The 139,586-nt window shown below is 32.5% G+C and overlaps 5 protein-coding genes and 13 non-coding genes across 22 annotated transcripts; 15 read left to right on the forward strand and 3 right to left on the reverse strand.

The window, feature by feature from the left end:
- Positions 1-547: 547 nt before the first annotated feature.
- Positions 548-35,407, reverse strand: LOC134711058 (YLP motif-containing protein 1-like). Of its 3 annotated transcripts, none has more exons than XM_063571488.1 (21): positions 35,076-35,407; positions 33,511-33,694; positions 32,701-32,811; positions 30,450-31,848; positions 29,575-29,605; positions 27,765-28,958; positions 27,061-27,162; positions 25,841-26,028; positions 25,059-25,198; positions 24,357-24,434; positions 23,504-23,747; positions 21,568-21,724; positions 20,707-20,826; positions 19,574-19,750; positions 18,981-19,064; positions 16,925-17,008; positions 16,048-16,143; positions 10,636-10,684; positions 8,658-8,779; positions 8,028-8,200; positions 548-930 (listed from the first exon to the last, which is right to left on the reverse strand). In XM_063571488.1, exons 1-20 carry the CDS (start codon positions 35,325-35,327, stop codon positions 8,054-8,056), a joined length of 4,959 nt encoding a protein of 1,652 aa, XP_063427558.1. In that variant the 5' UTR covers positions 35,328-35,407; the 3' UTR covers positions 548-930; positions 8,028-8,053. The 3 variants fall into 3 exon arrangements, with proteins under 3 accessions (XP_063427558.1, XP_063427557.1, XP_063427556.1); XM_063571487.1 differs by having other exon boundaries at positions 21,568-21,721; positions 32,701-32,817; XM_063571486.1 differs by having other exon boundaries at positions 32,701-32,817.
- A 6,347-nt stretch (positions 35,408-41,754) lies between these two features.
- LOC134711063 (transmembrane protein 179-like) lies at positions 41,755-49,051 on the reverse strand. Its single transcript, XM_063571494.1, has 4 exons — positions 48,651-49,051; positions 46,441-46,569; positions 45,480-45,564; positions 41,755-44,719 (listed from the first exon to the last, which is right to left on the reverse strand). Exons 1-4 carry the CDS (start codon positions 48,938-48,940, stop codon positions 44,558-44,560), a joined length of 666 nt encoding a protein of 221 aa, XP_063427564.1. The 5' UTR covers positions 48,941-49,051; the 3' UTR covers positions 41,755-44,557.
- On the forward strand, positions 49,032-71,360 carry LOC134711062 (pre-mRNA-processing factor 39-like). Of its 2 annotated transcripts, XM_063571492.1 has the most exons (15): positions 49,032-49,117; positions 50,474-50,601; positions 53,959-54,084; positions 55,523-55,629; positions 56,232-56,390; positions 56,865-57,066; positions 57,767-57,877; positions 58,809-58,973; positions 59,460-59,586; positions 60,257-60,465; positions 60,981-61,040; positions 63,424-63,608; positions 64,496-64,588; positions 65,312-65,438; positions 70,796-71,360. In XM_063571492.1, exons 1-15 carry the CDS (start codon positions 49,069-49,071, stop codon positions 70,859-70,861), a joined length of 1,914 nt encoding a protein of 637 aa, XP_063427562.1. In that variant the 5' UTR covers positions 49,032-49,068; the 3' UTR covers positions 70,862-71,360. The 2 variants fall into 2 exon arrangements, with proteins under 2 accessions (XP_063427562.1, XP_063427563.1); XM_063571493.1 differs by lacking the exons at positions 49,032-49,117; positions 50,474-50,601 and adding an exon at positions 55,278-55,372.
- Positions 61,570-61,650, forward strand: LOC134712920 (small nucleolar RNA SNORD53/SNORD92). The gene has a single exon (XR_010106350.1). It is a non-coding gene; the product is annotated as a small nucleolar RNA SNORD53/SNORD92 (small nucleolar RNA).
- LOC134712924 (small nucleolar RNA SNORD53/SNORD92) lies at positions 62,068-62,148 on the forward strand. Its single transcript, XR_010106354.1, has one exon. It is a non-coding gene; the product is annotated as a small nucleolar RNA SNORD53/SNORD92 (small nucleolar RNA).
- On the forward strand, positions 62,401-62,481 carry LOC134712923 (small nucleolar RNA SNORD53/SNORD92). The gene has a single exon (XR_010106353.1). It is a non-coding gene; the product is annotated as a small nucleolar RNA SNORD53/SNORD92 (small nucleolar RNA).
- On the forward strand, positions 63,012-63,092 carry LOC134712922 (small nucleolar RNA SNORD53/SNORD92). Its single transcript, XR_010106352.1, has one exon. It is a non-coding gene; the product is annotated as a small nucleolar RNA SNORD53/SNORD92 (small nucleolar RNA).
- On the forward strand, positions 63,929-64,009 carry LOC134712921 (small nucleolar RNA SNORD53/SNORD92). Its single transcript, XR_010106351.1, has one exon. It is a non-coding gene; the product is annotated as a small nucleolar RNA SNORD53/SNORD92 (small nucleolar RNA).
- Positions 65,755-65,836, forward strand: LOC134712916 (small nucleolar RNA SNORD53/SNORD92). Its single transcript, XR_010106346.1, has one exon. It is a non-coding gene; the product is annotated as a small nucleolar RNA SNORD53/SNORD92 (small nucleolar RNA).
- LOC134712912 (small nucleolar RNA SNORD53/SNORD92) lies at positions 66,392-66,473 on the forward strand. Its single transcript, XR_010106342.1, has one exon. It is a non-coding gene; the product is annotated as a small nucleolar RNA SNORD53/SNORD92 (small nucleolar RNA).
- LOC134712913 (small nucleolar RNA SNORD53/SNORD92) lies at positions 66,992-67,073 on the forward strand. Its single transcript, XR_010106343.1, has one exon. It is a non-coding gene; the product is annotated as a small nucleolar RNA SNORD53/SNORD92 (small nucleolar RNA).
- On the forward strand, positions 67,637-67,718 carry LOC134712914 (small nucleolar RNA SNORD53/SNORD92). The gene has a single exon (XR_010106344.1). It is a non-coding gene; the product is annotated as a small nucleolar RNA SNORD53/SNORD92 (small nucleolar RNA).
- Positions 68,290-68,371, forward strand: LOC134712918 (small nucleolar RNA SNORD53/SNORD92). The gene has a single exon (XR_010106348.1). It is a non-coding gene; the product is annotated as a small nucleolar RNA SNORD53/SNORD92 (small nucleolar RNA).
- Positions 68,832-68,913, forward strand: LOC134712915 (small nucleolar RNA SNORD53/SNORD92). The gene has a single exon (XR_010106345.1). It is a non-coding gene; the product is annotated as a small nucleolar RNA SNORD53/SNORD92 (small nucleolar RNA).
- Positions 69,649-69,730, forward strand: LOC134712911 (small nucleolar RNA SNORD53/SNORD92). The gene has a single exon (XR_010106341.1). It is a non-coding gene; the product is annotated as a small nucleolar RNA SNORD53/SNORD92 (small nucleolar RNA).
- On the forward strand, positions 70,579-70,660 carry LOC134712919 (small nucleolar RNA SNORD53/SNORD92). The gene has a single exon (XR_010106349.1). It is a non-coding gene; the product is annotated as a small nucleolar RNA SNORD53/SNORD92 (small nucleolar RNA).
- A 50,042-nt stretch (positions 71,361-121,402) lies between the features above and the next one.
- On the forward strand, positions 121,403-125,210 carry LOC134711067 (uncharacterized). Its single transcript, XM_063571496.1, has 2 exons — positions 121,403-121,474; positions 123,499-125,210. Exon 2 carries the CDS (start codon positions 123,514-123,516, stop codon positions 125,140-125,142), a length of 1,629 nt encoding a protein of 542 aa, XP_063427566.1. The 5' UTR covers positions 121,403-121,474; positions 123,499-123,513; the 3' UTR covers positions 125,143-125,210.
- Positions 125,211-126,221: 1,011 nt separating this feature from the next.
- On the reverse strand, positions 126,222-137,564 carry LOC134711069 (uncharacterized). 2 transcript variants are annotated; one of them, XM_063571498.1, is made up of 7 exons: positions 137,226-137,564; positions 131,121-131,219; positions 129,672-129,830; positions 128,120-128,247; positions 127,473-127,611; positions 127,025-127,073; positions 126,222-126,423 (listed from the first exon to the last, which is right to left on the reverse strand). In XM_063571498.1, the coding sequence occupies exons 1-7, from the start codon at positions 137,523-137,525 to the stop codon at positions 126,326-126,328; spliced, it is 972 nt and encodes a 323-aa protein (XP_063427568.1). In that variant the 5' UTR covers positions 137,526-137,564; the 3' UTR covers positions 126,222-126,325. The 2 variants fall into 2 exon arrangements, with proteins under 2 accessions (XP_063427568.1, XP_063427567.1); XM_063571497.1 differs by having other exon boundaries at positions 126,944-127,073.
- Positions 137,565-139,586: the final 2,022 nt, after the last annotated feature.

Raw genomic sequence — 139,586 nt, forward strand, 5'->3', positions numbered from 1 at the left:
ATTGCTAGTGTTCATACATTTGTTACCTAAATGTAAATTTTTTGTAGCTTTGTGTCATTTGAGATTTTTTCTCAGGAAATTTTGGACTCTTATTTTAAACAGGAGCAAGGATAAATAAGCGTTTCAATCATTTGAATTTCAAAATAATGACAAACTGAATTTGTTTATATGTGATATAATACTGTTATTTGTTATGATCTGTTATGTATTGTGATATTTTATTGCTCTTAAAAGTATCAGCCTTTTCTTTTTATATACGACGTCGAAGTAACTAAGGTTGTGTAATTACTAGTAAGCAAATTCAGATGACAGATATTGACAAATATTTCCGATTCTTGAAATAATTGAAAATTAATGCACATTGCAAGAAAATAAAAAATGTAATTACCATTTTGCTTTCTGTATTAAAATCGTAAAAATTAAACAATGTTTCAAAATATTTTGGGAAAATGTATCAAAGATAAGAACAGTTGCCACGTACATATGATATGATTAAGCTTTAATTCCTTGAATGGTTGTAATGTATTAAAGGTAACAACAGATGATACACATGAATATGACATTTTATTTACTCACAATATTCAAATACATCTAAAAACCTTCATGGACTTGACTGTGTGAAGTGAGCGAGTGAAGGGATATGTTATTTTATTATCTAACATACGCATAATTCCTTACAAATTTACAACAGTGATCTGAAATATAACATTATGCATGAAGGCATTTAAAATGCAGCAATGATCAAAAGTTACAAGTAAAATCCATTAAAATCGCAATCTGTACACAATTGTAAAACACTAAAGTTGATGAAATGGCATCCTGAACAAAGAATATTTGGTAATCTTCAAAATAGTCTTTATTTCTTGTTCCTTCTTTTTCTTTCATGAAATGCCATTTTCCCATTTCATTCCATTTATACAATCAATAGCCTGAAAATTAAATAAGAGATATAAATTCATCTGTTCAATAATTTTTCATTTAAATTTTAAATAAAACAGTTACAATTGCATGTTTTTTGTTCCACCCATTTGTCTCTAAACAATTTTTGATAGGGGTTAGTTCAGTAAAGCACCGATTGTGTTTGTTAAACTGTACTCATCATACACTGACATCACATGGTCTGCTTGCGTGTAGTCCTCTTGAGAAAGTTGGGAGTTATTATCAGACCAAGCAAAATTTGGTATCAATCAAAATATAAATTGCTTGACAGATATAAAGATCAATGAAAACAAAAATTGAAACGATGTGTTGGGAAGTCGGCCAGACAATTGGCAATAGTTTTGACCAAACCAAACCTTAACTGACATATTTGGTCATGTATATCTCGAGACCCCTGCTACCTGCCATTTCAATCATTAATAAAATAAGTAACATGGACTTCTTAAACTTTTTGTACTCTAGCAACTCCTTCAAATCCATATACAGAACGCAAAGAGGCAAATGAAAATCGAATGAACAGTTATTTTATGCAGATTAAAGTACTAGATACAACGTCGTAAATTTCTATGCTCTACAACTCTAACCAATACTGACACGGTATAATTATACCGAGAGGAAGTGTGGAGAATCATTATGGTATAAACACGGAGAAATAGAAAAACAAAATTAGATAGTGTTTGGAATATCATTACAGTTAATTTGGTAATACATAATCAAAGAACTAATGATGTTTCTCCTTAACGAGGTTCCATGTCAGTTTAACATAAGCCAGACATAAACAAAATCAGCAATATTCAAAATTAGTTTGAATCTAAAAGTTCACAAAATAGGAACCAGACGATCACATGGATTATGTCAATTGATATTCAATTAAAAACGTAAGACTACAATAGAAACCAGAGGCCCTAAGGAGTATCGTCAATGATTATCATTGCACAATCCGCACTCCTGCCATTGTATTTACTTTCAATAAAAAAGAATCATACTAGCAGAGTTTTTAATTTTCTAATAAGTATTACATTGGTTTATAGAAGAAATAGTGTTTTCCAATCCATAAACTATACGACTTCAATTTGGGAACATCGAAGATCATGATAGCAATTCTTCGAAAATATATCTTGGTTCTCAGATTTAAATGTATTCGTGAACTTCTGATTCCAGATGTTTGCATGGATTTTTTTTATCAGGTATTATCATAGTGGTCGTCCATCTTCCAGAAAACAGAAACAGGAAGGACCACTGTCCATCAAAAGATAAGAAAACGGGATTCTTAAAAGTACCCTTACACTTACGAACATGTCCATTTGAATATTTGAATTTCTAAATACGATTTCTAATAAATAAATTATTTGTAAGAAAGAAATCAGCTTTACCTAAAACATGTTTTTACGGTCTTTAAATATTTTCTTTTGAGAGTGAAAATTCTGCCGAAAAAAAATCTTTTTACATTATCATTTTGGTCTTTTCAGTAGTACTGTAGTCAATTTTGGCACTACTTTTGTAAAATATTATCCATAACCTTATAATTCATGATTTTAAATTACAATTAATATATTTATTACACAATTTTGTCACATCATTTGAATACCTAATAAATTTGTGTTGGATATCCCCAAAGCAGTGAAAAAATATGTATTCTGATGAATCAAAGTATGCATGACTTTACAACAATCCAAGATAAAATCTTAAACTGAAAATATGTATTTTTTTCCAATTTACGAAACACTATTGATTTATTTGCAAAATGTGAAAAAAATGCACCAAAATTGTTTAAACGATAAATAATTGGCATTTATATATAAACTTTCACTTTTATTTCTTCTGGTTCTTTCCCTTTTCGGGTGTTGAATGATGGAAGAAATTAAACTACAGATTCAAAGGGAGTGACTGCTAGATAGAAATTAAATTCAAAATGCCAGACAATTTAAATGGGAACAGAGACTTAACAACACCTGCATTGAAGAAAGATGTATTTATAAGACTATACAGTGCTGAAGATCATTCACACTTTATCTGTTTGAAATGACAATGATATATACTATAAGTCATTTTCAGCTTTATAAACATTTAAATTTTATTATAAACACCATTTGGTTTGTATATAAATATCGTATTACTTTAATTATCTTCTTCTTTTACTATGGTATATCTATATCAACAAGCCAATTGTATCTACTTCAGAACCACTCCATTGTATCAAACGTAAAGCAAAAACGTTTGTAATTTTATAATATAAATCTTTTCTTACTGAAGTTTTCGAGAATGAAACAAAAACAACTTACTCAGAGAACTTAAATCTCCAGTTTCATGACAATGAACGCAAATATATTTAACTAACGTTTGAAACAGTTAGAACCATAAAAGGTTTTCACATAGTGAAAAGACATGCTCTAATCGAATTTCATCAAATAAAAATTGGTGTGCGTTTCCTGTTAATTATACATATAGCACCAGCCATGTTATATCAGGTTCAAGTCCTTAAACTATTGTTTTTATGATCTGACGACTTTCTCGTATTTAAGTTCTAAAACCGCTAGTACAGCTAAATCGTAAGACTAACAAAGAAACCAAATAAACAGTATGGGTCAGTATGGATAACAGGTTTTCTCCGTTACTATAATGTGTTAACTGTTTCAATTTTTGATTTTGCCATTCGTTAGGGACTTTCCGTTAAGAATTTTCCTGGAGTTCGTTTTTTTTTTTATTTAACTCTTTTTATACATTATTTGTTGAAAAATTCAAATGGAAAGCATTAGAAACTGGTGGACACCCTATAAATATTTATTTCATTGCCCATTAGGTATTTGAAAAATTAACCCTTTCAATATCATATATTTAATATTTGCTGTTATTTAACAAAATAATCCCTTGGAATTCTATATTGCAAGGATTGTATGATCCCTTTTGTCTTTCATCTATACAATTACCAAAATAATTAATCCGTTGAAAATGATATTGATAAAACTACAGAGATCAAGTTTATGTGTGGTCTCATAAACGAAATTAAATTAAAACTTTACTTAACACTCATTGAAAATTAACACTTGTAAACTGTTTTCTTTCTCCTGCAAGATATCATTCAACGATCGACGCAGTAATTTGTCGAAATGGGAGGAAACTAGCAGTAAAATCACATTGCAATCAATTAAGCCATCATCACAGTAGAAAGCATATTATAAAATGACATATATTTAGTTCTGACAAGTTAATAGTAGCAATACATCACACTCTCAATCATACCCACATCAACTTAGATTACAATAACTGATACCTCATTAGGATTTTAATTGGCAATAAAACTTCAAATCTTACTTTATCAACCTTACTAAATTAATACTATATCTACTTTATTTCTATTTTTTTATTTTGATTGTCGACATTTACTGTATTTTAAATATACATTTACACTTATGGCATAATGCACCTAGAGTAAGGCAATAACAAAAAAACCATCTTAAAGCTTTTGTTCAATTTTCAAACATTTTAAATAAGGAGAAGTAAGACAATACGATAATATTTTCGACCATTAGTCATGTTAAGACATTATTGAAGGGTAAAGAAAAGTTAAACAACGTAACAACAAGGTTCATTTTAGGCATAATCAGACCATAACAAAAAGCTACGTCTCCTCAGACGATTTTTAAAAACTTTAGGACCATGTCATTGTGTAATACATAGCACCAGTTACTATTTAAGTGACTGGACTGGTATGATCAAGAGGCAGGATAACCAATGAGTCTAGTGGTTTAAGAAACTAAAAAATATTTCAATTGCCTAACTATCATCATTTCCTCCAGATGGATTATGTTGGAGAAAACTTTAGTAAATAAATGATATCCGAACACCCACTAAGTCAAGATTCTTCTTAGAAAATGTTTTATTCTTTCTTTTACTGTATGACAACTAGCACGTATTTTAAAGTAAATATTTATTGATAAAAGTTATATTATTTATGAGAATACTTAATCTGTTATCACTATTATCATTCGAATAAATTTATTTTATTTTATTGCATAAACTGTCTTGAACATTTACGATAAAATGAAGCAGGTTTATTTCTCTAATTCCTTAATTCAAGATTAAATAGTCTTAATCTTACTCTAAAAATATAACAATTACCGTTACACTGACAACATTCCATCGTATTCATTAGTTTGATAAAGAAAATAACAAAATATTTAAATGCAAAGAGAGACAAATTGAAAAGTCTACATAACCAAAGAAACCAAAATTTCCGCAATACTACGCTCGAGTTATGTATGATTGACAATAGGGCAAATATTCACAAACGACCAAAGGATACAGATGTGTCCAATTAATATCAATATGCAATATATCGTGTGTACTTCCTTCCTATCGTTCACGTCATGGTTAAAATCTTTAAATAAAAATAGCACATTTCCGGGAATACCTCAATTAGAAACGGTCAATCCTTAATTTGTAATGTCAGGGATGCAAAATTGTTGGACACATCCAATAGGGGCTTTAAAAAAATAGCCCAATTCCAGTTTCTGAATATTTTCTTAGTTTACAAATCGGTTATTGTCTGATAATATTTGAATGCTCAATCATATTTTTTATTACAATCAATTATCTATTAATTATATATCACATTACAATGTTGGGTTCACATTTCAGATGCACCAAGTGATTCAAAAGATATGTTAAATATCAGATAAAATCTAGAGATTGGTGAAGTAACTTGGCAGAAACATTTAAGGTATCAAGATATCTTCCCAACATATCCTATGAAAATTAACCCTCCATATCCTATTGTATTCTTATTGTATATGCAAATTAAGGGTCTACTTGTACTTGTTCTTTTCTTGCTCTTTGCATGCATTCATTACAAGATGCAAATTACCCTTTACCTACCATTCTACATAATCAGTGAGAATTTTAACTATAATAATTTGAACAAATTACTTGTTTTAAAAATGTTCTTTTCAAGAACTTCTCATACCAAAGTATCCTTCAAATATATGTGATCGTTCTTTCATACATAAAAAATTTAAGAACTGATGTTTCTTTTTTTCCATTTTATTTGTATGTCAAATCTGTAAAGTAAGTTACAAAAAGCAGCATTCAATTCTTGCGCCATAACCTAAAATTGCGAGTCCAATCAAGTCCTTTGTTCCTTTTTCTGCGCATAATTTTCAACATGGTCAATGATAGCACATATCTGTGAGTGGGAAATTTGATTCGCTGTTTAGAATGCCTTAGACATCTTAGACAATCAAAATTATTGTATTGTATACAACTTCTGTCATATAATTAATATAGAATTATTCATGATTATTATATGATACATATGCGTAAACCACTTCTTTCAAAATCTTATACTTCATCAAATTAGCTTTAAAACCAGGTTTAATCAACCATTTTCTACATAAGAAAATGTCGTTATCAAGTCAGGAATATGACAGTTGTTATCCATTCGTTTGACCTTTTGATTTGGCAATAGGATTAGGGACTTTCCTTTTTGAATTTTTCTGAGATTCAGCATTTTTGTGATTTAGCTTTTATTCCAAGTAATATCAGTTCAATCTACCAGCTATTTTGAGACCAAATAAATAAGGAAATAAAAGAAATGAATGTTGTAATATCATTTTAACAAAGGGAAGAGATGTTAAAGATGTTTTTATTAAAGACTAAAGAAAGATTTGGGATAGATTGGATAACAAACTCAAGACAACATTCTTCTGAATTCTAGTCTTCTACATTTTGTATTTTTATCTTAAAATGTAACAAGTATACATAATATACGATGATGCAAGAGACAGCAAACACAGATTATAACCTTTCATCATAAAATCTGTTAGCTCATATCAAAAGAACAGAGAGTGTTCACAGCTTAAAATAACAAAATACAAAGGCCACTATCACAAAATAAACACATAGAGGCATCTTCTCTGATGCATCTTTCAGTGAGGAGAAAAAAAATATTGTTAGAATTAATTTCTTTTATTAAATTTAATCATGCTTCAGACTTAATAACCTTACCTTTAACCTTGAAGACCTGTTCACCGTGTACACAAAACTTCCACAAAAAGAAACGCAGTTTTGATGTTTGTCAGTTCTACCCAAATCACCCCTAGTTCTTGAACAGTCAATCATTGTATGGTGTAAGTATACCATAGTTACAATATTTCAATACTATGAAATCCATTATATCTTAATTTAGTTATATAAAAAATTGTTGATACTATATATCAGACAGGGCAGGACAGAAATTTTTGGACAATACTCTTATCAGGCATGGGGACAAATCAGGAGTGTTTGTACCTTGAGATTTTGTTCTGACAAGGTTAAGGGGAATACAAGCAAATCTGGGTGAAATTAGAAATATGTTTTTTTTTCACTCCAGAATACCTTTTTACAGTCAATTGAAACATTTGAATATTTCAAACAAATCAAGCCATAAAACATATACACAGCTACATATTTTGCATATGTAAAACCTGTAGAATTATTTGTAGGTAAGCTTTTTTTTTTTTTTAATCTTAAATCACAAATTGTACTGTTCATTAATATGGGTCATCATACTATGGACAGAAAGGAAATTGTGCATGGAATTGTCTCAGCAACAACTAACAAATATAAGGGTATTAAATGTGAATGTCTAGAGATACATATCTCACATAGTCAGTACTGTTAGTAATTGGCAGTACATTTTTTTATTAAATACTACAATATGATCAGGGTTGAACATAAAATGATATACAACTTCAATAAACACATTTTCAGTCTTTAAAGGCAAGAACGTGTATGTAAACACTTAACTCAGGTGTACATTTTTGTTTTGATATATCTGATGCAGTTATGATGATGATGATTCTTTTCTCAAATGAAGAATTATGAATTATGTTTTAATCTACTAGAGAGTAATGCTGTATTATTTTTTTTTAATATTTGTCACAATTCAGCACACAATTTTGTTAGAATTGGTCTTATCTTAACATGTATACATAAATCATGTTTCACATCAACTAGTATTTTGAGTAATCAAATCAGAAACATAAAATATTGACTTACCTATTGAACTGCACAACAAAAAGACTTTTAAATATATATAAAATTATGTACCTTTTTTTTATTTAATATAAAACATTAATTAAAAATATTTTGTTCTGTTGAGTTGCCTGTCAGCATAAGAATCATCTGTTATCCGTTCCCAGTCCCGCTGTGTCTGTCCCACCACAAAACCTATGTCGCGTCGTCTTGACTGAATTTTTTTCTCCTCAATGTCTGCCCATCTAACCTGTTAAAGTATAAATAACAAAAAATAAGAGTTATGAATATAACCTAAAGAGATCTGATGATTTGTCATTTTTCTAAAGCAAGATTTGAACACTTTGCAAAGACAGTAACTGATAACCCCAAAATAGTTAAGTTTTTTCCAAAACAAGTTCTGAGAATTTTTCGAAAATGTAATAGATAACCCAAAAATTCAGTAAAATGATAATCTACTTTTGAAGACTAACCCTGGAATATTTTAAATATCTAAATAATTCCGTGCCATGATATTCTACCATATTTATTGAATTATGTGCTGTCTTCAAACTTTCTAACAAATATCAAAAGCTAACTGAAGTTGTGTCATAAAAAGATATACAGCCATTCATTTTCACTTCATTCTTTGAGCCAGCTAAACATGATTTAAGTTCAATTGTCCAAATGTAGGGCTCTGAGATATACTTGTTGTTTAGAATCCTTACCCTTTTTTGTCCAGGAGCAAGAGGTCTAGTATCATAGTCATCAGGCAGCTGCAGGAAATCTTCCATACTCTGGTGAACTGGAGCTATCTTCTTATTGTGATGTATTAAACCATCAAGTTTATCTAAAAATAGGTAGTTTTTTTCTAAATCACACTTCAATTCAATGATGATATAAAGCATTGTACATTGGATAACTGGATTACACAATATAATACGTTTTTTTCAACAGCATTGTAAAATATAAGCTTTCTGTTAGACACTGACTTAAATTTCAAAAAACATAACATCTTCTCTCTGACCTACCAGATAGTTTTTGTGAAGTCTAGTGACTTAATTCTATGTTGAATAATAACTGGAATTGGTTTTTTTTATAATGAAAATGAGATATATTGAACATTTTATCATATCATGACTGGTGCGCTTCAAAAACATTTTTTGGTGTCAGTTAGTAATCATGACTATAATGTCATTAATATCATCTTTTTATGAGGGTAAATAAAGATTTATGAATTACATTTTTTCACAAGTTTAACCCTAAAAATATTACAAAAAAACTCCTCTTTTTTTTATCTAATTCCGAGATATAATATAACATCAAAATTATAAAATTAATCTGATTAGATTGAGGTAAAATAAAGAACAGATGTTTCTTCAGAAAAAAAATGAAAATGTTCAACAGGTGCAAAACTTTCGAGCAAGATTTTTTCAGAAGAAACTGTCAACGCAACACGATTTGAGATTTTTTTTTTATAAAGGAGTAGGTCCGGTAAGACCCCTTTTTGGCCCCAAAATATGGCAGTTTTACAAAATTGTTAAAATGTATACTTTTAGTTATTTATGGGACAGTAGAATGCTTCTGCTACATAAATATGGGCTGTTTTTGACAATACGATGTACATATATCGAGTACTAGCACCATTAAGTCATGCTAAATTACTATAATCTTCACAATTCTAGCATTTTGGTTAAATTTCAGACGGTTTCCGTGTAAACCGAAAGTGGCCGCATTCGTGTTCATCCAAAATATTTAAATGTAAGTTGTATTTGATGATAATACATAACATATATAAAGGTTTAGGATGAACACGGATGTGGCCACTTTCATTTTTGACAAAAACCATCTTAAAAGTGACATTTTTTAGCATATTTGGTAGATTTTTCATATTTGAGCTTGAATTGGAGCGTTTTTAATGACTAAATTAGTTCAAATCTTTCACATATTTTAATTGAATCAAATAAAATAGACATTTAAGTGCTTAAAAAGTGGTCAACATCTTTCATCAGATGAACCTGAAATTTGAGGCCAAAATCGGTCCTTACCGGACCTACTCCTTTTAGTGAAAAAAATAAAAAATTTAACAATACTCTCATTTGATAATGGTACAGACATTTACTTAAGGAATATACATGTTTCCTAAACAACCAGTGAATTAAATGCTATATTAAAAATTTGCTAGTCAATTTTTTTAATTTTCAATTTAAGAAAAAACTTTCTTAAAAATATTGAAATTATGTTTGCAAAACAGTTTTTGTCTCCACAAAGTATTTCAAAGTAGTTTCTTTTTATTTCAATAAGATTCAAATAGCATGTTGTCCTCAACAAAGTGGTCGCTGTTTCTTAATCAATACATCGAAAAGGGCTAGGGTGTTATAACCTTGATTTTGAACTTTCATTTTGTTCAATAGTTACCACTTGAAATTCTTTCTGTACTTCTGGTGACTTTGATTTCTGACCCTTTAGACTTAGTTATTATTATTTTTATTATTATTCAGCTATATTAGTGGGTGCATTACCTTGAACTTTTCTATTTGTCCTCCAAATTGACAGGTTTGATGTCAGCTAAAGGTAATTGCACCATATTTTTCAATGCAATATCTTGAGCAATAAATTAAGAAACTTTTGTCTACTGAGCTATCTCCAATGTGTCAATTGAACATTTTCACAATTGTGCTTTTTGCACTGATATAAAAAAATTACCTAGTTGTGTTCCTGAGGGTTCAACTTCCCATTTACTCTTCTTTATTTCCTATGAAGACATAAAACATCTAACAAATGTAACAATGAATTGAAATTATGACTTGGAGAGGAAATATGAAAAAGGACCCTTCTCCATTACACTAGACTGTAATAAACATGTACAGATCACTAAATATGTCATGTACCATGATGTTGCTGTTCACATGCTTATTAAGATAATACAACATTTGACATATTCACAATAACATGATAAAGTGCCTTAAGGTTTTGAGGTACAACCATTTGAAAAATTTTCTGGTAAAGATTATTCAATTTTTCATACAGGGAAAAGGGAAAAAATGTTGTTAAATGATTTCAGTCATGTGTGGTGCAGTCAAATTAGAAGGTACTGAAAGCAATTATCACAGATGGATACTGTTCCCCTCCAAACGTTAACCAACCGCAAAGTGCGTAAAAAAGGGTCCCAAAAGCACATGCTTAAGATTCTGAGAACTTTTAAAATAAGTTCAAATTTGGACCATGTGGGTGTAAAGAAAAGGTAAAAATGTCATTAATAATTTCTTATTGTAGGTAATACAATAACATATATATTTTTTTTTGGCTGGATTGGAAGAAGCCAGTTTCATTGGAGAAAACAAAGGTGATTGAAAAAGACATTACTAAGTTGTAATACTTTTGTAGTCAGCACTCCGGTGTTGACATGATTATCAATAATATGGTCATTTTATAAATTTCCTGTTTACAAAACTTTTTTGAAAAATTAAGGATTTTCTTTTCCCAGGAGTAGATTACCTTAGCTGTATTTGGCACAACTTTTTTGGAATTTGGGTCCTCAATGTTCTTCATCTTTGTACATGTTTGGCTTTTCAATTGATTTGATATGAACGTCACCGATGAGTCTTATGTAGACGAAATGCACGTCTGGCATATTAAATTGTAATCCTGGTACCTTTGATAACTATTTGTCTCATCCCTTTGTATGAGCAATAAAATTTTCTAAGATTGAGTGGGGATTACAAGAAACTCAAAGATCAAGTGGACCAAAACAATATTGCATGATGGTGGGGTTCACTTCCAGTTTATTCAAATATTCAGTTTTGAGCATTCCTGGTGAAGGTAATGTTTTCACGGAAAGTGTTGCAGACACAATAATAAGTTGTTGTTTTCATTTTTTATGAAACCTTTCTTGACCTTTAAATAACAGAAATATAATGTCAGTCAATTGTGTCCAAAAGTGTCAGAAACTTGTTTTGATCTTAGTTTCTTTGAGTCTTTATCTCTTGATTTGTGGTATTCATTTGAACAGGTTAAGAATAATAACTTAAAATATATAGACTTTGGCTGAATATAATATAAAAAAAGAAGATGTGGTATGATTGCCAATGTGAAAACTATCCACAAAAGACCAAAATGACACAAACATGTTTATAAGTTTTATTGAATGAAATTATCTTGCTCTTCTTCTTAAGGTTACAACATGATATGACTAATCAGTTACTGTGGATTCATTTATTGTCATGGGTATCAATTTTTGTGGAGAGTAAAACTTACATGCATATTTTATTATGTGGTTTTGCCAAACTCCTCATACAAAGGCTATAGAAAATTTGTTATTTCTTGGAAAATTTCAATTAGTGATTCACATGAATCTAGGAAATCCCTGAAAAATTGGTATCCATCAAATAATAATGAATCCATAGTATATAAATATATCTGCAAAAAAAAGGGGTTTCCTGAAAACAAAATTAAGATTAAAAGTGGAAGACAGCCTCCTTAGAATTCCTTAAATCTTCCAAGTGCATGCTACATACTTCCTTGTCCTAAAGACACCACAAAAGCCTACAAAACATTTCATATTACTGTTTCAGTGAAATTAAATGCAAGCTGCAGCTCAATCTAAGAGAAGAAACTTCAGTATTTAATCTAAATCAGAAACACTAAAATCAAATCATACTGGCAAATTATTCAAACGTCAAAACTGAAACGCAAAAAGGTTGCTGCATAGTGTCCCAAAGGCCCTTTTCTCTTCTCCTAATGTAAGATTTTAAAATGCTAAAAAGAAAGAAACTTGTTAAAAAACATTATATCAAGCTTTTGGTAACTTCTTCTTATCAAATAATAATTCTAAAACTTTCTGGACAGGCACGGGGTCTGCAATAAATCAATAAAGTTATCTATAAATTGTTTCCTCTACTGTAAATTCAGAAATCATTGCAAGGTTTTTATCATTGGGCAAAATGCAATTTGGTGGGTACTTGGTTACGAACTTGCATTCTGATATCTGATACATATCTGTATGCATATTTTCCACAGTAAGTTTCTTTTTTTTTTCTTTAAAGATCACACTGATAAATTCACGCAATAGTTTCTAAATTTACAGTTTTGTATTTCAGGTCACTTCATAAATTGCAACCCTAGGCTGTTCCTTAAAGAAGCTGGAGAAAGTAATACAAATGAGTAGTGAAGTGAATATTCATGCATAGTTATGACTGAAACAGAAGTTACTACAGGTATATATATAAAAAAAAAATAATACAAAAGATAAGTATAAATGTATTTGAAATTTTAATATTCAATTGCATTACAAGAACAGATCTTTTATTTTTAGGATGTCCAAAGATACAATTACACTTGACAATTTTGTTACCAACATATTTTTCTAGTTGAAAAGCATATGCTACCTCCTTCCCTTGATTTAATGGCTCCAAATGGTATGTCACAGACTTCAACTTCATCACCACCATACCATTTAAAGACTTCCTATGTGCATGCTACCATCTGTTTATGACACTAAGAATGCATGGAGATGCATCTTTCACATCCAAAAGTGGAATTTCAGCAAATGTTGGGGCATTTTCTTTATATATATGTGTTCATTGTGAAATGGTTTATAGAATTTGCTTTTACTGCAATGTGAGCAATATTATGTTTCCATAAATATGGACACAAATTTCCATGCATGCAAACTATTGACCAGATTTTTTTTTTTTTAAACTTCTTAAATCAACATGCCACTGTAACAACATCAAAACATTCATTTTTTTATGAGCCCATAGACTGTATTTCTAGCTTTATTCCACAAAGTCACTCATTTGAGAAATTAAAGGATCATGATTTTTAATTATTAAGAATATTTTTCTAATGTTTTTTTTGTTATACACTTCTTTCATAATACTACTATTGTGGAAACACAAGTCAACGGCAATAGTGTTTATCAAAAATTTTGATGTTTGAATTTCTAGTAAAAGATGTAAAAATATCTGAAGGATTTCATCCTTAATGTTTGCATAAAAGAGCTGTTTTTACAATATATTTCAACAATAAACCAATCAATTGTTGGAATTGGTTCAAGTAATATACAACAATACTAAAGATTTAACAATGGGTACCAAAGTCCATTGTCTATTTATCATCCATTGTAAATGGTGAAAGAGCATACAACATCAACTAAGGGGATTTTTATTTACGTTTAAACAAGCATGTACATGCAACAGAATACAAAAAAAAGTTTTTGAAATGAACCATCTCTCGCTTCTGTTCTCAGTATGCATTTGTTTGCTCAAGTTCTAATCTACAGTATATGCTTCTTTTCCAACAGACTTTTTATAAAAAGTAACCAAACATTACATATGTTTATTTGGAGGTGTAATAAATATGAAACTACTCTACATTGCCAGAAGGGAAAGCTTATAAAGTGATGGGAATATGTGGCTTATCAGAACGTTGCTTTCCTGTCTCTTTCTATGTACAACTAAAATCAGTTATATCAATAATTCCTTAATACTGTAAGGCTCAAAATTATTCAAAAGTATATATTTTAAGACGAAATTTGTCAATATTGGACATAACATGGATTCAAAAATTCTGCAAACCTTCATATTTCTTTTGACCATCAACAAAGTGCATATTGTAAATGTCACAAGACATGAACATTCAAGGATTTTATCAAACAAACACAGTAAATTTGAACACATAATTAACAGTAGCCATTCAAATGGAACAAGCCATTTTTCCAAAAGTTTTATAATAGGAACATTTGATAAACTAATGTAAAGGTTCTTTTTAGGTTTCCAATTTCTTAACACATGTATTGGAATTTATAAATATGTAACCATTTCATAATTTCATGGGGAGAAAACAAAGAATAAATTGTTTGCTATTTTTTTGGGGAGAGGGGGATATGTTACTCTGATCACAGTCTTTATTCTAATTTTCTAAAAATCAGTATATGGGTAATCTTTATACATGTTTGTTATAATTTTGTCTAAATGCACCATTATTCTATTTATCTGTCTTTAAAGATCATTAAAGACATTTCCATAAAACTGTTTTGTTACAAATGAAATGATTGTTATCTCAGGTCTCAAGATTAATATTCTTAACAATCAAGCTGTATAATCTGTACCTTTGTCTAATTTGGAGACTTCACTCATGAAGCATTTCAGCCATATTAATCCTAATATGCATTGTTCCAGGTGTTCTGAATGTATATTAATTCAGAAGGGGGCTCTGGACCATTACAAATGTCAGGCAATATCAATCCAAAAATAATCGGGCCTGCTATATATGTTTCAACATTCAACCATTATAAGACTATCAAATTAGACTCTGAATTTAGAGGTGAATAGTCATTGTATTATCAAAGTAATGGAGTTTCAAGTCGTTATTACTTATTCAAAGATAGAACTATAGTAAAATTAAGTAATGATCTGAGATATCTACTCTGACTCTTAACTGTTCAGAGTACCAGGGTATTTCTATAAATACTTTGGATGATTTTAGGAACTGGGAATACTTGATAACTTTATTAGTGGGGGGTTCTGTACCAATGGGTGCTTCTTTAGGTGGGAGATATGTTCTTTTACTGGACACAACTTGAATGTATTAAAAATTCTATATGTTGACACCAGCACTATGCACATTCTAGTTTCTTTCATCATTTCAAGATAGAAGGTAAGCAAGAGTCTGGTCCACATTTCACAAATGGACTAAGGAATGTTTAGGCATTTTGTTTGTCTATTTAAATAGCATATTGAATTATATATTTGTGACATAGCATGATAATTTGATAATGAGTATGATTCCATAATAAGTCAGACTATATTTGAAAAAACTATTGTTTAATCATACTTACCATTCTGCAAATCTGTCTTTTCCATGTTCTCTGAAACTCAACTTATTTTTAAAACAATCTATAATTAACAGACTGTACTTACCCCTGTTCTAAAAATAGAAACAAACTTGTTTGTCAATTAGTAATGTTGTACTTACCTGATTCCCAAACTGAAACAAGAACCAAAGTAATAAATTAATTGATACTTAATGTTTTATTTGACACTTACCCCTAGCTCTTGGTCTAAAACATGAAAAAAGATGAGTTAATTCTATATTTAGCAACATCGTATAACTTACCCCAAACTTGACATCTTCTTCTTCGTCACTCTCTACTTTCTTACGTTTGTCTGGTTTAGGTTCCGGCTTCTCATCCTCTTCTGTTTCCATTTCAACCTTAAAATAAAGTATATCAAGATATTACTTTACTGATGAGTCTTTTGTAGTCGAAATGCACATCTGGCGTATATACAAAATTTGGTCCTGGTATTTATGTGAGAATTATATTGATGAATAAGTTCCAAAGAATTTTGACAGCATTTAGTTTATGCTGGTCTTGAGCAGAAAACCAGTATCAAGATTTACTTTAAATTCAGAAATTTTTGTGATGTTTTTCTTTGCGAAAATTGTGAAGGGTCATAATTACAATAATTTAAACTTGCATTTTGATATTTTTTACATGAATTAAACAGGATTTTCCTCAATACCGTAAAAATCAAAGTCGCATTTTGGTCTAAAATGACAAAAAAGCAATAATGAATGCATGCAATAATTTCTGAATTTACAGTACCTTGTTCCTACATTTAACAATGGTTACACTTAAGCATCTACAAACATACTGAGTAATAAAAATTGAACAAAATTGAGAATGGAAATGGGGAATGTGTCAAAGCGACAACAACTCTGCCATAGAGCAGACAACAGCTGAAGGCCACTAATGGGTCTTCAATATAGGGAGAAACTCCCACACTTGGGAGGCGTCCTTCAGCTGGACAATTTTTGGCTGTTACTATCTTTTCATGAACTTTAAAATGCTAGAGTTGATTAATACTTGTTGCAGGTTCAAATGATTCTATAAAACTTGACAAAAACATTATACGAATCCATTTACAAAATCAAATTTTTCAATTAGATAAAAATATATATATTAAATATGCTTTCACTAAATAAGTTGTACCTCTTGTATTGAGACTTCTTGAAGGATTGATCTAACATCTAATCGAAGATAATGTTTTGGTGTCTCCTGCCAGCCTTTTTCAATCTGAAACAAGAACAATAGGTTTAAAGTCTTGTAAACATGCAATAAACTATTTAGGTTATATCTATATGGCCAGTTATTTGTGGAGGAAGCCAAAGTACCTAAAGAGAACCATCCACCTATGGCAGAAAAACCAAGACCCATCTTCATTTACTGTGGCATGATCAAAAGTGTAAAAACATAAAAAAAAAGAAGCAAACTATATGTCGAACAGTCCAATATATTTTATAATAAACTGTTATCACAGACATACGTTGCTCTTTTGTAATTTTGATATTGCAGAGGTTGAAATAAAAATAGCAATACTTTAAAGTTTTCAAAATATTCAAAGTCAATGAACCATGACTGAAGGTGCATGGCTAAACAATATCCATGGAAATGAGATGTGCCAATGCTAATACAACTGCATACCAAATACCATTGACTTATCTTAATTAGTTCCCTTAAAAAAACCTAAACACAAATTTAATACATGAAAACTAAGCAAAATTTCAAAGTCAATAAAACATAACTGAGGGGGTTGGGTAAAAAAATCTCCATGGTAATGAGACTTGCCAATGCTTTACAACTGCATACCAAATATCATTGACCTACCACTAGTGGTTCCTCATAAACTGACCTAATCACAAACATGAAAACTAAGCAAACGTTTCAAAGTCAATAGACCATGACTGAGGGGGCAGGGCCAAATATTTTCCATGGAAATGAGATATGCCAATGCTTATACAACTGCATACTAATTATCATTAACTTACCACTAGTGGTTCACCACAAACTGACTTAATCACAAACTAATACATGAAAACCAAGCAAAAGTTTCTAAGTCAATAGACCATAACTGAGGCCCAAATAACAAGGGCCAAATAATCTCCATGGTAATGAGATGTGCCAATACTAATACTACTGTATACCAAATATCCTTGATTTACCACTAGTGGTTCACCATAAACTAGACCTAATCACAAACTAATACATTGTTGACACTATCGCCAATGCCAGAAACAGCATACCTATGTCTCGCTTTTTGACTCCTTCAAGCAAGACAATAAATGGGGAATGTGTTTGATGATGCCCACAATTGCATATCATATAAAGTTATAAAGGGACATAACTGAAGAACAGTAAAAGTAGAGCTAGTACCTAGTACCTATTTATCAATAAAAGAAAACACAACATCGAAGATTAAAGAATTCAAAATTGCTCTTATGATACCCCTTCCTTTTTCACAAAATATAAAACTTGAAAAGAGAGTAGATCACAAATTTGATATGAACACAGGTTTGAGATGAACAGAACCACTTACATCTAGAAATTGACAATGAGGGTCGGTTGAAAACAAATCTTTACGACAAAAGAGATGATTTCAGCTTTCCAATTGTGAACTTTCCATTTCTAAGTAGCAACATTCCAGCAGCACCTGCATACAGGGTATATATCTCTCAATCGATACGATATTCCCGTGCTTGCATTTCCTATCATGATTTTCTTGATAGATGGTTGTTGCTTACAAGGAAGCTATTAAACCAAGAGTTCCAAATGGTGAAGTTGAAATCATCCCTTCGTAAATTTTACGGACGCCATCACGAGTTGGTTGACCGTTATGGAATAACCGTTTTACAAATGATATCGGATATGTTCCTTACGTCGTAACTACAATCCCCTTCCCTTTCATGAATGTGACCTACCGATTACACTATTTACCGGATTTGTAATCACATAAGCAACATGACGGGTGCCACATGTGGAGCAGGATCTGCTTACCCTTCCGGAGCACCTGAGATCACCCCTGGTTTTTGGTGGGGTTCGTGTTGTTTATTCTTTAGTTTTCTATGTTGTGTCATGTGTACTATTGATTTTCTGTTTGCCTTTTTCATTTTTAGCCATGGCGTTGCCAGTTTGTTTTAGATTTATGAGTTCGACTGTCCCTTTGGTATCTTTCGTCCCTCTTTTATAAACATGTATTGCTATATCTCACCTTTTCAATTTCACTCTGAGATCTGTTATGTGTATTTCTTTTTACACAGGTTGCAACATCAGCCTGTATTTCAGCAATGTAAACCTGTGAAATAATATCCAACTTGAGATTAATTCTAATATAACAAACCATAAAACAATTCAAATGTTATGAGTCATTCAAAACCTTTCATCATTTACAAAAATGCAAAATAAGTATTGTCAGTAATTTCATTAAAAGCTGGCAGCGGGCTAAATATCTCTCCTTTACAATACTTGTTTTCTTCTTTAGTATTAGATAAAAAAGTAAAAAAATTGTTCTAATGTCTTTAAATTTTTATAAATTAGTCTGGTAATTAATAAATTAACACTGGATCTCTATTTGTCTTCCTATTTTTAGAACTAATTTTGTAATATTCAGAAATTATTTCAAAAAGAACAACAATTGAGTTCTAAAATTAAGTGTCAGTTGGTTTGAAGTTTCATAAATTATGAATTCATTTGTTTTTGTTGAGACACAGGTTTGTCAGCTGGTTTGAGGAAAAATTGTCTTTTTAATTTGAGTTTTTGCCAAAAGTCAGCTTAACAGTTTAATATCTAACTAGTTTAGCTTACCTGAAATCCTTTAGATTTTGCGTAGCTCCAAAATTCTTCAAAATGTCTTTCTTTTTCATTCACAGCATCAACAATAATGAAGGGAAAAAATCCATCGTCAATTGTCTTTTTAAAACTTTTATACATATTTTTCCTGTATGAACTTTCTAATTCTGCCTCAAATTCATACTCTAAGACCTGTAATAAAACATGAAAAATCATCAAGTTATAGTCTTAGTTTTTTGTTCTTCAGTCTCTCTAATAGTCTGTTTGATTTATGTTATCCCTGAAATCTTCTCTTTTTATACTTAAAAGTATCTAATAAGTCTATAACTGTAAAATATCATTAAGAAATATATGGACAGCTATGATTTTTAATCGAATGTAAAGAGTTTTCACATCATAAAATGTAGGTCAAATAAACACAACTTTATTGCATTTCCTTATCTAAAGTTTACAAGGTTTTGAATAAATAACTAATAATTTCTTCACTTAAGAAGCACCCTCTGATATTCGTCAATAATCTGTATATCTCAACTTGATCTCAGAATTTAACAAGATTAAATAAAATATCATGTAAAGTCTTCCTAAAAAAACATTCATTGCCTGAGACAGTATACATTATATAAATAACACATAGCTGAGAGGGTGATAGAGCTGATTGGTACCCCGAGAAAACATTGTCAACCGCGGCGAAGCCAAGGTTGACAATGCTTTTTCGGGGGATTCCAATCTGCTCTATCACCCTCTCAGCTATGTGTTATTCAATGTATTATACTGAATGTCCTATCATTATTGGCTTTTACAGATTACTTTTCTTTTAAAGGTATTTTCTATGACGTCACATTCATAACAACGTTACGGACATTAGAAAAATACAACAAAAGTCAAGCAAGATGTTTTATTTTATTCATTTTAACAGTAGATAACAAAATCTGAGCCAAAATGTAGAACTTATGCATTGTATTTAATTCCTTGATTTAAATTCAATTCATTGTTCTTTAAATTGATGATTTCTGATTGGTCTAGACGAGAGGGTAACATTAAAAAAAAATTGTCACCCGCTCAGCCATGTAATAGAGTAAATTGACACCCTTGGCTTAGCCAATCAAAATATGGCATTTTAACGTGAAGTATAATAATATCAAACTAACCTTCTTTTTGACTTTTTTGCCTGTTTCAGGGTCTTTTTCTGTCTTTTCGACTTCTGTCATGAAATAATCATCTAAACAAAGCATTCTGGGAGCACCACCACCATGCTGAACTTCTTTATCCTAAAATAAATACAACCCATAGTAAGAATAAAACATACATAGCCATGGATAAGTATGTAATTGTTCGTCATGTGGTATAATTTAAAACAAATTGCTTCTTATCTGTTAAACTGCATGATAGCTGTTTCATTGGTGGATAAGAAATGTACTCCTGGTGAATATTTGACATGCAAAAACCTTGGGCAAAATCTTACACCACTTGTTATTTCTAGATTCACCTATAGATTTGTTGAACTGCAGTTTAACTCTGACTTAAAATTATTGTGGTTTGATCTCAGGTCTGGTCAATCAAAATGCATTAAATCTGGCATTGACTTCCTTTGTATGTGACCTTTATGAGCAAAAGCATTTTGGTAAAGTTCTACTCACTATAATTAAACATAAACAGTAAATGGTATCTTGTAAAATAAACGAAACTTCAAACTATAAAATCACATTAATATCACACAAATAGCCATTCCTGCATATTTTTGTTCCAAAAAAAAAATGCCATTCAGATGGTTTTTTTTGGTCATATTCCAGGATACTTGAGGGTCCAGTTCAGATTTTTAAACATATATGGGACTCAGGGAAGGCAACTGGGTGAGTATGGTATATAATATTGTACATACATGTCTTAAATGTATGTCTACAAAATAGTTTCTACAGGTGATTATTCTATCTTCAAAGCCTTCTCTGGATAACATCTGAATGGAGCACCCCTTCAATAGCTCTTTCTAAAATTATGTCAACTCTATTTACCTTAATTAGTTTGCCAACATATGTTTTTCCTGACCCAGGAAGTCCTCTCAACATAACCACAATCTGTGGCGGTCTGTGTTTTCTACCAGGTGGAACCAGTAAATCATCTATTTTTACTGTTTCCACTTTCGGTTCATGAACTGATTTACTAGACCTACTAAAACAAAACATGTCAATCATTCAATTGAATCATCACAATGCTGGTGAACCTAATTCACGGTCTTCATAAAGAAAGAATGAATACTGTAGAATCTTCAATTCAATGTGCAAAATATGTCATAAAATTATTGTTTTCTAATTTTGGTCTTAGTAAGATATACTCATCTCACAGTTTGTTTTTGTTTCATAGTTATCAAAAAATTTGTAAGGGTTCCGCGGAACCCAGTGTCTCGCCTACTTTTGCTGTAAAACGCAGGCGCAACAAAAATGAGGTAAAAATCAATAAAAATATTCCTCTTGATACTATCTTATGATTATAAGTAGCTTCTGTCCAAATTTGGTAAAAATCTAGGATAGTTAATGAATCTAATAAATGTTTTGCTGACTGTATGTAATGTTAACTGGGAAGAAAATCTAAGTCCATTTAAAAGTAAAATACAGAAAAAATGGAGTTATCTTTTTACAAAATTTACTTCTGGATACTATCTTATGATCAAAAATAAGCTTCTGTCCAAGTTTGGTACAAACCCAGGATAGTTTAAGAAAATTATAAAAAATTTAAAATCTTTAACCACAGAGTGAATGTAATGTTTCCCTGCAGAAAAACTAAGTCCATTTAAAAGTAAAAAACGGAAAAATGGATTTATTTTTTTACAAAATTTACTTCTGGATACTATCTTATGATCATAAAAAAGCTTCTGTCCAAGTTTGGTACAAACCCAGGATAGTTTAAGAAAGTTATTAAAATTCTAAAAACTTTAACCACAGAGTGAATGTTGTGTTTCCCTGCAGAAAAAACTAAGTCCATTTATAAGTAAAATACGGAAAAAATGGAATTTTACTTTTACAAAATTTACTTCTGGATACTATCATATGATCATAAACAAGCTTCTGTCAAAGTTTGGTAGAAATCCAGTATAGTCTAAGAAAGTTATTAAAATTTCAAAAACTTTAACCACAGAGTGAATATTTGTGGACGCCGCCGCCGACGACGGAATGTAGGATCGCTTAGTCTCGCTTTTTTGACTAAAGTCGAAGGCTCGACAAAAATGATCAACATGATGATAATTTATATCAATTAAGGAAGATAACTCTTGAAAAACAACAAAATGTTTTACAGCTTTGATATGATGCACCATCTTATTGACTTGGACTGAAAATTTCAAAAGAAGACATCTAAGTTGTGTAGCTACTGGTTATTTGTATGGAAACTAGTGACTCTTTTCAACAATTTTAATTATTTTTCTGCAAAATTTATGTAAATTATTTGAAAAGTAATAAATGGTGGTATCCTTTTAAATTAAATGTTGGGTTATCTTTATTATACTTATTTAACATAACTAATGGTGCCATATACGGATGACTAATGTCTTTACATTATCACTTATATTTTCATTAACATGTACAGATGGTTCAGTGAAGTGGGACTTACCTATTATCCCTGTCTATGTCTCTATCCCTATCCCTTATCCCTATCCCTATCCCTATCTCCCGATAGAGTGACATACCTATCGCTATCTCTATCCCTATCTCATCTCTATCTCCCGATAGAGTGACATACCCATACCTATCCCTGTCTCTATCCCTATCCCTATCTCTATCTCCCAATAGAGTGACATACCTATCCCTGTCTCTATCCCTATCCCTATCTCTATCTCCCAATAGAGTGACATACCTATCCCTGTCTCTATCCCTATCACTATCTCCCAATAGAGTGACATACCTATCCCTGTCTCTATCCCTATCCCTATTTCTATCTCCCAATAGAGTGACATACCTATCCCTGTCTCTATCCCTATCCCTATCTCTATCTCCCCTATCTCGATCTCTATTTTTGTCCCTATCCCTGTCTCTGTCCCGTGACGATGATGAAGATGAATAATCTCCATAACCATCTCTACTGCTATCTCTGTTGTTATCTCTGCCTCTACTGTCCCTTTCATAGTACTGGCTATCTCTACTGAAGTCAGATTCCCTGTCGTAGCTTGGTCGACTGTCAGGGTTGAAACCATGAGACATATCTAAGAGAAGAAAAAAACTTGGACATATAAATGAAATGAAGATATATTTCTACCATGGTATAGCCAAATATGATTGTTTTATAACATTAGGTTGAGGCTAGCGTAAGTAAGACAAAGGAACAAAAAAATAAGCTATTTTTTCATTTGTAAAGGAGCATAACTCTAGAACAGTAAAGTGAAACAACTTAAATTCAAATTTGATCTGTATTTTGTGGTAGTAAGAATTGTGTTTAAGTTTCATAACATTTGGTAATGGCAAACTTAACTAAAAGAATAGAAATGACAGATTTAACAATTTTTCCATTTATAAAGGGGCATAACTCAAAACAATAAAAGTGACATAACCCAATTTCAAATTTGATCTGTGTTTTGTGGTTATAAGCATTGTGTATAAGTTTCATAACATTTGGTTGATGCAAACTAGAAATGAATTTTTTTTAGCAATTCTTATGTGCATTAAGGACATAACTCATGAACAGCAAAAGAGATGCCACCAAATTTAAAAATCGATCTGCTTTTTGTAGTAATAAGCACTGTGTAAAACATAATATACTGCTTTCTTCCCTGTTACAGTGATATGATATATATGTACGACTAATCTAGTCTTACCTGAACTTGGTGCTGCATCGTCTGATGATTTACCATGTCCATAATCTATAACTTGTGGAGGTTTGTATTCTATTGGCTCTTTTGAAAAAGAAAAAAAAATCAATTTGCTTTCTTCATATGTTTTTTTTTATGAAAATACAGAAGCATGTCATACAAAAGTCAATTTGTTCTCTTTTTAGCTTTTTTTTCATGATAAATTAAGTTCAATCAAGATATTGGAAAAATTTAAAGGATCAGTAGCCCTATTTACAAAAAATCTTAAGTCTGCCAATTGATATTTTATCATGTGTTTTTCTATGTTGTGATGATATGCTATTTTTTCAGAAAAAGGGAGACGGTTTGGATCCACTAAAACGTTTAATCCCCCTGCAAATGTTTGCACCTGTCCTAAGTCAGTAATCTGATGTACAGTAGTTGTCGTTTGTTTATGTTATATATACGTGTAATTTAATCTTACGATAAAAATAGTTGGTTGAATTGTTAATGAATATTTTAGACTTACTATAAATTTTACACTTAAGATTTTTTGTGAAAATGGCTACAGGACACAGAAACAGGGTGTCTGACAGATCTGAAAAGTGCTCACAAGCTGCAGACTAAATATGAAATCATAATATGTTCTGTAGTGCTTCAGAAAAGTGTGACAGACATAGGTTTGACAAGTGGAATAATCTGATAAAGCAGTTAAGATAAAGTTGATACCTCTGTCTGTTGGATAATCTGCCAGTCCACTTGACTTGTGACCATGATCTATAACTTCTGGTGCTACAAACAATCTAGGCGATGGTTCCCGTGGTGGGGCTCCATATCGGTCAGGGTAATAATAGTCATGTGGTCTAGCGCTAAAAAATATAAACATTTGCACAAAATAATAAGCTTGTAAACATGGAGAAATCTTGTTTTCTGTGTTTTGTATACTTTGGACTCATCTTTCAAAGTTTTATTTTCTAATGAGGCTGTTGAAGTGAACCATTTTAATAAACAAATTATGTTGCTTACTTGTGGATTTTTTTTTCATAAGGTTGATGTCTTTTATCATTTGTAAGAACACAATGATATATAGAAGTACCTATCACCACTACTGTCCACAACAAACCAGGGGAGAAGCTTATTTAGTAGTGAGCTGACAGATCGGACAAACTTAATAAAAGCTTGCATAAACTCTTACTGAACTTATTAGCAATTTTCACATATTTTTTTTAATTTCCTATTATTGTAAACAACAACTTTTCGATTGTTTTTTTAGCGGCACTTAAGTTATTCAAAATTCTGATTTTTTTTCATTCCTTTTTCATAAAATTAAGCAAAATCATTTCTTTTTTCCATGGAATCCAGAGGCAAAAAAGTATGTGCCAATTATCTTTTAAAATAGTTTTCTAAATTCTGTTTAATAATGAATCAGAAATACTACAAAACATATCACTGATTTAAGGATTTAAAGAGTTATTTCCCTTTACACAGGTTATACTCCAGTAAGAACTAACCCGTAAGGATCATATTCATAGGGTCTTCTGTCTGGATAGTATGGATCCCTCCTGTCAAAATATGGATCCATCCTATCAAGGTAAGGATCTCTTCTATAAGGATCTTCAAATGGCGGTCGTTCATCAAATGGTGGTCTGTCAAATCTGTCTCCATGTAAAGGTGGTGTTCGCCTTTCTCCCCACTGCTCCTGTAAGTAATGTACAATAAAATTAGTTCTTCTATTGTGGCATTAAGTGCATCAGGTGTAGGTGGCCAGAATTGACTGTTTCTTTAGGTATTACATTAAGTTAAGATTTGTAAAAAGTGATCTCAGAAGAAAATCTCAGAGTATAAGTGCATGTTTTCATAAAAAATTTGAGAAAACAAGTAATGTCATATTTCAATAACCTTATTTAGAAGGCTAACTTTCACCACAGATTTAAGCTAAGTAAATTTTGAGTAACTAAAACAATATTCAAGTTTACTCTAAGGGTCTGCCAATAAGTGACCTTTTTAAAAACTTTCTAATATAGCAGATTTCATTGAGTGTGTATCCAAAGGTTATATCGTTGGTTAGCTTGCTTGTTAGCTGAACCGTGAAGTCATTGTTAGGTCAGGTAAACTACCCTCCTTTAAGAGTAGACTAGTCCTGCAGATAACCAATCTATTTGTCTGTTAGACTAGGCTACTTCGAAAGAAGAGTAGTATACCTGACCTGATAATGTCTTCACGGTTCAGCTAACAAGCAAGCTAACCAAATATACTACCTTTGGCTACCTACTCAAGTCAATCTGCTGTAAAGTAAAAAAATTATATGCTATTCATATAAATGTTTCATTTAATTTAATTTTGTATACTCTAATTATTTTCAATTAAACTGAATTCTGAATATAGACCTTACTTATAAAAGCAGTAACCAGGTGTTAGGGTGGTACCTAACACTACAGGGAGATAACTCTGTAAAATCAGCTAAACGTTTTAATTACATTGTGTTGTTAAGGGAATTTCTAAGCTTCTCAATGATCAAAATTAGTGTTTGTCAAACTGCTATATAACCAGTGTAATTTTTCTGATAAATTGGTTGGTTCAATTTTTTTGATTTTGTTATATTTTTGTCAAAGGGTCAAAGTAAATACTTTGTCAAAATTTTATGAAAATTAAACGAGCTAAATTAATCTTATTGAAAGTGTTGGGTACCACCTTAACTTATATTTCAAATTCTCTGATGAGATATAATTACCCTTCTTTTTTCAATTTCCTTAATTTCCTCTTGTTGTTGTTGGTGTGTCGCCATCCACTGTTCACCTTCTTCTTCCAATTCTCTTCTCAATCTCTCTTTTTCCTATATTTGAAAATCAAATAATAATAATTAGTTAATCATTCATTGGGAGGATTTACATTTCCAATCAGCCTTGAGAAGACAAGATTATTAGGGTTGATATACTTTCAAGGCAAGTTAAGAATGAAATATAACTGAAGTTCACAACCCTTTGCCATTTTGATAATATACAAGTTAGGTACCTTGTCTATTATTAAAGTATATACCTAGGTATTTTTTTCAAAGACAAATGCCTGTGTCCATACATTAATGAATAACAGAAATATCAAATCTACAATAAAAAGCTTCCCATTCAACTTCTGGAAATTCAGAAATTTTTGTGTGCATTTATTATTGCAATTTTTTCATTTAAGACTAAAATGTGATTTTAATTTCTGCGATATTGATAAAAATTTTGTTGAATTCATTTAAAAAATTTCAAAATGCCAGTTTAAATTATTGCAATACATTTACATGTATTGAGAAAAATCCTGATGAATTCATTAAAAAATTTCTAAATGCCAGTTTAAGTTATTGCGATTATAACTGTTGTATTTTTCAAAAAACAAAAAACGTCCCAATAATTTCTTAATTTACAGTGTTATTTTGTTAATTTCAGAACTCACCTCCTCTTCATTGTAAACTTCAGGTTCTGGTTCAGGCTGAGGAGGTTGTTGTTGGTTCATAGGTTCCTCCTGAAACTGATTATGTTGCCAACCTCTTCCTCGTCCACGACCCCTGATCAACTGACCTCTATTCATCGGACCTCTACCACGACCTCTCATTCCTCTGTCAGCCTTATTTTGATTGAATTTTCCCATGAATTCAAGTGGTTCATCTGAATGTCCAAAATTTTGTTCTCCATATTGTTCAGAATTTTCTTCTTCAAACTGACCTAACATTCGCTGATTCTGTCCCATCTGGTTTTGAACTCCAAATCCTCTTGGTCCCTGATTCTGATTAAAACCCCTAGGACCAAACTGACCTGGAACTTGTCCTCTTGCTCCTCTCTGACCTGGTGCTTGTCCTCTTGCACCTCTCTGGCCTAGTGCTTGTCCTCTAGCACCTCTCTGACCAGGAAATTGTCCTCTTGTCCCTCTTTGACCAAAGCCTCTTGCTCCAACCTGTCCCTGACCAGGCATGCCTTGCATCTGATCTATCTGTTCAGGGTCTTCATCAAATTCATTTCCCTCCTGTTGGTTTGGAGCAAACCCTCTAGGACCCTGTACTTGATTAGGAGCAAATCCTCTAGGCCCTTGACCCTGTCCTTGATTAGGAGCAAATCCTCTAGGCCCTTGACCCTGTCCTTGATTAGGAGCAAATCCTCTAGGCCCTTGACCTTGTCCTTGATTAGGAGCAAATCCTCTAGGCCCTTGACCTTGTCCTTGATTAGGAGCAAATCCTCTAGGTCCTTGACCCTGATTTGGACCAAACTGTCTTGGGCCTTGTCCTTGATTTGGACTAAATGGTCTAGGACCTTGTCCTTGATCTGGACCAAATGGTTGATTCATACCAGGCCCTTGTGGTCTAATACCTTGTCCCATCAGTGATTTTGGTCCTTGATTTTGGATGTCCAGCATCTGTTCAGAATTTTGTTTTTCTTCGTTCATGTTTTTACTTTCAGTTGATTTGTCATCAGTTGGAGATTTTTCTTTGTCTTCCTTTTTCTCTACAGTTTTTTCCACAACAAGAGCATCCTTTCCGTCACCAAGACCAGGAATTCCTTTCCCTGTTCCTAAACCAGATGTAGCATTCTTCTCAGACTGCCCAAGAGCAAACTCTTTTTGAATTGGTCCAACTGGCTCTGTGATCTCCTTTTCCTGCAATAAAAAGTTAATAGTGAACAACTCAACAGGATTCCTGCTGTCAGTGTCAGGATCATACAAAGGTCCTATTAGCCATAAATGTACAGTTGACTATTTCCTCCAAGGTTACTCTTTTTCATTTTTAGCCATAGCGTTGTCGGTTTGTTTTATATTTGCGAGTTTGACTGTCCCTTTGGTATCTTTCGTCCCTCTTTTACTCATTTTTAGATTTTGTGTTGGTGATAATTTTTAATATTTGAAGATTCTCTTGAACTGCTATGGCAAAATGGGTTTGAATCTGTCTTCAAAGTACAAGGGCAATAACTCTTATATGGAGTAAAATTGACAATTGCTTATGTTCTTCCTTTCAGACATGTGTGTGAAGTGATTTTGTGTATATCATACCATTTTTTTCTATAAAAGAATGCAGTGCCAACTTTTGTTTTCAGGACTAAATTTTTAGCGTGCCAATTAAATTACAAGTGAAATGTACCTATGATATATTTTTTTATAAAAATCTAGTCAGAATTGTACACATGAGAGGGCTTACATGACAAATCAACCAGACATCCATTATTTCTATGTCCCAACAGTGATACTCTTAAACAAATATTTTCTTAAAAAAACTCACCTTCTTGATTTGATTTGCTTTGTTTTCTTCACTGTAAGTATAAAAGAAAAACATTAATATGAATTCTGTATATTTCTTTTCATTTTACATTGCACTTCTATCTGGAGTTAAAATCAACAAAATGACATCAGTTATCCCTTTCCTCCATGATGAAGCCCTTTGACGCCACCCCCTTTACTCCATAATGACGCTTTTCCATGCCTGTGTAGTGCCTCAGTGGAAACATATTGCTTTGGAAAAAACTTTATCAGACTTACAAAAAAAATTGTATCTAATATAAAAATGATATTCATGAAAATATCTGACTGGAATTTCATTGATGAAATATTTGTTTTCACAATGCATTAATACCCTGATGTTAATTTTTTTATTGAAAAAATACTATGCAAATCAAGTACGTAAAATAAAAAAATTCATGGAGGAAAGGGTTAATGCCAGATTTCTGAAAGAAAATCATGTAGAACTTTGGAAATATAGAATATAACTATTTTATTTCAATGTCTATATACAATATAAATATAAGATGTTAATGCAAGAGATTAAAAGCTATTCAGTCTAAGTGTTTTATTTAAAGACACCCCTAAACGCTAGAAATAATCAATTGCACAGTGAAATTAGATTTTTTACTGTCCAGTGTGAGCCAAGGCCATGTGATGAAGGCTGTATTTTGACCTATTGCGACTTAGATGGAGAGTTGTCTCATTGGCACTCATACCATATCTCCATATGTATACCTCATGTCATGCATGTAAACTGCATGAAACTAAATCATATATCGTTAATGTTACTACCAGCTTTGACACTTTTCCTATTTGGTGCTATCATCTGTTATGAAGTTCTCTTAATAACTGGTATTTTGAAGAGTAAATACATACCCTTTATCTTGCTCATCGCTCTTTTGTTCATTTTCATCTATAGTCACTTTTGGTGCAGGTGGTTTATCAAACCTAATATCCATTAATGATATAGGTCCCCCTTTTAGTGGCATTCTCTGAGGAGCATTTATTGGAGCATTCATTAAAGGTTTCATCTGGTTAGGATTTGACATTGCTCCTCTTGGTCCTCCTCCTCCCATTCCTCGGGGATTCCCCCTATTTTGAAAATTTCCTCTCATCTGCATATTGTTATTCGGACTGGGTCCTCTCAACATCCTATTATTACCATTACCATTACCTCTCATATTCATATTTTGCATTCTATTAAATTGATTTGGACCCCCCATCATGTTCCCATCCATGTTTTCTTCTGGAAACTCTTCCTCATCTTCGTCGTTAGCCATCATCTGCACAATCTCCGGTCGTCTAAATGGATTGTCAACTGATCCCTGAAAAGAATTTTCAGAATCATCCTCTAAACACATGTCCTCTTCTCCGCCTTCCTCTTGAAAGTTATCCCCTTGGCCTTCCTCCTCACCGTACATATTTTGCTGTCTAAACTGATTATCAGGAGTCATTGGTCTTGGACCTCTCATCAATGGTCCTCTTGGTCCAGGCATTCTGTTCATTTGATTTTGATTCTGCATGTTGTTAAAGCCCTGACCCCCAGGAAATCTTTGCCTAGGTCCTCCAAATCCGGATTGATTCTGGTTTAATCCACCTTTTTGTTGTTCATCATTGATCATTCTAATTTGGCCTCTGGGACCAGGTCCTCCCATTCTCATCTGCTGAGAATTTTGCATTCTCATGTTATCATTTTGTGGAAACCGCATGCGCTGCCCACCAGGTCCGTCCATTCTTTGTGGATTACTTTGTCGCATTCCCATTGGTCCACCCATTCTCATCTGGCCTTTGTTTTGTGACATCATTCCTTGACCACCTATGCCTTGTTGATTTGGTGGCATACCTTGTTGATTTGGTGGCATTCCTTGCTGATTCGATGGCATTCCTGGTTGATTTGGTGGCATTCCTTGATGATTCAATCCCATTGAATTCTGTGGCATTGCTTGCTGGTTTGGCCCCATGCTGTGCTGATTTTGAGGTAATCCTGTCTGACTAGGTGGCATTCCTTGCTGATGCTGTAGCATTCCTTGTTGGTTGGGCATCGGAGGCTGTTGATTGGGAGGCATTCCTTGTTGTTGTTGTCCCATCAATGGCTGTTGCATTCCAGGTTGTACACCTGGCATTCCTGGTGGTTGAGGTTGCTGTTGTGCCATTGCCATATGACTCTGGACAACTGTTTTTCTTTGTTGAATATCTCTTTTCTTATCCTCCATTTGTTGTTCATACTGTTGCCATTGCGCTTCATACTGTTTAAATTGTTCTTTATTTGGATGATCTGGAAATACATGAAATATATATATGTTAAATATTCAGATGACAGGAACATCATGAACATGTGTTCATGAAGATTTTGTTTCAGAAATTATATTTTTTTTTATTAAAATTTAGATAGTAGTCATGGTAGTAAGGCACCTTTCTATGGAGACGCACTTGAAAGTATTTAACCATTGTAATTTAGTTTTCACAAATAATGATGTTTAAAGCTGATAGTAAGTTATACAGAAACGATTAAGACAAAAACAAATTTTCTCTTTTACAATTTTTTGGTGAAATTGATTACTGATGTGTGAATATAATGTAGAAGGTTCTTTCAGGAATAATGTATGGAAAATTGGATATCCGGGATAAATAGGTACTTGTTTTAGAAAATATTTTTCAAGTTATCAAATTTCAAGGATTGATTTATAAGCCCAAATATTCACACTAATATGCATTAATCACTTACTCACTGAAGTATTTTCAAGGTATTTTTTAAATTTGTATTAATACCAATCCAATCCCGAGTGATCAGATATCAGCTAAAATTTTAAGAAATTTAAAGATAATCAGCTGAAGCGAACTAACACATATTGCAGTGGATCTTAAAGTCATTACAGAAAGAGCAATTATCATTAAAAAAGTGTATCCCAAACTATGTCTGTCCGACAAAAATTCATTCAGACAGAAAGAAATTTGAAGATATTTTGCTTAGATATATAGAAGAAAAGTCCAAATTTGTCTTTCGGTCAGACAAAACTCTAAAACAATTTGTCACAAACTGTTAAAAAATAATAAAAAATTTGTTGATCACAAAATAATAGTTTTCATTAATCATTATATAGAAATAGTGGCGATATGAAATAAATACTTTGATTTTGATTTTTCCAGTCTTCATATTGCTGTTTCCATTGACTGTACTGTTGTTCAAACTCTGATTCTTCTTTCTGTATAGCATCAAACTGTACTTTAGCATCATCACCTGTAACTATAAAAACATTTGTATTAACCTTTTTTGACAAAGATAATAACTTTCTGAGATATGTCTTGCCAGATTATCTTCAATAGTATAACACAAATATGGGATATATGTTAATGAAACACCAACTCATTGGTCAAAATATGATGCAAGTCTATTTCAATATGTTCAAATAAATGTCAATTCTGGTAAATTTGTATTGCTTTTTTTGGTCTTTATATCTAGACATAATAGGGAGTTACATGTAAAATACATTGCCAATTTATAAGCTCTTGCTATAACTCTTTCAGTTTCATATATGCAGGTCAAAACAGAGATACTTTCAATTATTAATGTCATGTTGGTAAATTTTTTGGGAACAAGTGCTATTCAATTTTGAGAGTATAGAAATCCTGAAAAGGCCTCAGTGATGACACTTCAACAAGAAAAAATATTTTCAAATAAATTATTTGAAAATTTTAATCATTAACATTTAAAGTGTGTTTCCAAACTCAAAAATTTCTACATCTATGAATGAGTTTATTCAATTGTGGTCTGATTTTATGTTTGTAGAAATTTCAAATGCTCCTTTTTAGGCATATGACAGAAAATTTTGTCAAAATACATATTTATACATGTGATATACACAATGTATGTATAATCAAATCCTGATAATGTTTCAAAATGCCTTCATCATAATTTAAAAGAGACTGTTTTATTTACCAGGAGCAGCAATCTGTGGTTGCTGGTATTGTTGAGAATAGTCAGCCCATTGTTGCTGTGGTTGAGCTTGTTGTTGAGGCCACTGTTGTGGCCATTGCTGAGTGTGTTGCCACTGAGCAGCCTGTTGTTGTAAATCTGTTAACTTCTTCTGTTCTTCTGTTGTGACTGGTTTTAGTTCTTCTTGCTGCAAGAAAGATTTAAAAAAAGTACTATTTAGTCTTTTCCATTGAAGCAAATTATTCAAAACACAAGATGTTGAATGTAATTTCATTAAAAAAAATATTTAGACAGGTTGCAATCCCTAATAGGTTTAATAATTACAATGAATTAATTGTGGTTTTGACAAATTTTGGCACAAGGCATTCCTAATGAAAATATAGATCCACAAATGGAAAATATATCAGACATTTCTGTCAATGATCAAATAATAATGCATGATTTCTTTTATTTATTTTTGGAGTTTAATATAATTTCCATCATCACTGAACTAGTATACATTTTTGTTTAGGGGCCAGCTGAAGCATGTCTGCGACTGAAGGATTTTTTCGCTGCATTTATTAATTGATTACTGGTGTTTTAACGCCACTTTTAAACACCACATTTAGGCTTTTTCGAGGCAGCAAGTTTTTATTGGTGAAGGTAGCTGGAGTGCTCGGAGAAAACCACCAACCTTCAATAGGAAAACTGACAATCCTAGCCAATTAAGATTGGAATCAAGAACACTTAACCAAAACAAGCATGACAAGATTAAGATTTATTAAACACAAAAAAAAACATGTTGTCTCACTTTAATTTAGGACAATGACAACAAATATTCTTATAGGAATACACTTGCCAAAACTTGATTACAAAGTTATTAAACACAAAACTATAAAAATTGGGTGCAAACATGTAGGGTGCGAAAGTGAAAGGGTGCGAACATGATAGGGTGAGAACGTGAATGGGCGAAAACGGACCCGGATCCGCTACGGTCATGCTCCTGTGATTCTAAATATTATCAACCAAATTTTCTAATTCATGCTTGTTTAGGACATGTAGGATACCTGCTGAATGATGCCTACTAACATGACTAAGCAATTATAATCACAAATGTGGGATGAGTCCTCAGGCTAAATAATAAGTGTCATATAAGTGTATGTACATGTATACTAGTTCTCTTGAACTGAATTTTAATGTGCTTATTGTTATGAGTTTACTTTTCTACATTGGCCAGAGGTATAGGGGGAGGGTTGAGACCTCATAAACATGTATAACCCCACCACATTTAAGCGCCTGTCCCAAGTCAGGAACATCTGGCACTATATTTAGTCTTGTATTATTTTCAATTATAGTTTCTTGTGTATAATTTGGAGTTTAGTATGGCGTTCATTATCACTGAACTAGTATATATATTTTAAAGACACCTCCAGGTGAAGGAATTTCTTAATACATTGGAGACCTATTGGTGACCTTCTGCTGTTGTCTGTTCTATGGTCAGGTTGTTGTCTCTTTGACACATTCCCCATATCCATTCTCAATTTTAGTTTTATACTAAGATGCAAGACGTGTTTGGCCGAGATTGTTACCTTTTCTTCCTCTGCAGGTGGTTGCGGTGGTGGTTCTGGGGGCAATGGAGGCTTTTCCTCTGACGGTGGTGGTGGGGCTGCTTCTGGCAGAGGTGGCATGCTAGTGGGGACTGGTGGCTGTACGACGCCGGCTGGATTTTGTCCTGGATTTTGCTGTTGGTAGTACCACTGATACATTTGCTGTTGATATTGATTATATTGCATTTGTTGGGCTGGAGCAGCAGCTCCCATTTGTTGCCAGTTGGGATACATTTTGAGGTTTATGCTTTGTTTTAAAATCGAAACAGCGTGGAATGGCGTCGGATACACTGAAGATTATCTCCCTTGCAATATTTTTTCTTCTTTGGTGTAAATGAATACCACAAAAGATAATAAAATTAAAACAAGAAAGTAACTTTTTAAATTTTAAAATAGAGAAAAATAAATCAATGAAACGGTTAGAAAAAACTTCTTTTTAAGACAAAATGTATCCATATAAGTGAAAAGCTAATTGATAAGACCACGATATGATTGTAACAGACTGCGACACAAAACCACATTATCAGAGTAAGAAGCCACGCAAATGCTACATATACTCCAAAGCAAAATGGGAAGATCTACACAAAGACCTGACTATCCTTTCAACCAACATCATTGAAATGTATCATTCAGGTGCCACAGTACAGGAATTATGGGACAAGTTCAAGACAGACCTTTATTCTAACCTTGACAACCATATACCATCAAAACTCATCCGATCTAAAACCAGTCTACCCTGGATCAATCATAAAATCAGGAAAATGTTTAAAAAGAAAACAAGGCTATACCAACAGGCAAAGAAAACCAACAACTGTGCCAACTACAGGCACTTCCAAAAAGAATGTAAGCGGCAAATCAGGAAAGCTGAGTATAACTACATTAATACCACAATCCTAGAAGGGCTAGAAAACAACAACTCAAAACCATTTTGGAAATATGTAAAATCAAGGAAACAGGACAACATAGGAATAGCACCCCTTAAAAGCAACGGCCACCTAATCAATGACAGCAAAGGGAAAGCAGAATTACTGATCAAACAATTCAGCTCAGTATTTACAAGAAATAAAGACAAAACTCTGCCAACAACATCAAAGCACATAAAAAGCACAATACCTCCTTTATACATAAATACAGATGGAGTCGAAAAGCTGCTGAAAAAACTGAATACATCCAAGGCATCAGGACCAGACGGCATACCAAACCTTATATTGAAAGAATGCTCAAAACAACTAGCACCTGGACTTACAATGATATTCCAAAAATCCATCAACACTGGTACATTACCAAGAGACTGGCTAAATGCAAACATATCAAGTGTCTTCAAAAAGGGAGACAAACATGCACCAGAAAACTACAGACCAGTATCCTTAACATCTGTACCATGCAAGCTACTGGAACATATAATCTGTAGGCATATACTTAAACATCTAGAGAAGCACAGAGTACTTACATCACTAAACCATGGCTTCAGGTCAGGCTATTCCTGTGAAACCCAACTGCTAGTCACACTACACGACTTCATGAAAGCCTTTGACGCAGGAAAACAAATTGATGTAGCTATACTGGACTTCTCCAAAGCATTTGACACTGTGCCGCACAACAAACTACTGCACAAAATGAACGAATACGGTATAAGAGGACCACTAAACAAATGGTTGGAGATGTTCCTAACCCAAAGGAAAATGAAAGCTGTCGTAGATGGGGAGGAATCAGAAGAAGCTTCAGTTGACTCCGGTGTACCACAAGGTACAGTACTAGGACCCCTTCTCTTCCTCTGCCACATTAACGACCTTCCAGATTCAGTACAATCATCTGTCAGACTTTTCGCAGATGACTGCCTCCTGTACAGGAACATAAATAGTCAACATGACCACACACTCCTACAACGAGACCTCCAAAACCTAGAAGTATGGGCCACAAACTGGGGCATGCGCTTCAATGCAAAGAAGTGCTATATACTTAGCATTAAGAATAAAAGCCAGAAGATGTACAGCCTAGACGGACATGTACTACAACAAGTCCAACACAACCCATATCTAGGCTTACAAATATCAGAAGACCTAAAATGGACCACGCACATCTCAAATGTTGCCAAGAAAGCCAATTCGACACTCGGCTTTCTAAGAAGAAATCTACGCTTCTGCCCAAAAGATTGCAAAAAGACCGCATATATATCATTAGTACGATCAACTATGGAATATGGTGCCATAATATGGGACCCATATACACAACATGATATAAATCAATTGGAAAGAATACAACGCAGAGCAGCTAGATTCATCACAGGCGACTATAGGTCTAGAGAAGAGGGGTCGGTCACCAAAATGCTAGCCGAGTTAGAACTAGACAACCTACAAACAAGAAGAACAAGTCAACGGCTAGTATTTCTGTACAAAGTGGTTGAGGGGTTGGTCCCAGCTATTAATCCCGACGATTTTCTTGTTAAAAGTAAACCTAAGAGGAAAATCAAACCTAAAACATTTGACAATTTTGTATGTGCCAATATAGTGACAAATTCAGTGAAGAACAATTCTAAGGCACTAGATACTATTCCAAGCAACACCGATCCATATAAGAACTCTTTCTTCGTCAAGAGTGCACTACATTGGAACCAACTAGAGGATCGTATTGTATGCGCAGATACAGTTGAGAGCTTCAAGGCTGCTCTCCAACACCGCCAATAGGTGTCTCTCTCTCCCGTTGAGTAAAAGCCAGAATTGGTATCTTCAACGTATACATACAGATACAGATACAGACTTTATATAATTCCACCAATGCTTGCCAAATGGGGACCCTTTTTAAATTTTTGGAAAATAATAAGTCAAAACAAGGATTTGTAATCCTTGGTCAAAATTTAAAAAAAAATACTGTTATTGAAATGTAAACAACAACTAAGAAAAAATAAGTTTAAAACATTACAGATTATTTACTAAAATAAATTAGAACACAAACAAGTAGAAAAGTAGGGTCCTTTTCCCAATGGCATGCATTTAAAACTACAAATAAATTTTTAATTACTGCCTTGATATACAAAAGTGTTTTTAACCAATCTTTATCATAAATAATTAGAACCATTAAACATATAATAGTTAATTTACACAGAGAATAAAATGCTTCCAGAAGTGCAGAGGCTGAACCCTGAACAATTGGTACAAGTTTTGACACAATATAGAAGCTTGAAACAGTCTTAATTTGGATTCAAGGATATAATATTTGACATATTATGTATAGGTTTCTGACACAAAAGAAATATGCTCAAAGATCTTAAAAATTTGAAATGGGACATTAAATTTACCTTTATTATAAGTATGGTCTGATTTCTAAAATCTAATAGAACATGGTAAGGTTCAATGCAGCATATATGTACATACATGATATATAAATTAAAAAAAAATAAAATTTAAATTTATTTAAGTTGAAATCTTAACTCCGTTTGGTGAACCAAAGCCTGTGTGAATCATTTTGTTAGAGTCCCTGAAGTGGATACCTTGGTATGCAGGGTTGTCAAATTATGCAAATTAATGAATGCAAAATTATGAATGTGAAATCGTATAAAGTTTAATTTTGAACCCTTCAAAGATCTTCAAACCTTTATATAAACAGGTCCCAAATTAAGTATCTAAATACATAATAGGAGTCGATCAGCATATCATAGTGCTGCAATAATTCAGTTTTTGATGAAATCAAAGAAATTTAATTGTGGACCATTTGGACTTCAATCTAAAAATATCTGTTACTTACCTTCAAAAGACCACGCATGCATGGGTTATTCCAGATTGGCACGAAAAGTAACAGCACTTTCTTATTTCTTTCAAAGAAATACATGTATATCGGTGCCAAGTAGGTTGATTCCTCTTTATTTGATTTCAGGAAAAACTAAAAATATTGGACAATACAACACACTATACCTACTTCCAAATTCCAAATCCAATGAAACAATGCACAATTTTTAATTTTAGTTTCTTGTGTATAACTTGGAGTTTAGTATGACATCCATTATCACTGAACCAGTAAAGATATTTGTTTAGAGGCCAGCTGAAGGACGCCTCAGGTTGTGGGAGTTTCTCACTGCATTGAAGACCTATTGGTGACCTTCTGCTGTTGTTTGTTCTATGGTCTGGTTGTTGTCTCTTTGACACATTCCCCATTTCCATTCTCAATTTCATAATACAATCTTAAAAACACTTACAGTCTTATATTTTTGATACATGTTCAATAATGTATCAATATACTTTGACCTATAATGGTTTACTTTTAAAAATTGTGACTTTGATTGAATTCATTGGCACTCATACCACATCTTCTTATATCTATGTATATCCAATCACTTAATTATGCAAATTATACTGAGCTCTAATGAAAATTCAATATAGTAAGTCCCTGATCAAATGGTAACCAGATACTCCGCAGGTCACAGCTTTAAACGACAGCAGAGGTTGAACCCTGAACAGTTGGGGCAAGAATGGACACAATATTTAAGCTTGATACAGCTCTGAATTTGGATTGTGATTAAATAGTTGACAAAACATAGGTTTTTGACACAGAATAAATGTGGTTTAAGAACTTAAACTTAAAAACTATTTTTTTTTAAATTGGACATTTACCTATAATGGTCCAATATCCAAAATCAAAATACATGGTTAGATTCAGCATATCATAGAACCGCTAGAATTCAATTTTTAATGAAATCAAATAATGTTCAATTTTAGACCCTTAAGACCTCAATATGGACCAATTTGATAACCAGGCCCAAATATTAAAAATCTAAATACATGGTTTAGATTCAGCATATTGAAGAACCTCATATATTCAATTTTTGTTGAAACCAAACAAAGATTAATTTGGACCCCAATTTGGACCAACTTTAAAACTGGGCCCGTAATCAAAAATATAAGTACATGTTTAGATTCAGCATATCAAAGAACTCCAAGAATTCAATTTTTGTTAAAATCAAAATAAGTCTAATTTTGGACCCTTCAGACCTTAATGTAGACCAATTTGATAACAGGACCAATAATTAAGAATATCAATAATGTGGTCATTTTTATAAATTTCCTGTTTACAAAACTTTGAATTTTTTCGAAAAACTAAGGATTTTCTTGTCCCAGGCATAGATTAAATACCTTAGCCGTATTTGGCACAACTTTTTGGAATTTTGGATCCTCAATGCTCTTCAACTTTGTACTTGTTTGGCTTTATAAATATTTTGCTTTGAGTGTCACTGATAAGTCTTATGTAGACGAAACGCACGTCTGGCGTACTAAATTATAATCCTGGTACCTTTGATAACTATTTACACCACTGGGTTGATGCCACTGCTGGTGGACGTTTCGTCCCGAGGGTATCACCAGCCCAGTAGTCAACACTTCAGTGTTGACATAATTATCAATAATGTGGTCATTTTTGTAAATTTCCTGTTTACAAAACTTTGAAATTTTGGAAAAACTAAGGATTTTCTTGTCCCAGGCATAGATTACCTTAGCTGTATTTGGCACAACTTTTTGGAATTTTGGATCTTCAATGCTCTTCAACTTTGTCTTGTTTGGCTTTATAAATATTTTGATTTGAGCGTCACTGATGAGTCTTATGTAGACGAAACGCGCGTCTGGCGTACTAAATTATAATCCTGGTACCTTTGATAACTATTTACACCACTGGGTAGATGCCACTGCTGGTGGACGTTTCGTCCCCGAGGGTATCACCAGCTCAGTAGTCAACACTTCAGTGTTGACATGAATATCAATAATGTGGTCATTTTTATAAATTTCCTGTTTACAAAACTTTGAATTTTTTCGAAAAACTAAGGATTTTCTTGTCCCAGACATAGATTAATACCTTAGCCATATTTGGCACAACTTTTTGAATTTTGGATCCTCAATGCTCTTCAACTTTGTACTTGTTTGTCTTTATAAATATTTTGATTTGAGTGTCACTGATAAGTCTTATGTAGACGAAACGCACGTCTGGCGTACTAAATTATAATCCTGGAACCTTTGATAACTATTGGCCCCTAATTCCTAAACTGTTGGGACCAAAACTCCCAAAATCAATCCCAACATTCCTTTTGTGGTTAAAAACCCTTATATTAAAATAGTATAGATTTCTGTTAACTTATACTAAAGTTATTGTGCGAAAACCAAGAAAAATTTGCTTATTTGGGCCCTTTTTGGCCCCGAATTCCTAAACTGTTGGGACCAAAACTCCCCAAAACAATCCCAACTTTCCTTTTATGGTCATAAACCTTGTGTTTAAATTTCATAGATTTCAAAGTCATACCAATATACGACCAAAAAAAAAATATAGTTCCAAACATTGATTCATTGAAACCTTTTTAAATGGACTTACAATTATATGACACAATTTATTTCAAGCACTTGTCTGTAAAAACAATTTTATTTTGGGAGATTATCTTTCATTTTTAACAAGATTTGTATCACTATAGACCAGTATGATAAGTCAATTAAAACGTTTCTCAATGGAGGTGTTTCTAATTTAATTAATATTGTCTGAGTTTTTACCCTTGAACATATATATATATATCTTTCTTGACAGATCTATTAAGAAACATACAAATGGACAAAAGGACAAACTAAGGAACAAACACACAGATTAAAAAACATAATGCTGGTAGTGGGGCATTAAAAAATACACAGAAAATAGGTTATATTTATGATTTTTTTTAATAAAACCAACTTTAAATATTATAACAATCTTTTGCTATTATCAATATAAGCACATAAAACCGTAACCTGGTACATTGTTTTGTGTAATAAAGATTTTATTATAAGTGATAACAAAGTTGAACACAGTTCAGTTGAAAAAACCCATACCCTAAAAGGTATATATTTTTTATACAAAGGGAGATAATTATTATGGCCATAATATTTAGTCAGATTAAGCTGTATAAATATAAACTGTGGATAAACAGATCTTGTTTGAAGAGCACAATAGCATTAATGATAAAATCAAATTACCGGTGTAAAAAATAATTATACAATAAATATATACAAAATAATACTATAATAGAAATATATAAAATGTAAAAAAAAATCGGCAAATAAGATCTCTATAAAGCGTAGAATAATTATATTTTGATACAGAACAAGAACAAAAATGGCATAGTGAATCAAAGGATCAAATATACAAAAATAAAGCTCAATCCCAGCATTGCCCTTGCATCCTTTTTGAGGGAATTAATTTGGCCATGGGACATAATTAAGTACATTTTTATGGTAAAATTCTTGCCGTGATATACTAGAACACAACCAATATATCTAAGTATTATTCATTGCTGTTCTCCATTCTTAATAGATTAAGTTTTCAATGTCAATTGAATGATAAACTTTACAGCTCATATTTTACTGAAATATAATTATGACTTACTAATTGTTATTTTCAACTATGATATAAATTTCTTGCAATTGAGTTTCAAAATTACTCGAATAACAACATATCAATGTAAAAGCAACAAAACAAAAAAGCCATTTACAGGTCAAATTAACATCATATGTTATTTAATAAAAGTAAGAGTGCCAATGTCCCTCTTTGCAAAGATATTTATCTGTCAAAAGCTTTTTCTATAATTTGTTTATAGAATTGTAGGCTGGAAAGCACTTACAAAGCAATTTTTTATATAATTAATATTTTTCCAAGGTAGATAACTCTTTACAGGCTTTGTTTTTAAGCCATTTCCTATATAAAACATTGATATAAATTAATAAAAAAGTTTGGCAAGAATGGACATGTTATGGCACTTGCAAAGCAAATTTCCAAGTTACTGATATTTCCCAGAGTTTTAAAAATGATTGATCTGTCCTAAATTTTGAACTTGTCAGAGACATTGCTGATATAAACAAATGAAATAAAAGACTTTAATAAACTATAAACAGAATTTTCTATAAGATCAATGTGATAATGTAAACAACCAGTGGTCACTAGCATTTAAAAAATAATACAATAAATATTTATATCTTTTTAAGGACTTTTCATTAACAAAACAATATTATGGAAAGGTTTGCTATTCTTTATTGTGTAAACAAACTATGCTATGATGATGATCATGATTTGTCAGAAAAAAACGATGAAATAGGGTGAAATAAATATATTGCATTACCATTAAAGAGGGAGATAGCTTTCCTCGGAATGTGAAATTGCCTTTGTAAAGTTGGAGTATGCCTTCTTCTACTCTGGATGATTCCTTTCATAAAAGTGTGGTTTTTTATATTTGAAAACAGAGAGATTACTTTCTTCGAAGAGGGAGATTTTGCTTCAGAATATAGGAATATCAGAAGAGTAGTTTTCAGAGGTAGATTTTAATTTACTGTTCTTTAATAATGCGGCTCCCACAACACCCATGGTGATTTGACAACCATGTTTTTATGTCTGTACAGACAATATATAACCATCTTTTGTTTCTTATAACTTATCTTAAGGTAGTAATGTAGCTTTACAAATTGACTGTTAGCAATAACTATTTTGTTTTGTAATTATTATTCAAACATACATTTGAAAACTGATCCATTAAGGGAGATAACTCATGATAAATAATTCGAGTAAAGTAAATGCATGCAAAATAAATTACCTTTTATGCATAAAAAAATCTATTACATTATAAACTGTTAGAACAGTCAGTGATTATCAGACAAATTCACAAAAAGATGACCTTTAAATTTGAGATTGTCTTGGTTTCAAGTTCAAATTTAGGAATCAAGATCTATAAATAACTTGAGGACAGTCAAGACACAAAATCAAGAATAGACAGACTCTTAAAGTTCCTACGAAGGTCGTGATTGTGTGCTCCATTAGTTATTATCAAGTAAATTAAATTATCTGAATACAGATATTATCTACCTGTTTGTTCTGTTTAAATTACTACATACTACATGATGAATATTCTGTGGATTCATAATTACTCTTGGTTTACCAATTTTTTGACAGATTTTGTGGGTAAATGAAACAAATTTAAATTTTCAACAGTGTACCAATTTTTATATGCTTGTATGCTGGCAATAACATAACCACCAAATCAAATATCCACAAAAAATACAATTTTTCATCAATCCACAAAAAATTGATAAACACGAAAATAAAAGAATCTACTGTAGGCAGTTCTACTACTAGTCAAGAGCTCAACTAACAGAAGATTCAAAGAAGATTCTTACTCATGAAGAGTTTCTGTACATTTCACTGGACCACAAATATTACAGCTACTTTACATTTCACTGATGACAGTACCTTAATTAACTTTCATGCACTAAGCTTTGTTCATTTCTAGAGTATTTTCAAGTATGTTATGATATATAAAATCAGTTTGGTATGCCATATTTCATACAATTGCAAATTGTGGAAGCTATAAATATTTTTTTTATATAGTTTGACTTTATATACAACTTGATTCTTAAGCAACCTATATTGGCATTTGGGTATACCCTGTAATATTGTATATAAACACAGGCTGCAAAATCCTACATGACAACAGGTTGGCGATGTCCTGCTCTCTGCAACAGTCTCTCCCGTTCCCTGTTCATACTAATGGTGAATGACTCTTGTTGATGGTATCTGTAAACTTTGATGACAGATACAACTGATAAGACAACCCAACAAATCCAACAGATCCAGGTACAGAACTGAAACAACAAATGAAAATATTATGAGTCAATGAATGTAAGGTTAGCACATTTTTGCCCCTGTACTAAGTCAGAAGCCTCTGGCTTTTGATAGTCTTGTATGTTTTTTTCATTCTAAATCATTTTTTTTGTTTTGAAGTTTAGTATGACATCCACTTTCACTGAACTAGTAAATATTTTTAAGGGGCCAACTGACATCTGCCTCTGGGTGCAGGATTTTCTAGCTTTGGTGGCCTTTGGTTTTGTTTTTTTTACACTTTGGTCAGGTTGTTGTCTCTTTGACACATTCCCAATTTCCATTCTCTATTTCTAATTCACCAGTTTTGTTTAATTAATAATTTCATGAATTGCAGATAGATCTAAAAGTGCATGAACTTAGCAAATATTAGAACAAAATAAATGTTAACAGATAAATGTTAGGACAGTTGCAGGTATTTTTCTTACAGAAAATCACAAACAGTACTAAAAGCTGTAGCTCATCATAGACAACTGCATGAAGAAAATGGTGCACATATTTGCAAGTCCTTTGAATGTGGATATATAAACTTTAAACTGTATCCAATAAACAAATAAAACCTTCAGGGTCATAACTAAAAGACTCCTATACTTTGCACAAGTAAAGTTGACATGAATAAATTCTAATCAAAATCATCATAAATATTAATTATAATTTTTCTGTTATGTTTGAAACATTTATTGTGTTATAACATTTTAATTTCTTGAAATGGGAGATAACTCATAAATTGATATTTAAGCATACCTGAGCCATCATCATTTCCAAGAAAAAGTTAGATGTATTTATGTCTTTTTCTTCAATAAATGTCACAAAGTCTCCAATTTCACAACTGCAATGTATAAGTATAAGCTTATTATCACTAAAGATCATATTTTAACCCTAATTGATATGCAATAAAATTAATAATTAAAGTACTCAGTAACTTTTTATCAACTACAATATAATATTTCTGTTACTACTTTTATTTGGTTGAGATGCCAATTTCTGGTATACAAAAAATCAGTTAATTCTTTTATTTATTAATTCTCTATATTTTTTTTGTATGTTCTTTTTAATAAGATACAACTATAAAATCCAAACAAAATGTTATTTTCAGTTGAAAAGAAGCAACAACTAAGAAATAACTCTAAGTTTTTAAAAATCTTTACGGTAAGAATTTTGTAGGCCACATTGAGGCTTTGATTGTGAGGGGTAGGAGGGTGAGCAAATCTTATTCTGGGTGAATGAATTGAAAAGCAAAAGTGCTCGTTTCTAATTCTTTTCTGAAATAAATATTAAATGCTGCAAGAAAAGAAAAAATAAATCATGCCAGAGGTGAGATTTATTGATTGAATGATTGGTGATGAACACCACTTTCAACACTATTGTGCTATTTCCTGGTGGTGAGTTTTTATTGGTGGAGGAAGCAGGAGTGCCCAGAGAGAACCACCTGGGATAAGAGTATATTTGTTCGTCAACTCAAGATATAAAGAACAAAAGGCTACAAGGAAGCACTCACACCAGCAAAGTGGAAAGGGATTAATATAAGTCGTAATAACTTGTTTCCCAATCCACTATAAATAAATATGTTTAAACTAACTTAAGAACCAAAAAATAGGGATGTTCTTCCCTATTTGGTTTTCAACTATGTTAAGTCATTTTGCTTCTTTAATTTATACATCATTTCATTTTTGTCTATTTCATTATTATACCCTAGACGACTCACTTTATTCCTTCGTTACTTATCAAACCACACCATTCATTAAAGCCAACACTCAGTGTAAGGGATGAGCCAAACAACATCAGACAAACCAGTAGACTCACTAGAGCTGTGACAAAACAATCCAACCATGACCTGTCAAATATATTTTTTAAAGTATATCATTAAATAATCTAACCATGACCTGTAAAATCTATTTTTAAAATTATATTATAAAATAATCCAACCATGACCTGTAAAAAATATTTTTAAAATTATATTATAAAATAATCCAACCATGACCTATAAAAAATATTTTTAAAATTATATTATAAAACAGTCCAACCATGACCTGTAAAATATATTTTGTAAATCATATTATAGAATAATCTAACTGTACTGTCATCTGTAACCTTTAGCTGTTAATTTATGTGTTATTTGGTCTCTTGTGGAGAGTTGTCTCATTAGCAATTATACCTCATCTTCTTTTTTATATGTATAACCATGACCTTTTAAATATATTTGTTAAATTATAATATATTAAACAGTCCAACCATAACTTATAAAAATATTTCAATAATGATAACACAAAATGATATCTGATTATCCTGATTAATATTGCAAATACAAATATCATAATGAAATTAAAAATGTGGCACATGCTGGAATTTTAGATTCTTGGAGTAAATAATTCTCATTTAACTGCAATAGGTATCTTTTTAAAATGACTTGAAAGAATAAACAATATCTGGTATGAACAAGGAATTATTTCAATCTGGCAAAATTTTAAATACTGGAAAATTGTTAAGAATGGTATGATGAAAACTATACCAAACTACATTGGGTTAGCCATTTTACATTCACAGATGTATAATAATGATTGTCACAGTCAATGAACCAGCTAACACACAAGGCTATATAACCCTATTTTGTTATGTTAGTAATCACCAAACATTCTTAAAATTTTCCAGAATTGAAAATCATTCCAACTTGATTAAAGAAAAAAAAACAAAAAAAAACACCACCATAAAACTTAAAAGTTACACATTGATCACCTCACTCAAGAAATGACAAATCTTTTTTATCATTGATACACTTAAAATTGCCTAGGTTTTTTTTTCATTGTTGGTGATCTGGATCAACATGACAGCCATTTTTCAAGAAAACTTATTTCTAAACAATTTTATATATTTTTATATTTCAATAAACATTATGCTATTTAATTATTAAAGGAAAACCATTAATTTACAACAAGGAATATGAAACAAAAGATACAGTGAATAATATTTTTTTTTCTAGGAAAACCAGGACATATAAAATAAAAAGTTCAGTGAACAATGGTGAATAAGGAAAACCAAAAGCTTTACAACATGGAATATGAAATATAAGATATCACATGAATACAAAACTATTTTATTTAGAATGTTGAAATTATGTTTGACATGTATAAAGAATAGTATTTTCATTCTGTAGTGTAAATGCATGTTTTTGTAGGGGATATAAGTTCTGTATTTGACACTTTATTACACTGATTTTTCCCATAATTCACAATTTTCCTTAGCTAATGTGAAGCAGAAACATACTGTTTGATTCCATTGGATTCCCAAACTTTTCAAAACAATCTATTTAACAAATATTCATGAACATATAATAAGCAATTATTAATTTTGAAATGCAATTTGTTTCCCATCTCGTGATAACATTAAGTCAAAACATTATACATGTATATATGTATAAAAATACAACATCTTTGGGGAATGTTGTCAAATAAATCAATAATGATAAGCTACAGTTCCGCAGCTGCATGTAGCTACTCAGTGCTTAGTAATACAGATTGGTTAGAATTTCTTTAAGAACAACTCCCTTCCTTGTCAACTACTGTACATGTACCACAACCTTAAAGCAGACACAACATTTCACATAAGCAGATGCAGCAAATAAGATTACATGGCTATTAGTAATTAAAACAAACTATCTAGAATATTTGCAAGATAGAGGGGGGATAGGAGGAGTCCTGATCCCGAAATCCCCGACTTAAAAAAACGAAATCCTGAGGTCCCGTATTTAAACAAAGTAAACCCTGACGTCCCGAAATCCGAAAAAAAGGATTACAGGATCTCGAAAGGGTCAATCCCGAAATCCCGAGCTTAACAACACCCGATCCCAGAGTCCCGATAAAGGTCCTATCTCCCCTCAAGATACTACATGTAGCTTCAGCCAAGTTCCGCTATACATACCCATCTATGTTTTTGAAGAGATAAACTGATTCCCACACCATGTAGAACAGGGATAATAACATAACAATAACACCCATGAATATATTGAAACCACAAGCACTGTCTCTCCCCCAAGAAATGTGATTAAGTTCTTTAGTTTTGTTGTCAAACGTTCCATCAGCATAAAGTAAACAATGTCCATTGAACTCCTTTACATTTGTAGCGATTGGTATAAATATGAAGAATGACACAATAAATGAGACCAGATATGCTATCACTTGTGTTAACAGGAGTATGTTCCCAAATCCCATTTCAACAGAATAAAGTCAATGTGCAGATTCAGTATGAAAATGTCCTCTGGTAAGTTTAGTTTCAGTTTCAGTTCGTCGGGAGTTGGATGTCACATGACCCAAATACATGACTTCCGGTGTACACAACAATGTCGAGCGGTGATGCAGACTCAACAGTGAAAACAGAATCAAATCCAGGTTAATCCTTTGTAATGCTAATAATATAACGCATGCAAGTGACACTTGTACATTGTTCAATCTGAAACATAAAATTTTAAGTGCATGACAAAAATTAGAAGACGACCAGTTAACAATTAACAGGCACAACCAACCACACTTGCACATGTATGTAAATAATTAGAACAAACGATACCAGCCACATCATACTGTCTGATATTTTTTGTAGCTTAGCTTAGATCGGAATCTCACCAGCCATGCAGTCGTTCAATTTCTGACTATAGTTATATACACATGTGGCTGTTATTTGAAAACTACTGTACTGTACAAATTTATTTGGCTACAGGCATTTGTGGTGACACTGCGCACATGCACTTGTTTCTATCCATACGAAAGTCCACTATCCATATAAATAAAATGTGGCTAACGAATTTCTTTTTATGTCACGACTCAGCTTCAGACGTCTTTTCTATCCTTTAAATTTAATAATGCAAAAAATCCTTACCTTATATGGGGGTCTCATAGGGGGGTTCCGATCCTGGATCCCGCTTACGGTTTTGTCCAATTCGGTATCCTGCTAACACTATATAAGTAAACAATTCTCATTTTTTTGTCATTTTCCGGGTCCCGCAAGGCCTCATTTTCCGTTTTCATGACACAATAATACGACTTTCACGTGTCATGCTTACAAATAATCGGCAATCCTGCGTCACGCTTAGACCTCAATGAGACCCACTTATATCATAAATGAATCGATTCAGTGAATATTTTCCTTTAACTCTAAACTAATTTTATATCCCCCACAGTGTTCCTCTTCATGGTAATCTAATCATAATTCTATTTATATGGATAGTCGACCTTTCAATGGATAGAAACTGATTCCAGATCCCACTGATTGTTTAGTGAGAATCCAGTACCCCACTTCTCATTGCCACAATAGTGCATGTTATTGTCCGTGTCACGCTGGACTTCCTTTTCAGTTTTCACACTTAAGTATTCGACTTTCATGTGTGGCGCTTAAAAAATCGGCTACTCACGCTTAGACCCCAATGAGACCCACTTCAGTTGTCTGAAGAAAAAAAATCTTCGTTTCAAACTATTGTAACACTGTACTCAACATTATTTTTGGGAAAATGACAATCAGTTGCAAAGTTATGTTATATTTTAATACTTTGGTTGTCCTACAGTTCTGAAACTTCTCATAAATCAATTTTATTTAAACTAAAAATAGTGTACAATGCATCTGTGTCCTATTGACCATTTTTTATGAAAAGAGTTCCATGCTTGTTAAGGCTGTAGATTACTTACTGCAAATTAATGAAGTTCAGACTTTACTGTTTTTTAACATATAATATTTTTTTTAATATGTCTTTTCAGATGAAGATGTGAAACCAATTGAACCTGTTGAAGATAATACAACTCTAGGAAAATATTGGAAAGCTGTGAAAGAAAATGTGTCAGATTTTACAGGATGGACATATTTACTTCAATATGTTGAGCAAGAGGTTTCTAATAATTTTACTGTAACTTGACAATGTTTTGATCAACCAGATACAAATATGAAAGTTTTATTTTTATTCGGTTCACATTAAACAATACAAACATAAGATTTTAAGAGCTTTTTACCAAATATAAAATAACATCAACACAACATTAAAACACACAACAAGATATATAACAGTACAGACATATTGAAATGCATGCAAAGAGTTTTTTCTGTATATAGAGATGATTGAGTGATTTTTGTCTGCTTAATGTTAATTGGAATTTAAAACTATTAGCTGTAATTCAATAAAAACAACATTGATCATGATGAGTAATTGACGATTAAGATGATAATATTTTAGTCATACAAACACTTTCACCTAAAACAGACTAATAGATTGTACATGAAAAATTACAAAAAAGGATTTAGATAGAAAAAAGTTATTACCAATTATCAAAAATACAAGTCCCAAAAACAGACAGTTCACTAAGTAGCTTGGGAGGGCAGTCTGTGCCAAAAACTATTTGAAGAACTAGCCCTTTGGGCTAGTAAAAAAAAATAATTACTAGCCCGAATTTATATGTACTGGACCAAATAAAATCTGTGTCACCGGTTGAGGATCACGAAGTGATCCGAACCCGCTAGGGGGGTTTGGTGGCATGCCCCCCCAAGAAAATTTTGGAATATTAGATGTAAAATCCTGCATTCTGAGGTTACATTTTTGTATCTGGAAGTGTATATAACTTTTCAAAAATATAGATTTTTTCCTCCATGTAAAATAAAAAATTCTAACTACTTTCCATAAAAAAAATTCTCAAAACTGTTGACAAGAATTTAAGACATACAAGTAAAATAAATGTATACATGTAGATATAAACCCCTTGCCATCACATTTTGTTTAAATTAATTTCTCATTCAAATTTGACTTTGGAAGTTAAAGAGATCATCCTTTCTGATGCAGACCAAGAAAAGAAAAAAATCAATCAGTTAAAATTTTATTCTTCATGGTTTTTTCATATTATTTTTCAATTTGCTGAACAACTCCTGTTCAAAGACAAATTTTCCTCCTTTCCCCTGCTCCTTACAGTCATGACAGTAGCTACACAACATAACTAGATTATCGTACTGGAGCCAGGGTCAGGGAGTGAGGGACGACTGTCCGACCAATGGGTTATAAATTCTCGGACCTGTTAATCCTCCTATTTTTTTAGCCTCCGTAACTTGGTAAGGACTTGCGAGACGGCCTTTTTGATGCCTTTCATGGTCTCTGACTTTCCGACAGTGAAGCCATGTATATCAAGCGATGTTTGTGACCACAATTATGTGAACAATTCCGAAAAGAAAACAAAACTGGTTCCAATTTTTCATAAAATTAACGGTAACCAGTCACTGAAGTCGTCCCAATAACCAACCGTCTAAAACACACAAGATGTCAAGCGGGCAGTTACCAATTAAAATCTTCCGACGCAAAAATGACTTTAATGTTCAAAGATTTTATTATATTCTGTTAGTGTTGGATAATCGGCTGAAATTACCAACCGATTATCTATTACAATCGGTTGACAACCAACCGACTATCGGTTATAATCGGATCATAATACCTTACCCTTTTTTTTAAAGGAAATCATGTATTTAGTCTCATTGTACATGTCTTATGTGTACATTCAATATCATTGCAGAGTTTATATATTCATATTTGATCTTTTGTTTCCTTTTCATATTCTTGTGTACTAAATTATAATCCTGGTACCTTTGATAATTATCTATTCAGCAGTTAAAACAATGAAATGTCTTGATAAGAATCAAGATTCATATTGAACATATTTTATCTCATAATTACAACATTTATTACCAACAGTGACACTAACATTTCTAATTTCAATGGTGTAACTCACAAAACAATTTCAATAACATAGCTATATGAACATTTTAATGCTTCTAATTAGGAAAAGATATATAAAGTTTTTAATTTTTAGAAATTTAAAATTAACACAAAAAAATAAAATAATGCATTTGCATTATAAGATATACAGTATACAAAGGGTATTAAGCCATTGTCTGTTAATTCGTGAAGAACGCTTTTTTTCACTCTTGTGATCATTAATTTCTGTCAATTGTGTCATTCGTACGTCTGAACTAATAATTGTAAGAATGCGGAATTATTACATAGTTGAACCGTATCCGATTCAAGATTCTTATATTTTTATAAATGGCGGACAAATTTCGGAAAATTTACATCAATAAACGATGTTTAGCAAACAATTTGGAAAGGAATACGACGTTTTTGATGCAACACATGGATAAACATTTCTAAAAGGCAATTTGCAACACGTTCTAATGAAGCAACGAAATTATTTTGTCTAAAATCAGAATGATTTGTACCGCTCTCAAGTAACAAGTACCGGTAATGAAAGAAAGTATTTCATACAAAGTTATTAATGTTAAATAACCTTCCATCAATCTGCAAATGCTTTTGTCACGTTTATAAAGAAGGAAATTGGTTTATTCTTTAATTATTGGATGTTTGACATTGTTACTGTCATCGACTGGTTAATATTGTTCGACTGCGCATATCAAAAACCAAACCGTAAAACAGACCGGAAGTTGACAAGCTAAAGGTCCGGAAACTTAAAACGACAATTGATTGAACAAAATCCCAATCGATTATCGACATCGCAAGGCCCAACCAACTGATTTCCGACTGATTCTGATCATCGGAACAACACTATATTCTGTTATGATTATATTTTATTAAGTCCATGCAACATAAAATCAATCAATAATTACCAAAATTTGACATTTTCAAAACACGTGGTTCTGACCGTTTTCGCGCTTTTTTTTACAATTTTGAACAATTGGTTATTAGGGAGACCGTCAAAACTGGTTTACGGAATTTTTGCAAGGAAAAGAGTATCAGTTTATTAATATCGATTGCGTTGAGTGATTTCTGCGTTAACTTACGGTAACGATTAAAAGTGCACACAGATATGCACTAGACCGGTCGGACTATCGGCAGTGTACATTAACTAGCCCGAGCTTATTTAAACTAGACTCTGGCTTCGGGCTACCGCTTAACGTCGCAGACTGGGAGGGTATTGAAGTTGTTGAAATGTTAACCTGAAAAGACATAAACAAACAAACATTCTGGTATTTTGCCCTATTTCCATTCTCAAATTTTATGGTATTTTGTATAAATATAAGGAAATGTTGGGAGAAGGGACAGTTCTAGCTTCTATAAATAAGCTGAAACCGGTTTCATGGTAATTAATTTTTTTTACCCATTGACAAACAATGAAAAAAAATGATATTTTAACAAAGCATAAACCCATATGCATGAGTGAGCTTAAGCATTTTATTCAGTTTTATCTTTTCTTAGAACAAACTTGATGATGCCCGTGAAGCTTATGATGCATTTTTCCAACACTATGCATACTGTTACGGCTATTGGAAGAAACAAGCTGACATGGAAAAACGACATGGTTTTACTGATAAAGCTATAGCTGTAGGTGAATTTATCATACCTTTAGTCACATATTTTTTATTTTTTTTATGAAGATCGGTTATTTTCAAACTATCATTTTAATGGTAAAGCTATCACATACGGCCAATATGATTTCATTCATGAGAAAAATTTAGATGACACCAATGAGAAACAATTTGAAGGAATAAATTGAAAAGATCAGGATTGATAATTTTCCATATTTTAAAAGCCTTTTTCTGTAAAAAATAAGTTTTAGAATGCATTATTGTGTTTTGCTTTTAATCCTTAGACCTACATTACTGAATAGTTCAAAATTTTGTTTTTAATCTAATAGTAAGATTTACAGCTCATAAGAAGTTTATATATCATATAGTGTATCAAGATTTAATTATAATTTATTGTACATCACAAGCAAATAAAATGTAGGTAAAATATCGTACTGTAAAAACAGTTTGTTTGAGCTATTGATCAGTCTATTTTTGTGTTATCAATAATCACGCTATCCTATTGACAGCAGCAGATTGAACCTTAAAAGTTATCTTCTATTTTGTTCCTATGACCTTAATAATATATATCCTTTTTTTTTGGGACATGCAAAATGGAATTAATAGTTCATTATTTCAGAATCCAATACACTTAAGGTAATATTTCGGAAAGCGTACACACACAAATTGTGATAGGCTGTTAACCTCCTTAACAATAGCTATAATACCAGTATTTTTTACATAATTGTAATTTGGGGATCTTTGGGCTTTTTACTGCTCTTTCGTCTGGTTGTCTGTATCGTCTCTTAAACATATATCCCATTTACATTCTCAATTCCGAACAATAGAAAAAAATCTATTTTTCAGGGTTGTGAAACTGAACTAGAAAAACAATTTTTAACCTTGAAAATAAATAATATAAGTCCTTATTTAAAAACATCTAGCAATGCCTGTAATTTTAAAAGCATGAGCTCGAGTTTAGAAGAAATGAATTTATATGATGAAGACTAAACAACAGTTAATGAAAAATTGACAAAAAGGGGGATATTTACAGCACATCCTAAAACTTTGATATATTTTTTAGCACCTTTCTAGTCATGACCCCCCAACAAATTTGATTTGAATTTTATTTTGCAAAAATAAAGTTCACAATTTATTGACGAATGTTAGAAAATATTTAGACTGTCACATGACTGTTTCAGTTGATAGAAATAATTAATTTCTTCCTAGTTGTAAGCTGTGCTAGGTAGCAGACTGACCCTTGGATACTTGGAATAGAAGATGGACTGCCGACTAACACATTGGTCGAAACATCCTTATGAATGGTAATGTCGCGATCGGTCATTTCATTGTCGCATTTGAACAATATATTGAGTATGTCGATTATGTCCGTCTGCGGTTCAATTAGTGCTCTTAATCATGTCAAGCAGATAATTATTCTCCTGTCTAAACAATCCTTGTTTAATTTTTTGTAGGTGTATGAGACTGGAGTTAAAACCATTCCTGTTTGTGTAGAGTTATGGCTTCATTACATATCATTTTACATCACTTATTTTGTTGATAGCACTGAAGATATAAGGAAGTAAGTATTCATTATGGTTTACAAACAATAAATAAAAAAGGGCAAATATTTGAGAGAGAAAAATAATTATATTTCAAACAAATATCTTTATTCTGTGAAACTCTTATGTTACTATTAAAGTAATATTCTGAAGAAATTCACTAGATTTATAATGTTCCTTAAAGTTTCCAATGTGTGGAGAATTAATGGTGTTTGCTTATCATATAGGTCATCTGCAGTTATTCAGATAAAAATGTGGTCAATACTAGTTTGATAAATTATGAATTAATTCTTGAAGAAATAAACTTTCAGTCAGCTTGATTAAAAAAAACATAACAGAGCTCATTTTAAGAAGTGAAAGAGTTTTAAAAATATTTTAGTTAAATATATGGTGAAGGTCATATGCAAAACCTTTTTTTCTTAAAACTTGAAAATTTATTTAGACTTAGTACAAGATTAACCAATGGATAATGTGGATATTGATTATCCAAAGGTTTCAACAACTTAAGCTTCCCTCGAGTTAGCAAGGTTTTTGCTGTCACAATTTTTTTGTATTTTTGTATTATGGACAGTCCTGGAATACATGATTTTGACCCTAATAATAATTCACTTTTATTTTTCAGATTATATGAGAGAGCAATCAAAGCTGCTGGTACTGATTTCAGATCTGATAAACTTTGGGATTCATACATTTCTTGGGAAAAAGATCTGCCAAATGTTACATCATTGCATGACAGAGTATTAACCATTCCAACACAATTATACAGACATCATTATGATAGGTTAATATTATTATTCGTACTTAAAAAGAGTTGACAAAATTGCCACTATGCCAAAAACAATGGATTAAGTGAAAATTGTACCAAACATGCAATTTTGCTTCCTAGCAATTTTTTTTTTGTTCTGTTGATTGATTAGTGTGTAAATTTAAGTAAAAAGTAAAAAATGAATTGAATGATGGAAGTTTTTAATGACCTTGGCTGGCTATACAGCCCTCACATGGTTGGCTTTAAGTTCGGTTTGATCCAGCCATGCATTATTCCTACAACCTCCCACACTCTAAAAAGCACATAACCAAGGACCAATGAATGGAGTTTTTCCTCTTAGATTACTAGTTATATTTCTTTCTTGATGTTTCATTCCAATATGTTGTTGACATGAGCTTTGAATTATATGTGCAACATTGTTTTGAAGAAATCTTCATGAAATTCAGATATAATTTTGAAACATTTATCAGAACAATTCACTATTTTCAGTTTTAAACATCATGTTGAAACGCATCATCCTAAAGAAATCTTGTCTCTTGATGATTTTCTTAAGCTGCGGAAGGAAATTGTCAATAAAACCATCTTGACAGGAGATGATGATGAGAATGTGCTAGATGAAGGTCCCCCTGCATTTATAGGTCCTCCAGGGCTAGAAGTACCACCAGGAATGGAAGACACAGAAGGGGGAAAGGTACTTTTATACTGTGGTCTTAATTGTTTTGAATTAAAAAAAATAATGTGTGTTGATCTAAAACTTGTGAAAATATAAGAAAGAAGATATGGTATGATGCAAATGAGACAACTCGCCACAAATTGACACAGAAGTTAACCACTATAGATTATCATATGGCTGTCATCAATGAGCAAAGCCCATACTGCATAGTCAGCTATAAAAGACTTGGCATGGTAAAATTAATGGAAATCATTTATTTTGTTGATTGGATTATATTGTTTTGATTTGTCAAAGCACTCATATAGTTTAGAAATTCAATTTAATTATACCTGTTTTCTAAAACTACTTGCATATATAACCAAAATGGCAGCTTAATTAATGTTATAGATAAATCAAGGGTAAAAAGTTAAATGCAAAAAATGTGTGAAATAAACCAAAATATCCTGAATGTGGTATGATTTCCAATGCAACAATTTCCCACCAAACCCCCTACTACCAACATACTTTTAAAGGAATCTGCATAAATCAACTGGACCTACAACTGTAAAGAGAAGGTTTGAGGCACACTATTTATGAGCAGTTGTTCTTTTATAAGCATAATCTCAGAATAAGTTGGACAACATTCTATGAAATATTTGTCAGTTTTTAACAATGCAAGTTTCAATTGTATGGATTTAACTTTTTTGACTAAACAACTAATTTGATGTTCTTTTAATAGTGTGATACAGATGAAGCTATAAAATTAAAAGACAGATTAATCACTACAAGGGAAGTTATGTATAGAAAGAATGAGGAGGAAGTCAGTAAGAGATGGAATTTTGAAGAAGCAGTAAGTACCTTACACCAAAATGTATATATTTCAAGATTGCTTCTGTTGATTCAGAATTATTACTCCAAAATGTATGCAGATAACAATTGCTTGTGTTGATGTTCAGTGTGGCCACACTTGAAAATATTTTGGTTTGCCCAAACCCTACCCAAAGGTTGAGACAGTTGGTAGGTAGGTAGGCATTTTCTTTTTTTTTTCAAAAAAAGAAATTGAAGTATCAGATGACTTTTAGTCTTCATTTCTATTTGATTAAAAAAACTTCTTCAAATCACGACAATAAAAGAATTTGAGTAGGCAGCTTTATTCTGGGTGTGTAGTGTTTGGGCAAACAAGCCTATTATTTATTATGGCCTGAAGAAGCAGCATGTAATAGAATGTATACAGTTGAAAATTCCTTGCATTTAGGAAGGAAATAAGGAAAAACCATACATCAAAAATTTAAATGCAAATGAAAAATTGTAAACCAAAATGTATGCATTTAAAATTTCTCTGGGTGCAGTCTTAAGAAAAACTTGCCCTTAATGTATACCTTTAAGGATTTCTCTATTGGTCGTGAATGAAAAACTTAAAAACTTTTAGTGTTTATGGTTTATGAGTTATGATGGTGGGGGGGGGGGGGGGGGGGAAGAATATTAAAATAACCTGTATTTCTCATACATTCCTTCAATTGAACATTTTTCTTGTTGAATTTTTTAATGAAAAGCAGTAAAAGAGTTGTTAAACTTCTGTTGTTCTGATATAACTCTGTCACTTCTGAATACTTATTCATATAACAATGTCTACTTAACATTTTTATTTCTGACAGTATTTGTTAAATATGCTTAGAAAGGTTTAGTAAGGATTCCATATAGACACATTTTGATTTAAATCCTAGCAGTCTTTTTAAGTACCACTTGCACTTTTGTATTATAAAATGTATTCTTTTCTCCAGATAAAAAGACCTTATTTTCATGTCAAACCTTTAGAACGAGGTCAGCTGAAAAACTGGAGAGAATATTTAGATTGGGAAATACAGAATGGAACACATGAACGAGTTGTGGTTTTATTTGAGAGATGCATGATTGCATGTGCCTTGTATGAAGACTTTTGGATGAAGGTATGGTAAAATACTGTAGTGTGTGAATTTAAGTACAAGTGTAAAAATAAAATGTTGTTTGTTAGATTGAAAAGAATACAGATAAACAGAAGTTACATAAAGTTAGATCTATAAAGAATTAGAACACTCAAAGGAAACTTTTGGTACACATTTATCAATATTGATGAACTTTATCTAACATTTTTCTCTAGGCCTCCTGGATTCTTGTGGCCTTTTTTGGCACTAATGTGATGTTCTTAGTGCTATACTTGATCAATCAATCAAGCTTCTTCTTTTTTTTCTAAAAATGAGTTGGCATTGGTCAGGGTATTTCAATTCTTGGAGAGTGAACTGTACTATCAGAAATCTTATTTCATAGGATCTAGTAATATTTGATAGTGATGAACGGAAAAGATCAAGAAAATTTGTCACTACTTATGATTGTAGTGTATTGTTTTAATAAATGTTCACACACATGACATGCTTTAACCTTGATTTTCTTTGTAGTATGCTAAATACATGGAGGACCACAGTTTGGATGCTGTAAGAACTGTATACAGCAGAGCTTGTAAAATTCATCTACCAAAGAAACCATATATACACATGGCTTGGGCATCGTTTGAAGAAAGACAAGGTTTACTTTTCTTTATATTACCTTTAAGGTGGTACCTAACAGCTGAACTAAAATTAATTTGGCTCGTTTAATTTTCTTTAAATTTTGACAAAGTATTTAGTTTGACCCTTTGACAAAAATATAAAAATTTCAAAAACTTTGAACCAACCGTTTAATCAGAAAAATTACACTAGTTATATAGCAGTTTGACAAAAACTTATTTTGATCATTGAGAAGCTTAATATTCCCTTAACAACACAATGTCTGCTGATTTTGCAGAGTTATCTCCCTGTAGTGTTAGATACCACCTTAATATCCAATCTTGAGCAGCTTAAAAGGATAAGGTGTTTTATACCTGGGTTTGTGAATAGGTATAGGATATAACATGTGATTGCATATTGTAATAAGTAAAGCCAAGAAAAACAAAAAAAAAGATGAAGGGGAAAAAAAGGAATAACTTTCAGTTCTCTATATTCTTTTGATTAATAAAAGGATTGATACAATTTATATGTTTATGATTTAAGCATTCATATAAATCTATTCATTGTATAGGTACTGGCAAATTGATACTATAACTTTCAGATGCATTCACTAAGGCTATTAACAGACTCTGATAACTCCTCGTCTTTTCTGTAGAAATCATTTCTCTTCCATAAATTGATAATACAACAAATTTCTTGTTAACTTTTAGGAAATTATGATGGTGCTTACGATGTGCTGGCAACTCTAGAGAAAAGTGTACCTGGACTGATTATGGTTGCTATGAGAAGAATAAGTTTAGAAAGAAGACGAGGAAATTTAGCAACTGTGGAAACATTTTTCAAAGACTATATAGAAAATGCTGCATCCCCAGAGATTGCATCTTTTTATTCTATTAAATATGCACGTTTTCTTTTGAAGGTAATACAGGTTATAAGTGTCTTTTTGACAGTTTGATTGACATATTAAGGTTGGAATTGTTGGGTTTTTAGTCAAGATACAATGTATCTTAACGACGGCATTGTTGGGAGCTGTTATAAAATACTGAAAATTCGTCAATGTCAAGAGGAATTAGTGTCTTGTATTTAACTGCCAGGTTTTAGTACTAGGCAATTTTATTGTTAATCCTACGAGGACTAATCCAAGCCTTGTCCGAAAATATTGCACACATATGATAATATAATATATATATATATATATGGACACAAAAAGGCTGTATGTATCATTTTCTTACTAATTGCTGTGTATAGGAGGTTATTGGATTATAAAGAAAAAGCTTGCACACATATCAAATTAAAAAAGTATTTTAAAATGATGTATGAAGTGTTTGCAGGGAATAATCTATTTTCAACAATGTAAAATGAATATCAACTTCTTTCAATTTGAGAATTTTGAAATCTAATCAAATTGTTTATTTCTCTTTTATATATGTGTAGATAAAGGTTGACCCAGAAGCTGCCAGAGAAGTGTTTAAACAAGCTATAGAAAAAGATATGGTAAGCATATGATGGTCAGCTTTTACATTTCATCCTCAAATCAAAATCTAATTGTTAAAAATAAGGTACATTAGTTTATAATGATTTAAATCATATTAACTCTGAACAAATTTTTAAAGCTAAAAATAAAATTGATTGGGCCACACTTAAAAATATTTTGGTTTGTCCAAACCCTACCCAAAGGTTGAGACAGTGGGTAAGTAGGTAGGCATTTTCTTTTTTTTTCAAAAAGAGAAATTGAAGTATCAGATGTTAATAAGTCTTCATGTCTAACTTCTTCAAATTAGGACAATAAAAGAATTTGAGTAGGCAGCTTTTTTCTGGATAGGTAGCGTTTGGGCAAACAAACCTATTTTTTATTATGGCCTTGTCTAGAGTTTTATTCTCTGAGTTTCCATTCAAATGAGTCATATTGCAGCAACAGCAGAATTAACTTATCTTGTAACTATTAAAACACCATAGTGCTCTACAATAATTATTGATGCAGTAGTGATGAAGTTGTTTCAATAGACTATTTATTGACTTCATGCAGTAGTGATGAAGTAAAGGATATGGTTTCGCAAACTTATACTGATAATAATGATTACACCAACCTTGGCTGTCTGAACTGTTCAAATCTGTCCAAATAAATTTTAAATATCGGTAAAAAAGAATATGTTTTAATGACATTTCTAAGGTCCTTCAGATGAGAGTCTAAATTGCTCCTTTATAAGAGTATCTGTCAGTTGGACTTCCATTAGCTGTGTTTTGGTCAGCCAGCTGGATAACAACTTTTTACTGAAACCAATGATATTACTGGGACATTTTATTTCTCTTCTTCGATAGTTGAAAGAAACTTTGTATTAAACTTTTAGATAACCTATAGTTTGCTTAAATCCACATTTTTTAGGCTCTGGTGGATAGTTGTCTATTTGGCAATTATACCACATTGTACCACATCTAAATTGTATACTAGTAGCAATCTTTTTACTGTTGCAACATATATTTACATGCACTAGAAATGCTTTAATGGTGAGTTGCCTCTATGCGGTAGTGATGAAGTAAAGGATATGGTTTCGCAAACTTATACTGATAATTATGATTACACCAACCTTGGCTGTCTGAACTGAGATATAAACGTAAAATATTTCAACAGTAACTGATTTTGTTCATGACATCATGTAACAGCCTTTGAAGTTTGAGTGATAATCCCTTACCTAGAACTCTGTTAGCTTGATTTCCACTGACTTTCTGGAATTGTAATGAAATACTTTGATACGCCCTTGCTTATTTGTGTCTGATAGATAAAATATAAACCTTTTCACCAACACTCTGTTTTATATTATACAAGAAATACTTTCAATAGAGTATAGATTTGGTTCAGTAGTGATGAAGTAAAGGACATGGTTTCGCAAACTTATACTGATAATTATGATTACACCAACCTTGGCTGTCTGAACTGTTCAAATCAATTAAAAATCTAAATAGTAAGATTTTTTTTTTATTAATGTTTCATGTAAAGACCTTTAAATGTGAGGCACTATTCAAAGATATAAGTATATAAGTAGAATTGAACTGTGTAAGCTTGAATACTACACATTTTCTTGAAATGTTATGAAAGTTCCATACCTGCCAAGTTTTCAAAATGCCCATGGGGGGTTTGTGTGCAAGATACTCCTTAAAAAACTGTCAAGGGGGCCTTCAAATTCAGTGTAATGTTGTTTTTTAGCTTCTTCATACTTTTATAACCCTCAATTCATTGTAAAATTAATTGTTTTGTTAAAATTGTGGACAAAATTGCTCTTTAAAAATTTCAATTTGGGAGCCTCCATGGAGGAATACCCCCGCAAATAGTGACAGTTGGCAGGTATGAAGTTCTGTGATGTGTTTTTGTCTTGATAGTGCTTGATAGATAAACCTACTTTTTTTTTTTATAACCATTACTCAGTTTCACATTATACATGAAATTCAATAGAGGTTGTTGCCTTTATGCAGTAGTGATGAAGTAAAGGACATGGTTTCGCAAACTTATACTGATGATAATGATTACACCAACCTTGGCTGTCTGAACTGATCAAATAAATTTAAAGATCTAAATAGGGATAGATTTTGTTTAATGACATTTTAGTTAAAATTCCTTCAAATTCCAGTCTTGAATGCTGAATCCATTTCTTCATAAGGGAAACAGTCACTCGTCTGGAAATGGAACTGGAGTAGCTTTTAAAACATGTTGAAAAAAGGAACTGAACATTTTTCAGTCTCTTTTATAGAAAGACATTTACTTGCAGTTAATAAAATTTGTTGTTTGATTTACCACAGAATCTGTGAAACTTGTTATCTCGCATTCAAAATAAATGATGTGTTTAGAATTTTTTATTGTAATAATTTTGATTTGATTTTGTAGGGAAATCTCAAGTTATACATTCAAACACTGGACTTGGAATATCAATGTACTCCTGTCGATGAAGAGAAGGTCAACATACTGTTTGAAAGTTTATTGAACTGTGAAAACTTCTCATTAGAAACTAAGGCAAAAATGTCCCAAAGGAAATTGGAATTTTTAGAAGATTTTTGTACAGATATAAAAAAGTAAGTTACTATGACAAACCAGCAGGAAAAACATTTTAGTGTTTCTAAAAATTTGTAAAGTGATCTAAATTATATAAAACATCACCCAAAAATATAATTTAAAAAAGTTTTTTTGCAGTGTGATAGTTAAAGATTAGGAATTGATGAATTCATCTATGTTGTTTTCTATTCAATATAATTGTTCTGGTCTTTTTCACTCAGACACTCAAATTTAATGTATTTGCAGTACTTTTTGATTTGTGATGAAATTTTAAAAGTCGTTGGATGGCCATGAAAATACAAAGAAAAAACATTTAAATTATACAAGTGTAGGAACCTGACAGTAGTGATGAAGTAAAGGACATGGTTTCGCATATTTATACTGATAATAATGATTACACCAACCTTGGCTGTCTGAACTGATCATCATTAGATAAAAGTGTATATGTCTATAAAAGTGATTACCAAAAATTGAAGGTTGAATAATAAACACACAAGAAACAATTAACATAGGACAAAATACTTTTCATATATTTCTAATAAGAGTATGAAGCATCATCAAATTATAAATATGGAATGTTTTTACCCAAGTAAAAAAGAAACATTATAACATTTTAAATGTAAAGCATGTAATTGATTGTTGGTTGCTGTGTGAAATATTTCATGCATGTTCAAGATGATATAGCATTGAATGTAAGATTTGAATATTGATTATTGGTTGCATGACGAACAGTTGAAAATATCTTAATTATATTCTGGATGATCTATGTAAATTATAACTAGATATTCTTTGGTCTCAAGATATAGTCCGTTCAAAATAGTTCTCCTCAATTTTGTATATATGGGCAAGTATAAAGATGTTAACCAGTAATTTGACTTTCTATTTATTATGAATTTTTTGCTTACAGATTAAAAGATGCTTATGATGAACACCAGAAATTGATGAAAGATTTACACACAGAGAGAAAGAAAAGAAGTTATGATGCTGCTAATTATACACAGTTAGTATTGGATTACAAGTTGATTTGAATATTTAAAGAGTTATGGGAGGAAAAACTTAAAATCTTATACAATCATTGACAATGCAACGCAACTATGTTGTCATAACACTAGTCTTTCAGAATCGTTTTCTGTATGTGCTTTAGTTTCTCAATTTATACCTTATATCTTATCTTTTATGCCATAATCATGATTATCTTGTCTTATATAACTTTCAAAATTTAAATTATTACTCTCCTAAATTGTCTTCAAATTGTGTCTCTGTCATGACTAAAAACATATAGGAATTTTGATACATGTACAAAATGATGTAATTTCATCACATTACATGAAAAGAAATACTTAAATGGGGCATGAATATATAAATTTATGAAACATATTTAGATACATATTATATCTGTGAGCTTTTGCTCCATGTCAGAGGCCTTTCTGTGACTTTTGGGAAAAACAGAAACACTATTCAGTTTTGTGAAATGTGTGTCAAAATATTATACACCATATACCTGCTTTTTCATTGGGGCTATTTCAGGAAGACATATTGGACACCACATGATATATTTTTTCTGTGGATAATTGGACTATAAACTTTAACAATTCATATACAAATGAAAATTATCAGTGGTAGGGTATAAAAAGATTTGTCCAACCCAACCATACATTCTTCCATGAATTGCCAAAATGTGAAATGTTTGTTTGTTTCATTGTTTTGCTTATTTTTTGTACAGGAGTATGAGTGAAGAGCCACCTGAGAAAAAACAAAAAAGTGAACCTCCGACCAATGGTGCTAGTGAGTCCATGTCACAATCTGCTGGTACAGAACATGGTAGTTACCCATACTGGGGATCATATAATGTAAGTTTAACAGCTGAAACCACAAACGTGAAATTATATTTTTCTTGAAAGTGATATATTTAGATTTATAACAAGAGCTGTTGAAAACTAGGTGAAAGTTGAAACACAAATGGAGCATGCTTAACATCTCTGGTGAATTTTAAAGACGACAATATATTGTCTTTTGTTAAACCCAGTATGTTGACCTTGGGGTATTTTATATATTTTTGTTTGATGTCCAGTAGATCAATAAAACATGGTACATGATTTACAAACCAGAAATCTAGATTTAACAATATTTGTACTATATAGAGAGATAATGATGTATTATGTAAAATAGTAGTGATGAAGTAAAGGATATGGTTTCGCAACTAAACCTGAATATTTATTGATGACACTATCCTTGGCTGTCTGAACTATATTTAGAGATTTAATGTGTACCTTGAATTATTTATTAACATTCTGAGTTGAAAACTCAAGTATTAATTGGCCTTTTATAGTTTAACATGTAAGTTTGAGTTTATATTTTATGTGTTATTTTCACATCACAAGAATTGGCAGAAAAAGCTCACTTTAAATTGCATTTTTTTCTTTCTTTGTTATTTTAGAACTTTAACTATTAGATATTTGGCTAATTTTCTCAAGAGTATGCACTAACTCCAGTATTTTGAACTGATTTCCTCCTAACTTTACCGGGTGTTGATGATAGGACTCTTTCTAGAGATTTTTTGAAATTTTAGTTTTGTTATTCCAGAGTTACAGAACTATTTCATTGAAAGCAATTTTTCACAAATCACCCTCTAACTTGAGTATTTCTGTATTAATTTCCTCTAAACTATTCATTATTGTCGGAATTGAAAAAAGGAATTTTTATTTGGTATTTTTGCGTTCAGCTTCAGTTATGAAAAAACCAATTGCATACATAATTGATAGTTGAAGAAAACAGAATGATCTTGTACAATGGCCATTAAAAATAGTAGTGATGAAGTAAAGGATATGGTTTCGCAACTAAACCTGATTATTTATTGATGACACTATCCTTGGCTGTCTGAACTATTTTAGAGATTTGATGTGTACCTTGAATACTTGAAGATTGTTTGTTTTTAATAAGACCAGAGGCCTTTTATAGTTACTTGAAAGTTGAGATTTACTTTTGACATGTGTTTTTTCACAACATAAAAATTGACAGAAGAAAGCATCTTTTTATATTTTAGAACATTTACAATAATTTATAATGCAAAATGCAGTCCTAATCCACTATTCCTAACTGATTTCCTCCAAACTTTATCAGATTGTGAATGTTGATGATAGGACACTCCCTTTTGATTTTTTTGAAATTTTTCATTGGTTATTCTAGTTGCAGAACTTTTTCATTGAACCCAATTTTTGAACCAAACTTTTGAGTATTTCAGTATTGATTTCCACCAAAATTTATATTATTATACGAATTGAAAATAGAAAGTTTAGCCTGGTGTTTTTGCATTTGAATATCAGCTACAGTACTGAAATAACTATTGCATGAATAATTGATAGTTTAAGATAAATGAATAAGCTTGTACAATGGCCATTAGATATAGTAGTGATGAAGTAAAGGATATGGTTTCGCAACTAAACCTGATTATTTATTGATGACACTATCCTTGGCTGTCTGAACTATTTTAGAGATTTGATGTGTACCTAGAATAAATTATTTAGTTCTGAGTAAAATACTTGAAGATTGGTTAAAATACTTGAAGATTGTTTGTTTTCAATAAGACCAGAGGCCTTTTATAGTTACTTGAAAGTTGAGATTTACTTTTGACATGTGCTATTTTCACAACATAAAAATTGACAGAAGAAAGCATCTTTTGATTTGTTAGAACATTTACAATAATTTATAATGCAAAATGCAGTCCTAATCCCCTATGCCTAACTGATTTCCTCCAAACTTTATCAGATTGTGAATGTTGATGATAGGACACTCCCTTTTCATTTTTTTGAAATTTTTCATTGGTTATTCTAGTTGCAGAACTTTTCCATTGAACCCAATTTTTGAACCAAACTTTTGAGTATTTCAGTATTGATTTCCACCAAAATTTATATTATTATACGAATTGAAAATAGAAAGTTTAGCCTGGTGTTTTTGCATTTGAATATCAGCTACAGTACTGAAATAACTATTGCATGAATAATTGATAGTTTTAGATAAATGAATAAGCTTGTACAATGGCCATAAGATATAGTAGTGATGAAGTAAAGGATATGGTTTCGCAACTAAACCTGATTATTTATTGATGACACTATCCTTGGCTGTCTGAACTATTTTAGAGATTTGATGTGTACCTAGAATAAATTATTTAGTTCTGAGTAAAATACTTGAAGATTGGTTAAAATACTTGAAGATTGTTTGTTTTTAATAAGACCAGAGGCCTTTTATAGTTTTACTTGTAGTTGAGTTTTACTTTTGACACGTGTTATTTTCACAACATTAAAATTGACAGAAGAAAGCATCTTTTGTTATTTTAGAACATTTACACTCATATATAATGCAAAATGCAGTCCTAATCCCCTATGCCTAACTGATTTCCTCCAAACTTTATCAGATTGTGAATGTTGATGATAGGACACTCCCTTGTGATTTTTTTGAAATTTTTCATTGGTTATTCTAGTTGCAGAACTTTTTCATTACTTTTTCATTGAACCCAATTTTTGAACCAAGCTTTTGAGTATTTCAGTATTGATTTCCACCAAAATTTATATTATAATGGGAATTGAAAATAGGAAGTTTAGCCTGGTGTTTTTGCAAATGAATATCAGCTACAGTACTGAAAAAACTATTGCATGAATAACTGATAGTTTAAGATGAATGATCTTGTACAATGGCCAATAAAAATAGTAGTGATGAAGTAAAGGATATGGTTTCGCAACTAAACCTGATTATTTATTGATGACACTATCCTTGGCTGTCTGAGCTATATCAAGAGGTTTGATTCGTACTTTAAATGATTATTAAGTGGTAAGTTATTATTGTGTTATTTTCGCAACATAAGAATTGACAGAAGAAATCACCCTTTGTTATTTCAGAACTTTTACCATAAACTATATTGCAAAATGCACTCCTTATCCACTATGCCATAACTGATTTCCTCCAAACTTGACCAGGGTTGTGAATATTGCTGATAGAACACTCCCTTCCGTTATTTTGAAATTTTCCATTTGTTGTTCCAGCATTGAGGGCATTTTTTTTGCAATTCAAGCTCTTACTCAAGTATTTCAGTTTTGATTTCTTCCAAACTTTGTATTATTGTCGGAACAAAAAAAATGTTTTTCCTGGTATATTTACATTTAAATATCAGCTACAATACTGACTAAACAATAGCATACATCATTGATAGTTTAAGAAAACAGAATGATCTTGTACAATGCCATCGAAAATAGTAGTGATGAAGTAAAGGATATGGTTTCGCAACTAAACCTGATTATTTATTGATGACACTATCCTTGGCTGTCTGAACTATATTTAGAGATTTGATGTGTACCTAAAATAAATTAGAGATAATGCCAAATGCACTCCTTAACTGGTTTTCTCCAAACTTTATAACAGATTGTGAATATTGATAATTAAACTCATGATGGATACCAGGATGGAAAATTTATATTCACCTCAGACGCACATTTCGTCTATAAAAGACTCGTCAGTGACGCTCGAATTAAATAATATTAAAAAGGCCAAATAAAGTACAAAGTTGAGCATTGAGGACCAAAATTTCCTAAAAGTTTTGCAAGATACAGCTAAGGTAATTTATTCCTGAGGTAGAAAAGCCTTAGTATTTCAAAATTTCAAAGTTTTGTTTACAGTAAATTTAGAATTTTTAACATATCAATGATAACTCCAGTCAACACAAAGTGCTGACTTGGCTGGTGATACCCTCGGGAATTTAAACTCCACCAGCAGTGGCATTCACCCAGTGGTTATAGATACTCACACTCCCTTGCAGCTTTTTGAAATTTTTCTTTCAACACAGTTCCCCAGAGTTCCAGAACTAATTCAAAAAAGGCAATTTTTCACAAATCACATACTTGATTAGATCTATTTATTTCCTCCAAACTATTTATTATTGTAGGAATTGAAAAAAAGGAAGTCTTTCCTATGTACTTGCATTTGAATATCAGCTACATTACTGACTAAACAATTGCATACATAATTGATAATTTATGAAAAATGAATAAACTTGTACAATGGCCACTAAAATAGTAGTGATGAAGTAAAGGATATGGTTTCGCAACTAAACCTGATTATTAATTGATGACACTATCCTTGGCTGTCTGAACTATATCAAGAGGTTTGATGTTTACTTAGAATTTATTATTAAAAAATCTGAGTTGATAACATGAAGATTGTATGTTTTCAACTTGACCTCAGGCCTTTTATAGTTTCACATGTAAGTTTAGGTTTAAATTAAATATGTGTTTTTTTTTAACAACATAAAAATTGACGGTAGAAAACTCCCTTTTGATTTGATTTTATGTCCCACCTAAGATAGAAGGGAGGCATTATGTTTTCTGGTCTGTGTGTCCGTCTGTCCCACTTCAGGTTAAAGTTTTTTGGTTAAGGTAGATTTTGATGATGTTGAAGCCAATTCAACTTAAAACTTAGTACACATGTTGCCTATGATATGATCTTTCTAATTTTAATACCAAATTAGATTTTTTATCCAATTACACGGTCCATTGCACATGAGAAATGATAATGAGAGTATGGCATCTGTGCACTTTGGACACATTCTTGTATACTTTATTTCAGAACTTTTACCATTAGAAATGAGGCTTTTTTCACAAAATGTGCAAAAACTCCACTATGCCATAACTGATTTCCTCCAAACTTTAGCAGATTGTGACAAATAATGATAAGACATTACCTTGTGACTTTTAAAAAAAAATCTTTGTTTATTATTCCAGACTTTCAAAACTTTACCATTGAAGGCAATATTCACAAAAATCACACACTTACTTAAGTATTTCTGTATTAATTTCCTCCAAACTATTTATTATTGTGAGAATTAAAAAAAGGAAGTTGTACCTGTGTATTTGCATTTGAATATCAGCTGTAGTACTGACTAAACAATTGCATATAAAATTGATAGTTGAAGAAGGAATGATTTTGTGCAGTGGCCATTGAAAATAGTAGTGATGAAGTAAAGGATATGGTTTTGCAACTAAACCTGACTATTTATTGATGACACTATCCTTGGCTGTCTGAGCTATTTTTAGAGGCTTTATGTGTATGTGTAGAAGAATAAATTGATAATAATTTAACATGTTAGTTTAGGTATATTTTTATAAGTGTTATTTTCACTGTGTTCACATATTAATTTTAAAATTTAATTCCAATTTTTCAGAATTCAAGTTATGCTGCTGGGTATGGACAACACTGGACAACATATGGTTCTCATTATTACCCATGAAGTGATCAACTTATTTTATAAGAAACATCATTATGTTTAGAAACTTGAATGCATATGATGATGAGAAACATGACAGTTGCCATACTTAATCCTGTGGATTATTTCAACTAAAACAGTTCCATCTAGAACTAAGATCTGCTTTGACGTGAATGCCTTTGAATTTCAAAAGGAGATTTCAGCCAGTGTTCAAAGGGCACTAAAGAACAAGAATCTTCCAATTTGTAAGGGTTATGGAAGTATTAGAAAAGTATGTGTGTAACAATGTTTATGAAAACAATTCTTACCTTTGAATTGGAAATGTTAGTTTTAGAATGAAATTGATCATGTTGATATTTGATTTCTGAAATCAAATGTTCATTTTGTTTGAATGAAGAACTATGTGAGAATGATTGATAGATGTTGTGTGCGTAGTTGTAATTGTCTTTTTGTTATGATTTTGTATCATGTTACTAGTATATCAAATTGTTGATTAAAACAAATAAACACATGTCAATAAGAATCATTTTTAGAAAAGAAGAGGTGTTTGTGATATTAGAAGACAGATATGACGTTATCTCAGATTATATAAGTATTTATAAGTGAGCTTCAATCAAAGAATGGAATAATTTTAGGAGACACATGTCAATCTGAGATATATATGAATTCATGGATCATTTTTATAGGACCGCAATAATTGAAAAAAAATTTGGTTGTATATTGGTATCACGTTGTTGTCGTTGTCTGAAGACATGGGGTGTAGAAATGCTATGCCCAACTCGCCTGACTCGTACATTTGAACAACCGGACAAGTAAATGTTTTTGTCTTGGTTGCCTGTGGACAAGTAAAAAAATATGCAAGACAAAGTTCAAATCCAACAAAAACATAAAATTAATTTCAAAACGTATAAAGATGTTTAATTTATGTAAAAGAAACCAATGGTCAGCAAGTAAAAACATCAATGTTCATAACGATAGATATAACATGATACCGGAAATAGATCGATTACCCAAATTTTTAAAAAAAGTATGCAAACTTGAGTCGCCTAACATTGCATTGGCTTTGTCCATTGACCCAGGATCTTCGATTGGTTTTATCCATCATTTACCAGAAGTGTCATTTCTTTAATTTTTGTACTGAGATTAGATTGATAAATACTTAATAAAATGTGGGCAAGCAAGACAAAAAGAGTCATGAGTCGAGTAGAAAACCTTAAATGCAAATGGAGGACACAGAGTATTTAAAAAAAAAATGGAAGCGAAAATTTCAGACATCTTGGATATCAGATTGCCCCTGGCTATCTAGAAATTCAGAAAATAAATTAAGTTTTTGTCTTATTTAAAGATGAAAGGTCAACATTATTTGTGGTCAAAGTGAAAAATAGAAGGGACACTTTAATTGCCCATCAAGACAATAATAAATAATCAACTCAAGAGAAAAACAAGTGTGTCAGTTGAAAGAAACACCACAAAATCAATAGTTTAAATTATCTATAATTTAGTTTACATTTATTCAATCACTGTCCTCAAAGGAGTATGTTCGGTAAGGTCCTAAAATGGCCCCCCTTTTAAGCGGTAATTTCAAATTCTGATTTATTGACCAATATCACAATAAATTATAGCTAATTAAGTGACTAGATAGGAAATAAGACGTTTTGTTGAAAACGTTGCAGGTCTGCGTTTCATTATGACGTCACAAGTTGTACTAATATTGATTTTTAACGAAAATCTATGAAAATGAGTAAATTTCCTTAGATTATTGGACAGGAAGCATAGAGCGCATACGTCGACAACAAAGACGTTTTAAAATAATGTTTGTAGAGACATTTGACATGTCTCATTTGAATATTAAGCTTGTCAACGACTGTGCTCTATGTTTCCTGGTCCTAAATATGATTGAAATCCAGCTGATTTTGTCAAATTTCACCCAAATCCCTCATTTTGACCTTTTTGGGATGTTAAAATCAACGTGTTAGAATTAAACTTTGACAAAAACAGTTCTGTTTAACTTTTTCACGTGTCTTTAAGGCAACTTAAAACATTTATTGTCTCGTTATAATGAACTTTATAATTGGGGCCAAATATGGTCCTTACTGAACTTACTCCTTTAGTATATGTACCTACTGGCTTCAATTAGTATTCAAAAACTGTTGCAAAATTGTCTTTTACATGTCATTTCATTGGTTGGTTTGCTGTTAGGTTTTTGTCCCATTGATGCTAACCCATTTCCTACTTTCCTAATTTTTAGCTCACCTGGCCCAAAGGGCCAAGTGAGCTTTTCTCATCACTTGGCGTCCGTCGTTAGCTTTTACAAAAATCTTCTCTGAAACTACTGGGCCAAATTGAACAAAACTTGGCCACAATCATCATTGGGGTATCTAGTTTAAAAAATGTGTCCAGTTACCCGGCCAACCATCCAAGATGGCCGCTATGGCTAAAAATAGAACATAGGGGTAAAATGCAGTTTTTATACGACCGCAAATTTTGAAAAAAATTTCGTCGTATATTGCTATCACGTTGGCGGCGTCGTCGTCGTCGTCCGAATACTTTTAGTTTTCAAACTCTAACTTTAGTAAAAGTGAATATAAATCTATAAAATTTTATCACAAGGTTTATGACCACAAAAGGAAGGTTGGTATTGATTTTGGGAGTTTTGGTCCCAACATTTTAGGAATTGGGGGCCAAAAAGGGCCCAAATAAGCATTTTCTTGGTTTTCGCACTATAACTTTTGCTTAAGTTAATAGAAATCTATGAAATTTTGACACAAGGTTTATGACCACAAAAGAAAGGTTGGGATTGATTTTGGGAGTTTTGGTTTCAATAGTGTAGGAATTAGGGGCCAAAAAAGGGCCCAAATAAGCATTTTTCTTGGTTTTCGCACAATAACTTTAGTTTAAGTAAATAGAAAATAATGAAATTTAAACACAATGTTTATGACCACAAAAGGAAGGTTGGTATTGATTTTGGGAGTTTAGGTCCCAACAGTTTAGGAATTAGGGGCCAAAAAGGGACCCAAATAAGCATTTTTCTTGGTTTTCGCACCATAACTTTAGTATAAGTGAATAGAAATCTATGAAATTTAAACACAAGGTTTATGACCATAAAAGGAAGGTTGGTAATGATTTTGGGAGTTTTGGTCCCAACAGTTTAGGAATAAGGGGCCCAAAGGGTCCAAAATTAAACTTTGTTTGATTTCATCAAAATTGAATAATTGGGGTTCTTTGATATGCCGAATCTAACTGTGTATGTAGATTTTTATACGACCACAAATTTTGAAAATATTTTCGTCGTATATTGCTATCACGTTGGCGTCGTCGTCGTCGTCGTCCGAATACTTTTAGTTTTCGCACTCTAACTTTAGTAAAAGTGAATATAAATCTATAAAATTTTATCACAAGGTTTATGACCACAAAAGGAAGGTTGGTATTGATTTTGGGAGATTTGGTCCCAACATTTTAGGAATTAGGGGCCAAAAAGGGCCCAAATAAGCATTTTCTTGGTTTTCGCACTATAACTTTAGTTTAAGTTAATAGAAATCTATGAAATTTTGACACAAGGTTTATGACCACAAAAGAAAGGTTGGGATTGATTTTGGGAGTTTTGGTTTCAACAGTGTAGGAATTAGGGGCCAAAAAAGGGCCCAAATAAGCATTATTCTTGGTTTTCGCACAATAACTTTAGTTTAAGTAAATAGAAAATAATGAAATTTAAACACAATGTTTATGACCACAAAAGGAAGGTTGGTATTGATTTTGGGAGTTGAGGTCCCAACAGTTTAGGAATTAGGGGCCAAAAAGGGACCCAAATAAGCATTTTTCTTGGTTTTCGCACCATAACTTTAGTATAAGTAAATAGAAATCTATGAAATTTAAACACAAGGTTTATGACCATAAAAGGAAGGTTGGTAATGATTTTGGGAGTTTTGGTCCCAAAAAAGTTTAGGAATAAGGGGCCCAAAGGGTCCAAAATTAAACTTTGTTTGATTTCATCAAAATTGAATAATTGGCGTTCTTTGATATGCGGAATCTAACTGTGTATGTTGATTTTTAACTTTTGGTCCCGTTTTCAAATTGGTCTACATTAAGGTCCAAAGGGTCCAAAATTAAACTTCGTTTGATTTTGACAAAAAATTAATCTGTTGGGTTCTTTGATATGCTGAATCTAAAAATGTACTTAGATTCTTGATTATCGGCCCAGTTTTCAAGTTGGTCCAAATCGGGGTCCAAAATTAAACTTTGTTTGATTTCATAAAAAATTGAATAAATGGGGTTCTTTGATATGCCAAATCTAACTGTGTATGTAGATTTCTCATTTTTGGTCTTATTTTCAAATTGGTCTACATTAAAGTCCAAAGGGTCCAAAATTAAACTTAGTTTGATTTTAACAAAAATTGAAATCTTGGGGTTCTTTGATATGCTGAATCCAAACATGTACTTAGATTTTTGATTATGGGCCCAGTTTTCAAGTTGGTCCAAATCAGGATCTAAAATTATGTTAAGTTTTGTGCAATAGCAAGTCTTTTCAATTGCGCAGTAGTGTGCAATGGCAAGAAATATCTTATTGCAAAATATTGTGAAATAGCAATTTTGTTTTTAATTAGAGTTATCTTTCTTTGTCCAGAATAGTAAGCAAGATATATCTAATTGTAAGAATTTTTTTATTTGGAGTTATCTTTCTTTGTCCAGAATCAACTTAAATCTTTGTTACATATACATTCACTTTTTACTACCAACTGATAAATTAAAATAATCTTTACCATTCAGTGATAACAAGCAGTTTTTTTACATCTTAACATTTTATGATGTATTTAAATGAGTAGTAATTGTTGCAAACTCCATTAGAAATTTTAATTGAGATTAGTTTTGGAATAAGGGAAAGGGGGATGTGATTAAAAAAATTGGGTTCAATTTTCTCATTTGAAATTTCATAAATAAAAAGAAAATTTCTTCAAACAAATTTTTGAGAGGAATAATATTCAACAGCATAGTGAATTGCTCTAAGAGAAAACAAAAATTTTAATTTCATTAGAACACATTCATTCTGTGTCAGAAACCTATGCTGTGTCAACTATTTAATCACAATCCAAATTTAGAGCTGAATCCAGCTTGAATGTTGTGTCCATACTTGCCCCAACCGTTCAGGGTTCAACCTCTGCGGTCGTATAAAGCTACGCCCTGCGAAGCATCTGGTTGGTTATTATCTTGAATATTATAATAGATACAGATAAACTGTTAACAGCAATAATGTTCAGCAAAGTAAGATTTACAAATAAGTCAACATGACCAAAATGGTCAGTTGACCCCTTTAGGATTTATTGCCCTTTATAGTCAATTTTAACCATTTTTTGTAAATCTTTGTAATCTTTTACAAAAATCTTCTTCTCTGAAACTACTGGGCCAAATTTAACCAAACATGGCCACAATCATTATTGGGGTATCTAGTTTAAAAATGTGTCCGGTGACCCAGCCAACCATCCAAGATGGCCGCCATGGCTAAAAATAGAACATAGGGGTAAAATGCAGTTTTTGGCTAATAACTCAAAAACCAAAGCATTTAGAGCAAATCTGGCTTAGGGAAATTGTTTATCAGGTGAAGATCTATCTGCTCTGAAATTTCCAGATGAATCGGCCAACCCATTGTTTGGTTGCTGCCCCTAAATTGTCAATGTTAGAAAATTTTACTGTTTTTGGTTATTATCTTCAATATTATTATAGATAGCTATAAACTGTAAATAGCAAAAATGTTCAGCAAAGTAAGATTGACAAATAAGTCAACATGACTGAAATGGTCAATTGACCCCCTAAGGAGTTATTGTCCTTAATGGTCAATTTTTAACAATTTTCATAAAATTTGTAAAGGGCCAAGTTCATTTTAGATAGAGATAATTGTAAGCAACAAGACTATTCATTAAAGTAAGATGTACAAACACATCACTTATCACCAAAACACAATTTTCTCATAAATCCATCTGCTTCCTTTGTTTATAATTCACATAGACCAAGGTGAGCGACACAGGCTCTTTAGAGCCTCTAGTTTAGGTCACCTGGCCCAAAGGGCCAAGTGAGCTTTTCTCATCACTTGGCGTCCGGCGTCGTCCATCGTCGTCGTAAACTTTTTACATTTTGAACTTCTTCTAGAGAGCCACTGAATGGAATACAACCAAACATGGCATGAATGTTCCTTATGAGGTGCTGACCAAGTGTTGTTATTTTGTAGCCGATCCATCATCCAAGATGGCCACCAGCGGGGTACTTAGTTTAACATTGGACCCAATAGGAAATGCATACAAATGACTTCTTTTAGAGAACCACTGAATGGAATGAAACCAAACATGGCATGAATGTTCCTTATATGGTGCTGACCAAGTGTTGTTACTTTGTAGCCAATCCATCAACCAAGGTTGCTTCCAGCAGGGGACTTGGTTTAACATAGGACCCTATGGGAAATACATACAAATGTCTCTTTTAGAGTTCCAACGAATTGAATAAAAGCAAACATAGCATAAATGTTCCTTTCTTAATGAGGTGCTGGGCAAGTGTTCTTACTTTGTAACCAAATTTTATCTTTTTATATGATTTCAAAAACCCAGGTAGAATCAGGTGAGCGATACAGGCTCTTGAGAGCCTCTAGTTACACATATACACAAATAGATTTCATTTGTTTGTGATGCACAACAGTGTTAAGTAAGAATCATATATTAGCTAACAAGAAATACAAGGATCATCAGGGCAAGTAAAAAAATTTCCGGACAAGTAAAATTTTTGGTTTCACTTGCATGGGGACAAGTGTTCACAACAAATATTTCCACACCCCTGAAAACATTTAGTTTTCGCACTATTACTGTTAGTATAAGTTAATAGAAATCTATGAAATATAAACAGGTTTATGACCATAAAAGGAAGGATGGATTGGTTTAGGGAGTTTTTGTCCCATCAGTTTATGAATTGGGCACCAAAAAAAGGTCTTAAATAATCATTTTTCTTGGTTTTCTCACAATAATTTTAGTACAAGTAAATAGAAATCTAGGAAATTTTAACACAATTTTATGACCACAAAAGGAAGGTTGGAATTGAATTTTAGAATTATTCCAAAAAGTTTAGGAATTTGGGGCCAAAGGGTCCCAAATTAAACTTTGTTTGATATCATAAAATAAATGAACTATTGGGGTTCTTTGATATGCCAAATCTAACCATGTATTTAGATTCTTCATTTTAGGTCCTGTTTTTCAAATTGTTCTACATTAAGGTCTAAGGTCCAAAATTAAACTTCAGTTTGATTTGAGCAAAAATTGAATTCTTGGGGTTCTTTAATATGCTTAATCTAAACATTTACTTAAATTTTAGATTATGGGCCCAGTTTTCAAGTTGGTCCAAATTGTGGTCCAAAATTAAACTTTGTTTGATTTGAACAAAAAATGAATTCTTGGGGTTCTTCAATATGCTGAATCTAATGATGTATTTAGATTTTTAATGTTTGGTCCCAGTTACCAAATTGGTCCACATTGAGGTCTAAAGGGTCCTAAATTGAACATAATTTGATTTCATCAAAAATTGAATTCTTGGGATTCTATAATATGCTGAATCTAACCATGTATTTAGATTTGGATTGGACCATAATAGGTAAATACACAATTAAAAAAAAATAGGTTTAAGTTCTAAAACCATTTATTCTGTGTCAGAAATATATGTTGTGTCAACTATTTAATCACAATTCAAATTCAGAGCTGTATCAAGCATACATGTTGTGTCCATACTTGCCCCAACTGTCAGGGTTGTATAAAGCTGTGCCCTGGGGAGCATCTGGTTAAGGTTAAATTGAACTTGGGCATCGATTGTAATATTCAAAAATAATTGTAGAAGCAGGATAGACATTTCAGCCTGTCAACTCTTGTTTAGGCTCCCTTCAGTCCTACATTTTCTCAGTTGTGGAGTTAAATAGTGGCAATGAGTTTTACATTGACTCAATACCCGCCACCAATAGCGAATTCACTTGACAAAACCATCAGATATAGCAAACCAGGTTACTGACTTTACAACATGATCAATGTCAACCCCTGTATTACTAGGAAGGGTACCAACTTTTCTGCTCCAGATAAGCATTTCGACTAGACAAAATAAAATCCCCAAAAACCCGAACAATGAGAAAATTCAAAATGGAAAATCCCCAATCAAAAACTGGAACACATAAAACTAATGGATATCAATTGTCCTATTTGTGACTTGGTTCAGGCATTTCCTTTGGTAGAAAATGGTGGATTAAACCTGGTTTTATAGCCAGCAAACCTCTCACATGTATGACAGTTGCATACAATTCCCTTATATTGACGACGCTGTGTGAACAAAACAAACAGACATAATAGATAAAAATGTCAACATAGGGGTACAACAGTCAACATTGTGTTATAATTTTCATCACTAAAAATTGTTTCTGCATTTGTTTCTCGAGGCCAAACGATGTCAAAAAGTGGCAAAGTTAATAATGAACGGCTCCAACTATTCTACTTAATCTTTTTTATACGACAGCAAAAATTAAAAAAACATTTGGTCGTATATTGGTATCATGTCGTCATCGTCGTCCAAAGACAGATGGTTTCCGGATAATAACTTTAGTATGAGTGAATAGAAATCAATAAAATTTTAACACAATATTTGTAACCACAAAAGGAAAGTTGGGATTGATTTTTGAGGTTTTGGTCCTTACGGTTTAGAAATTAGGGGCCAAAACAAGTATCTATCTTGTTTCAGGACAATAAGTTTTGTATAAGTATTTCAATTGCTCCGTTATTGTACCATAATGTTGAAACCATAATGTAGAAGGTTGAGATTTATTTTAAGGGTTATGGGGCAAAAAGTCTAGGAATTGGGCGGAAAACAAGCATGTTTGTAGTTTCGGGACAATATAATGTATAACTGTATGGATCTCTCTGACATTATACCACATATAAGAAAGGGTAGGCTTTGATTAAGTTTGGGGTAAATATCCCTGAACATTTAGGAATAAGGGGCAAAAAAGAAGCATTTTTCTAGACTACTGATACTAGAAGGACTGCTTCATACCTTGATCTTTTCCTAAATATTGACGTAGATGGACGACTTCACACGAAAATCTATGATAAACGGGATGATTTCAACTTCCCAATTATCAATTTCCCATTTCTTAGCAGTAACATACCCTCTGCCCCTTCGTATGGTGTTTACATATCACAATTGATACGTTATTCACGTGCTTGTTCACACTATACGGAATTCATATACAGGAGTGTGCTCCTTACGCAGAAACTGCTCCAACAAAGTTATGAGGAAGACAGATTAAAATTGACACTTCGTAAATTTTATGGACACCATCACGAATTGGTGGATCCATATGATGTCTCTTTAACCAAACTAGCTAAGGACATTTTTACCACATGGTAGATTGTGGTTTGTCATTATGTCGTCTTATCTTTTAATTACCAAACGTGACTTATTCCCGATTGTTGGTTTGTTGCCCCGATTTTGTTTTTTGTCCATGGATTTATGAGTTTTGAACAGCGGTATACTACTGTTGCCTTTATTCAGGCATTAACTTGGGTTTAAGTTAATGGATCTCTCTGAAATTAAGCTACACGGTTTTGTACTACAAAGGAAAAGCTGGAATTGAGCTTTGGGGTCCTTGCTCTAAGGTTGGAGGGGGGTTTCAAAAAGTGAGGGGTTAAAAAAGGGGCCCAAATAAGCATTTTTGTAGTTTTCAGTCAATTACTTGTGTTTTTAAAAGTGTATAAATCTCCCTGAAATTATAACACAAGTTTCCATACTACTAAGCGATGGTTATGAGGGGCTACGGTTCAAATCAATTTAAAAAGCAGTGTATGGGAGGTAATGCAATTAAAATTTACAGAATACTGTTATATATATGTTTGGTTACTTAATTACCTCCCTTACGCGGCTTGTTTCAAAAGTTTATAGATGAAATCTTCAATTACACAGTATTGTGCAATAGATTTGTTAAATCTTTGACCACATTTTATTGTGACAAAACCTATATTATGTCAATTTTTTTATCACAATCTAAATCCAGACAGTATCAAGATTAAATATTGTGACCAAATTTACCCCCAACTGTTCAGGGTTCGACCACTGCGGTCGTATAAAGCTGCGCCCTGCGGAGCACCTGGTTGCTATTTGTGCTCTCCAATGGCTGCAATGTTTTATCCTTTTGGCTTTCTGAAATTGTGCTCTACAGAGTACCTGATAAAGGTTTCATAGAAACACACGTTAGTTTTAATAGTACAACACTTAAAAGTGTTGAGTGAGCAAGAACAAACAAAAGAAAGCGAAAATAATTTTATTAAATTTTTTTATTAATACAGGAAATTTTTGACATTTGGAAAAGAAGCTAAAAAGTCAGTCATCAATGTTTGAAGAATTTCTACCAAATCTGTTGCCTATCATATCGAAAAGTTGGCTTCATCCTGATAATAGAATAAAAAAAATTATCAATCAATCAAATTGTAAATAGAAAGTACTTATGTCAAATTAAACATATCTCATTGCATATGATACAACGATACAACTTAAAAATGAATACCGTTGATCTGGTTTAAATATCCTACATTAAAGTATATATAACTTCTTTCCGCTGTGTTTTGTACAGATCTATATTGTTAAAGAGAGATGAAATATACTACAGCAGACTGCTTCTCAGTTGAAAATGAACAAAAGAAATGGAACTCGTAATTAGAAGAGGTTAAAAAGGCCAATTTGGTATATATACATTGATGAAATCTGTTTCTGTAGGCTTTGATTGTTTAATGTGGGTGCATAATTTTGTTTGTTGACCCATATGGAATAACTATTTCACAGGTGATAATTGGTATGTTCCTAACGTCGTAACTACAATCCCCTTCCCTTTCATAAATGTTACCTTCCGAAATGGACTATTTACCGGGTTTGTAATAACATGAGTGGCGGGTGCAACATGTGGAGCAGGATTCGCTTACCCTTCCGGAGCATCACCCCAGTTTATGGCGGGGTTCGTTTTGCTTAGTCTTTAGTTTTCTATTTTGTGTCATGTGTATTATTATTTATCTGTTTGTCTTTTTTTTTAGCCATGGCATTGTCAGTTTATTTTCGATTTATTAGTTTGACTGTCCCTCTGGTATCTTTCGCCCTCTTTTATTTTATGTATTTACTTTTATCGCTATTTAACGTAATTTAACTTTGATCTTGCTGACTGATATATTATCGTCGATCATCTCATCGAGAATGATTTTCTCGCTTGAGCCGGGGCATCGAAAGTGAGAAAAGCAAGTAAGTTGAAAAGAACAATGATAATCTGTTTATTGCTATTTTACTTCTCAGTTTCTAGCGATAATTTTTCATATCACTCGACTCGGATGAGAAAGGAAATTATCAGTTCGCAAAGCATAATTTCGTTAAATAACTAGTTTAGGTGGCGTCACTTTTGCACCATTAGCCCTATATTATCAAGCGATGGAGTCTACGTCTCAAGTCATATTCCTCATTTATTTTTTTTAGTATTTTTTTGAACCTATGAAAATCCCATTTGACAACAGACCAGAAAAGAGTTATAAGTTAACTTAAGGCATAAAAACACATTAACTGACGCTTAATAGCTAGTAGATACATTTGTCTATCCTTAATCGTAATGATTCTGTGTGGCTAAATTTATCGATGCTAGAATTTATGCAAATATACAAAACTAAAATATAAAATATACCAAACGAAATAACTCAGTTGGTTCATAATTATTTTTATGAATATTATAAATGTATAAAAATGCTCAATTAGGAACAAATATATCTAAATTATGACATCACAAATGTATGCAAAAGTAAAGAACAGATTTTATCGTGTGTGTTTTTTTTAAATCATCAATGAAGATAGGATGATTTAATATTTTGAACTGAGCGTTACTGATGAGACTTATGTAGACGAAATGTGCGTTTGGCGTATTCAATTATAATCCTGGTACCTTTGATAACTATATATTAAGACTTGAATTTTACTAATTTGCAATTTCAAGTTTTGCATGAACTTTCTTTAAGTGTGATGTCGCAACTAGCAGGTATATATTTCTACAACAGCAAGTTTATTTTAGTCGAAGAATATTTGTTAGCTTGATTTTTTTCATTTTCATTCCTTTCAAATCTGTTCAAGGCTTTTTGCATGTAATATTAAAATATTGTAAATATGCTTACCTATTTACCTCCTGATTGCATGATATTTACTACCCTGGTAGAAGCTAAAATGCCAAAAAAATATGAATTATATTATTTCAAGTCGAATTTAAAAAACAAAACCGAATATGGACACTTGGTAAAATTTCCAGACATTTCAAGATGTGTTAAGTAAATGTACTAAAAAAATAGCACTTACAAACAATTAAGACCGAACTCCAAGGTTAATAAAAAGGGGAGGGGAATCTATGAAAACTTACAAACTAACTGTTAGAATACTTCGAACGACGAAAAAATTGTCATATCCATAAGCCATTGTTTTCTCAAAATAACACCACAGACATGCAAAACAATTCACTTAAATTGAAAAGAGAAAAAAAAACAGCTTGAGCAACTAACGATTTAAGTACGCCTATCAACTGATGTGGAAATTGAAATAGATAATAATTCAATAAACAGCTTACTCGAGTCATCATCTGTAGCACTGCGTGGTTTACCAGATTCGCCTCCTTTTTCTGGTTTTTCACTCTTTCCACCTTTGTCTGATGAAGAATTGCCTTTGCCATGTCCAGACATAACTGATTGATCTCTTGTGAAATTATATCTATATAATATGAAACATAATAGAATAAATAACTAAAACCATAATCGATAAACATTGTCTGTGTTGCCCCTTGAAAAGTTAAATAATATTGAAGTCTTTTTGATAATACATATAACAATTCAAGTTTAAAGCAAATATTTTTCCATATTCTGTGAAATAGCAATCTTATTTCGTGTACTAGTATTTGTTTTCTATAAATAATAACAGCATTGTTTTAATTAAGAAATGACTGTAATATTTTTTTCCATCTATATGAAGCAATAACATATAAAATTTTGTTCACACTGAATAACAAGCGTAGCATGTTATTACAACGTATGTACCACATTTTTTTTTTATATTTTTCGAATAGACAGAAAAATATATTACAGTCATTTCTTATAATTTAATTCTAAATTCAATTAATTTTAAACCGGAGTAAATCATCAAATTGTCTATGAGCGGATAAACAAAACAACATCAGTCTATCAGAAGACTCTTTACATCCAAAATTAAAGTATTTTGAAATAAATAAAAACATTCTATAAAATGCTAATATCTAATATTTTATCCAAGTACTATATTAACATTTTGGTATCTCAGAACAACACAATACTTACAATTTTATCAGGTAAAGCGCTGTATAAAGGTCTCTGTTCTTTATTAGCTTTATATAGTGAAAATGTCACAAGACACGCCCATTAAGGAAAAAAAACTACGACATTAGGGTGGTTCGATTAGTGATTTACATTTTACCTTTATTCACATTTCATGAATAGAATATTTCTAGGAAATTACATGACGAAACAATTTTTTTTTCATTTAAAATTCTTCCGAAAATCTGTCTTAATTCGTCTTGGAAAAGTTTCTATTAAGGGAACGACCATTTGACTTCAAAGGGGGGATGGTTTTTCCTAAAATGATATTCTGATTCACAATTTAAAGAAGAAGAAAAAAATTGATTAAGCAGGAGACAAAAAAATCTGAATGCATATTTTCCCCATACCTTATACAGGTTTGTATAAAAAAAAAATGATTTGATTGGCAGCGGCGTCGAAAAACTCAAATCGAAAAACTCAATAAATGTGTTCGCGTCTGACAAAAAAAAACAGATCCTCCTTTTCCTGCACTTGAATTTAAATGGTTGCTCCCTAACACTGTTGGAATGCAAAATGAATTAATCAGTTTTATACATAAGATAATTGTTTTCATGCATTTTTTTAAAATTTTATCTTAAAGGGACACTAGCGGACATTTCATAATTAAATACTGCAAATTCTCTTTGATATTCGAAATATTGTGGATTCATTTATTTTCGAAGGTACTTATTTCGTGCATGAAGTGAAAATCGCACGGTGACCCATACTTTTATTATATTTTCAAAAAAGGCACAATTAAATCTTCATTTTGGCAAAGTATAAGAAAATCTTATCGGAGTCAATGTATACATGCTATTTTGTTTAGTCTATAAAACTTGACTGCTCGTCTGCTAAATAAACTTTTATTTCAATATTGAGGAATGACATGAGGAGTTTATAACCTTTAGGAATATTTCTTCGTTTCATTTTTTTTTATATATATATTCATGTAGCAACTACGAGCAACGCAATCGAGTGTCTTATTGATTGTAAAGATGCCTTTAATTGATTTTGATTCATTATTTTAGAATTTCTCCCTTTTATTTCAATTTGAAAGTTTAAAACCCCAACATTTATGTTACGTATTTGTAAGATTTAGGTCATTTAATGTTGTGAATAGCGATATTTAGGATATAAATCTACATTTGTTTGCGGTTAGAACTAATCTGTTTTATTATTTAATTCAAAATTTTATAGAAACACAACTTCTTAAAATATTTGAAATACAGTAATGTCTTGTATTTCAGTTTAGTCGATCGATTTTTATTATTTAATTATAGATTAAGTCGGTAATACGCAAAATCTATTTTCCTAGAAATGAAACAATATGTTTGGCCTTGATAATTTTGAATTGAATAATAACTTAAATAATGTCAAATCATGCATTGTCTGTCATAAAATAGTGAACTGTTTGTACTTAAATCATTCTTTGTATATGATTTTTTTTCATAGTATGAAATTTAATTGAAAAAAATGTTAATCCAAAAAGTGGTGGAGAGTTCAATGATAACTTTTGTTATGTTCGAATTTAAGTACTGGCATCCATAGTTTTGATATTATCTTCTTAATTATATCGATTATCAAAACAATCAGGAAAATTGAACGGATACCATCGAAGGATAGTCAGTATTTATTAAGAACAGTATGCAAAAGCACATGTTTGAATGATAGTTTCTGCACAGTTTACTTGTGCACATTTGCATCAAACAAATTTTAAGACTTGACAGGCAAGATACATTACATTTGTTAAATGTATAACCAAAAACTCGTGGAGTGCTAATACTGGACGGTACTCCTTTGCTTTGAAATCGGTATGATATGTTTGTTTTTTCGATCTATTGTGATCAATTAGATCCTATGCAAACGGTGTCAACTATGAAATTAACCAACACATTCTTGGCACACTAAAGCAACAACAGATGATTCAAAGCACACCTTACAGATTCTTCATTAAGCTGAAACCGTTCAAATGACAGCAACTTCATATTAAGTCTCAAGGGCGTCTGCCAAAACACGAAACGATTTTTAAGGAATTACAGTTATTGATTATCAGAAAATTAAAGAGTTTTAAACAGTTTGATAAAGAAAAATCTTCTGCAGTGATGATGTGTCAGGATTTCAAATTTAAGAATTTAAAAAATCCCATTGGAAGCTAAATTTCGCAGTAACACAACTTCTTGGAATATATAAAATTCAGTCAGTTACGTGTATTTCTGTTGAATCGACTGTTAGTTTTTCTTCGATTACAGATTTAAATAGATATTTAGTAAATGTCTTTTGTTCATCTAAGTAAGATGATATTTGTGTCTTTAATATTACGTAACTTGGAAGGAGTCGAATAACACTATCAAATATGATGTTCGTAATACTTTTCATTCAAAAATGTACTGTCTGTTTTCTATAAGGAAAATGCGTGGCTTTTCAGATAATTTGAAATCATTTTTATCTATTTTGAAATTCAAGTTAATAATATCTTACAAGCGATACAAAAATACACTAATAAGCATTATATTTTTTCGTTTTCTTTTTGATACACTTAAGTGTTTCTGTTGTTTTTTTGGTTTTTTTTCTGTTATGTTTGATGTGTTACCTTCGGTTTTAGTTTGTAACTCGTATTTGTTTTCTTTCAATCAATTTATGACTTTTAAACAGCGGTATACTACTGTTGCCCTTATTTTATATGCTTGAATCTTAGATTTAACAATTCATATTTCAGTGTTATTTATTTAAAGATACATAAAAGGCACACTAGAAAAGTTTATTGTCCTTGATGGCAACTCTTTGGGCAAACTATTTTGGAAATCCACATCTATTTCTGTTTTTCTTGCCTTCAATTTCGATACCTTTTAATCAATTGTTCTGTTTGATTATTTTCATTTTCATTTCATTTATATAGAGAATAGTTCTTTATCTTCCTCGCATCAAGCATGACATACATTTCTCAAACACCTGTTCAGTACTGAGACTAATGAACCAGTTTGTACTGTACTTGAGAAGGCAAATATATAATATGCATACCTTTAATGTATGACATGCAATGTCATAGATGCAGTTTTTCTCTGTAAATTCAATGTTTTTAAAATGTTAAAATAATTCTCAACAATTAACGTTTTTCCTATCAATGCACAATATGAGCAAATAGATTTGACACCTAATTTTTTTTAATTTTTTTTTATTGGTCTCTAAATCTAGTGCCATTGACACATCTTATGTTATATATATACGAACCATTTATATAATAGTTCTTGAAAAACTGGTCATTATCTTGATATATGGACTGCCCCCAGGACAGTGGTTTTGACTAAGATAGTGATATAATGACTGAGCCGCAGTCAATACCACTGTCCTACGGGCAGTCCATGTACCACGATAATGACCAGTTTTTCAAGAACTATTATGTTTATTTCATTGAGAAACCATGTTTTGGAAAATTCTCATAAATTCAAAACGCCTAAAGCAAACTCGAGTAGTTATACGATTTCTATAGCAAAGAGTGAAGACCAGTCGTAGTAATACGGCCATTCATTTTAGTGCAACTTTTCAGTATATAAATTCTTAATTAAGTTCTCTTTAATTTTACCATTTACGAAAAATGTAATTAACAATTCAACAACTTAAATGTAAAATTAAAAACAGGAACATGTTTTATAAAAGGTACATCTTTCTAAACAGAGAAACCACGCCCCACCAGTCATTAACAGAGAAACCACGCCCCAACAGTCATTATCAAACGGAAACCTCACCCAACGGTCATTATCAGACGTAAACCACGCCCAACCGGTCCATATCATGTAAAAGTTCATTTACGACCGGTCTTCTGGTCCGTATTGTTCTGTTAATGACCGATGGAATTACTGAAGATTAATGAATGTCATGTGACCCCTTTTTATCCAATAAGAGAATCTTATTCTCAACCGATATGAAATAAACGAGTATAATACTCGTTTGGTTATTAACGAGCCAGACCATATGAGTATTTGGACCATTTAAGTAATTTTGTTAAATTACATTATAAAAGTTTAACAATAAAAAAACTTTATCTAAAAATTCATGATGGTTACATGAAAATGTACTATTTTATAATTCAATACCTTTTACTACATAAAAATAAATATTGATGCCATAGTTAGTTTTCATCGCGAATTACATTCTTGAATGTAGGCTTGGGATGACATTTACTTCCACACAGTATCATAGCTTTTTTTGGCATTTGCAAGTCTTGGTTGTGCACGATCCTTTTCATTTACACCGTTTGTTTGCAAGTGACAGCTAGCTTTTTGGTAGCTGTGAACATTGATATACCATAATCACATATTGTATAGCCGGAAACTTAAATAAACTATATGTTATTTTCCAGTAACTTCTTATGTAACAGTTCATAAAGAATTTTTTGGATTTTTTTTATTTAAAAGTCAACATATTCCATTCACTCGTAATAACAAATCAGTAATGACCATCGGTATAAAATGTGTTTATTATAGTTTTGACAAGTAGGTAAAATTAAATACGTGAAACTTCTAATTTTTATTTAGCTTATCTTTTTATGATAATATAATAATAAAATTACCTATTTGGTAGCGGCTTTTTAATGAATAGTTAAGTATTTTAAAAATGTAAATTGTAACAGAGTGTAAATTACCCCGACATACGCGTACGGTCGGGCCATATGAGTAAATACCCATATGGTTATGACCATACGCGTATGGTCCAAATACTCATATGGTTCGGAACAGATATACATTTTTGTACAATATTAGTGTTATATATTTAGATATATATCTGTTTTATATATGTGTAATTCAGTTTTATATGTTTTACGGAATTGTACAAGTGATGTCCGGAAACGCCTTTTTGTTTTACGCTCTCTTTGATTAAATGTCGTTGACGTAAGATGTGTTTTTGTTCATGAGCTAGTCGCAACCCCAACACTTATATAATTACGACGAGGCGATATCGTTACATGGTGGAGTGACCCTAAAAAAGAATACATAGAGACGTTTTACTGAGTTTTTAAGAAAATTTATGCAGTTTTCGACACATATTTAATTATTTTCTGAAAATGTGACGTCCGTGTATATCATACATGTAGACCCCATATACGAGGACGATACACGTGGTTTGTTCGGCAATGAGATCAGGCAAGTAAAATTGAAAGATTCCTAGCCAGCACTGAATATTATCAATGAAAATATATCTAATATTACTAATATAGCTGGTGAACAAGCCCAATCCGATATGTGGCTTCATGAAAATCAGTTTGGACCCAAGGCAAAGACTAAATTGAATTATCGACCTCCGATGCAAAGTTAGACATTGAATTTTCTTTTTTCATTGGATTTTTTTATGATTTGTCAAAATATTATCTTCATTTAATAATACTAGCATTAACGATTTACACTCGTTAGATTTATCTCATGAGTACGTGTGCCTGACAGCTGAAACGACCTGCAATTTCTTTAAAATATTTTATGGAACCTGTTCAAACGAAACTCGACGACATTAAATTGCAAGACCATATATCTATGGATGCGGATTATCCCGATAGTATGCCTGTAAAACTAACCCAAACAGCATTTATGACAATTTATTGGATGATATTTCCGTCTCCGAAAACACAAGCAACTCGGACAATATTTTATTTGTTCAAAATAACAAAGCTCTGTCTCGCCAGAAGTGCACCAAGAAATTACCGGCCAGGTCAAAATATAAAAAAAAATATTAACTTTTGTGAAGTAAAGAGAACCAAAGTAATTTGTCGACCTCCGCGACATATTTAAACATTTTCTTTTCTTTATTCAGTGGATTGTATTTATTTCAGCATCTAATCAGGAGAATATTGTAAAAACAACATAACCTTCATTTATTTGGCTTCTACGATTTTTATCAACTCGTTAGATGATCTTAGATTTATCTCATGAGTACGTGCGCATACAACTTTATCAGCTGTTAATATACATATATTGACAAGTTACTATTTGTCTGTGAGATTTATCTCATGACTATTTAATAAAGTAGCTATGTACAACCGTAACATTTCTCGAAATTTTGAACATTGACTCATAATATTAATAATTCGTCAGGATCTGTGGGATTTTATTTCATGATATTGTTAGTGCCATCTGTACAAATGTATCTTAATAATCTTCCGTAGACTTATTTGTGAGATTCATCTCATAGTAAGATTTCCGGCAAATTGCAACTTCTGCTAAAGATGAACCATAGAGGCAAAAGAAAAGACTAATATGAACATTTATTGCATGTTTCTCTATTATATTGTGTATAACTATGCATTTGTGTTTTTGATATATCATTCCGGCATCACTTACATTTGTACTACCTAAATATGATTATTGAAATATCGTATTTTGTATTGATTATTGATAACATGAATAATATTGTTTGATTGATTAACATGTTTTTGTTTTGTATTGAAGCTTTTATTAGACTTTAAGGGCAGTTAGCCTGAATTACTTTTGAAAGGCAAATTCATTGACTTTAGAACATGTAGCTAGAATATTTACTTGTTGTTTTTCACTCTCCGTTTTGAATTTAGAATTATGACTATCGTATTTGTATGTAATTTTATAAGTTCGAAAGTTGCAAGGATTAGTTAAAATCTTAATCGAATTGTCAAAACTTTATAAAGGAAACTACACTTAATTTTATGAAATGAACATTGTTTTTTCTGTAGTGCTGATTGTTAATGAAATAAGTTTATTAACCCCAAAACATGTAGTACTCCGCAATTTGTTCCAAGATGCTTATTCTACCAAGTTATCCATACCAGTTACTTGTTCGTTAAGATATATATTGAAAGATCGAGAATTTTGAATATTTTGAAAGTTAGAAAGATAGTGTTGTAATATTGATCATGTATTTTTATTTGATTGTGAATCTGAATTCCATATATGCAAAAATTCATTGGGAATTTTCTTTCTGCCGGGGGATGTTATATATTTAGATATATATCTGTTTTATATATGTGTAATTCAGTTTTATATGTTTTACGGAATTGTACAAGTGATGTCCGGAAACGCCTTTTTGTTTTACGCTCTCTTTGATTAAATGTCGTTGACGTAAGATGTGTTTTTGTTCATGAGCTAGTCGCAACCCCAACACTTATATAATTACGACGAGGCGATATCGTTACATCAGGCCAGTGAAAGAAAACTGAAAACTGTTTTGTGTAAGGTTGAGAAGCTGGGGATTTACTGAGTCATCCTAATTTGGTGCCGAATACATTGAGCTTTTTTTTACATTGACCTAACATAGTTTTTATACTACAAGCTAACTGAACGTAATATATTAATAGTTATCTAAATTGACACACTAACTTCCAACTTATTTTCATTCCTAATGAACCCCTGATTTCGGAAAAAGGGTTCCATAATGAAATTGACATTGAAAACACATGGATACGTAACTATAGTTGGAATAAAAAGCATCAAGTTGCATTTTATAAATATAGATACAACGCTGATTGTTTTATTTAAACAGGGATGATATTCATGATACTTGTCTCTTTTCTCCTCTAATTTTTATTGGACAGTTTTGTTAGTTCATTGCTATCACTGCGGGTTATCCATGCTATTGTATAATCAAAAAGAAAACAAGGTACTGTTTTTTAGTATTTATTTCTAAGAGGTGTGACTAACGACAACACAATTCGTCTAAAAACAATATATGAATATTTTTAGGGACATCAACTTTTGAATATTGGTTCACTGCTTGATATATAAAGGTAGCTTTTGTGTGAAATATATTATACAGATAAGTTATTCAAACAATTATATAGTTTGTAAAAATATAGATAGATGATAAATGTATAGATAAACTCATCATAGATACCAGGTCTAAATTTTTAATATACGCCAGACGCGCGTTTCGTCTACAATAAACGCAACAGTAGTATACCGCTGTTTAAAACTCATAAATCCATGGACAAAAAACAAAATCGGGGTAACAAACTAAAACCGAGGGAAACGCATTAAATATAAGCGGAGAACAACGACACAACACTAAAATATAACACACACAGAAACGGACCAAGCATCATACAAAATCCCACGAGAATAACAAAAAGAACAACAGAATAACAAATATAACAAAAGATTCATCAGTGACAGTGTTGCTAAATACAGCTAAGGCTATCTCTAGATATTCATAGTACAGAACTTTCTTGGTATTCCTTATTGGAATATTTTATATACACAGAAGTAGTATACCTAAAACGACAAAGTTAGTTTTCATTTACCTGTATATATTATGAGAAACCGTTTTTTTTTTTTCAAAAGTGATAATTTCCTAAGGGTTGTTAGATATTTCGCGATGGTGTCTTGTCAAGGCTTTGTTTAGACGAATATTTTATTAAATGTGTATTTGCATTCCGGTATCGCAGATCAAATTTATTCGTTCATAGTTTGTTTATTTACGTTTTTTGATTGAGTTAAGCCTTCCAATTGATATTTTACCGAGTGTTTTTCTATGTTGTGATGTTATACTATTGTTTCAGAAAAAGGAAGAAGGTTTGGTTCCATTAAAACATCTAATCCCGCTGCAAATGTTTGCACCTGTTTTAAGTCAAGAATCTGATGTACAGTAGTTGTCGTTTGTTTATGTAATTTGTACGTGTTTCTCGTTTCTCTTTTTTTATATATAGATTATACCGTTGGTTTTCCCGTTTAAATAGGTTTTACACTAGTAATTTTGGGGCCCTTTATAGCTTGTTGTTCGGTGTGAGCCAAGGCTTCATGTTGAAGGCTGTACATTGACCTAGAATGGTTTACTTTTATAAATTGTTATTTGGATAGAGAGTTTTCTCAATGGCACTCATACCACATCTACCTATATCTATAAATGATAAATTATAGATAGATATTTAAAATTATTTTTAATGGGAATTTTTTTTTTCATTTGCCTTTTCCCTTACAGATGAGACTGTAAAAATGCAAGGTCCTCTTAGTTGATTCCATGGACAACATAGGGTGATTATTAATGAAACATGTTTAAAATTGAAAAAAATATGTGTTCACCGATTTGATTAAATTCTTATATTTTATTAATACACTATATTTAATACCTAACACATTTTTGTGAGGAAGACAAATTCGGCTAGAAATAATCAAATTGACTGTTTTGTACAGAAATAGGCAGATTGGTAATATTTTGTCAACATTTAAACATAGCTAGCTTTCATTTAAATCAAATCGAATAATAAAAGCTTAACAAAACTTATAAAGCTATGTGATTTTAAGATAAACACGTTTTTTACTTTTTGTATGCCTGCGTAAAATATATTTATTAAATTTAGATAATCTTAATTTTTTAAAGAATGAAAACATTATCTGTAAAGATCTAATAAAAATTCTTTTTTCTGTATTGTAAAACTTTGCTGTATTACAAACAATTTGTAAAAAAAGTAAAAACCTGGACATGCTGAAAATCGAACATTTATACCTTTTGTTTCATTGCTAAAAATAACATGAATTCTTCAAGCTTTATTGCTCATTAAATTTTTATACACGTGTATGTAAATGAAATTGTTCTTCCTTGTGGATCTCTTTTCACTGTAATAGCAATCTTTGTACTGTCACCAAGCATGCGGGATCATCAGACACATTTTAACCAGATTCTGAAGGAAAATATCGGTTCATAATAATTTTGTGATGTACGGCGGGCTTCTGCCGAGTAGCGTCCGTGTCATTTTTGATAACTATTAACACCACTGGATCGATGCCACTACTAGTGGACGTTTCGTCCCCGAGGGTATCACCAGCCCAGTAGTCAGCACTTCGGTGTTGACATAAATATCAATTATATGGTCATTTTTATAAATTTTCTGTTTACAAAACTTTGAATTTTTCGAAAAACTAAGGATTTTCTTATCCCAGGAGTAGATTACCTTAGCCGTATTTGGCACAACTTTTTGGAATTTGGGATCCTCAATGCTCTTCAACTTTGTATTTATTTGGCGTTTTAACTATTTTGATCTGAGCGTCACTGACGAGTTTTATGTAGACGAAACGCGCGTCTGGCGTATACAATTATAATCCTGGTACTTTTGATAACTATTTACACCACTGGGTCGATGCCCGTGCTGGTATACGTTTCGTCCCCGAGGGTACCACCAGCCCAGTAGTCAGCACTTCGGTGTTGACATGAATATCAATTAAATGGTCATTTTTATAAATTTTCTGTTTACAAAACTTTGATGATTTTTCGAAAAACTAAGGATTTTCTTACCCCAGGAGTAGATTACCCTAGCCGTATTTGGCACAACTTTTTGGAATTTTGGATCCTCAATGCTCTTCAACTTTGTATTGATTTGGCGTTTTAACTATTTTGATCTGAGCGTCACTGATGAGTTTTATGTAGACGAAACGCGCGTCTGGCGTATACAATTATAATCCTGGTACTTTTGATAACTATTTACACCACTGGGTCGATGCCCGTGCTGGTGGACGTTTCGTCCCCGAGGGTATCACCAGCCCAGTAGTCAGCACTTCGGTGTTGACATGAATATCAATTAAATGGTAATTTTTATAAATTTTCTGTTTACAAAACTTTGAATTTTTCGAAAAACTAAGGATTTTCTTACCCCAGGAGTAGATTACCCTAGCCGTATTTGGCACAACTTTTTGGAATTTTGGATCCTCAATGCTCTTCAACTTTGTATTGATTTGGCGTTTTAACTATTTTGATCTGAGCGTCACTGATGAGTTTTATGTAGACGAAACGCGCGTCTGACGTATAAGATTATAATCCTGGTACTTTTGATAACTACTATCATTACTTGAAATAACATTTATAGATTTTTTGAAAATCTAGATAAAATCATCATAGATACCAGGATTAACATTTTATATTTACGCTAGACGCGTCTTTTCAAATATTCCTAAAAGTTTTGCCAAATACAACTAAGGTAATCTATTCCTGTGGTAGAAAAGCCTTAGTAATTCAAAAAATTATAATTTGATTATCAGTTAATTCATAATTAAGAACATATCAATGATAACTCAAGTCAACCCAGAAGTGCTGACTACTGGGCTGGTGATACCATTGAGGAAATATATATATTTTGTTTCCAGTGACTAAATAGGGGTCAAGTTCGATTTTCACGATTTACACTTTTATAGTGGTTCAGTTGTAGACCATTACTTAAGTAGCTGAAAGTTATTTTTATAATATTGTTCGTTCAGAGGCAGGTAAATCAAAATATGTCACTTAATCATACCGAATTCCTTTAATGACAAAACAATCAAGTAAAGAATACAAGGTTCCTGAATTTGGAACAGGTTCAATGTCGACTTATGTTATGACAAGAGTGGTACCATTATATCTGCCCTAGATGCACATTTCGACAATAAATAATAACTGTCTAGTAATGCTCGAGTCAAAACTATGTTGAGCCAAGAGGCAAAGTTGATTTTTAATGGTTTCAGATGTTCTATTTTAAGCCTTTTGTTATGTATGATCTTCAATGTTTTATATTATGGGCTTACTGAACTTATGTTTTCCAGCGTATGTGGTAAAGGTTTCATAGAAACACATGTTAGTTTTAGAAATTCAACACTTGAAGTATTCAGTGAGCAAGAACAAACATAAAACAGTGATAATAATTTTATTGAATTTTAATATCAATACTTTTTAACATTTTAAAAAGAAGCGATAAAATAAGTCACTAATGTTTGATGAATTTCTACCAAATATGATGTATATCTAAGGTGGCTTCATCCTGTTAATAGAGAAAAAAAACCATATCAATAAGTCATAATGCAAATAGAAAAGTACTTATCCTATAGGTTTTTGATACTATGTCAAATTAAACGTATCTCGTTGCATATTATACATCTAAAACAAATGCTTATTTGTTATGTTTAATAAATCTTCTGTCCGCTATTTTTTTAATTGTAAAGGAGAGGAGAAAGGTTCTTAATTGAAATTAACAACTAGAAATGGGACTGTTTATTGGAGAACCAAAAAAAAGGCGAAATTGATACCTTTGAATTATAGGCTTTCTAAAATTTAATGTAGGATCATAATTTATAATTTTATGCCTCTTATTTACGTATGTCTACTTATTTTATCGTGTAAGCATGAGGGATATATCTTAACTTTAAATTTATATTAAAGCCAATTTTTCAAGTAAAATATCTTTTTGATAAGTCATTATAACATTATTTTTTTTTGCATAACTTCAAATAAAATACATAGAGTTAATTTTTTTCAACCTCTGAAATCTTTTAAACATCCCTTTTTCGAAATTTTTAATTAGAGTTTTTATTTACACCTTCTTCGTCTAAATACGTTTCCAACTTCAGTGTGTCCCATCCGGATTTTAAAAAATCTTTGCACAATGCTTTTTACCACAAAACACAGATCAAGTTTGTATATGAGTTAAAAAAAACTTTTACCGTTCCCGAGTTATGTCCGTTTTGAAAATATTACTAAATTTGACGTTTTCCGAAACCAAAAGCCGTAAAATTTATGGTTCTTACCACCAAACACAGGTCAAGTTCGAATTTTATTAGCGTGAATTTCATATTTCTAAATTAATGTTCCTTTGCAAGTTAAGAATTGTACAATTTGCAGTATACTGTCGAGCGGTGGCATCTCTGTCCCATGGATTCATCCTTCACTCATTTCAAATATTTTCGATAAAAAAACCACCTTGAAACTTGATCAATAGATCAATAGTTTTAAGTTGACTAAAGTCTTAAAAGTACATAAACTAGTGCTGATTAACTAGTAGAAGCATTTGTCTTCTAGAATACAATTATTATATATGGATCCTAATGATACTATGTGAAGAAATTTATAGATTTTGAAAAGCTACATTTGTTGTACGTCAGCTCTACATTATATTTCATTTCTTAGATTTAAAATAATATAGTTTGCGTAATTGCGATAAATCTCAGTTTTGCAAACAGTTAAATAATAATATTAATGATAATTTATGTGAACACAGAAGGGCTGAGTATTGGTATTGCTGCTACCCCCGTTGAGGTAACCTTCACCAGACACACAAAAAAATCGGTTATCTGGGATCAGAGAATTTTAAAGGTGAGGTGAAATTTTGTGATAAAAAAAGATTTTTTATACATTTTCTGTATTTAAAGCAAATGTGTATGCAAATAAAAAAGAAATATCAAATACTTTATATTGCATAGGTTTTAGTTTTCTACCACTGTGTCAGGTTAGGGTGAAGGTTGGCACCTGTTGAAACGTTTAAACCCGCTGCGTTTGTTGGCACAAATCGTTTGTCAGAAACCTACTGTTCGGTTGTTGTCGTTTATTGATGTTCATAAATGTTCTCGTTACTCGTTATTTATACAAATTAGACTGTTGGTTTTTCCTATTTGAAAATTTACAGTTGTCATGTTATAACGAATCTGCCCTTTCAGTTTTATAACGCAAATAGCACGAATAGTTCTAAATGGTAATTTTGTATAAACTGATGGGTTATTTGGAAATACGCAATAATTTGAAAGGCTCGAATTATTTTGGATATTTGTCCACATCGATTTAGCTGTTATCTTTAAAAGAATATGATGCCATAAGATGTGTAGCAATCATAATTCGAGGTAATTCGTTTTGTAGCATTCTTACTTTTCCACCTCTTTAAAATGTTTTCGATGCATTTTGCATATCATCTTAAAATATTACAAAAATGCTTACCTATTTACCTACTGATTGAAAGATATTGGTTACCTTGGTTTTCGGAAAACCTGAAATATAAGAAACATATAGTATTGAAATTAGAATTTAGAAAAAAATATAGACGAGGGAAATGTGCAGGGTATAATTGCCAATGAGACAATAAAAAACGGGAGAAAGATAGAATCAAACGATAGACTATCAAAATATTGATCCAAAATCCTAAAACTTGGCAAACGTTCACAATAAACAAAACAGACAATTGTCAAAATGAATTAAAACAAAACAATCTTCAAATAAATTTAAAGTAATTTAAGTTCACAGAACGCCTTTCAGCAATGAGCACTACCCATACCGTATAGTAAGCAGCGAAAAGACCTGACTTTACAAAACAACGTGATACGAATTTAAAAGATAAACTGATGGTATGATTGAATATTTCTTAATTCATGCATGCATAACAAATTAAATATTTGTTGTTATTACATGTAGAACAATTTGTATCTTGAATAAGAGAAAAAAATGTTGAAATTGAAATAGATAATAGTTCAATAAACAGCTTACCGGAGTTATCATCATCTGCAGCACTGCCTGGTTTACCAGATTCGCCTCCTTTTTCTGTTTTTTCACTCTTTCCACCATTGTCTGATGATGAATTGCCTTTTCCATGTCCAGACATAACTGATTGATCTCTGGTGAAATTATATCTAAATGATATGAAACATTATGGAATAAATAACTTAAGCCATAATTGTTAAATATTGTCTGTGTTATTTATTGAAAAATAAGATATGATTGAGTTAGAAGCTTTGAAGGCTTTGTGTAAATACATATAGCTGTTCAAATTTAAAGCACAAAAATGTTTCTATTCTGTGAAATAAAGATCTAATTGCTTGTGTTTGTTTTCTATAAGTTATAACCGCATTGTTCTAAATTTGAAATAAATAAACACATTCTATAAAATTCCTCATAATTCATTTAAATAAAGTTTCAAATGAAAACCTTCGTCTTTCGGTAAAAACAATACTTACAGGCTTAATAAGGAAGAGGCTGTATTAAAGACTTTGTTCCCTGTTAGCTTTATATAGTGAAAATGATATCAGACACGCCCATCAGGGAAATAAAAATACGACAAGAGGTTCATACCTGTAGAGATTGGCATTTTATTATTATTCACATGAAATAATGTCTTCTAGGAAAATACATGACGAGCTACATTTTCGTTCATTTGAACTTCTTCTTGGAATCTATGTCTAAATGCGTGTTGTAAATTTAAGTTTCTATTCAAACTATGGGAACAACGACTGCATTAAAATCAAATTACTTTATTTCAGTTCATAGTTTACATACAGCTATCCAATTTAAAGATACATGGTAAATATGTTTGGAGAGCAAAAAAGACGAAACGCGCGTCTGGCGTACTAGATTATAATCTTTGTACCTTTGATAACTATTTATACGGTGGACGTTTCGTCCCCGAGGGTATCACCAGCCCAGTAGCCAGCACTTCGGTGTTGACATGAATATCAATTATATGGTCTTTTTTATAAATTTTCTGTTTACAACACTTTGAATTTTTCGAAAAACTAAGGATTTTCTTACCCCAGGAGTAGATTACCTTAGCCGTATTTGGCACAACATTTTGGAATTTTGGATCCTCAATGCTCTTCAACTTTGTATTTATTTCATTTGTTCAACTATTTTGATCTGAGCGTCACTGATGAGTCTTATGTAGACGAAACGCGCGTCTGGCGTATAAAATTATAATCCTGGTACTTTTGATAACTTTTTATACCACTTGGTCGATACCACTGCTGGTGGACGTTTTGTCCCCAAAGGTATCACAAGCCCAGTAGTCGGCACTTCTGTGTTGACATGAATATCAATTTTATAGTCATTTTTATATAGTTCCTGTTACAGAACTTTGAATTCTTCATAAAAAAAAAGCTACGGATTTTCTTATCTCAGGAGAAGATTAACTTAGCCATATTTGTCACAACTTTTTTGGAATTTTTGGTCCTCAATGCTCTTCAACGTTGTACTTATTTGGCTTTATAACTATTTTGATCTGAGCGTCACTGGTGAGTCTTATGTAGACGAAACGCGAGACTACCAATATAAAAGAGGCGAAATTTACCAAAATTTAATACAAAGTTGAAGCTGGTAAGTTGAAAATAACCTGACAACACTTTGGTTAAAACCCAAAAACAATGAAAAAAATATCATCTGTTGCATCCTTTATTTAAGTTCAATGGGATAATTCTGTTCAACATAATCATTAAACATTGAATTATTAAGTGAGAGGACAGCATATAATATATATGCTATTAAGATTATCTCACTCTATAACATATTATATCTGAAAGTATGTGAATAACAATTTAAAAGACACTATTTTAAAATATTTTAACATCTGCAAAGATTGTAATACATGTATAAGCAGATGATACACGTTTAAAGGGTTACTTAGTACAAAATTACATTATTTTTAATAGCATTATCTGATCCCTTGAAAATAAAACATTTAAAGGCCAAACATATCGTTTCACTTCTATGAATAAAAAATGTCTACTAAAATCCTTCTTTTATCTTTATTCGGAGAAAAACTAAAATGATTCAGCAGAAACAACCAAAATTGCATGTATGTTATATATTCCAAGAACGTGTTTAATGGTTAAATTTAGTATTCAAGGGCATGTTTTACTTAGAATGACAAAAATAGCAATGATAAAGCAAAACATTCATTGAAATCTCAAATTTCGGACATAGTGTTTTTATGTGTCTAAATATTTATAAAACTATACTTTTAATAATTCATTTTAAAGTCATCGTGAATAGTTATCACTACCAGGATAATAATTTAGTACGCCAATCGCGCGTTTCGTCTACATAAGACTCATAAATTTCAAAATATTTATAAATCCAAACAAGTACTTAGTTGAAGAGCATTGAGTTACTACAATTCCTAAAAGTTGTGACAAATACGGCTAAGGTAATCTATGACTGGGATAAGAAAAACAAAGAAACACCTCACACTTTATACACCATGTGACTGCGCTACTTGCTTCTTTTTTGTTCTTGCAGACCATACAACGGTCTCTTCCTGATAAGGACATTGTAACTTTTCAGTCCTGAAAGTATACAGTATCCATGTTGTAAACACATGTCGTGTACACGTTTTATTTATTAAATGGTCATATTTAACAAAGTGTAAGATCTAAACAACTTACACACACATATAAAAATAATTCTACAAAAAATTGGACCATGCATGAAATGTTAAATTATTATAGGTCTTAAAAAATGTTTGCATATATTTTAAAAGCTATCACCCTAGAATGGGAGACTGGTCTATAATATCTTTGTAAGACAGGCTGCTTCAACTCTATATATATGACAAGAGAATTAACCAAGGCAATTTGATATAAGAAAAGCTGAACTGTTAAAATTGGAATGTCAGCCTAGAGTATGTCTAGTATCTTAGTAACACATGCTGCTTCAATTCTGTATAATTAAAGAAGGGTAATAATGGGGAAGTTTTAAGAAAACTACAGAAGCATCATAGGTACATAAAGATTATCCAATTTGCAATCTTTCTCATTGTTTATGGATTTGTAACAGATTTAACTCATGTTCGTGTCTGCACAATGAAGACTAAATATTGCTGAAAAATGATGTCAAGCGGCAGGATATGAATACATTTTCTAAAATTTCGCAAATTAATTTTCTTCTGAAATCTGGACTTCTGATCTTGATATTAAAAAAAAAGTTTTTTTGAACTCCAAATTGCTTTATCCAGGAAAATGAAAAAGGGGATAATTAATTTATGACTTAAGAATAAACAACTTTTAAAATTTCACTATGTTGAAAGCAACGTCTTTAAATATGTATAGTACGATATTTTACCCCAAAAATGTAGTTAATAGAGAGGGTGTGTATTATTCACCACAATAGACGGTTTTTAGTTTTTCTTTGGTTTTTTTTTGGTTTTTTTATTATTCAAAACTTTTAGTTTTCATTTTTATTTATTTAATTTACTTTTTTTATTTACTTTTTATAATTATTTTATTATACTGCTTTCATATTTCCATGATTAAGGAGGAAAGAAAAGTTATGCGAATTATACATATTTGCATACTATACACGGTTAAATACGGTACGTGTGACTTTCTCATGAGACTTACCGACTAAAAATCAATAGTCTTAGTGCTTTTGTTTAACAAAGAGGCATTCTCTAGCACATATTTATAAAAGACCACATCCAACTAACAAAATATTTAACCGAATTTAACCTATCAATTGATGATGTTATTTGAACTTTTGATATTAACAATTTAAAATACAAAGGTGTATTTGTCATCTGGTGTATCAATTGTTCAAATACAATATACGGTGCCTATTTTTTTCGTCAAAACTTTATTTCATCAAAAGTTACCTTGGTCCATTACCTTGACAAAAATCTAAAAAGGGATAATCTCTGGAAATAGTTTGATATAAATTCAGAAAACCCAAACTTTGTCTAAATATCAATCTATCAGTAGTTGCTGTGACTTTGACCTTAGACCTATAGACCACAGAATCAAAAATAGTATTTCTTACACCATGTAACAAAGCACTGATTCCTTTCACGGATTTGGCTATACTTTTAGGACCTTTTGAATTATAGCTCTTCATCTTTTATATAAGCTTTGGATTTCAAATATTTTGGCCACGAGCATCACTGAAGAGACATGTATTGTCGAAATGCTCATCTGGTGCAAGAAAATTGGTACCGTTAATTGTATTATGGGACAAAGTTTGATAATAGTAATATTAAGACATGCAGTCCGAAAGACAACATCTTGATTTGTTTTCTCTTGAATAGATTTGATGGTCAAATATGATCAGTAATGTCAAAATTGTCAAGCAGCATAAAACCTAAATATAAGACCAAAATTGTGAACTGATCACTTAAAAGAGTTTTTGCCCTTGAAAGATGGCAGTTACAATTTGTTTTTATACGCCCGTCAAAATTTTGACGGGACGTATTATGGTATACAAATGTCCGGTGTCCGTCCGTCCGTCCGTCTGTCTGTCCGTCCGTCCGTCTGTCTGTCCGTCCGTCCATCCGTTTGTCTGTCTGTCCGTCTGTCTGTCCGGCGTAAACATGTCGCAACGTAACTTGAGAACGACTTATCCAAATTTCATGAAACTTAACATAGTTGTTTCGTATGATGGAGTAATGATCTGTATACTTTTTGGTGAAAATAAGATTAAAACTTTTTGAGTTACGGCACTTTGTAACTAAAACAGGGGTGTGGGTTTTTTTCACATGTCGCAACGTATCTCAAAAACGATTTTTGATTATGGCTTAAAAATTTAAACACTTCTTAGTTATATTAATCTTAATATCTGTATACTTTTTGGTGATGATTCAAAATTTTATTTTTCAGTTATTGAGTATTTTGTAAAAAAGGGAGAGGTTTCTTTTACAAGTCGCACCATATCTCAAAAACGATTTATGATTATTGCTTAAAACTTTACACATGTCTTTGTTATATTAATCTAAAGATCTGTACACCTATTGGTGATGATTCAAAATTTCATTTTTGAGTTATTGAGTATTTTGTAAAAAAAAGGGGGAGGTTTTTTTTTACATGTTGTGCCGTATCTCACAAACAATTTATGATTATTGCTTAAAACTTTACACACTTCTTTGTTATATTAATCTTAAGATCTGTATACTTTTTGGTGATGATTCAAAGCTTTATTTTGGAGTTATTGAGTATTTTGTTAAACAGGGGAGGTTTTTTTTACATGTCGCGCCGTATCTCAAAAATAATTTATGATTATTGCTTAAAACTTTACACACTTCTTTGTTATATTAATCTAAAGATCTGTATACTTTTTGGTTTTGATTCAAAATTTTATTTTAGTGATATTTAGTTTTTTGTTAAAAAAAACAGTGTTGGGGGTTTCACATGTCCCGCTGTGTCTCAAAAACAATATATGGTTATTGCTTAAAACTTTCTCAGAAACTATTTATGATTATTGCATAAAACTTCCACACAAGACGTCGGGCGTATCATGCGCTCATGGCGCAGCTGTTTATTTATTTTTTGCAGAAAATAGATGATTGAGAGAAACTTTACTTCCTAAAAATGTTGAGCAAAGTAAGACCTACAAACAATTCAACTTGACCGAAATCAACAATTGATCCCTTATAGCAGTTGTTGCCATTGAAAGACGATTTTCATTAATTATCAATTATTTTAGAAACTTTAAAGGACAAAATTGTTCAGCAAATTAATTAGACAGGCAAATAAGTTAAATAACCAAAATTGTCAATTACCCCTTATAAACAAGAGTTATATTGCCCTTAACAGATGACTCCTTTATTGTTATAATCCATCATTCTTCGTTTCAATTAACGGCAGGTTAAAACAAATAAAACTATACTGTAATAGTAATATTATTCAGCATTTTGTGCAATAATTCTTAACTGGACATTCATCATTCATAAAAGAAACCGAAATACCGTACGTAACGTTCCCGATTTTGGTTCTGTTGTTAGGGAATTAGCTGTGACGTTCTTTAAGTTATGACGTCATATTCGATGTAAACAAAAGAAACGCTTTCATCAGGTAACGTAACGGGTTTTTTTCATATCAAACAATTATTAAAATTGAATTTGTATTGAGATCCAATCTTATGTTTTACTAGACTGATAAATATAAAAAAAAAATCAAAGTCTCATGCAAACAAGACAGATTTCTGCGCAAATGCGGGAAAACCGGAACAGGAACTAGATCTGAAAAAAAACGTTAACGATTTTGAGTTCATTTATAGTACAATGAAAAATTCGGGAAATTTTCCCAGATTTTTTTTTTTTTTTTTTTTCATTGATTTTTCTACCGTAATTGGGGACTTCGTCCCCATATAAATAGGAAGCAACGCAATACCAATTTCATTTTTAATGATTCCTTGATATGAAAAAAACGTTAGACTACCTGATGATAGCGTTTCTTTGTTTACATTGCATATGACGTCATAACTTAAATAACGTCACAACTAAAATCCCTAACAACAGGACCAAAATCGGAAACGTTACGGTATCTCCGTTTCTTTTTTTAACAAAAATTTAAGTTACAAAAAAATAATTCATACAGACTTCGTCCCCATTTACAGGTAATGCCTGCCTCATATTACAGGTAAATAAAATAAAAAACCTAGAAATATAAATCGTGTTGACACGATCCTAGCCAAACTCCATACAGCGTTATCGTTCGGGTCATACTTCCCTTTCTCTGTAAAGAAGCGTAGCCAGATGTCACCACTGTTTCGGAGTTTGGATCCTAGCAAAACAATGTAATAGACCACTTTCGAGTTCATCCGTCACCGGAAAAAACTCGTCAATTATACGCGCCTTTATCACCGTCATTTGTGCGTTTAGGGGCGTCGTCGCTTCCCTGCCAATGTTGAGCGAGTGATTGGAAAACTATAATTCTATAATATACGAATTATTCGGCAAATTGATTTCTCAAAATTGACAATCAACACTGCTGTCATTAGGGAATTGTCAGTAAGTACATACAGAGCAACCATTACTAGTTTATCCTGCACAAAGACGATCACTAAGACGCTTGATGAACGTAAATAGTGCAGGGATACAGGCGAGGGTAAGCCCTACGTAGCACTAGCCTAGGGTAGTATGAATATTCATGAGTTTTATAAAACAACGCGAGATACGAGATCACGTCATTGGCGCGATAATTATCTGACAGAACTCTCAGCAAGCGGTAAACAAAACAAAAAAATGTTCAAAAGCTCCCAAGATGACGGGCATACATCACTGGAACAGAGACGATATGAAAACTAGATAATAAGCGCTTTAAATATTGAATTAGCTTAGATATTGTACAGAGACAGCATATAAGCATTCAAAGGAAGATTTAAAAAAGGGGGGAGTTTCACACAGCGACAGTAACTATGCGGAAAGGGGGGGGAGGGGGGTTGCTGCTCCAGTCCTGGTCAATCGTCTACATCCATTTGAGAAAAAAAATACCCCCCTTATGCAGAAGATTTATTGGCTATATGTCTGATCTGTAGTCCAGTCCCTATTCTACAATCATGTCTGGATGATTCCCTTTATAGACCACCAAATTTTCCTCACTAGGGTGGGGAGTGGGGGGTGTTCTGGTCAATCGTCCATACCCATTTGAAAAAAAACTATTCCCCTTATGCAGAAGATTTATTGGCTATATCATGTAGTCCAGTCCCTATGCTACAGTCATGTCAAACCAACCTGCTCCCCCCTAAATCTGTTTTAGAGACCCATATACACTTGTATCTTTGTCTCAGAACAAACTAATCTAAAACTAATCCTAACTCAGTAACTGATTAGACCAATAAATAAGATGTCTAGAAAGGCTTTTTGTCATTATTATTGTGCTTGTTTCATCTTGTGCACAGTTACATGCTTTGGTACATGTATGTATACCAGAGTCTGACACCCCATTCATATACATTTATTGTACATTTATTTTGTATGTAAGAATCCATATGTAAATTTAGCTGCATACTCAAATTCTTTTATTGTTCTGATGTGTTTTTTTTCTTTAAATCTGATTAACACAAAGAGTGAAAAACCTCTGACACTTGTGAAGACGGGAAGTATCTTTATTAATAACTTAAATATACTTACATGTATATACATGCTCTTAAAAGGAAAATTTACAAATGATATATTTTGTTCCAAGTAAGCTGATCACTTTTTGTTTAGTTAAAAGTAAAAACTAGGAGTAAGGGAATTCTGACAATTTAAAAAAAATCAATCTAATTTCAAATATATTAATTTCACTAGTTCACTTAACCATGTTAATACAAAAAGGTAAAGTGCAAGGAGTACATGTATTTATTTTTCTGCATTTCTTGTTTCAGCAACTGCTGTACCTTTCCAGTTACTTATTATGTGTTGTGTATTTATTTACAATGGACTATAACACTTTTGAGTGACTGGACAGGTTGATTATATTCATCTATAGAAAAGATACTGGAGAGATTGGTAATAGTTTTAGACAGCTGCAATTGAAGGTACACAAATTTAGGTGGTCATATACATTTGTAAGCCTTAAAAGATATATTATAAATAGCCCAGGCTAGGGGACATCAGACATCAGTTATATCAAAAGTCTAGGGTAATGGTCAATTATAAGGAATCACCAGTTGTCATTATCACTAATGGTCTAGGGTAGTCAATTATCTGAAACGATTAGTTAACAAAGCCATGTCACTAGCCTAGGTAGTGCCCATTATTCAGGAATCACTAGTTAGCGGGGATGTCATTATGTTTTGAAGTTATAGGAGAAATATGATAAGTTACAGCTGAAATGTTAGACTCGCGAAACGAGTCTCCCACTACGCATAGCGAGGTGGCCTTAACAGCTGGGGTTCTGGGGCCAATGTGTTAAAATATGCATTCTAGCTCTCTCCTGGCACCTAATTTCATAATTTGAAAACCTTTTTTATTGTAATTTTTTTCTCTTATTTTAAGACATTTTTCAATATAAAGACATTTTTTTTTATTCACTAATTTTACTTACATGTAATGTATCTAATTCTAGGAAAATTTTCAGGCACTATAATTACAAAGATGCGTTAAGATTTTATTTCTTTAATTCAATTTAACCAAAAAACAAACAGTTAACATATATATATAGTGTTATAAATTTGATCTGGCAATGACAATGATTCTGAGGTTTGACTTTTCAAATCTAAAAATCTGATCATTATTCTCTTCCTTTTTATTATAATGCAATGCATTCCATACATGGTGGAATATTTTAAATATTTAGTCATATCACTAGCCTAGGGAAGTGCCCAATTATCAGGAATAACCAGCTGTGAACAAAGTCATGTCACTAGCCTAGGGTAGTGGTCAATTATCTTGTAAGATCAGTTAACAGTCATGTCACTAGCCTAGGGTAGTTGTCAATTATCTTGAATGAACAGTCAACAGTCATGTCACTAGCCTAGTAGTTGTCAATTATCTGGAGTGATCAGTCAACAAAGTCATATCACTAGCCTAGGGAAGTGGTCAATCATCTGGAGTGATCAGTCAACCAAGTCATGTCACTAGCCTAGGGTAGTGGTAAATTATCTGAAGTGATCAGTCAACAAAGTCATGTCACTAGCCTAGGGTAGTGGTCCATTATCTTGAATGATCAGTTAACAAAGTCATGTCACTAGCCTAGGGAAGTGGTCATTTATTTAGAGTGATCAGTCAACAAAGCCATGTCACTAGCCTAGGGCAGTGGTCAATTATCTTGAATGATCAGTTAACAAAGTCATGTCACTAGCCTAGGGAAGTGGTCATTTATCTAGAGTGATCAGTCAACAAAGCCATGTCACTAGCCTAAGGTAGTGGTCAATTATCTGGAGTGATCAGTCAAAAAAATCATGTCACTAGCCTAGGGAAGTGGTCAATTATCTGAAGTGATCAGTCAACAAAGTCATGTCACTAGCCTAGGGTAGTGGTCAATTATCTTGAATGATCAGTCAACAAAGTCATGCCACTAGCCTAGGGAAGTGGTCAATAATCTGAAGTGATCAGTCAACAAAGCCATGTCACTAGCCTAGGGTAGTGGTCAATTATCTTGAATGATCAGTCAACAAAGTCATGTCACTAGCCTAGGGAAGTGGTCATTTATCTAGAGTGATCAGTCAACAAAGCCATGTCACTAGCCTAGTGTTGTGGTCAATTATCTAGAGTGATCAGTCAACAAAGTCATGTCACTAGCCTAGGGTAGTGGTCAACTATCTGGAGTGATCAGTCAACAGTGATGTCACTAGCCTAGGGTAGTGGTCAATTATCAGGAATCACCAGTAAGCAAAGCCATGTCACTAGCCAGTAGCTTAGGATAGTGGCCAATTATCTCGAGTGATCAGTCAACAAAGCCATGTCACTAGCCTAGGGTAGTGGTCAATTATCTGGAGTGATCAGTTAACAAAGTCATGTCACTAGCCTAGGGAAGTGGTCATTTATTTAGAGTGATCAGTTAACAATGTCATGTCACTAGCCTAGGGAAGTGGTCATTTATCAAGAGTGATCAGTCAACAAAGACATGTCACTAGCCTAGGGTAGTGGTCAATTATCTTGAATGATCAGTTAACAAAGTCATGTCACTAGCCTAGGGTAGTGGTCAACTATCTGGAGTGATCAGTCAACAGTGATGTCACTAGCCTAGGGTAGTGGTCAATTATCAGGAATCACCAGTAAGCAAAGCCATGTCACTAGCCAGTAGCTTAGGATAGTGGCGAATTATCTCGAGTGATCAGTCAACAAAGCCATGTTGCTAGCCTAGGGTAGTGGTCAATTATCTGGAGTGATCAGTTAACAAAGTCATGTCACTAGCCTAGGGAAGTGGTCATTTATTTAGAGTGATCAGTCAACAAAGCCATGTCACTAGCCTAGGGCAGTGGTCAATTACCTTGAATGATCAGTTAACAAAGTCATGTCACTAGCCTAGGGAAGTGGTCATTTATCTAGAGTGATCAGTCAACAAAGCCATGTCACTAGCCTAGGGTTGTGGTCAATTATCTAGAGTGATCAGTCAACAAAGTCATGTCACTAGCCTATGGTAGTGGTCAATTATCTGGAGTGATCAGTCAACAAAGCCATGTCACTAGCTTAGGGTTGCGGTCAATTATCTAGAGTGATCAGTCAACAAAGTCATGTCACTAGCAGCCTAGGGAAGTGGTCAATTATCTTGAATGATCAGTCAACAAAGTCATGTCACTAGCTTAGGGAAGTGGTCAATTATCTGAAGTGATCAGTCAACAAAGTCATGTCACTAGCCTAGGGCAGTGGTCAATTACCTTGAATGATCAGTCAACAAAGCCATGTCACTAGCCTAGGGTAGTGGTCAATTATCTAGAATGATCAGTTAACAAAGTCATGTCACTAGCCTAGGGAAGTTGAATGATCAGTTAACAAAGTCATGTCACTAGCCTAGGGAAGTGGTCAATTATCTGGAGTGATCAGTCAAAAAAATCATGTCACTAGCCTAGGGAAGTGGTCATTTATCTAGAGTGATCAGTCAACAAAGCCATGTCACTAGCCTAGGGTTGTGGTCAATTATCTAGAGTGATCAGTCAAAAAAATCATGTCACTAGCCTAGGTAAGTGGTCAATTATCTGAAGTGATCAGTCAACAAAGTCATGTCACTAGCCTAGGGTAGTGGTCAATTATCGTAAATGATCAGTTAACAAAGTCATGTCACTAGCCTAGGGAAGTGGTCATTTATTTAGAGTGATCAGTCAACAAAGCCATGTCACTAGCCTAGGGCAGTGGTCAATTACCTTGAATGATCAGTTAACAAAGTCATGTCACTAGCCTAGGGAAGTGGTCATTTATCTAGAGTGATCAGTCAACAAAGTCATGTCACTAGCTTAGGGAAGTGGTCAATTATCTGAAGTGATCAGTCAACAAAGTCATGTCACTAGCCTAGGGCAGTGGTCAATTACCTTGAATGATCAGTCAACAAAGCCATGTCACTAGCCTAGGGTAGTGGTCAATTATCTGGAATGATCAGTTAACAAAGTCATGTCACTAGCCTAGGGAAGTTGAATGATCAGTTAACAAAGTCATGTCACTAGCCTAGGGTAGTGGTCAATTATCTGAAATGATCAGTTAACAAAGTCATGTCACTAGCCTAGGGAAGTTGAATGATCAGTTAACAAAGTCATGTCACTAGCCTAGGGTAGTGGTCAATTATCTGGAGTGATCAGTCAAAAAAATCATGTCACTAGCCTAGGGAAGTGGTCATTTATCTAGAGTGATCAGTCAACAAAGCCATGTCACTAGCCTAGGGTTGTGGTCAATTATCTAGAGTGACCAGTCAAAAAAATCATGTCACTAGCCTAGGGAAGTGGTCAATTATCTGAAGTGATCAGTCAACAAAGTCATGTCACTAGCCTAGGGTAGTGGTCAATTATCTTGAATGATCAGTTAACAAAGTCATGTCACTAGCCTAGGGAAGTGGTCATTTATTTAGAGTGATCAGTCAACAAAGCCATGTCACTAGCCTAGGGCAGTGGTCAATTACCTTGAATGATCAGTTAACAAAGTCATGTCACTAGCCTAGGGAAGTGGTCATTTATCTAGAGTGATCAGTCAACAAAGCCATGTCACTAGCCTAGGGTTGTGGTCAATTATCTAGAGTGATCAGTCAACAAAGTCATGTCACTAGCCTAGGGTAGTGGTCAATTATCTGGAGTGATCAGTAAACAAAGCCATGTCACTAGCCTAGGGAAGTGGTCAATTATCTTGAGTGATCAGTCAACAAAGTCATGTCACTAGCCTAGGGAAGTGGTCAATTATCTTGAATGATCAGTCAACAAAGTCATGTCACTAGCCTAGGGAAGTGGTCAATTATCTAGAGTGATCAGTCAACAAAGCCATGTCACTAGCCTAGGTTTGTGGTCAATTATCTAGAGTGATCAGTCAACAAAGTCATGTCACTAGCCTAGGGTAGTGGTCAACTATTAGGAATCGCCATTTCAAAAAAACCATGTCACTAGCCTAGGGTAGTTGTCAATTATCATCAGTGATCATTTGACAAAGTCATATCGCTAACGGCTAGCGTAGGGTAGTGATCGATTATCTGAAATGATCATTTAACAAAGTCATTTCACTAGCCGATAGCTAGGGCATTGGTCTATTATCAGGTATGACCAGTTAACGAAGTCATGTCACCACCATAGGGTAGTGATCAGTTACCAAACGTAGTTCTACCATTTAAATACAAGCAGACATGATGACATTCATGTATGATTAGCTAGTTTGAAATCCAGTTAACTTTGTTGAATAAGGATAAATCTCTTTTGAGAAACTGTACGTACTTGAGTTATTTGAATATGTCCATTGGACCTGTACACTACATCTCCTTGGCTAAATCTGAGAAAAAAGTATTACAATTTCCTTACTAGTATTTCTTTTTTAATTATTAACAAGCCGTAGGCTTGTGATATATTATTAACACCCCTATGCTAGTGATATATAATTAACAAACCTAGGCTAGTGACACATTACTGACAACACCCAAAGGCATGTGATATATTATTGACAACCCAAGGCTAGTGACACATTACTGACAACACCCAAAGGCATGTGATATATTATTGACAACCCTAGGCTAGTGATACATTACTGACAACACCCCTAGGCTTGTGATATATATTATTGAAAACCTTAGGCTTGTGACACATTACTGACAATATCCATAGGCTTGTGACACATTATTGACAACATCCTTAGGCTAGTGATTTATTATTTACACCCATAGGCTCTTGACGTGTACAGACAATATCCTTCGGCTGGTCATACATTAATGACACCCCTATGCTAGTGATATATAGTTGACAATTCTAGGGTAGTGACACATTACTTGCGTCACACATAGGCTGGTGACACATCACTGACAACCCCCAGGCGGGTGACACATTATTGACAACACCCATAGACTAGTGATGCATTACTGACAACACCACTAGGATAGTGACACAATACTGGCGTCACACTTAGGCTGGTGATATATATTGGCATCTCCACTAGGCTGGTGACACATTATTGACAACACCCCTAGACTAGTGATATAATTGACAAACCTAGGGTAGTGACACATTACTTGTGCACACCTAGGCTGATGACACATTACTGACAACCCCTAGGCTGGTGACACATTATTGACAACACCCGTAGACTAGTGACACATTACTGACAACACCACTAGGCTGTTGACACATTGCTGACAGCACCCCTAAGCTAGTGACACATTACTTACAGCATCCCTAAGCTAGTGACAACACCACTTAGCTAGTGACAAATTACTGACAACACCCCTAAGCTGGTTAAACATAACTGACAATATGTCTAGGCTAGTGACACATTTAGTGAAAACATCCCCAGGCAAATGACACATTACTATTACATTACAATGACTAGTGATGCATTACTGACAACACCACTAGGATAGTGACACAATACTGGCGTCACACTTAGGCTGGTGATATATATTGGCATCTCCACTAGGCTGGTGACACATTATTGACAACACCCCTAGACTAGTGATATAATTGACAAACCTAGGGTAATGACACATTACTTGTGCACACCTAGGCTGATGACACATTACTGACAACCCCTAGGCTGGTGACACATTATTGACAACACCCGTAGACTAGTGACACATTACTGACAACACCACTAGGCTGTTGACACATTACTGACAACACCGCAAGGCTGTTGACACATTACTGACAACATTCCTAAGCTAGTGACACATTATTGACAACACCCCTAGGCTGGTTAAACGTTACTGACAATATCTATAGGCTAGTGACACATTAGTGACAATACCTCTAGGCTTGTGACAAAGTTACTGACAACACCCCTTGGCTGATGCATGAGTGAAACCATCCCTAGGCAAGTGACACATCACTGACAACATCTCTAGGCTAGTGACACATTAGTGACAACACCTCTAGGCTTGTGACACATTACTGCCAACACCCCTTGGCTGGTGCATGAGTGAAAACATCCCTAGGCTAGTGACACATTACTGACACCTCCCCTTAGCTGGTGACACACTAGTGACTACATCCCTAGGCTAGTGACACATTACTGAAAACACCCCATGGCAAGTGATACATAACTGACAACACCCCTATGCTGGTGACACATTTATGACATCTCTAGGCTGGTGATATAAATTATCAAACCTAGGCTAGTAATGCATTACTGACAACACCACTAAGCTAGTTACACTGACACATACCTGACAACACCACTAGGCTGGTGCATGAGTGAAAGCACCCCTAGTCTAGTTACACATTACTGACAACACCCCTTTGCTGGTGACACATAAGGGACTGCATCTCTATGCTCGTGACACATTACTGAAAGCACCCTAGGCTAGTGAAACATTACAAAATACATCCCTAAGCTAGTGACACATTATTGACAATACCCCTAAGCTTGTTACACATTACTGACAACACCCCTATGCTGGTGACCTATTTATGACACCATCTCTAGGCTAGTGACACATTATTGACAACACCAACAGGCTAGCAACACATAACTGACAACATATCTAGATTGGTGACGCATAACTGACAACACCCCTAGGCTGGTGTATGAGTGAAACCATTTCTAGGCTTGTGACACATTACTGACAACACCCTTCAGCTGGTGACACACTAGTGAATACATCCCTATGCTCGTGACACATTGCTGACAGCACCCCTAAGCTAGTGACACATTACTTACAGCATCCCTAAGCTAGTGACAACACCACTTAGCTAGTGACAAATTACTGACAACACCCCTAAGCTGGTTAAACATAACTGACAATATGTCTAGGCTAGTGACACATTTAGTGAAAACATCCCCAGGCAAATGACACATTACTGACAACTCCCCTTAGCTGGTGACACATAACTGACAGCATTCCTAGGTTAGTGACAATACCAAAAACCTAGTGACACATTACTGACAATATATCTAGGCTAGTGACACATAAGTGACAACACCTCTAGTTTTGTTACACATTACTGACAACACCCCTTTGCTGGCGCATGAGTGAAAACATCCCTAGGCTAGTGACACATTACTGACACCTCCCCTTAGCTGGTGACACACTAGTGACTACATCCCTAGGCTAGTGACACATTACTGAAAACATCCTTAGGCTTGTGATTTATTATTTACACCCATAGGCTGGTGATCTATTTATGACAACATCTCTAGGCTAGTGACACATTATTGACATCACCATTAAGCGTGTGACACATTAATGACATTATCCCTAGGTTAGTAAGACATTATTGACAACACCCCTAAGCTGGTGACACATTAATGAAAACATTCCTAGGCTAGTGTTTCATTACTGACAACACCCCTAGGCTAGTGACACATTACTAACAGCATCCCTAGGCTAGTGAAAACACCACAGTGATATCTCATTAACAACCGTAGGCTAGCCACGCATTACTGACACTATCCCTAGGTTGGTGGTATACTATTGACAACACCAATAGGCTAGTGATATGTTAGTGACAGCCTATTTCAACCCTATGCTATTGACACACCACTGACAACTTCCTTAAACTAGTTATATGACATGTTACTGACAACTACCGTTTGCTAATGATACGACTAATTTCTGACAACTACCCTAGACTGGTGCATGAGTGAAAACATTTGTAGGCTAGGGGAACAGACTACATCCCTCAGCTGTTGAAACACTAGTGACTACAACCCTATGCTCGTGACACATTACTAACAGCACCCCTAGGCTAATGACACATTACTTACAACATCCCTAAGTTAGTGACAACACCACTTCCCTAGTGATCACTCCTGACAATTGACAACTACTATAGGCTAGTGACAAGACTTTGATAACTGCAGATTACTGAGAATTGACACGAAATTGTTAACTGGTGATCATGATAACTGACCACTACCCTAGGCTAGTGACATGACTTTATTAACTGATCAGTCCAGATAATTGACCACTACCCTAGGCTAGTGACATGACTTTGTTAACTTATCATTCAAGATAATTGACCACTACCCTAGGCTAGAGACATGATTTTAGTGACTGATCACTCCAGATAATTGACCACTTCCCTATGCTAGTGATCATTCAAGATAATTGACCACTTACCAAGGCTAGTGACATGACTTTGTTCATTGGTGATTCCTGATAATTGGGCACTACCCTAAGCTACTGGCTAGTGGCATGGCTTTGTTTACTGGTGATTCCTGATAAATGACGACTCCCCTAGGCTAGTGACAGTACTTTGTTGACTGATCATTCAAGATAATTGACCACTACCCTAGGCTAGTGACATGACTTGTTGACTGATCACTCCCTATAATTGACCACTTCCCTAGGCTAGTGACATGACTTTGTTAACTGATCATTCAAGATAATTGACCACTACCCTAGGCTAGTGACATGGCTTTGTTGACTGATCACTCCAGTTGATTGACCACTACCCGAGGCTAGTGACATGACTTTGTTGACTGATCATTCTAGATGATTGACCACTACCCTAGGCTAGTGACATGACTTGTTGACTGATCACTCCCTATAATTGACCACTTCCCTAGGCTAGTGACATGACTATGTTAACTGATTATTCAAGATAATTGACCACTACCCTAGGCTAGTGACATGATTTTGTTGACTGATCACTCCAGATAATTGACAACTACCCTAGGCTAGTGATATGAATTTGTTGACTGATCACTCCAGATAATTGACAACTACCCTAGGCTAGTGACATGACTTTGTTGACTGATCATTCAAGATAATTGACCACTACCCTAGGCTAGTGACATGATTTTGTTGACTGATCACTCCAGATAATTGACAACTACCCTAGGCTAGTGATATGAATTTGTTGACTGATCACTCCAGATAATTGACAACTACCCTAGGCTAGTGACATGACTTTGTTGACTGATCATTCAAGATAATTGACCACTACCCTAGGCTAGTGACATGGCTTTGTTGACTGATCACTCCAGATAATTGACCACTTCCCTAAGCTAGTGACACGGCTTTGTTGACTGATCACTCCAGATAATTGACCACTTCCCTAGGCTAGTGACATGGCTTTGATAACTGATCACTCCAGATAATTGACCACTACCCTTGGCTAGTGACATGACTTTGTTGACTGATCACTCCAGATAATTGACCACTTCCCTACGCTAGTGACATGGCTTTGTTGACTGATCACTCCAGATAATTGACTACTACCCTAGGCTAGTGACATGGCTTTGTTGACTGATCACTACAGATAATTGACCACTTCCCAGTGCTAGTGAAATGACTTTGTTGACTGATCACTCCAGATAGTTGACCACTACCCTAGGCTGGTGACATGACTTTGTTGACTGATCATTTAAGATAATTGACAACCACCCTAGGCTAGTGACATGACTTTGTTGACTGATAACACCAGATTATTGACCACTTCCCTAGGCTAGTGACATGGCTTTGTTGACTGATCACTCCAGATAATTGACCACTACCCTAGGCTAGTGACATGGCTTTGTTGACTGATCACTCCAGATAATTGACCACTACCCTAGGCTAGTGACATGACTTTGTTGACTGATCACTCAAGATAATTGACCACTTCCCTAGGCTAGTGACGTGGCTTTGTTTACTGATCAATCCAGATAATTGACCACTACCCTAGGCTAGTGACATGACTTTGTTGACGACTCACTCTAGATAATTGACCACAACCCTAGGCTAGTAACATGACTTTGTTCACTGATAACTTCAGATAATTGACCCCTACCCTAGGCTAGTGACATGACTTTGTTCACTGATCACTCCAGATAATTGACCACTACCCTAGGCTAGTGACATGACTATGTTAACTGATCATTCAAGATAATTTACAACTACCCTAGGCTAGTGACATGATTTTGTTGACTGATCATTCAAGATAATTGACCACTACCCTAGGCTAGTGACATGACTTTGTTGACTGATCACTCCAGATAATTGACCACTACCCTTGGCTAGTGACATGGCTTTGTTGACTGATCACTCCAGATAATTGACCACTATCCTAAGCTACTGGCTAGTGACATGGCTTTGTTTACTGGTGATTCCTGATAATTGACCATTACCCTTGGCTAGTGACATGACTTTGTTGACTGATCACTCCAGATAATTGAACACTTCCTTAGGCTAGTGACATGACTTTGTTGACTGATCACTCGAGATAATTGTCCACTTCCCTACTGGCCTAGGCTAGTGACATGACTTTGTCAACTGATCATTCAAGATAATTGACCACTTACCTAGGCTAGTGACATGATTTTGTTCACAGCTGGTGATTCCTGATAATTGGGCACTACCCTAGGCTAGTGATATGTCTGTAACTAGTGATTCCTGAATATTGGGCACTACCTAGGCTAGTGACATGGCTTTGTTAACTAATCATTTCAGATAATTGACTACCCTAGACCATTATTGATTTTGCTAACTGTTGATTCATTATATTAATGGACCACTACCCTAGGCTTTTGATATAACTGATGTCTGATGACCCTAGCCTGGGCTATTTATATGACTTTTAAGGTTTATATGACCACCTGAATTTGTGTACCTTCAATTGCAGCTGTCTAAAACTATTACCAATCTCTCCAGTATCTTTTCTATAGATGAATATAATCAACCTGTCCAGTCACTCAAAAGTGTTATAGTCCATTGTAAATAAATACACAACACATAATAAGTAACTGGAAAGGTACAGCAGTTGCTGAAACAAGAAATGCAAAAAAAATACATGTACTCCTTGCACTTTACCTTTTTGTATTAACATGGTTAAGTGGACTAGTGAAATTAATATATTTGACATTAGATTGATTTTTTTTTAAATTGTCAGAATTCCCTTACTCCTAGTTTTTACTTAAAACTAAACAAAAAGTGATCAGCTTACTTTGAACAAAATATATCATTTGTAAATGTTCCTTTTTAATAAGAGCATGTATATAAGTATTTTAAATTATTAATAAAGATACTTCCTGTCTTCACAAGTGTCAGAGGTTTTTCACTCTTTGTGTTAATCAGATTTAAAGAAAAAAAACACATCAGAACAATAAAAGAATTTGAGTAGGCAGCTAAATATATATATACGTATGGATTCTTACAAACAAAAATAAATGTACAATAAAAGTATATGAATGGGGTGTCAGACTCTGGTTTACACCAGCCAGATGTCTGTATACATACGTGTACCAAAGCATGTAACTGTGCACAAGATGAAACAAGCACAGGCTAGCCCCCATCCCCTTTGGCCATATGTTTATGGTGGGATCATAAGTAGTAGTAGTCTAGATAATTATGACAAAAAGCCTTTCCAGACATCTTATTTATTGGTCTAATTCAGTTACTGAGTTAGACTTAGGTTTAGTTTTAGATTAGTTTGTTCTGAGACAAAGATACAATTGTATATGCGTCTCTAAACAGATTTAGGGGGGAGCAGGTTGGTTTGACATGACTGTAGCATAGGGACTGGACATATAGCCAATAAATCTTCTGCATAAGGGGAATAGTTTTTTTTCAAATGGATATGGACAATTGACCAGAACACCCCCCCCGCCCCTAGTGAGGAAAATGTGGTGGTCTATAAAGGGAATCATTCAGACATGACTGTAGCATAGGGACTGGACTACAGATCAGACATATAGCCAATAAATCTTCTGCATAAGGGGGGTAGTTTTTTTTTCAAATGGATGTGGACGATTGACCAGGACTGGAGCAGCACCCACCCCCCCTTTCTTTTCCGCATAGTTACTATCGCTGGTTTAATATAGCTCTTCTGTATATTTTCATATTAACAAAAAGGCAGTGGCTATTTGACCGGCACCGGCTAAATAGCAAATTTGCTATTTAGCCGGCACTGAATAAAACTGTTCATTAATGTGATTAATAGAGAATAAAAAAAGCTAAATAACAATTTTAAATAATATAATCACAATACCAAGCATTTTAAATACAGTACAATCAAAAATATAATTAATATTGAAGATGTTCATGAATAAATAATTTATAACTTTATAATATTAATTCAATGCAAGAAACACACTTGTATATGTATATAACGTACATTACTAAATATATTTTTTTTCTAAAATATTTATTATAAAGACAATATTAAAATCTATGGTTTAAATATCCTGCTATGCTATAAAAAGAGTGTTATGTAAAACTACGTACATCATAAAAAAGACAATATTAAAAGATTTTTGCTACGAATTTCATATAGACACATAATTTCACATTTGCAATGGTTAAAAAACCAACTTCAAGCGCTTTGCCTGAATTTGGAAGTTCTTTTAATGTAGCACAAGATATATAAATGTTACAACTCCAAACTGGAACTACACATAATTTGACATTACACTGACTTCTTTGAATCTGCACCAACTAATCCATGTGCATGTGCATATGTTGCATATATGGGTTTTTTTCTTCTTTTCTTTATATACGCTCTTAATAGCTTCCCATGTATCTTTTTGACAATACTTTATAATTGAATCAATGTTACAATTGAGTCCAAACAAGAGGCAGTTAAAAATGGAGGTCTTGCTTCAACTTGTTCCTCGGTTATAAAAATGTTGTTATTTATAGCATTTCTTGCCAAATCGCTCCCAACAAACCAATCTAATAAAAGGAATCCGATTTCTTTGGAACTTTTCTTATGAAATGGTAAACTATTGTTTTTTGGGTACGCTTTTCTGGAAGACCAGTGTTACATGTATGTGCAGATCCTGTTTGGAGCCAAAGTGGCTACAAATATCATGTGCTAGACTAAAACAAATCCCAAAGGCAAATAATTGGTTTTGTAACAATTGCAAATGTGAAATCATGTGTCCATTTGAAATTCGAAGCAAACAACTTTTAATATTGTCTTTTTTATGATGTACGTAGTTTTACATAACACTACTTATAGCGTGGCAGGATATTTAAACCATAGATTTTATTCAGACATGTCTTTTGAACATCTCTTTAATAAATATTTTAGAAAAAAATATATTTAGTAATGTTTATACAAATGTGTTTTCATGCTTTGAATTAATATTATAAAGTTACAAATTATTTATTTATGAACATCTTCAATATTTTATTTTTGATTGTACTGTATATTGTGATAAAATGATTTTTAATTATTATTAAGCTTGTTTACTCTCTACTAATCACATCAATGAACAGCTTTATTCAGTGCCGGCTAAATAGCTTATTTTCTATTTTGCCGGTACCGGTCAAATAGCAAATTTGCTATTTAGCCGGTGCCGGTCAAATAGCCACTGCCTAACAAAAAGAGTAGCCCCCGAATGCATATAGTCATATTTCGTTGTGTGAAACTCCCCCTTTTTTAAATCGTCTTTAGAATGCCTATAATATATGCTGTCTCTGTACAATATCTAAGCTAATTCAATATTTAAAGCGCTTATTATCTAGTTTTCATATCGTCTCTGTTCCAGTGATGTATGCCCGTCATCTTGGGAGCTTTTGAACATTTTTTTGTTTTGTTTACCGCTTGCTGAGAGTTCTGTCAGATAATTATCGCGCCAATGACGTGATCTCGTATCTCGCGTTGTTTTATAAAACTCAAGAATATTCATACTACCCTAGGCTAGTGCTACGTAGAGCTAACCTACAGGCGAGCCCCTCTATCTGGTAAATGACGTCATAAAGGCGTGCATAATTGACGAGTTTATGCCGGTGACGGATGAACTCGAAAGTGGTCTATTATATTAAGTATTGCATGCTCCTTTTAGTAATTTTATATTGTTTGACCGTGCACAAATTTTCAGAAAAACGCGAGTAATTCGGTCAACGCATTTAATAACCCACCCAAAAAATTACAAAAAGAAGCAGTCTATTCTTAGATATCCTCTTACTGACCTCCTTATCTAAAGCGCATACTCAGTTATTACTTTCATTATGTTAATGAAGTTTAGGAAAGTGTCAGGATTGCATTCACAAATTGGAAAACCGTACGTATACATGCAGTTGATACAGATTGGAAGGTGTAATTTGACTGTAAGTGTTGACACTGAAATATTTTGTCATGTTTTATTATTATTAAATCCCATAAATATCAGATAGTCTGTGATTGAGTTACGGTCGAACTATTTTTAAAGTGTACTTAATTGCGGCTTTGCTTGATTCTATCCATGGTAAGATCCGCTTTCGTCGTATATTCACAACTACCGTATACGTTGATAGTGGATTTTTGAGTTCCTGAAGAAAACCGACTAACACTGTCTAATTAAGGAACCTAACAAATGATTATGTAGGATAGTGCAGGATGGTTTCAATCAGACTGGAGGAAGGGGAGGGGCGGATAAAAATGTCTGAGGAGCAATTTTTTTTCTACAATATACTACAGAAAGGAGGGGTCTACTGTACTTACAAAATTCACAAGGGAACACAATTTTACTACACGAACGTTGTGACAATTAATGAAGATATATCTGTTTTAATAAATAAAATAGTGACTTTCCATCCTGTCCATGATTTTGTTAAAATAAGTAAAGGGTTTTTCTTTAGGGGAAAGGAGAGTTGTAATTAATTCCAGAGATCTTTAAAATTCAAATTGAAAGCAACATTAAATTAATTACCAGCTCACCATTATGATACAAAGAAGTTCATATTTCATAAGTACAGATATATAGGTCCAGATCAAAATAAATCTCCCAAATGCTGAATATTGTTGCTAATACAGTAGTTTCATTTGATCAGCACATTTAGTTTAGTTTACACTGCAACTAGTTGTGTTTATACCTGAAATATAGTAACACAGCTATATTTTGTGCAATGTAAATTTATCATGGAACACTTTTTCCATATAAATCAGGAAATCAGTAAGGGAATAAAAATAAGTTTTAAATTTGTATTACAATTTAAAAAGCTATCAATTTATAAATCTAAGTTGCAGTATAAAAACAATACTAGCTCAATGTCATACAAATATAAACCTTTTTACATTAAGCACAGAACTGGATAAAACCTCGCCCTTTCCCAGTTTCTAAGCCTCATACAAAAATTATTTTTTTTGGACATTTACCTAGAATTATATATCTTTCATTATTTGAAATAAAAAAAGGACACATCGGAACAATCGTTGCTCATCTGAAGTTTTTGTGTAGAACTGGCATTAATGAACATTTCGCTATTTAATGTATAACATGTCAAACATAAATAATATACTAGTATATATGTAAGTTTCTCTCAAAAGAGTTTTTACAAATACTAGAAAATTGGTAGAATTCATCTATATAAGGCAACAAAGTATAAGGGGTTTATTGACAATTTTGGTTTGATACAGTTCAATTAATTTGTAGGATCCTTTACTATAGATAACTGAGCTGATCTGTAACAATTACATCTCCATGCCTTATATATCATGTACTGTAGTTCGACGCTAGATTAAAACTGACGAGGAAAGGTAATACACGGCCACCGAAAGCTTTACTATTGTGAAGCCCATGAGGTCGTGAGGTCTAGCGGGACGGCTATAGTGCAGGCGATTTGGTGTCACGATATCTCAGTAGCATGGGTTCAAATCCCGGCGAGGGAAGAACAAAAAATTTGCGAAAGCAAATTTACAGATCAACCGTTGATGTTTAGACGAGTTGTATATATTTGGTGTCACGATATCTCAGTAGCATGGGTTCGAATTCCGAAATTTACAGATCTAACATTGTTGGGTTGATGTTTAGACGAGTTGTATAATGTTAGATCTGTACGGGATTCGAACCCATGCTACTGAGATATCGTGACACCAAATCGCCTGCACTGTATCCGGTGCACTAGACCACTATATATACATGTAAAAATATTTTTGCCCTATAAGAATGATCAAGAACAGGACATTTCATGCATAGCCCTTATTTTGTAAAATTATGTTAATGTATATGTTGCTTTTAAATCATTCAATTTGTGAAATCTGAGCATTTAATGAAGAAAAATTGTAGCTTACATATATATGTTTAATATGAATACTTTATATTTTCAGGTCTAAGAAAGAACAATGTCTTTATCAGATAGATACATTTGTATACTCTGCAAGCAAGAAAATGAAGCAACATGGTGTATTGACTGTGACCACATAACTATAGTTAGTGAAGAATACCATAAGTTGCCATCTTTCATGAAAGAAACAAGTAACCTATGCAAAGACCATGACAGAAGGTATGAACTTTACTGTTCTGCCCATGAATATGTCTGTTGTTCAGAATGCACTTTAGACACACATGATAAATGCCAAGATATAAAACTGCTGTCAGAGATTAACAGAAACATTAATTCATCCGACTCAATCCCATTCCTGGATAAAGACTTAAAGAATCTGGGAGAAAAGTTTGAACAAATAATTGAATACTTGCATAACAGAATCAGAACGAATAAAAATCAGAAAACACAAATTCTTAAGGAAATCAAATCAGTAAGAAAATCTATAGATGATCATTTGGATAAAATTGAAAGTCAAATTCTTGACGAGTTACAATCAAAACATTCAAATATACAGTCAAAAATGGAGGATCTTGTTAAACAAGTTGAACAAAATTCAAAACAAATTGTTCAATTACAAGAAGATTTTTTGAAAATGAGAATTTATGCAACTAGTTGGCAAACATATATAGGTCTAAAGGAGATTAAAAAAGCTTCATCACAAGAATCAAAATACATAGAAGATTTAGAGTATAAAGGAAACTTTGATAAACATAACTTGTATGTTAACATTTCATCTGCTTTGCAATCAGTTTTAACAGATGTAAAATCTTTTGGAGATATTTCTATTACAAATCAACCATATAGTTCAAATGTCAAGGTCACTATCGGGGATGAAGTCCAGCATTCAGTATCAAAGATTCCTTGTATGGAACAAATAAAGCCAACTTTCTTAAACACTCTGAAATTTCCAGAAGGACAAAAATATTTAATCATGAAATTACTTGTTCTTGATGATGGCAAGTTTCTGGCCCTAGAAAACCACCAGAAAAGTTTGATGCTTTTTGGTAGTGATGGTTTCTGTTGGAGAAACGTGGTGAAATTCTCACAAGACGACTTCCCCTTTAATTTTTGCAACATCAGCAATAATATAGTGGCGGTCAGTCTCTATTACAAACATCAAGTGATATTAGTTGATACAGAAAAGAATAAAACTATAGAAACCATTGACATTGCTGGTGCCTGTTGTGACATTTCATGTTATGGTCAAACTCTAGCCATCAGCCTATCTGAAGATGCAAAAATCATTTTACTTAACCTGCAGGATAAATCACAAGAGATTATAGAAGCAGTTCAGCTCACACAATTAGTCCTGTTTAAAGAAAACATTTATTGTACAGCTTGTAGTACTCACGAGGTGTATTGCTACAAAGTCACTGGAGAACACGTTTGGACAGTCAAAAATTCCGATATAGATATACCAGAAGGAATTGCAGTAGATATGAATGGCTTTGTTTATATCGCTTCTGTAGGCAATAACAGTATTGTGCAGTTATCACCAGATGGTAAAAGTCAGAAAACAATTTTAAATGAAAAAGATGGAATCATATATCCTAAGGCTTTTGATATTAACAGAAAAGCAGGGTTGATGATAGTTTCCAGCCAAACCAATTACTGCACCCAGGAAGCTTTTGGTTATAGGATATGAGATTTACAGGACTGTATTTATTTTTCTTCCTTTGTATCATTATCATGCATTTGAAAACAAAATGTCAAAAATAAAATAAAAGTGTTCTTTAACAGTGATTTGTAGTGTTTCATAACAATGGCATTTGGAATGAGTATTAATGAATTATTGAAGGCTAGATAAAATATTCAAGACTGATATGTATACATGTACCTTATAATCACACCATACATTAAACCAAAATAATTACCTTTTTTTAGTACAAATGCAGTTACAATCTCAACTAACATGACTAAGAAACTTGATATTGACCAATGAACCATGAAAATAAGGTCAGGTCAGATGAATCCTGCCAGATTGACGTTTACCTAACAAGCATAACATACACCAAGTATAGTTGACCTATAGTTTATGGTATATCTTAGGAGTGGACCGAACTACTGAAACTTAACATTGACCATTGAACCATGAAACTTAGGTCAAGGATAGATGATATCTGCAAGAAAGACATGAACACCAGACAATCATTTCAAACACCAGTAGATCATCTTAGATGTGACAAAAATATGAAAACTTGTATGAGTTTTAAATGTGCAAGTTTTAAACATCCACATTATACAGCTAAAATGTCATTCAAAAGGTGTTACTTTTTCTGCATGATAAATGAAGCCCTGTATTAGTCTTTATAGCAGGAGAGTGTAACTGAGTTGTTATTCTTGATAATATTTGTATTTCCCTTATTGTTTTGTGGTTTGTTCTAGTGTTTTGATGTTGCACCACTGTCCAAGGTAAGGTTGCAGGGAATGTGATGCCTACCAACTCAGCCACATTCTGTATGCACCTCAGCCCAAGTCAGGAGACTGTAATTCAGTGGTTGTCTTTTAAAGCTGTATACCTTGTTTGTTATTCATTTAATTGTTTTGATCAAGAATCAGATCATTAGTATTCTTATTTGAATTATTAACATTTGTAGTTTCGAGGCATTTTATAGTTTGTTGTGGGTTATGGGCTTGCCCATTGTTGAATGCTGTATGCAGACATATCATTGCTTACTACTACTTCAGATGGTGTCTGTAGGGGCTTTGGCAATATTCCACATCTTCTTATTTTAGTTTTTATTCAGTTATACAAAATTCTTCTTTCCTTAGAAAATCATATTTAATATAAATATGAAACCTAAACTGTTAATCTCTGTACATAAAGTTCAATTAAAATTCCCCTCAATTCCTATTGCTATGTTTTCCTCCCCATCTGTTCCTTGGATGTCTAAAGTCCATACTTTATGAGTATTCATAGCTATCACTGAAATGAAAAAAAATCATTTAAATGTATTAAACAGTTCTTAAAAAAAATAATAATTGGAATTTTTACCTCAGGTTTCTATTAATTCTCTTCAGATTTCTATCAATTCTATCTATTTAAATTAAATCTCTAAAAAAGAAGAAAGACTTTTGGCTGAAACTGGATATCTAGCACATCTCTTTATTAAAAAAAAAGGTAATACATCATTACTTTCATCACCTAACCCTATCTGCTCTGTCATTCATATGTATGAGTAGAGTCCCACATATCTTAGATATGACAAACAGTGACAAAGCTTGGTAATCAATTAGACAACTATCTACCAAAACAAGAGATAATAAAGTTGATGAATGTTATTTCATTTACAGACCAAACATTTATTTTAATAGTAGTTTGTGAGAAATTAAACAGTACACATCACATGACAAAAATTAACATAACTAATGCCAAGGTGGTGTGAAAATATTCTCATACGGAGCAAGGTAACTTTTAAACTATCCCAATATTACATAATACTTACATATCTGTCCCTCATTGAGGGTATCTTGTATTGGAATGCATGAGGTATTACACAGATCTTCAGGAAAGATATTAAATGTACTTCTTCCTTTAAGTTGTAGTAAGATTATGATTGCTGTCTCTGTTTTAAACTGAAAAATAAATAACAAGCTGGTTAGATTTAAGGGGTGAAGGGGGGACACAATAAAACAACTAAACCTACAAACAAGGACTCATAAAAACTATTATAAGGTTGAATCAAGACTAGACAAGAGTAACAAACAATACCAAAAATATGTATCCCCTTGCTGTTAATTTCTTAAATATTCATCCTTATATACAAAAAGCTAATGTTGACTCCAAAAATGTAGAAATATCATTCATGGGTCTCACATCTTAAAACTTCAATAGATAGAATATAAATAACTACTACTAAGATCTTGGACAGAAATGTGTCAATTAATCATTGAAAATGAGAGAAATTTAGAAAACATGTAAAACACTTAGTATTAAATCTAAGGAGAGCATACAATATTGGCTATAACTAATACCTCTACTATTTCTTTCTGTTTGTATTTCTTAGAGAAATATATAAAATTCTGTTCAAACATCTCCACTGAAGATGGTATAAAGTAAGGTCTCTTATAAAACCTCCTCATAGCTTTGGATGTTTGTTTTATACAGTTTGTCCTGAAATACAATTAAAATCACTACTAAACAAAACTTGACCAATCAGAACATTGTGTTATTTTTAACTAATAATGATTACACTGGATGAAACAACAGTTGACCTCCCATGATTTTTCAACCTTGAAGTAACTGAAATTTTGAAATCATTGTTAATATACTTTAAACATGTTTTTATATTTTTTTTTCATGGTTTCACAATGAAAAATATGTGTGTTGAGCATATTTTAAGTACAGTTGCCTATAATTCAGGGACAGATCCAGACATTTAAAAGGTTGGGTTCCCAACCCAGGATAAAGGGTGGGTGTGAATATGTCCCCATTCAAATACATTGATCATTCATAAAAAGGGGAGGTCCCAGACCCCTCTCCCTCCTGAATTTGCCATTGTAATTGCTCATATCCACTTCATTTGTACACAGGTGAAAAGTTCCCACATTGTCATTAAACTAAATCAACTTATCTTAACATTTCATTAGCAATCTTGATAACCATGATAACAGTTCCTTACCATGAAATAAAGTATCCCTGTTTGATTTTATTTTCTTCTTCCATAAACTCGTCCACATCTCTATATGGTAAGTTAGTACTCAGGTCACATGGTTCACTGTCAAAGAAAGCTGGATCTTTCAGGTAAATCTTTAAATAAATAGATAATAAATTACTGTGAAAATATGAGCAATTTTACAAAACTAATTTGTCTTGGGTATTGATACTGAGAAAGGATATACCAAACAATATATATTTTTTATAATTTTTTAATTGTTCAGTTTTCTCAACATGCTTAACTACAATTCAAAATCCACATCCACAAACTCTTAAACTGTTACTTCACCATAGAAACTACTATCCCCCAAAAAACCCAAAGTATCACAGAAAGCTGAATAGTGAAAGAAAATGCTTTACTATATAATTATTTTTTAAGGTGGTCCTAAAACTACAGGGAGATAACTCTGTAAAGTCGGCTAAACATGATAATTACGTTGTGTTGTAAAAGGAATATTAAGCTTCTCAATGATCAAAATTGGTGTTTGTCAAACTGCTAGATAACCAGTGAATTTTTTCTTACAAAACGGTTGGTTAAAATTTTTTGAAATTTTTATATTTTTGTTTAAAGGTCAAAGTAAATACTTTGACAAAATGTTATGAAAATTAAACAAGCCAAATTTATTTTAGTGAAAGTGTTGGGTACCACCTTAAGGAGATCATACAGTGTTAGCTAACTTTGCAACATAGTTAAGGTATTTATAAGCTGAGACAACTACACTAATACATGTAGTCCCTCCATAAAATGAGTTTGCTTGTGAGTTACACAGCTAAACTAATACATGTACTCCCTCCATAAAATGACTTTTCTTGTGAGTTACACAGCTAAACTAATACATGTAGTCCCTCCATAAAATGAGTTTTCTTGTGAGTTACACAGCTAAACTAATACATGTACTCCCTCCATAAAATGAGTTTGCTTTTGAGTTACTCAGCTACACTAATACATGTACTCCCTCCATAAAATTAGTTTTCTTTTGAGTTACACAGCTAAACTAATACATGTACTCCCTCCATAAAATGAGTTTGCTTGTGAGTTACACAGCTAAACTAATACATGTACTCCCTCCATAAAATGAGTTTGCTTGTGAGTTATGTCACCAAAGATTAACAAAAAAATAATATATAGCTTTTGTAAGTTATGTAAAGTGCATTGTTCTTGAGAAGTTCAATTTTGTGATATCTTTAGTATGTATATATGCAATCTAAAACTGTATTAACAAACATGAAATAAAAATACCATTAACCAGTGTGTACAACTTAGTTTTCATATTACAAAATGCTTCAATATGCAAAACTTGAATTTGCTGCTGCCTGTATATCAATTTCAATTTGTCTTTCATTAATTATTTTGTACTTGAATCCTCAATCAGGCTACTAGCATTCTCTTTTTACTAATCATTTAACATTTGTTATTACAGGGCCTTTAATACATGTAGCTTGCAAAGTGTTAATTTTTTTCTCATTGTTGAAAGCCATACAGCAGCCTTAGCCTTTTTATGATATACCAGACTTACTTCCTTTATCTTGCCTATTGTTAAAGATGTCATTGATTCTGGCCAATCTCTCATGCCATCTTTAACTATCACATGTTGTCCAGTCTGCATAAACTCTTCTACAAACTGGACTTCAGTTAAATCTGATATTCTTTTCACATCAGTTATACCGCTGCACAACTGAAATTAGGTGAAATTATAATTAATATCTAATCATTAAACAGTCTGAATTAAATAAATTAGAAAAACTATGGTCTTATCTCATAATATACATTCTCATCTGATTAAAAGGTCAATGTGTTATGGCATAAATCTGAAATACTTCGCTATTGGACTGAAAAAATAAAATAAGAAATGCACAATAGTCAATAGTATTAATAATATATGGAATAGTTTTATGAAAGTTTATTTGTAAAACAGTCTACATTTTGGCTGTTCATGTAGTTGCAATTCAAAAATGTCTACCCTTTAATATTAATGCCATTGTTCCAAATTATAAAGGTCATTTAAATATTGAACTGTGGCTGTATTTTCACTGACATGGGAGATAACTACATTTGTGGGAGTAGACCCTCCACAGTTCTGGCCTTGAAGGCATAAAACTTTGCTCAGTGCTCTGAGCACAAAAATTATGCTCGAAACATGAAATCCAGCCATTTGATTGGTTGATTTTCGAGTATGAGTACAAAAATCATGCTCAAAAGTTTTATGGCCGTGCGGCCAGGTTGATTGTGTTATTTCAAGCCATGGTAGGAGTTTACATTCATATCCCATATTAGTTCTTTATCATAAGACTTACATGTGGAGCAGGATCTGCTTACCCTTCCGGAGCACCTGAGATCACCCCTAGTTTTTGGTGGGGTTCGTGTTGTTTATTCTTTAGTTTTCTATGTTGTGTCATGTGTACTATTGTTTTTCTGTTTGTCTTTTTCATTTTTAGCCATGGCGTTGTCAGTTTGTTTTAGATTTACGAGTTTGACTGTCCCTTTGGTATCTTTGGTCCCTCTTTTACACATTATCACCATGATAAAATAACAATAGGGCCAAACAAAAAAGTATGTGTACTGTTTTTACTATATCATGTCGAAAAAAAAAATCTATCTGACCTTAGATATAAATATTTCACTAACCTGACAGTCTTCTTCAGTTAAATATTTCACTAACCTGACAGTCTTCTTCAGTTAAATATTTCACTAACCTGACAGTCTTCTTCAGTTAAATATTTCACTAACCTGACAGTCTTCTTCAGTTAAATATTTCACTAACCTGACAGTCTTCTTCAGTTAAATATTTCACTAACCTGACAGTCTTCTTCAGTTAAATATTTCACTAACCTGACAGTCTTCTTCAGTTAAATATTTCACTAACCTGACAGTCTTCTTCAGTTAAATATTTCACTAACCTGACAGTCTTCTTCAGTTAAATATTTCACTAACCTGACAGTCTTCTTCAGTTAAATATTTCACTAACCTGACAGTCTTCTTCAGTTAAGTATTGGTCAACAAATAATGGATTCTTAACCAGACAATCATTGTTATGTATCTGTATCCATTCATATAGTGGATAAAACTGCAAAATATGTAGGATTTAGTTTAATTTCAATATGTGTTCAAAATATAAATTAATAAGTTGCCTTAGTCACTTGATTCTTGGAAAACTATGCTATAAAAAACAAGGTTAAGGCTGTGTGTAGCTACAATGTATATGCAATGTCTGGCAATGTGCTTGAATTTATCCTGGCAATAATCCGGTTGTAAACTATAATTCAAAATCTTTGTTCACAAATCATAGAAAGTAATTTCCATTAGTTACAAAGAAGTACAGCATTTACATCATGTACAGTAAGCTGATTGGTACTGGAAAAGTTTTTCTAGAAACAATATAATAATTTTCAGAATCTTCATTAAAGTTTTTTCATAATCAAACAAGATATATAAAGTTTTTTCTTAGGTGCACACATACTTTTCCAAATAAAGATATACAATGTACAATGTACACGTTTGCATACATGTACCTAAAAGTTAAGGTGTAAGAAGAAAAATCAAGACTCCAAATAAATATACATGTATATGTACAAAATGTATATGCTTACTTAATATAAGAACTTGGGGACAGGACAATTTTTTTAGCCCTCCCTTTTTTCCAAAGCTGTTATTTTTTTGTTTTTTGTAAATTCCAATTTAATACATGTTTTTTCCCATTTTACCATATAATATGAAAATAAATATAGTATTAAAAGCTTGTCTTTGCTGTGTTCAATCAGTTCCATGTTTACTATACATTGTGTATCCACAGGGGTTATTGGTTTATTAAGGCAATTAAGGGATGAGGCCAACTTTAAAATAGTGAATTAACAACTTTTCTTTTACAGTGGAGGTCAATATCACAGTAATATTAGTTATTAAAGAAAAATATCATATTTTCTGGAATTCATTAATCACAGTTCTAATAGAAATGACATGGTAATTCTGTTTGACTAAAACACCCTGAAATCGATAAATCTATTTCCTTATCTTTTCCACATGATGAATTTTCTATTTAAGAAAATTGCATTTTTCCATTGAAGCACACTTTTTCATTATATTATGTTCTAAATTGAATTCTAATATGACGTCCTTATTACGCTTTGTAAACACAGCCATGTTCTAATTCAAATAGAACATGGGCTGCACGTGATTGACGTCACAATTGAAATTGGAACGTCAGATGAATTTTGAACAACGCCAGAGATCATAAATGGACATTTTTGTTGGTGTTGCTCGCTAGGAAATTAAATAAAAACATTCTAAAAGTAAGTTTAAATGCTTCTGTTCTTTTTTTATTGATAAACTGCTGATTTCCTATAACGTTTTTGGCTCATGAAATCAAAATGGTGTCGGTGACATTCCGAGCGTCTACTATAGGTCCGCTTCGAAGTGAAAGAGTTCAAATATTCCTATTAGAATCGAAATAATTCTATCCTGCCATGCTCTATGCTCATTTTAACATGGGTAGGCATTATATTTGTAAACATTTAATACCTCGCTAACGCTCTGTATTAAGATATTAACAAATATAATGCCTACCCATGTTAAAATGAGCATAGAGCATGGCAGGATAGAATTATTTCTTAAATCAAATATTCCACAGTCAATACGCTACACAGAAAACAGAAAAGAAAAATAAGTTTTTACAAAACAGCAAAGTCTTTATTTCAAACCAACAATTTCAAACTATACATTATTGTACATTAACATGCAGCCTGTGATGCTCTCCTACATGTACAAAATTTAGGTCTATGTGCATTTTCAACGATAAATGCCTCCAACATTGTTGACTAGATGAGAATTCATGAAAAAAGTATATATTTTTTTAACAAGTACATGTACAGTATTGCTAATAATTTTTCTTAATTTTTCTTAGTAATAATAAATGAACCCTATTTTATCTGAGTCATCTCCCCTTATTTTGCAAAATCAAAGAAAAAAAAGGAACCAAACACAAATATGTTGTTTTTTTTTAAGGAATTACAGACGAAAATATAAAACATTTAATTTTCTAATTTAACATTAAGAGCCGTAAACATGAATTACATACTACATTTTGTACTCTAAATTTGCACATGAATTAAAGATCTGGACCAATTTCAAAATCCAAGATAGAGAAAGACACCCAAGCCACCTTTAACAGTTTTATATTTTGAACCCGTATTTAAATTTTGATGAAAATTTGCATGTAGGATATTTTTTACCTGAATAAATCAAATATGTAATAAAAAAATATACCTTAATGTGCTCCTTTTTGGGTAAATTGAGGTTCAAAGGAGAAAGTTCGGTAAGGGCCATATTTGGCCCAAATTATAAAGTTTATAGTTACAAGATAATAAATGTTTTAAGTTGCCTTTAAGACATGTTTGAAAGTTAATTAGAACTATTTTTGTCAAATTTTAATTCTAACACATTGATTTTTACATCTCAAAAAGGTCAAGATAAGGGATATGGGTGAAATTTGACAAAATCAGCTGATTTTCAACCAAATTAAGGACCCGGAAACATAGAGCCCAGGCGTCGACAAACTTAATATTTAAATGAGACATGTGAAATGTCTTCACACACAATATTTTAAAGGATCTTTGTTGTAGACATATGTGCTCTATGTTTCCTGTCCAATAATCTATGGAAATTTACCCATTTACATTGATTTTTTTCGTGAAAAATCAATACGAGTACAACTTGTGACGACATAATGAAACGCAGAAACGTAAATTTTTCAACAAAATGCCTTATTTCCTACCTAGTCACTGTATTAGCTATAATTAATTGTGATATTAGTCAATAAATCTTATTTTAAAATTTACGCTAAAAAAGGAGGCTATTTTAGGAGCTTACTGACCATATACTCCTTTCAGATATTTCCTCAAAATACAGATTTGTGGACGTATTTTTCTTTTCGATAGAAATACATAACTTTTTTGTTTTAAAAGATAAAAACATGAGCTGTTTTTTGTTAAATTATCTGTAATTTATGTGTTATATAAACATTGCATAAATTGTACATTTCATTTTTACAAATAACTCAAATTTATCAAATGATCATAAATGTAGAAAAAAACATCATTAACTCTACGTTTTCATAAAAATTAGTACACATGTACATGAAATTTTTTTCGTAATCAAACCAAATGTCATTCTAAAAAAGAGGGTTCCATGAATTTGTTTTCAAGTTAAAATCAGTTTGAATGATAAAAATCAAGCCCAAAACTGCATCTTTTCCCGATAAGTCACTGTTTGACGTCACGAAAATAACAATTAACTTTTAAATTAGCAAATTATAGGGATCTAGAGTTCTAGACAGAGAGTATAAAAAGAATTAAAAAAAAAAGAATTTTACTCCAATAGTATGTTGCCTAACTATTGATACATTGAAAGTTATGCCAGATATATATATTTTTAACTTCTCGAACAGTCTACAGTCAGTGTGCCATGCTTGTTTGTGAAATTGGGTCTGTCTGCCCTGATTCTGGTTTGATCTAGTTTCTGTTCGCCCTACATTTTGTAATACCTATTCGCCCGGAGTCCGTTCGCCCTGATTTTATTTTTTAGTTTAGTGTTGCGTTGTGTGTATATAATTGAATGTATTGAAGTCAGTCTACAATTTGGCAGAATATTTACGATGTATCATGTTGTTTATAGCTAGCTGCTACTAGGACTAGGTTATAAGTTTCTGCACATTCACTAAATTGAATTACTATTAGTAAAACAATTACCAAAAACACAGTCATACTGCTGTACATTGATCACTTGTCATTAGTGTTTTTATCCATCCAAGTTGACTATTTTATTTGAGAAAAATGTTATTTTCATTATTAATCCATCAAACAGTCAAAGACAATTCATATAACCATCAGCAGTCCAACAATTTACAGAAAAGAACCGAAAGGGACCGAAAAGGACCAAAAAGAACTGAAAAGGACCGAAAAGAACCGAAAAGCAGACAAAAATGTTAAAAAAAAATGTATATTTCTATATACACCAATTCCCCCCCCCCCCCTCATAAGGAATGTATAATTCAAATTTAGAGTGTACATTTATATGGATATGTAGACTTACAAAAAAGTTAGATTTCCCTGTATCAGATTGAGGAATTTAAAATTTTAAATATTTTTGAAAAAAAAGGAATCAAAGTGTCATTTCCGTTGTTTTCGAAAAATAGAATTGTAAAACACATTTGAAGAAAATTCAATTCTTGCTTCATGTAAACCCTGGCAAACATTATAGTTTTATAGTTCGTTCTTATGTTGTACTGTTATACCACTGTCCCAGGTTAGGGGAGGGTTGGGATAAATAAAGCATGTTTTCTCGTTTGAATTGTTTTACATTGTCTTATCAGGGCCTTTTATAGCTGACTATGCGGTATGGGCTTTGCTCATTGTTGAAGGCCGTATGGTGACCTATAGTTGTTAATGTTTGTGTCATTTTGGTCTTTTGTGGATAGTTGTCTCATTGGCAATCATACCACATCTTCTTTTTTATATTTACGATGTTCTAATCTTGATTTGTTTCAATTTCTTAATTCAGTTTCTGTTATAAAACGATTGGCTACATGGGAATAAAAGGATATTTATCAATAAAAAAATACATCATTATCTATATATTATAAATTTTGTGCAAAACACAGTGATTTTCTTTCGTCTTTCAAGAAATATAAATTAATAAAAAGCGCACTGTCTTTCGGTATAATTGATAATTGTTAACTCTTTATATAGCCGCCCTTTAATAGCGTATAGATAAAAGGGTGTGAAAACGTTTATGGCATGTTGATTTCTATTAATTTTATCTATCTAATAAACCACTTAAAACAGATATGTACATGTAGATTAGTGAAATGATCTCAGATGGTGATAAATGTTGGCCTGTGGTAATACACGTACATGTATCCTGGATGTATCTATAGAGAAACTTGTGCATGAAGATAACGGGACTTTTCCTTGACGAATTCAAATCCTTGACAGGTTTAACATGTTAAAGTAACAATTAATGTGTTTTCATTGAATATGTAATACACATACATACACATACACACACAACAAGAATGAAACATTCGTATTTATTCTATGACTTGATCCTGTAAAGTTTTTCGTCATGTTTTAAACGATATTTTTACGTTTTATTTTGTTTTTGTCCAATTGTCCGAATGTCCGTGTTATATATATATTAACTGATGAAAGGAACACATTCCAAAAAATATAAGGAACTGTTGTAATGTTCAAAATCTGAGACTACTATAACAGTAGTCTCAGTCAAAATGAATTAGCGCCCAAGATTGAACAAAATAATGACACTTACATGTAGCTAAAAATATCATTCACTTTGAACGATTGTTTGACAATAATGAATTAATATCTTTTATTTTCTTGTCAGTTCTATGTTTTCTATTCCATAAGATAGGCATCCCACCCTACCTATATAATTTTTTCACATGTACAGTATTAAGTTAAAATATGTAGTCCTGTCGCAGTATAAGGTTTCAAAACCTAATAATAAACTTTTGTGAAAAATATCTTTTTATTTATAATAGACTTATATAATTTTGCAATTTGCTAATTTTCTTCGATTACAAAACATTTCGATCTCCTTTTCAGTTCTTATCGGTCCTTTACGTTCTTTTTGGTCCTTTTCGGTTCTTTTCTGTAAATCATCGCTCTTTTCTGTAAGTCGTCGAACCCACAATCAGTGATATCAAAGATTTCAAATGATACTTTATCGATCTTTATCAGCAATCAAAATTCAATCAACAGTAATTAAAAGTAAATATAAAATAAAGTGTAACAATGCAGCCAAGAAGTTTATTTAATTAATATAAATTTGGCAAATATTCTGTATTTAACTTTTAATAGATATATATAAATTTCAATATATCAATTTATATATTATATTTCGTTCATTAATGTAACATATACATATCATGAATGAATATACAGTGAACGGACTATCATGCAGGGCAAACAAACTCAGTGCGAACAAACCTAGGGCGAACATGTAATCAGGGCGAACGATCCCGATACCCACCCTTGTTTGTGGTGTTTATATAAAATACCTGAATTGCAGTTATCCTTACTAAAGCTTGTCCAAATGGTTGAGAAACTAAAGCATAGCTGACAATACCCAATAAGACAACAATGCTTGTCATCAATGATAAAATTCTGAGTGAATATTTTTGTTGACCCTTTTGGCATTCAGCGACAAACGGCTCAGCAAATTCATTTATTTTGTGTGCACTATATCCAGTTTGTTTACAAAATTGATGTAATAATCTTATTTCATGGTCCACATAGTCAAGCTTATCCTGCAAACTCATTTTTGCAAAACATTCAGAGAGTGTTTCTTCTTCCAGCATCTTTAGTACTTTACTGTCATTAATTTCTTAGAACAACATACAACAGGAAAAAGGAAAAACCCCACGAAAAACGAAAGAATGTGCCTAAATACATAAGTTGGTCCCGATCTTGCCTTTTCTACACAAGAATCGGAAATTCTCTCAACAATAATGTATGGGGACATCTCTAAGATCGTCGGGTAAAAAAATGTTTTGAATGATCGTTTAGATGCCTTATACCTTATAACTGATAAAATTTCCGATTCCTGTGGTTTTTCTAATGGACAAGTAAAGAATAAATTGTCATTTCATCATACTGCAGAAATAAATCGTAAATTTATTTTTATAATGAAGAAACAGAATAGAATAGATTATTTCTCCACTATTCATTACATTTTTTGATAAAAAAAAAAATGCACATTCAGTTCAAGATGCTTTATAGTAGGAGGTCAGATTCAATATGAAACGGCCGCAATAATATAACACTGTAAACATCTATTTGCCTTTGCCAGTTCCTTCTCAGTGAAAACCGAGGTTCAGTCCTCTAGGGAGTTTGTATAAACAACGTTTTAATACATTTTCTAGTTGGAACACATATCATATACCAACTTTTATGATAGGAATAAATCCTGTTGTAGCATTTCTTCCAGTGGAATTAAATTCCTGGATAGTTTTACCTTTCCCTAAAAGTGGGTCTTGGTGAGGGGATCATCATTTCTGTAATCATTTTATTGTTTCAAGCCATTTTTCTCTATACTTGTTTATTTACCATTATTCTCTTTTTTATATATAATTAACAGCATTCCGTACTTTTCATCTCTTTTTTTCATAAGCCTCCCCTTTTTTTACTATTAATATGTTTCAGTTCTGTAAACCCAAAGCAGAATGAGATTCTAATCAAAATACTAGTAATCTTGATTGCTTCAATCTTTTCATGGACATTTCTTATAAATCTATACTCTAACTATGAGTTTATCTTCAGGTTTTCTAAATGAAGTGTATGCCCTCTATAGTTTAGCAGATATCCCAACTGCTTAGGTATCACTACAGTCGCGGATACAGCCATTTAAAAAAAACCTTAAGGGGTCCTCAACAAGTTCAAAAGGGGATTCCAACTATATGTACCCATTCAGATGCATTAATCGTTCAAAAAAGGGTTCCAACCCCCGGAATCCTCTCCCTGGATCCGCCACGTCACTGACACTGAGGTCGCGAGTTCCAACACCGCACGTGGCAGGTGCGCTCGCCTGACTCCAATCTTAATTGACTTGGATATTCTGTTTTCCCGCCGACGGTCTATGAAAACTTGACAGAAAACTGCTTAATTACAATTTGAACTCGAAAAACAGAAATTAACAGTATTCCCATCTGCTACCTCCGCCCGTGAAATAGGTGATGTGTGTTAAACTAAATTTTATTCTTTTGAGATTTCAACCATCTCCCTTCTAGTCGTTTTTAATATATTGTTATTTTGGGTATCATGATCCTAGTGTGAGCCTGCCCTCATATAGACCTCATATAAACTTAACTTGAATGACTCGAAACTTTACGAACATTCACACAATTCAGAGTATGCATCACTGAATAATATAGTATATAAACTTAGTCTGTATAAATGTTGTAATATATGCACACACAATTACACTGAATATTCAGCAAAAGAAAAGATCCTTCAAATCACGTGACCGTAATTGTTTCCATCAATGCATTAAAGAATTGATACAACCATATATTATTTCAGTTTTCCGTGACGTGTTTCTAAAAAAAAATCTATTAATACGTCTATTTTTCAAATATACACTAGTTTAAGTTGTACTTCGACAAAGACCAGTATCTTTTTATAATTTTTATTAATGGGAGAGATAAAATTGAGAATGGAAATGGGGAATGTAGAGAGTCTATTTTTTAGTCAGGAATTGTTTGGTTCTAACATTCTTCATTGAAAACAAATTCTGATGATCATAAGTTATACAATTTAAAATAAAAGTTGCTTCTTTATGTTTATTATACATATAGTTTGTTTTACATTCATTTTAAACTTTGTTATAGTTTATGTGATTAAAACAAACAAACAGGGCATAG

The sequence above is a fragment of the Mytilus trossulus genome, chromosome 3 (genome assembly GCF_036588685.1).
Source record: "Mytilus trossulus isolate FHL-02 chromosome 3, PNRI_Mtr1.1.1.hap1, whole genome shotgun sequence".
NCBI classification, from domain to species: Eukaryota; Metazoa; Mollusca; class Bivalvia; order Mytilida; family Mytilidae; genus Mytilus; species Mytilus trossulus.

Excerpts from the sequence above, each read along its gene's own strand:
- LOC134711058 (XM_063571486.1), bottom strand. The coding sequence starts at position 35,327 with ATGTATCCCAACTGGCAACAAATGGGAGCTGCTGCTCCAGCCCAACAA. Across the intron at positions 29,606-30,449 it reads AGCGATGAGCAAGATAAAGG|TGAAGAAAACAAAGCAAATC; the intron begins GTATGTATTTAC and ends TTATACTTACAG. Across the intron at positions 21,725-23,503 it reads AGGGATAGAGACAGGGATAG|TAGGTCTAGTAAATCAGTTC; the intron begins GTATGTCACTCT and ends GTTTTGTTTTAG.
- LOC134711063 (XM_063571494.1), bottom strand. The coding sequence starts at position 48,940 with ATGGGATTTGGGAACATACTCCTGTTAACACAAGTGATAGCATATCTG. Across the intron at positions 46,570-48,650 it reads CTCTTCAAAAACATAGATGG|GTCATGGTTGGATTGTTTTG; the intron begins GTATGTATAGCG and ends TATATTTGACAG. Across the intron at positions 44,720-45,479 it reads TGGAAATGATGATGGCTCAG|TTCTGTACCTGGATCTGTTG; the intron begins GTATGCTTAAAT and ends TTGTTGTTTCAG.
- LOC134711062 (XM_063571492.1), top strand. The coding sequence starts at position 49,069 with ATGTCGAGCGGTGATGCAGACTCAACAGTGAAAACAGAATCAAATCCA. Across the intron at positions 49,118-50,473 it reads GAAAACAGAATCAAATCCAG|ATGAAGATGTGAAACCAATT; the intron begins GTTAATCCTTTG and ends ATGTCTTTTCAG. Across the intron at positions 50,602-53,958 it reads TTCAATATGTTGAGCAAGAG|AACAAACTTGATGATGCCCG; the intron begins GTTTCTAATAAT and ends ATCTTTTCTTAG.
- LOC134711067 (XM_063571496.1), top strand. The coding sequence starts at position 123,514 with ATGTCTTTATCAGATAGATACATTTGTATACTCTGCAAGCAAGAAAAT.
- LOC134711069 (XM_063571497.1), bottom strand. The coding sequence starts at position 137,525 with ATGCTGGAAGAAGAAACACTCTCTGAATGTTTTGCAAAAATGAGTTTG. Across the intron at positions 128,248-129,671 it reads CAATAGGCAAGATAAAGGAA|ATTTACCTGAAAGATCCAGC; the intron begins GTAAGTCTGGTA and ends ATTTATTTAAAG. Across the intron at positions 126,424-126,943 it reads CCTCAATGAGGGACAGATAT|TGATAGCTATGAATACTCAT; the intron begins GTAAGTATTATG and ends TTTTCATTTCAG.